We start from the raw sequence: 144,179 nt of genomic DNA on the forward strand, positions 1-144,179 counted from the left end.
GAATATCTGTGGATCCTACGTAGCTGCTTCAATTATCACTATCAGCCAGCACGAAGCAGTGAGGGAGAGGAAGTGGAGGATAAGCACTAACGTTTTACTGACATAACTTGGAAATTGCATCACTTCACTCACATACCATAGGCAAGACGCATAGCCACACTCACCTGCAAAAGAGGATGCTGGGAAATGAAGCCTCTTAAGTGGACAACCTTCCACTCAACTAAAACAGAGATTCTAAGAGAAGGTGTTCTAGCTATCTTTTGCTGTGTAACAAACCATCCCAAAACTTAGTGGTGTAAGACAGCCATTATGCTTATGGGATTCCATGGGTCCAAGGTATAGAAAGGGCACAGAGAGATGGGGCAACTCTGCTCCAATCCGTAAGGCTGGAGCCTCAGCTGGATGATTAAGAGTATTTGAAGATGACTTTAACAGTTGGGGACTGGAGCCGCTGTGACTGGAAGGAGCTTCAGTCCCCAAATGGCATCTTCACTTAGAGGTTTGGCTCCTAGGCTGGAATGGTGGAAGGACAGGTTCAGATGGGATTGTCTCCCAGAGTGTCTACTTGTGGCCTATTCAGCACGACAGCCTCAGGATGGTTGTACTCACAGCGTGTTTCAGGGCTACAGGAGCATTCCTAGGGGCCAAGGAGAAAGCTGCAAGGCTTTGTATGACAACTTCAGAAGTTACATAGCATCACTTCAGTGCACTGTATTGATCAAGCCAGTCTCAGAGTCCACCCTGATTCAAGGAGAGGAAGCATACATCTCACCTCTTGATGGGAGGAGGGTCAAGTAATTAAAATGACCACAAAGGGAGAACAAATATTGGGGGACAAATAGTTCCTGGCATCAGCCCTGTGATATGTACTGCAGTAATGAAGAGGAAGATACACAGTGAAAAAAAGAGACTACTAAACTATAAACTGAAGTTTTGATAATATACCAATTAATTTATCACTGTTTTCTGATTACTTACCATACCCAACTCTACTGCTTTTGTACCCAGTGTAGAGTTGGTATGTCCCCTCTCATATATAGGACAGAGTTGAGGCCCTCCCCTTTGGCACAAATTCTTTAAGATTTTAAATATAACTCAAGGACCTTGGCACTTATAACGGAAATGCTTTTTGTGGGATTAAGGCTATTTATAGGAGGAAATGAGACTTTGTCAGGTTGCTTACAGATTGTCCAGCCTGGGTTCTGTAGATTGGGTAAGTATTAGGTCCAAATGAAGTAGTGTTCCTCAAGTAATATATTTAGTATCACAGTCTGAGTACAACTGGAACCCAAACTGTAGTTTTTCAGTATCTTCTATTCCATTTCCACTTTACAGAATTTACTGTATTCTTCAGCAGGTTAAATAACCTCCCTGTCAGACAGTGTGCTGTACATTATTAATATAAATTATTTTCTGAATTAAAAAAGAAAGTGGCAAGTCATGAGGGCTAAGTAGGACAGGAACTGAGTCTACTGAGATCTTTAAACCCTTCCAAGACTTGGGGATTTTCCTCATATTCCTAGGGTTAGGATGACCTTGTCCCATTGTTCTAGACCAGAAGTATCTGCTTTGCTGCTGGGAAGTCCTGGGATGATGTTGGAAATCTAAAAGGGGCAATAAAGCGGGACTAAATTCCATTATTCTCCATTTCCCTTGCCCAGGTCAAACTTTTTTTTTTTTTTTTTGCCTGTTTCTGGTTTTTTTTTTTTTTTTTTTTTTTTTTTAAGACTGGAAGCAACCTGGTCTTTATCTGAGATGTTGTGTGGATATAGTTAAATCACGATCAAACATACACCTTCCAGTAGCTCCTCACACCCCAAATTACAGTTCCAATAAAGCATACAGTGGAAATGCATGTTTTGCTTGGTAGCCAAAACTAAACAAGTACACACACCCCTTTGTGGTGTTTTGTATCTGCAAACCAGGAGGGAATGGGGAAGGAGGGGCAGTGTATCACTGAGCAGCAGCATACCCTTGAGAAACTGGGGCTGTTCCTCAGTAACTTCTGTGCACATCTTTACTGTGACCTTGCCCTCTCCTTGTTTACCCTTCATTTTCTAGCCAAACGTGCGTGTCCATCTCTCTTCAAACCTTTTGTTCCATAAGAGGTGGGATGTGCTCCTTACTTCTTTCAATGTTTTGCCTCCAATGTTCTTAACTAATACTTTCCTCTCCCATCATTCCCAGTCACATACGAGGTGCATTTTCTACAGGTTCACATTTGTTATCTCATGTATTCTGCACCTTTCCTTCATTGTGACTTGGCATACAAAACATATTCCCCTTTGGTAAAACCGGAACGGTTCTCATCCAAAACTGGAACATTAGGAGAAATATCTTATAAGGGAGTGGTTTTAGAAAAGTGTGGTTCCCTATATAAATCTATTGATTGACAGAAAAGAGACACCTTATCTTTTTTGTTTGGTTGGTTGGTTGGTTTCGGGGAGTTGGGGGTCGGGGGGGGAAGTACTTAGGTTTAATTTATTTATTTTAAAGGAGGTAATGGGCATTGAATCCAGAACCTCGTGCATCCTAAACGTGCAATCTACCACTGAGCTCTGCCCTCCCCACTGAGATACCTAATCTTTTTTAATAACCTGTTTGAGTCTTGAGAGTCCACATCTTACTCCTCTATGATCTTGATTGGAATTGGTTCTTCCATTTCATGTTTTGTGGTTTAATTCATTAAGTCCCTGTGCAAGAAAAGCAGTTTGCAGAAGGAAAATGAAAACCACTGGAAAAGAGGGGCAGAGACCTTTCTGCTAGGTGAACTACCAACTACTATGCTTCTGAGACAGCAGCCTGCTGCTCTCCTCAGTAGCTTTACAGCTAAGGCTACTAGGCAAGGACTGTGCCTGCAGAAAATATTCCCCCTGGGCAGCAGTACCCAGTGTGCTCCTAAATTTGGGTACTGTGATGTGAACTCGAATTATCATGCCTGATCCTTAGGGTTAAGTGGAGCAAGTCAACTGTTCACCCCTAGGAATAACAGTTAATTTTTCCCAGGCACCAAGATACTGATTAGGACACTGGGCAAGGAATTTTCCTAAATCGGCCCTGCAGCCCAGGAAGTCATTCCTTTTTCCCTGTGAGCACCTCCCTCCCAGAGAGCAGGGTTGACTCACCCTCTGACTCAGCATGATTACACACAACAAACGGTTGAGAAATTGTTGTCTCCACTTGAGTTAAAGATGCAGGAGAACATATATCTGTATTTAGTAACCAAAAAGGTCCCAGATCTCAATTTCCTATAGGCTCCATAATTCTTTCCCTGGTCCCATTTCTCCCCTAAATCCACCCACCAGACTCATACATCATTAAGTGTTGGCTGTTTTTTTTCTTTTCACACTCCATGTTGTCGCAAAGCCTCTCACTTTCCTCCCCTCCAAACTCCCAAAATACTTTCCCACTAGAGCACCCCCCCAAAATTTGCTCCTTGTTTTTCAACATATATGCACCAAATTTGACTCCTCTCTGGTTAAGTATTTTCTTGGGCTTTGGGAGGGAAAAAGACAAAGTAAATGGGCAAAAGACTGCCTTCTGGTTAAGGTAGTACATAGAGCTGCCTCTTAAAAAAGTTGCCTCGTATTCCATTGTGTGCCTCTACCAAAATGTGTCTTGATTCCCTATCACTAATGATAACTAAAATATATTGAGCATACACTATGGACTAGGCACTGTTCTAAATACTGTCACAATCCAGTGAAGTAAATTTTGTTATTAGCTTCACTCTACAGATGGGCCAACTAACAAACAGCACACTGAGATAATTTGTCCATGATCACACGGTAAATTGTGGAGATGGGATTTGAATCCAGGGGGTTCTTTACCACTCTGCTATACTGCTTCCCTATTAATGGGATATCTGAGTCTTTCTCTAGATTTTTTTTTTCAATATTACAGATAATGCAGTAATAAATACCCTTGTACATAAACATTTGCATACTTTTCTAGGTATATCTGTCAGGACACATTCCTTGAAATGACATCATGGGGTCAAAGATCAGCACATTTTTATTTGAACAAAAAGGTTTTTCCTCCAAATTTATCATTTGTTTTGACAGCATTTTATAAGAGCAATAAGCTGTCCTCTTGATATATTTAAAATTTCACTAGTAAAGTACTAAAAAAAATCTTAGTCCTTTATTATTTAGGTGGTCCTTTTCTCATACCAGTTCTGTTATTTAATTAGGAGTAGAAACAGGGAAACTATAAGCAAAAGGGCCGAGTCATGATAATTGAGGATTGACTAGGTTTTTGATATATATAAATATATATATATTTCATCTGTAAAATGGGGATATTAAGTACTATGTAATTTACCTACCACCTATAGATTTAGAGGCACAAATATGAATGTATACATTGTTCATACATATCATTGAGAACACTTATAATGGAGGGTTTCTCATCCAGGGACCAGGGCAAGAACTATGGGCCCATTAGGAAATTGAGATTTGGTCTCTTTTTGGTCACTAAAAGCATGTATGTGCTTTACTACATCTAGCAGAGACAATTTCTCAACCACTTATTGTACGTGACCATCTGTATAAGTCTTAGTACAGTTCAGCAGGTAGGCTCACTGTAAATATTTTATGAATAAATTAATGAACAAAGTTTTCAAGGCCATTCATCAATTTTCCAAAGCTAAGATCTTTAAAAAAAAAGTAATTTTTAGCACTTTGTCCTACTTCTAAGTAGTAAGTATCTGATTCTTCTTTAGAAGAACCATGTTCATAATAACAGTTTAAGGGTCTTGAAATTTGATCTCAGGCAAGCTAGTAACCAAATCATCCAGAGCAGAGTCTGAGGTTGTCTAGTTTGTCCAATGTAGAGTAACTGCCTTTCTATAAATTTGGAAACTACAGAAATGTAGAAAAACCATCCATTTATTGACTAGTAGCCCTTTCCTCATGCTGTACAATTAATTGGTCCTTCAGGACACCATCTTCTATTTCATAAATCTATTGACAGACAACCCTATTTATGAGAATCACTTCAAAGTGACTAGAGATTCAGTAGAAATTAGTCATGTGTAGTCATATATATGCTAACAAAACTTACTTTCATACTATAATATAAACTTACTTTGAATATATTTTAGATTATGTGTTGGAGTATATAAATCATATAAATCACATTTCATCTATTTTATTCCAAACCTTCAATTATCTTGAATAATGTTCCTCCTTGTTGAGTGTATCCATATTTCAAAGACTTGAAAAAATGTGGATATAAATTGAATTAATTTTTCCCCTTTCCAATTTGTCTAGACATATATATGTATTGTCTAGACAAATACATATTTGTATTTATATACACATATATTTTAGCAAGACGTATTTTAAAATAATATATATATATACATTTTAGCAAGACATTTTTAAAACTAGGTTGGGAAATATCTATGAACTTCAACATGAAGATATTTTAGATTTGGGTGTTCTGGAATAGAAAAACTTACATGTTTCTACGAATGAAAGATGTTAAGTACTCAAATGTATAAATAAAGCAAACATGAAAAGCATTCTTTCTGATTAGATGTGAATAGAATATATTGCTAAGAGTTATTACGAGGCAGCCAAAATTATTTGTCCAGGTTTCCCTCCAGGATTTTCCCAAGAAACTGGAGAAATAATACTGTTTTAATCTGTTTGGGCTGCTATAGCACAATACCACAGACTGGGTAGCTTATAAACAATAGATATTTACTTTTTCGCAGTTCTGGAGGCTGGAAGTCCAAGACCAGGTGCCAGCATGGTTGAGATCTGGTGAAGGTCCTCTTCCAGGGGGCAGGCTACCATCTCTTGCTGCTTCCTCACATGGTAGAAGGGACTAAGGAGCTCTGTGGAATCTTTATCATAAGAGCACTAATCCTGTTCATGAAAGTTCCATCCTCCTGAAGTAAGCAGCTCCCATAGGCCCCACCTCCTAATACCATCACCTTCAGCATTTAGGATTTCACTATAGGCATTGTAAGGAGACACAAACATTCACATCAGGGCAAATACCTAAATTGACAGCAGGCCTCCTTAATTACGGGAAAGTAACTACCAATAGCAAAACAGATGCTGTGTGTAGTTCTACCTCATTCTGAAAAACTGTGATGGGAGCTACATTCTCCCTGAGTCATGCCATCAAATTAAAGAGAGGATTTCAATAACAGCAAGATGAACTTGAGTCTGAAATGTCCTAGGCTCCAGTTTTCTATGTGCATTCAATAAGACTTGGATTTACTAAGTCTGTGCAGCATTTAGGCTATTGCTAAAATTTGTGTTCACTGTATGCATCACAATCTATTGAGAACATAGTTTTTCAGCTGTATGCCAAAGTTGGGGAAATGATCCAGTTAAGAGCAGGTTTTGGAGCCATCATTATATCCAACTTTTTTTTTTTTTAACTGAGTGATAACACTATGTGATACTGTACACACTGATTTGTGTATTAGAGAAGAAAGCTCTGGAATCAGTTCCCCAGACTTAAGTCCTGGCTCTACACTTAGCAGCTAGGTCATCTCTGTTTCCTGTTGATATGAGGATGTGGATAGTAATTCCTGCCTCACAGTTGAGTAAATAACTTAGTATGTGTAACGCATGGGCCAGGAGTAAGTGCTTAATAAGTGTAAGGTGTTGATATTTCATCCTTTAAGAAGAAGGAATGAAAAATGCATCCCTAGAAGCCTGTGATTCAGAATGCAACCAACCTGTAGTTTAGTACTAGGATAGAAAGCATTAAACGGCTTTTTAAACATAATACTGTACATCAGAAATTGTATTTCAAGTTAGCTGAAAGTAATAAGAATGGTAAAACCTTGGTTTTAGAAACAACCTCCCAGACAGAAAATAAGTATGTAAGACATTAGATACTTGAATTAGTCCCTGAAGTTAAGCTACTAACAGCAATACCCCCATATTCTGAATCATGATTTATTATATCTTACTGGTTGTCACTAACATCTATTGCAGTGTCTTGCACAGTCAAATATTCAATAAGCATTTGCTCAATAAATAAATGAATAAAAAGTAAATGCACGGTTACAGGCAAGAGTATGAAGAGAACATTTAATTTTTTTCATTTAGCTTTGGCAATGTAATTCCCAACCAATAATGTGCATACAGGTTATATAAACCGAGTTTTTTGGACCGCAGAATAATGCATCATGGGAAACTATAATCATTGCTTTTATAACTGGCTATGATCCTGTAAAATCTGTGCTGTTGGTGACAAACAAGAAAAAGACGAGGAGAGACAGATGGATGAACAGGAGTTCTTCACTGCTGCTGGAGGACAAATCAAAATCAATGTCCTACCAGTGGAGGATTAATGACATCTACTTTTATAAGGATTTAGACAAATGTGCAAATATATTGCAATTTAAAAAAAATAACTTACTGGACTAAGAAGAAGAAGTAAAACAGGACCTGATATTAAAGGGATATTTTCCTTTTGCCTGATTTATGTAGACTGATGGTCCCATTAGTCCGAATATATTCATGTGGCAGGCAAATAATGGCCACCAAATATGTCCTTGTCCTAAATCCCTGAACTTGTGGATGTTATCTTAGATGGCAAAGGGGATTTTGTAGATGTGATTAAGTTAAGGATCTCGAGATGGGGAGATTATTCTGGATTATCTGGGTGGGCACAATCTAAGTAGGAAGATCCTAATAAGAGCAAGGCGAGAGGACAATAGTCAGAAGAGATGGGACGACAGTCTGCTGTTGGCTTCACAGATGCAGAAAGGTATCGTGAATCAAGGAATGCAGGTAGCTTCTAGAGGCTGGAAAAGGCAAGGAAACAGATTATCCCCCAGAGCCTCCAGAAAGAATGCAGTCCTGCTGATACTTTAATTTTAGCCCAGTAAAACCCATTTCAGATTTCTGACCTGTAGGGCTGTAAGATAATAAATCTGTGTTGTTTTAAGCCACTAAATTTGTGGTACTTTGTTAGAACAGCAAGTGGAAATTAATACATTCATTAATCTGCACCTAATCTGTGGAGACATTAATTTGCAGCCAATACAAACTAAAATTTATATCTAGTTCTCTTGGGTTAAAACTGGAGTTATTCTTGGAAAAGTGATTTATTCCAGGGTTGGGGCAGGAAAAAAATACAAGATGAATCTAAGCATCTTAAGGTGTCAAAAAGAAAAGAAGTGCTGAGAAAAAGATGAGGGCAGGTGGAAAGGGCATAGGAACTAACCTGAAAGCGCTCCCAGTGGCCAAAGCTGGAACAGCTAGAACAACAAATAATGACAGTGTTGGATTATAACTCCCCAAATAAAACATATATCCATGAGTTTGCAATGAAATAAACAAATAAACAAATAAGGAGGAGAATGGACAATTCTACTGATGAGTGTTAAAATCAACTCTAGGAAAGTATGAGGAGAAATAAAATATTTGCCTAGTTCAAATTATCTCCCCCAAGGTATCTTTTAATGGAAATGGAAATGGAAAAACAGTAATGTTCAGTTGGAGAAAACAGAAGACACCAACTTAACCAAGTAATCAGGCTAACATCACTATTGTGGAAGGTAGAATTCTAAGGTGTCCGCTCCCTCCCCTTTCCTCCCAATCTTTGGTATACATGCTTTTCATAATCATCCAGGCTGTGAATATGATGGATTTCAATCCCGTGACTTAGGTTATATTATGTGACACAATTGACTTTAGTGAAGGGAGGGTATTGGTTTAGGCCTGACCTAATCATATGAGCCTTTTAAATCTGGGTCTAGAGGTCAGAGATTCAAAGTGTGAGAGGGACTGTACAGGAGGGAAATTCTCCTGCTGCCCTTGGAACTGGAGGGGCCACTGGCAAGAACTTGGGAGTGGCTTCTAGGAACTGAGAGTGAGTCCTGCTGCCTGCTAGCAAGAAAACAGTCCATCCTGAATTCTGCCAACAACCTGAATGAGCTGGAAAAGGACCACAAGTTCCAGATGAGAACGCAGCCCACCTGACGACACCTTGATGTCGCCCTTGAGCAGAGAGAGCCCAGTTGCGGGGACTTCTGACCTCCAGAAGCCATGAGATAGGAAGTGAGTGTGGTTTACGGTGCTAGGTCTGTGGTGATATGTTACAGCAGCAGCAGAAAACTGCACTGGTCAGAACAGGCATCAGCATCACGTCCTCCCTGATGGGATGCTCTGAAGAGGACATTACACGTCTGAGATTTTCTTCCTAAAAATGCGTTCCCTCATCTAATCATGAGGAAGTATCATAAAACCCAGACTGAGAGACATTCTACAAAATAACTGCCCACTATCCTTCAAAAGGGTGGAGGTCATGAAAAGCAAGGAGAGACTGAGAATCTGCAGCAGAAAAAGGACATGAGTGATAAACTGGCAAAATCTGAATAATGTCTGTAACAAAAATTACAGCAGAATATACTCGAAGTTATTTCTCTCTAGAACTGGGCTTTTCTACGTAGACTTAAGCAGTTCATTTCTAGAACTTAGTTTTCCAATTGTTAGGTAACACAGAAAGCATTTGTAGTCTGCTTTAAGATTCTTAGCTAATCAACTATACTTCAACAAAAAATAAATAAAAAATAAAAGATTTTTAGCTGAAATAGTAACAGTCATGTAGCTTACTGTTTGTCTTTTAATAATTCTATTTTCTTTCAAGATGGCTTAATTTTGGAAGAGTTGGTGATTTTGGAAGGTTTTGTATGCTTCAACATTATAATGACTTTGATGCAATAGTATAGATTAATGAAAGCAAATACTATTCATGGATGCAATCCAAAAAAGAAAAACTGGACCATTTAGTACATTGTGGAGCCTTTTGTGGTTGTTACTTTGATATTTGCTTTTTAGCTTTTATTTCAAATTAAGGAGTTAGCATGCAAAACTATAAATACACAAAATCCTTTCAACAGCTTAAAAGAATGAACATTTCAGAAATTTTCTGAATTCAAGATAAAAAGAGGGAAGCAAAAAAACCCCAAACACGCTATTCAAACAGTTTGCTTCAGATAAGATAGAAACCCCCTTCTAATAGGAAAAAAAGGACAAACGGCCTATCTGGAGTATTATACACGAGTTCTCTAAGAACGGTATCATGAGTCCCTTTCCCTGTAATTTTTTTCTTAGCTTCGTTTCAGAGAGCTGGACACACTCTATAGAGATGGAGTGATAACTGATCACATCATCAGTGATTATTGTATGAAGTGCTCTGGAGTTTGCTGCTCATACATTTTAGGTAACAATTCCTTCCTCCTTCCTCCACAGAGAGAAACATAGTACTTACCATCGAGGGCAAGGCTGGCTTAACGGCCCCCTCTGAGGTTAATGTTAACATCGTTCTGGACAGAGCAACAGGAAGCATCTGTGTATCTTACCACAAACTGAGATGATGCGTTCTTTCCCCATCTGAAGTCTAAATTCTGTTGGTATTAAATTACTTAATTGCTCTTGCTTTGTACATTTAAAACATTTAGATATATAAAACATCATGGTAATAACCACTGAGAAAACTGAAATGATTTATGACTATGTAAATACTTATTTAATTCTTCCCAGTTGGTCAATATTGATTTTCCCCCTCTATAATTTAAAGGAAACTTGCATTATGAAAGCTATTCTGACAAATCTTTTGTTCTTATGTTCTAGAACCATCTATGGTGACAGCAAAACTCAGGGAGCAATGTCAGTCAATTAACAGCTGCCAAGTTACCTAGAGGAGCAGATGGTATAATTGCTCATGCCCTACACAATGGGAGAGAGGAATACTTGAAGATATTTGCTCAAACATGCTAGAGAGTTTCCACAGAAAAGGCTATAATAAGACATATTTTTTTTCCTCCTGTATGTTTGCCTTTTACCTTGGGTGATTCTCTTACATCGTATTTTTACCCTTTTAACCTGTGAGTTTTCACTATTAACTATTAATACATTAGTTATTTAAAAATAGAGCATACACTTTCAGTGTTTTTAGCAATAAAGAATGTACATTGAAACACACCATTAGAAAATGGCAGAATACTTAACACCACTCCCAGATTTTTTTTAACTAAATCGTAACATGGTCAAATGAAATATAATGCTTAAAAGTTACTGACAGAATTGTACAGATATTTTACTAATCATCTTAGACTCTTTTAGTGATTTTGACAACAAAAAGTCCAAACTTGCTTCCTTAGGACCCTTCTCATTTAATCTAAAAGCCGTATCTTAGTTACCTAACAGTCTCAAAGAGATTGTACTGCTTAAAAATTCAGTATCTCGAATATTCATTAATTCAACAAATATTTCTGGTGCAGATTTTGTGCTAGGCACTGTTCTAGAAGCTAAATCAACAAAACAGAGCAAAAGAAAAAAAAAAAAAGGACAAAAACCCTAGCCTTCAGGGAGCTACTTTTTTGAAAAGTAGGATCTGTATAAAAATAAAACAACCCCCAAACAATAATCCTTTTCTTTCTTGCCAGACTTAAGCCACTTGAGGGCAGGGGCTACTGGTTCCCCGATATCCTAACCACAGTGCCTAGCACACTATAAATGATTCACAGGTACTCCTTGATTAATTAGATAGCAGAAGTACTTTTTGCTTAAGTACAAATAACGGTTCTTCATTCCTGGTTCTATCTGTTCAAACTTTTCAGCCTGGCTTTCAAAGACCTCTTAACTTGGCCCTACCCTGCTGCTTCCTTTTCCTACATTTTCTTGCACATACCTTCTGTTGAGACATGCTCACTCCTGGTTTACCAAAGGCCATTTCCTCTGCTCCAGGTAAATAAAAATTCTCTTTAAAATAAAATTTTTAGATTCTACAAACACTGATCAAGGATCTTCTAGGTGTCAGAACTGTGCTAGAGATGTTCACGTATCTTCTGGAATAAACACAAGAACTCTCACTGGTTCTCTCAGAAGGAGCGGGAGATGCTCAGTTCTGAGAGCACCAGGGTCACTCAGCTATGCTCACTTGGGGCCTGGATCTCCCACAACAGCCTGAGGCAGCCTTCCTCCTTCCTCTGCCCCTTCCGCGCCCTTCTAGGTTGTTCTCCAAGGGCTTCCCTGATGTTATTTATCTTTGCAACTAGACCATAAGCTGCCTGGGCACAACTGTGAATTATAGTTTCTTTTACTTTCCTGCAGAGCCTAACCAAGTACTGTGCCCAGTAAGCACTCAAAATCTCACTAGCTGAGAAGTTTAACCAACTCCAGCTAAGTCTCCTATTTTCAACTGTTAGAAAGTTAAACTTTGGAACAAATTCTATCTTTTGCATTCAATTCCAGATGGTCAGAACTTGCTGTGTGAAAAAATACTTCCTTTTAGTCTTAAGTATTTCATTTGAGATTCAAGTTATCTTTGATTTATAAGTAAACAATTTCATGTTCAACTGATCTGCTTCCTTCACTGACAAGCCTGTTCATTGTATTTATCCCAGCAAAGAAGACCTAGCATTTCTAGGTTTTCTTTCATTCTTTTGACTACACCGTGGCTCCTTTGTGTCACTGAGGTACGGCATGCTAAACTGCATGGACAAGCTGTATTCTGATGAGAAAAATCTATCCAGGGTCAAGTGTTCTCGTCAGCCAGCAAATCAGCCACAGACACGTTTAGCTTGGCCAACAGTTGGGGAAAAAAAAAAAAGACAAAATATTTTTAAGCCCAGTTGTCTCAAGTTCTACTCAGGCCCACCTTCCCTATAGCCTTCACCCAGGGCAGTTCAGATCTTTGTCCTAAATCTAGACTGTAAAGCCAGTGAGGACAGGGTCTGTCTGTCTTGTTTACTACTTAACCACTTCAGGATGCTACAAATCAGCCTCATGATATACAGCGGTATCTCTTCAACTTTTTGTCCTAATCCACCATAAAAATATACATACATGCACCTGTAACTGAAGAGAGCTGTTTCGTGAAATAATACTTGGACCACAATTGACTTTGGATAGTTTCTCTTTTGTATCATTCTCTTTTTTCAGTAGGTCATAAGCTGCTACACTGATTTCTTAAGTTCCCTGTTGTAGACACTCTATGCCATGGAACTGAGGTGAGGTCTCTTGCCACTGTATCACCCATGACCCTGAATAACAAGACCCTGTAATTATTTTCTCTTAGAGTCAAGTGCCAGGGAAATGCGCAGCAGCCTGGCACAAGGCTGAGTGAATAAACGCTGTAGTTTTGTGTTGGCTGGCCTGTTCTTACTGCAAAAATGTACAGTTCAACCATATTTTTAAAAAGTAATCATTTACTCGAAAGCACTAATAACTTTAATCAAAAAGAGAAATCTCACAAAAATCATGCAAGAAAACAGTAAATCTGTAAATAGAGCTCTAATTAGTTCGATATTTGTTCTTTAACACTTCAGAAATTGATTCAAGAGCAAGACCCCTTTTTACAGTTTTCTAATTAAAGTCCTACCTTACTTCCGGGGGCTTTCTATGAATTCAGTGAAAAGAAATGGAAATGCTCAGATACGGAGTGGCTGTTACGTGTCAGCTATTATACTACATATGGTCCTATAAATCATCTGATTCAAGCAGTTGTGTTGAGAACGAGGGCACTGAAGTTTGAGAGGCCAGGGAACGTGCCTCAGTTTGTACGCTAGTAAATAAGTATAGTTCCGGGATTCACACACGGTTTTCTGATCTAAATCCCACACTTTATCTGCTACTTAACACTGTATGTACATTTTAAAACAATAAACTAGTACCTGTCCTATAAAACAGTTCATTGGAAATACCGTATGTTTCAAACATCTACTATGCCCTTCGTGGGATGACTTGTTTTGAAGAGATTTCATAAATCTTTTTAAGCCTTGTTGTCAGAAGTCTTCCTTCTTCAATACCTCATATTGAAATTTAAACGCATTTCTCTCTCTTGAGAATGGCTGATGAATGGGGCATTAACTGGTCACAGTACTTCTCCTGTTGTGTATTCTGTATGTACTCTTCCTGTAGCCCACTTTATATACTTTAAGACCTTGACTGGATCTGAAGGACACCCAAATCTCAGCTAAGCTTAAAATTCTTCGTTGCAGACTGTCAACTATTTGGGTATCCAAAAATATCTGGGGGGAAAAAAATCAATGGACAGTTTTTGTAGGTATTTGCTGTGCCATAATCATAGTTTTCTTCTGCCTTTTTCTATGTTTAATTAATTCAATTTGTGACTAGTGCTGCAAAGTCCCCTGTCTTGGTAGTGTTTAAAAATGAAACAAAACAAAACACAAACAAAACCGCACTCTCTGACCTTGGGCTGTGCTGCCTGGAAGGTGTTTATTGGCAAGCAACCAAAGAGAGCAGCTGACCTTAAAACGGCACCAAGACCCCGCCTGGTGCCTCACAGGCACCTTGCCACGTAATCCGAACAATACAATGAGCTAGGTACTCTTATTACTCCTGAAAGGTTAAGCAGCTTGCTTGCCCAGGGTTACACTTCCAAGGCAAAAGGTGGGGCCAAGTTTCTAAGCCAGATGGCCTGGACTAGAGATTAAGCTCTTAACCACCACTGCCCCTCCTGCACGAGAGGAACATGTTGGGGGAAAAAATTCTAGAGAACTCAAGGCATTAGAGTAGGAATAAGTTCACTATAGACTCAGGTTGGCACCAGAAGGGCTTCAGAGGCAAGATTTTGAGCATCAGAGCAGGGTGGGATTTAACTGGCAGAGCCGAGAACAGAGACATCAAGACAAAAATGGCCACAGGCTTGTGGTGTGGGGCAAATCAGTCTAGTAGGAGGCCAGACTGGGTAATTTTTAGTAGAATCGTATCTATTTCTGTGCCCTCATTTCTTTCTCTTTCTGGTTTTCCTTATGAATACAACAAAATGCAAATACTCTACTGTAAGACCATATAGCACCCAGATATGCATAAAACAGAAACAACAGTGTATCCAGTAAAGGTAAATAGTACAATTTTGTTACTGAGGCCTTTTCTTCCTTCCTGGTGTACTACAAGTGGCCTTACCATTTGGTATCTTTGATAATCCTCCTTACCTGAATTTAAATCAAGCTGTTTAAATTGTGTTAATAGCTATTCCTTATTTTAATTGGATGAGAGGATTTTCCCCTTTCCCCACCCCACCCTTACTACTGAATTCCAGCAGCCTGTAACCAACATATGGCAAAGATGTTACAGTACAGGAAGTCTAACCGTATTAATGGGCTGTGTTCCTGAATATCACCGTAAATTAGTCATTTGGAACCTGGAATTTATTTCCCCATGGAAATAGTGGTTAGGTTCCCAGTGGGTCTACAAAAGGTTGCTTAACCAGGAATGCAGCAGACATGAATGCTGCTACCTTTGTATTGATCTCTGCCTGTTACTCCGAGGACTGTGGATTTCTCTTCTATCTTTTAGCTAACTGCCACTTTTGGGATAGTTTTCTCATTACAAATTACAGAAAAAGTTGACTATCACTTATATTTCTACCCAAATTCGATCCTTAATATTGCTTTGGGGTGTTTTTATTAATCATTACTTAAAACACGAATTCAGTTGGTGAGTTATTTTCCTTAGTCTAAGGTCAGGAATCAATAGAATGGCCCAAGAATGCTTATAGTTTAGGAGATGTCATTCTCTGCCTGCAGCAAGAAGAGAAGGCAGTGAAGTGGCACCAGGGACTGTCTTGGCCCTGCTGCTGCCAGTGATCACTTGGTTCCCTGAGGATCTCTTTCATCCCTTATGGGATTTAAAAAAAGAAACAAACACTTTCTTGGTTTCTGGCTTGGCATCAGGTAATGGTTCCCAGGTCTCAGTGCCCCTGGGTTAGGTGTTAGAACTTGGGGATTACCTGATCATGTGTGTTTTGACTATAATTGAATCTAATTATAGAAATTTCATATTTGAATAATCTAAAGCTATGAGGTGGGTATCTTTCCAATACAACGCTGGTCTCAGAAACATGTTCTTCAGGGCACGGTAACTACAATAAAAACCAAAATCTTTGTTTTAGATAGAAATATTACCAACAAATTAAGGACATTAAAATGCTAAGATTATGCACCATTTCCCTATCCCCAGATAGACATCATGCAAACAAGCTTGTTGGTCACAAGAGGGATTCGTAAATGGGTGCAGTATGTATTTCCAAAACAGAAATGCTTAAAGTGAAAAAAATTTACATTTATAGCCATCATAATTAGCATGATTTTGAAAACTTTCAGGGTTTTACACACCCCACTTCTTTTCGCCTTCTTGGGAGTTTTTACACTAGTAGGGACTTCAGAGTTGGCCTCTAGAAATGTCAGAAAAAATCATTTGTACGATTAAGGAAGGTTTATATTCACACCCCTCCTCCTCCTCCCCAAAACCCACTAAATTTGTATAACCATGTCTGCTGTCAGTGGGCTCTTAAACACTTGGTGATTCTGTCAGTGAACATTTGCTAGGAAAGGCATGGCTTCATTGTTTAAAGACATTTAATATATTAAATATGCATAAATCTTTCACTTTAAATCCACACAATCTGTGAATGAGTTCTTTTAAGGACATAGGTGGTAATTTCTTAGTAACTTCACTATAGTGTTCATAATATGGTGGTTAATTTTTACAAAATCAAAATCATTTATACCAAAAGGCAAGTCAATTAAAATTTCTAATAATGTTAAAAATATTAAGGCAAGTCCTATTTCAACTAAAGGCCAAACAAGCTACTTGTGAAATTAAAGCCTAATAACAAAATAAATAAAAGACACTACTGCTTGAAGTATCACACAGGTAAAACTTCTGCTTTCATGGCTGCAGGTGACTGTCATTTATTGACTAGATCTTTTAGAAAATACCATAATTTTACAACCATAGGTAACATTTCTAATTATGTTAGTGTTCTACAAAACGTCATTTTCAGGATCAGGAAGGAAATCTCTCTTAATAACAGTACATTTCAATTGAGATATATATATATATATATATATATATATATATTTTGCATTACTCGAAACAATGGATAGACAGGTACTAGACTTCAGGAGGATGAAAGCTACTGGTTGCTACTAGTGAATGAAGGGGGCTCCAACCGCTCAAACTCAAAGCTTGATTTCGGAAAAGAGTAAATAGTGGGAATTTAGCATTTCTAGATACAGATTATAGAGCTATGGTAGGCACCTTGGAAACTATAGAGCAAAAGGGTTTGGAATCTTACTGGAAAGCCTCAGGGCCAAGAAGGTCTACACTCCTTGAAAGTGAAGACAATTATTCCAATTGTATTTAAAAGGGGAAAGAAGGGGAAAGGAGGAGGAGGAAGGGAGAAAGGAAAGAAAAATAATACTTTTTGGAGCCTTTAGGGGAATTAAACTAGAGCGAGCACATGCATAAAAGTGTCCAGCAAGGTTCCCAAGATGTGTTAGGTGCGCAATGTTAGCCAAATTTGAGTACTGGGAATTTTATTGGGCAAAACAGGGTTATTAATTATGTCAGTAGTTTTATTAGCACCTGTAGTTTTTAGGAATTAGAGACAACACTTGAAATGAGTTCAACTATCAACCAAAATAAACAATGACCAATCAAATTCACCAATATTGCAAATACAGATTTTTTTTTCTTGTTTGGGCTCTAATTCCCCAAGTCTGAGCTATTTAGCTCAGCTGGTGGAAAAACATCACAGATGACAGCCCTGTACAAGTCAAGCTTAAGAGAAAGACATTAAAATGCTAAGATTATGCACCATTTCCCTGTCCCCAGATGGACATCATGCAAACAAGCCTGTTGGTCACAAGAGGGATTCATAAATGGGTGCAGTCAGCTTGAAGCAAATACATCTTAATTTCTTGAAAATTCAAAGCATATCTTTAAAGTCATGTTACATATAAGGAACAAGTTCAAAAACACATTTTTCAAGTCCATTAGATTTCTTCATTAAGGGAACAGATTTCCTTGTTATGATCAAAGAGCTAGATTTCCAAACGTTTTTTTAAAGAATTGTAAATAGAACACAACTTCATAACTGAGGCTTCCAAGATGATAAGAATCAGTTAATTTTACTTTAATTACTTTAGATTTTTTTACAAAGAGTAAGGGGAAAAAAAAAACACAAAAGAAAACCAAGACTATTCAGGTACTATCCTTAAATTTAGATGATACAGACGGAGATCAGCCTGAAAATAATAAATGTCTGTTATATGCATTATCTGAACTCACTTTAACATTATGGGAATTTCTCAATTTGGAAGCTCAAAAAGTAAACATTTTTAAATGAGTCATCAGTTATTTTTAAATGCTTTGTAATAAATTTTAAGTGAAAGAAATTAAATATCCTACTGATTCAAGGCACTTAATATTATCAATTCATTCCCACTATGTCAGCCAACCTGCATCAGAAAAATAACTTTTAGTACAAGATTCAATTCATCATTATGCTGTACACCAGAAATTGACACATCATAACTGACTTTACTTCAATTAAAAAAAAAAAGATTCAATTCATCATTCTCTGGAGAACATACAAAAAGACCTTTTGTTCATTTTCTAGTATTCTCTTCCTTCATAAAAATAGCAAAGTATCTGCACTTTATTCTCCTTCAGTAAGAGTTCTATGGGAATTGCTGCAAGCAGGCTCCAACCTCCTCTCCCTGGTCTCTGTGTTACCTCAGCATGGTGTAACTTTGATCCCATCTACCTAGGAAGCTTTGCTCATTAAAAAAAATTAATTCATGACATCCACTGCAATATACTAACAGTAATTTATACAGTTCGGCAGCACATTGGAAGTTCTGAATATTTCCACTCTAACAAAAACAGACACATTTTTCAATTCTGTGACACAGAGAGTGGACAGACAGCGACCTGTGTAACGCACCAAAGATCCAATCCTTAAGGCTCTAAATAAATAAAACATTAAATGCCTGGATATAATTCTTAATAAGCAATCTTACTTAAACAAAATCTAAAGCTGTCTTTAAAAGCTATTTCCAGTTTTACAGTAACCTTGCCTCATGAGCTGACCATAACAGCATTAGGATTATTTCTAGAAACGTGGTCAGTTATACTTAAGTTGTATTTAAAACCCCCCAGTGATCTCTGCTTTAATTTGCACTATGAAAAATAAACAGCTGTATCATGCCTTTCTGGACAGTCAATAGGTTTTATTTACATTGCTTTGAGAAAAGGAGACAAAAGACATCCCTTTACAATTGTCTTCCAGCAATCTCAGTCTGGAGGGAGTATATAACACAAATTTTTATATATAAGGAACCATACGAGTATCTCTACATACAAAAACGTATAAATAAGTACACAAAGTGGCTATGAAGTCTCTTGAAGTCCAAATTTATAAACTGACCAGACCCAGAACTTAACTCTGCAATGGGGGAAAAATCATTATTAGCATGAAAAAAAATTAAACTACTACTATCATTAACATGGAAAAATTAAATAGAAAATAGAAAACAATAATCACCGGAAAACCTGTGTCTTGTAAAGATTTCTTTTCATCAGAAGATGCAGAAACATTTTCCCCCCTGGTGCAAATGCAAACGGTGCTCAAGCACCCCCAGTTTCTTCCCCGCTTTTTCCCCCAGGCGTCGGTGTAGACGGCCGGTGTGGATTTTTTTCCAGAGATGAGAAGTAGAAATTTGTACTTTATCGGGAGCGGGTGCACTTTTCCCCCCGGCCCCCCTTCCCTCTGCCTCCAAGATGGTAGGAAAGTTGTCGTTTCGGAGGGCAGAGGAGCTGCTCTCTGGTGTTATGTCCTCGCAGTGCCTGTAGTGGTGCTGTAGGAGGCTGCTGCCTCTTCTTGTGCAGCCCCGGCAGCCCTGCCTTCTTGGCTGGAGAGTATATTCAGGGATTTCCCCTTAATAATCACCGACCCTGGGAGCACTTTTTAGTTTCCAAAATAAAAATATGATCCTCACCCCTCTTGCTTGACAGGGAAAGGCTCTCGCCGGAGCCCAGGGGGGAGCAGTAGCAGCGGCAGCCGAGCTTCCTAGTCCATTGCCAGCGCCTCTCACTCTGATCTGTCAGCCCAGCCGAGGGAAAAGGGGGGAAGGAGAAAAAAAAAAAGCAGCTGAAAGGTAAGCAGAGGCGGCCCCAGGCCCGGCCCACATCCCCGGGCTCCCGTAGGGCGGCGGGCTGGGCCGCGCAGGCAGGGCGGGCGGCGAGCGCGCTTACGTGAGGCCGGGGATTCGCCGGCCCGCGCCAGGCCCCGGGCAGAGAATGAAAGGGTGAGAGGGGCCGGCGCCGGGGTGGCGGGGGCTGAGGACCCGGGGACCTGGGGGGCGCCCACGGGCGGCGACAGTGGGCGGCCGGGCGGGGGGTCCAGCCAGGGCCGGAGTGGGGCGAGCGGCGCGGCCTGCGCGGGCCGGGGTAGGGGTGTGGGGCGGGGGGGGTGCCCGGCTAGGCCTCGGGCCGACGGGCCCCGCGGCGGCCGCGCCCTGCCCCCGCACCCCAGGCCTCCTCGCGCCCCTTCGGCTCCCCCGGGGCCTCCAGGCGGGACGGCGGCGCTGCTGGGCCGAATCCTGCGCGGGCCCCCGGGAGGCTTCCCCGAGGGGCGGCAGGCCCGGGTGGCCGGGACAGGGGCGGCAGGGCCTAGGAGTGGGGAATGGGCGCCCAGCCGCCCCCTCCCCTGAGTCTCCCGCCGACGCCCCCCACCCCCGATTCCGGTAATAGTTGAATTTATTTCTCCCCCTCCTCTGCGCTCCGGGCGGCCTGGCCGGGGCGGGGCGGGCGGCCTGGCGGGCGTGGGGTGGGGTGGAGGGGCGGTGAGGAGTCAGGTGCAGCCGCGGCCCGGAAAGTTTCCTTTTAGGCCCGAATTGGGGACTGGCCTCCTTTCGGGGAGCCCCGGTCCTAGCACTCGCGACCCCCGAGGGCGTGGGGGAGAGCACTCGGCTATTTTGAAACTCTTTGCCAGTTCCTGTCCGTGGAAGGTACTCCGCCCCTGCACCCCTCGCCCGCGCCCCACCCCGCTCCCCGGCGAGCCCTTCCCGGGCTGCAAACTCCAGCCCCGTCCCCAGGAGCCCCCCGGCGGGAGAGAAGACCCTCTCTTCTCATTTAGAAAAGTTTTCCAGGGATTTGTCTTAGCTTATTAGTTAGTGACTGGGCTTTTTGCAGTGGGAAGGGAGGAGGTAGATTCAGGTGGTATTTCAACGGGGCAGGCTTTCCTAATCGCTTTTTTAGCCCTCACCTCGGAAAGCGGGGGGTGTTACTTTCAGATTTAGCGCCCACCCTCCCCTCATCCCGGACTCCTTTGGGTCTCGAGCCCCCTTTTCTGGACAGCCCTGCAGAGGGAAAGATGTAGGGAGCGGGGAGGAGACTGTCAGTGAGAGGGGGCTGGATTTCTGGAGCAGCCCCCAGATGGAGGAGTTTCCTGTCCTATTTGGTCACCGTCCGGGAAAACAAACACGGAAACAGGCCCCAAGGGGGAGACCCTGGTTGTCAGAGCGGATCCTGCTGGGAAGCGTTAAGGAGGAGGAGGGAGTGGAGGTGGGCAGGGCAGCTCCTGAAACAAGGTCTACAGTTTAAGGATCAGTAGTTTATTTTTTCTGATAGTAGCTATTTGGATTTCGGTGATACTCTTACTTTCGACCCTTGGAATAGTCAAATGGGGATTTTAAGGCAACTAAGTATTGCCACAACTCAGAAGGGTCCGTGGAAGAGCCCTCAGGGAACTGGACATAGGTGACACAGTGTGGTTTGGGTATCCCCCCCGCCCCCCCCCCCCCCCCTTTTAAACGGATTCAGTTTTAACTGTATTTTGGTGCCATGAGTTTTGAAAGTTAAAAAAGTCGAGAAGTTAAATTTCCAAATCTAGATATCCTGGTTTTCGGGGATGGGATGTTTCCTGTGGCTCCACTTAACCTCCTTCTGGTCGTTCTTTAGTATGGAAGTCGAAATGTTAATGTGCCCTGCCCCCCGCTAGCAGCCCCCCGCCTGGGCATGTTGGGGAGGTTATTTCCCCTCTTTCATTTGTGCTTTTCTTCCCTGCTCTTTCTGGTGGACTTAGGGCGGGAGGTTGCATGCAGATGTGTCTGTCCTGCCTGAAAGCAGGCTGGACTTCGCTGGCAGAGGTGTTCCACATTCTGACCACTCTAACCCCAGAGCACTGCTACAAGTGAGAAGCTGGCACTTGGAGACGGATGGGGATAACCCCTGACTTGGTCAGTGCTGACTTCTGTTAGGCGTGGAAGTGAGATTGATTCCTTCTGTGATTCTTACTAAGTGTGTCTTTCTTTTCCTTTTGTCTGCCTAAAATAAAAACTCCTTCTGTTTCTCCACAATGACAGATAGCCAGCCATTGAGTGTTTTACTTAAGAAAAGCTTGATACTTGAGATTGTATGGATTTCATACAAAAGTGCAAATTACATTTAAAGGTTGTTTAACTTTATTGATTAATTGAAATTGCTTATTGATTGGGACATTTTCATATACTTGTGTACCCAAAATTGTTACTTCTGTTATAGCTTGTCCTTATTTTTAGAGCATATTGGATGGAGGAAATTGGTCTGAGTCTCTTTAAGGTTTTAAGGTTAAAAAATATCTCTTTGCCTCATAATTTGATAATTTTAAGGTATATTGTTGGCTTCACATTCCTAAGCTTTCAAAAACTGTATATGTACAAATCCCAAAAGTTTGTACTTTTTCCCCACCCTTCCTAATATAATCACTCAATGGGCTACTTTATTCCTGAAGGAATGGCAGTTTTGATAATCTAAAAAGTTACATTATATTTGAAACTAATAAAAGACTTTCAGGGCAAATATTGAATTGATTTTAAATTGCTAAGGTAATACACTTTTTCACTATTAAGTATTTAGTTTTAAAAGTAGATGTTTATTTTCATGTGTAAGTCTGAAGTAATCAAGTTTTCTTTCCTCTGAAAGATTGTCTACGGAAATTGTATACCCCACTCCAACTATTTTTCTCAGCAAATCATGTTAGATCTATTTTTAGAGAAATGAAATTATAGTTTAGGTGGATTTAAAAATTTCGAAGTCAGAGCACCCAGAATTAAACATGTCATTTCAAAAATTGCTGATCCATTCATTCTTTCCTGAGATGTTCCCCCAGGGTTCACAGCTCTCACCATCCAGGTTTGGAACAGTAGTTAGGGATAATGAGAGGTCATTTATATCTGAATACAGTTAGTAATATTCTCAGACAGGTAGCACCTCATCTCTCCAATACACACCTGGTAACTTGTAAACAGTGGTTGTATAGGTGAGACTGGGTTGGAGGCAGCAAATTGTCCACAAAGCAGGTACTCCACTGAGTATACAATGGTATCCCATCTAAGTCCATTTAATTTATGCTAATGCAACTCTGTGCTTTGCAAAACAGACGGCAGTGGAGTCTCCTTTCCACTTCCATCAGGGGCGAATTTGCCCCAGAGCCCTGCTTACAATGGTTGATTTTAGACAGTGCTTCTGGCTTTTTTGAAATACTTGCAGAGATACTCTTGATCAGCATAAAGTGAAAATCTTTAGGCCTCTCTTTTTTTTCCCTCTTTACTTAAAGATGCCAGGCTACTTGGTTCTGATTCTTTCCCAGAACGTGACTTGTTTTTAAGACAGCTTTTTGGCTACATTTTATTTGTAACAGAGTATCGTGCAGTTAGCCGCGTGAGGACTGGGCCTTGGGTTCTGATCCCAGTTCTTTCACTGGGCGGGTTCCTCAATCTTTGGCTTCTTTCTGTATAAAGTGGAAATAACTCTTTTGATGTAAAGATTAGATGTGATAGCCCATGTACTTGGCCCTTAGTAGATGCTCATTAAATATTAATTCTTCTAGCCCGCCTCACTTCTCTGCTAGCACCATCTAAATACCATTTCTCTTATTTGGTTTTTTTTCTGACTGAAGGTAATAGGTGCTCATAATCGTCTCATTCAAGAGAGAACCATTGTCAACATTTTGTTGTGTTTTCTTTCACTATCTTGTGCTTGTGTGTGCTTGCCACATATTCTTAGGATCTGCCATTTAACAATGTTGTATAATTTTGTATTGGTTAAAAGCGTGAGCTCTCGAGTCAAATTGGCCTTGAATACCACCTATCTGACTTGGACATTAAGTCTCGTTTACTCATCTGTGAAAGGGGGTGATAATATTTCCTTCCCAGGGTTGCTGTGATGATTAAATGAGGAATTGCACATAAAGTCTTTAGAGTGGTGCCTGATGTGAGACCTTTATATAATGTTTTCCTTTAAAGATGTTTAATATTCTCAATGTGAATTTTTTCCATGTGGATGAGTGCTTGACTCAGCATATATTAATACTACTAATAAGTATTTGAGTGCATATACAAAATAATAACTACCTTCATGGGGTAAATGAATATTTTTGTGCCAGTAAAAAATTAGCAGTATATTCATAGAAAATTTCAGCAGCTTGATGTTAACCTAGTCTCCTCTGAACTCTGAGTTGACAAATGTAAAGGAATGGTAAGTTCACCACTGGGCAAAAAGGTGGGTTTATTGCTGGCTTCTTTTAAGCTCTTGAAGTTACCTGCCTGCAGGTGTGTGTTGCTTGGCTTTGAAGGGCTGAGTTTGTGGCCTTGGTAGCTCGCCTTGGGAGGGTGTGATGTTTATCTGAGGCTGGATTTGCTGGTGCTGTTTCATTCATTTAACAGATTAGCTTCGTCAGTGATAGCTCTGGGCCTCGTAATTAAAAAGACACTCTCTGCCCTTGAGGAGTTTTTAGTCTAATGGAGAAGAAGAAAGCTTACATTCGCAACATGGAATGATAAGGGATAGATTAGCCTGGTGGAAGGAAACCTTATTCTGGCCTAGGGGCAAGCCGTAAGGATTTTCAGAGGGGGAGATCTGCCCTAAGCGAATGGGAGGAGTTCAGAAGGCATTCCAGGAGGTGGGACCTGCAAGTATGAATTAATGCCTAAGGACAAAGGAGTATTCTGTGTTGCAAATTGTAGGAGTTGAGGGGAGTAGGAATGAATAGTGGGAGGGGGTATGGTCAGCCTGGCCAGGTTGTAGAGCAGTTTGTCTTTTAGACTAAGGAGTTAGGCTTCTTTTTACATTTATGAAGGCCTTTGGCCAAATGAATTATTTGCATTTTAGAGGATTCGAATTGCACAAAAAGTGGAATAAAGGAGGGCAAGACTGGAATTAGACCAGTGAGACAGCTGCCAAGAAGAGATTGAAGGTTTGTACTGATAGGGTGTCAGTGGCATTGGAGGTGGAGAGCAATCAGTGGAGAGGCTGGTTACGGAGGTAAAGTGGTCTGCATAGATTGACCGGATGTGTAGATTTGGGAACCATCCTCCTATAGATAGCATCTAAAGTTGTAGAAAGTAGAAAGTTTTGGCTAAGTCAGTGGTTTTTAGTCTTTCTGAGAATCTGATGAACTTTCTGGACCCTTCTCCAGTTAAATGCATTTATGCACATTCACAATTTTATGCATTTGGCTTGAAACCTAGGATAATAATCTCTGGTTAGGATAGATGTAGGACAGATATTAAAACGAAAGCCTGTAAAAATATCTTGACACTCACTTTTTGTGTGTTTGTGTGTGGCTGTGCCACTACGGAGAAGAGGAAACAGATCTGTACAATAACATGCTCAGGGTCACACATCTAGTATCTTAACAATTTCAGTGAGCTGCTGATATGAAAAGATTTTGTGGGAAAATTTGGACTTTTACCTTCTTATGAAAAATTGGAAGATCTGGAAGCCTTGGATCCTTGGTTTTTTTTAAATGGCAACAACTTGTTTGAGTCCCCTGTCTTTAGACGAGCAGTTTGCCAAAGTCAGCCCCTGGCCTACCCCTGCGGCCTATCTAGGCATTTCATCTTACATCCCTATAAAATAAGATTAAGGGAATCTTGGGGGACATTGACATTTAAGTGTAGGGGCCAAGAGAAAGGAAGCCACTGACTGAGCAGTCTAAAAGGGATTTTTCAGGAAAGAGAAAGTGGTCAGCAGTGTCAAATGCTGTGGAGAGGTCAAGTAAGATAAGGATGAAGAGGTGTACCTGGAATTTAGCAACAAAGAGGCCATTAGTTTCAGATTCTTAGAACAGAAGAACTTTGAGACTATAGCTGCGACTTAATTTTTCTTCTTGTCTTGCAATATAGGGTTTCTGTAACAGCTGAGAGTGACTTTGGCATGGATAGGAAAGCATTTGTTGTAAAGGATTATTAACTGGAGCTAATAAGTGCTGTAACCCAATCAAAGACTGCTCATTCTGCTAGTATTTTCCATCCCAAGAACATCAGCTTATAGATGCTCTATAGAATGTAGAAAATATTTTTAATATGGATTATAGAAAACAGTTCTCAGTGGTTCTGTTACCCTAGCCCCAAGAAGGTGGGAGGATCTGACTTAGTGGAGAATTCCATTGTACCATTCAGAAAACTGCCGGCAGCTCGAGACTGCATTTCAGCCCAGCAGATCTTTGATTAAAGTGATAATACCAATAAACTACTACTTACTGCTTCTAATAGTAGTTAACGTTAAGTGATTACTGTGTGCTGGGTACCATGCACATGAAATAACTAATTTAATTCTCCTCAGTGACTCAGTGAGGTCCGTACTATTATAATCCCCTCTTTACAAATAAGAAAGCTGAAATCTAAATAACTTGCCCAAGGTTATACACCTAGTAATTAGCAAAACCAGATTTGAGCACCATCTCTGATACCCACTGAAACTCACGAGTGCTCTCAACTGTGGCATAAACTATTCTTACATTTCTAATAAATCAGGTAAGGAATTCAGCTAGCATAAAGGCAATTTTAATTAAAATTCATAATGCAAACTTCTTTGTACAATGCTGTTTGAGCACAGTATTTGGCACATAATAGACATTCGGTAAGCATTTATTTGATTTATTTTAAAATATTCTAGTTTGAACTTTATGCTGAATATTATTAATATTTTTGAGTGATAGGCAGTTTTTCTCGGTGATCTTTCTCTTTGAATCACACCAATTGATAGATTTTTATCATTCCTGAGTCTAATTTTACTACTTTTCACATTGATATGTGGGCTATTGGTTTTTTTTGAATCAGTGTGCTTATCTGTTTAGTATCACATCTGTTTGCATTCCATGAAGTTGGATTAAAACTTATTTCAAAAACTTAAAATGGGGGGACATACTTTTTAAGACTTTATCTGAGAAAAGTAAATATTCTTTCATTTGTATTAAATATACTTGAAAACTAATATTCTAAGAGTTTAGGTTCATGTTGGATTAGAAAAAATTGTAAGGTATGTTGTAGGTCTACTCTCTTAAAAGTGGGTAGAATATAAAATTACTGATAGCAATTAGGGGAAAATGCTGTGGCAGTGAAATGAACAAGCTTCTGAAACAGGAGACTCAAAAGAACAGTAATGACATACTGAGGTTCCACATGGAGGTGATACAGCGGCAGTCCCAAAGAGAATAATGTTCATATTTTTGCAAATTGGTTTATGGTTGCTGTTGGAAGGCTGAAAAGGCAGGCCGTAGGTTGCCTTTGTTAAAAGCTTATCTTCTTTACTTTTCTCCCTGGTAATGTCTTATTCCTCTGTATTTGCAAGAAGAAAGAAACTATGAAAAGAAATTGTTTTATTTTTCAATTAAACGCAGCATATAATACCCAGGAGGATTTTTTTTTTTAAAGAGTTTACACCTACCCGTATTTCTTATTCTTGAATTCCAGTATATAGATGTTTGCTGTGAAAATATTCTTTCTGTGAATCTATTCTCAGTAATAGTTATTTTTGCTTTTTTGATAATATTTAATAAGGGTGTATATTCTATCTAGTGCTGCTCAAAAGTGCTTAATTACCTTAATTCTCTTCTTTAAGGAGCACAGATCTGTTTGTATTCTAATTCTAAGCAAGCTATTTCCACAGCAGAAGATAGTATCTTCTATAACTGTGATAAATTTACTCTAGCTAGGAATTTTTTTAAGTGATATTCATCATGGATTAAAGGTAGATTTTAGGTATTCCTCTTCTTCATGGTTTAGACAATGGGATAGTATTTAAATATTAGGGTCTATGAGACATTTGATTAAGATCATATGGACTCTATGTATTACATTTCCTCTTATTTGTAGCTTAACAACGAATGTTAAAGAGCGAAGGCCATGTGAACTTGGGTGAACTCATTTATTAAAAGAAAATGACTCAGATTGGAGCAAAAAAGTCAAACCCCTTAAGAGATGCATCTAAAAAGGGGCCAGCAAATAATTTTTTAGTAAATATTTTAGACTTTGTCTCCATTACAATCTCTGTCTCAACTACTTAGTTTTACTGTTACAGCATGAAAGCAGCCATAGGCAACATGTAAATGAATGAACAAGACAGTGTTCCAGTAAAACTTAATTTACAAAAACAGGCAGTGGGTCAGATTTGTCCTGTAAGCCAGAGTTCGCTGACCTGTGATCTAAAACAGTGCCTCAGAAAACTTGAGAGTAAAAGGATGGGCAAAGATCAAACTGGCAAATTCAAATTCGAAAAGTGGGAATCCAGATATGAGTGTCAGACAAGGTTGAATTCAAGACAAAAAGCATCAATTGAATTGCATTTCCTAATGATAAAGTGTGACAGTCTAGTGGTCATGAATCTCATACATCAAATAATACAACTTTAAAATTTATAAAATAAGTACAAGGAGAAACAAATCAGTTTATAGTAGGAGATTCTGATTCATCTCTTCCAGCCCTTGGTAGAGCGAGCATGGAGGCAAAATAAGTAATAACACAGCGGACACTTAATAGCATGATGCATGGTATAACAAACAGCATATCCTGGAAACGATGAATACTTCTTTTCAGGAATACCTGTTAGGCCCCAAAGAAAATCATAGTCAAATCCAAAAAGCAGAGATATATGCAGATCATGCTCCTTTTCTTTTTTTCCCTTGTGAATTTGTATTTTATAGTATGTAGAGGATGGGTTGAGAAATAGCTCTTAGGTTATGCCCCACCTGGGAAATGTCCATTCTAATCTTCCTAGGGTAGCTTTTGAAACTTTTTCTTCCAGCTGCTACTCTTGCCAGCAGACTCTAAAGGTCCACTGCTAAATGGTCCACTCCTCCTTGGAAGAGGATTTCCTCTTTTTCTTGGGAACACTCTTGTTTCCTGCCTCCTCGGGGTCACTAACTGTTCCTCTTTGGGGAAAGATTTCTTCCTCTTGGGAAGTCTTCCATTGCTAGCTGTCTCTTCAAGATCATTACCGACCAGCTTCTCCTTGGAAAAAGATTTCTTTTTCTTGGGGTTGGTGACAGACAGATGGGCCTTCCATTCCATTCTCCTGAGGAGCATCCTGGGGCTCTTGTTTTTTCTTCTTTTGGGGTCTGACTCTCCCAGGAGGCTGCCGAGGACAGAACATGCTTGCCCGGAGAGCGGGTGTGTGCTCCATGCGGCAAGTTCTCAGCACCTTTCTCCTTCCACACGCCCCTGCTCCATCCACACCGCTCCGTTTTCTCAGGAGGTGAGGGCAGTTTCTCCAGCTTCCTACTAATTTTAGCAGCCGCTTCCTCTGCCTGAACCATTGCCTGCTTCATCTAGGTTCTTTCGTGGAATTTCCCCAGTCTCATAGAATAGCCGCTCCTCAACTTGTCCTTGAAGCTTCTTCCCAGATACTCTCATAGGCATCTCAGATATGTAATCATTGGTGAGGCAATACTGCATTTGTTTGCTATGTATCTGGAGATGTGGTCTTTGTCCTTGGTAGCTGCTTGGCCAGTGAAGGTGGAGTGGAAAATGAGTCCATATTTTGGGGTGTTACCCTTGTCTTCAGGGCTCTGGAAACCTGGTCCCTTTGCTGGCCCCAGGGACTCACACAGACACCAGTCCATGCTCCTTAATCTTAACTAGAACTAAAACAAAGGGAAGCATAAAACTCTACCATCGGAAAAAGTTAAGTAACTCCTTGGTCAAAGGATAAACCCAGATCAGCTAGAAAGTACTGAAAATCAGAATGCTGTTAGTACCTATTGGATCCGATTAAAACAGTACTCAGGAAAATTCACAGGTCTAAACAAATTACTAAGCAAGAAAAGAGTGAAAATAAAAGAATTCAGCCCAAGAAGTTAAAAAAGGTAAAATAAATGGAAACAAAGCAGAAAGCAAAAAATAATGTTAGAAAACATACATGGAGGTGCTAATAAATCCAAGAGATTTTGTTTTTTTTGTTTGTTTGTTGGAGGATGTTGGCAAAAATATTTAACAAATAAACTCTTGTTGAGCCCAAAGGGAAAAAAACTCAAATATCACATATATGTGTGGACATACACAGAATATGAGAATGAATCACAGACGTTTAGGAAATTAAATGTAAGGTCACATTGCTCAATTCTACGTAGATAAATTAGAAAACCTATTTTGCACAAAAAAACAGTAGTAGGCACAGACAACCTTCTAAGGAACATTATTAACTACAGTGCTTTTTAACTTGTTCATGAAAATAGGAAAAGACAAAGATTTTCTAAATTATTTTTTGAAAAAAAAATTTTTTGGTGGGAGGAGGTAATTAGGTTTATTTATTTATTCATACTTTTTTGAGGGAGGTATGTGGGGATTGAACCCAGGACCTCATGAATGCGAGGCACACGCTCTACCACTGAGCTATACCCTCCCCCCTATTTTTTGAAATATTAACACCCAATTCTGACAAAGCACACACACACAAAACTTTGGACATTCTCAAATACAAAAATCCTAAATATTAGCAAGTGTAACTCAGCCACACATTAAAAGCATTATACACGATGACCAAGTTGCTTTCATCCCAGGAATGTAAGAAGAGTACAGTATCAGGGAATACCAAATATTAAATATTTTAGTGCATATTTTAAAAAGTACTAAAGAGAAAAATGATCATTTCCCTAAAAGCTGAAAAAGAATTTGGTAAAATGAACCATCAGTTCTGAGTTTTTTGAAAAAAGGAACAACTCAATAAAATGAGAATTACTTCATACTTCCGTAACATAACACAGAAGTCAGCATTATTTCTGCCATCGACTCAAAGCAGTTCTCATTTAAAGTTAGGACTAACAGTGGTTGCCATTAATATTGTTCCAGCAGTTCTAGCCAATTCAAATAGGAAAAATGCATAAAAGTTGGAAAGAAAGGGAAAATCAACAGTCTTGACAGATATGATGCCACCTAGGACTATGTCAGAGTAAAAAGTGAACATTACCCTTCATGTGATTTATAAAATATTTTCATACATAGAGATATATAGGCTACTTTTTCATAATGACAATCAAATTGATTATGTAAATTACTTTTTCACTTACTTATATCCAGCCTATTTATTTCCTAAAGTTCATATAGATTTACTTGAACTAATTCAAGAAAGATTTATGTTTGCTAGGTGGATGAGCAGGCCAAAGAGAAAGTGAAAAATGAAACAGCATGGGTTTGCTTTGAAATAATTTCCTGTCCTGAAAATTCAGATCTTCAGGGTTGCTAAATTTAAATTTCTAGTCCAACTTTTTTTCCTTACCTCCTAATAAAGTGAAAAGGGAAATCTCTTATTTTTGTTTTATATTGACATATCATTAGGTTTACTCAATAATCAATGTGATTTTTTATTAACCAAGTTAATATATTTTAGATGGTTTTTTTTTCTTTCTACTAGGGTAAGTGAAATGCTTCTCAAGGGTAATACAAATTCTCTACCTTTATCATTAGCAGGTAGAATGTAGTAATAAAAAGAATTGACATTTATGAGTAATAACTTCAATTTGTTCTGTGCTTAACATATTCTTAGGCATGAGACTTAGTGTGTTGCATGCTTTGTATCATTTGATCCTTAGAGCCACCTGATAACATAGCTAGTAATATTATCCCTATTTTACAGATGAGAAAACTGAGGTTAAATGATTTGTTCAAGGTAGCACTAATTACCTTGGCAGGTAGAGGGCTTGAGCAAACATACCTTCTGACTCCTTAGGGGTTTATGTATCTTGTCATTCACTGGTGTAAGAAATTCATAATTGGTTTTGTGAAGAAGAGAATGTTTCTTGAGTTTCTCTGTAGCTGATATCTAAGCTATTCATCAGCTGTCTGGGTGATTTTTGGATTGTGGGGAAAGTCGGTGAGACCATAGAGGTTACCTGGGATCCTGACTTGACAGATTAGTTGTATCAGTTTCATTGTAGACTGTATGGTGTTATAGTACATAAATGTTACTGCTGGATCTTTTGTGTATAGAGAGGTAGTGAGTATTGTGTGATTTCTTTCATTTTCTTATTAAACCTCCAAAGACCCATAAGCCATGATTATTGTGCTACTTGGTGTAACTGGGAGCACAGTGTGGTACAGAGCACTGAACTGAATGGTGGAAATGTGGTGACTAGTCTTTGGGCTCAAGAAGTTTATAGTCTGGATGGGATAGGCGTGGGGGAATATTAGAGGAAAATGACTTATTTTTTTTAACATGAATTTGTTCTTTTGTATTTCATAGAAACGTTTGTTACAAATTGCCAAATATTTTGCCAACACATCAGAAAAAATGTAGAATTTCTGAGGGAAGTTTTGAGTCTATAGAGCTCATGCCATTGGTATTTTGAAGAGATTTGAGTTCTGAAAATAGGTATAGCATGCAACCATCAGTGATGAAAAAAAAAGATAGGCCACCTGAAGACATTTGTTTGGTGGAAGAACTATGCTACTTTGAGGTATTTACAAAACTTAACCAGAGTAAAAATTACTTAGTTCAATTTGGAGTGGTAAGTTAACTTATTATTTTATGTCTCCCATTATTTGAATTCAGTATTGGGATGTTGAAGAATCTATCCCATTAGGAAGGGTGGTATTTTACTTTCCAGGTGATCAAGCTTTGCTTATTTCTATTTGTTAACTAGGCCTTTTGATATTTTTGTAGACAATCTGCTTCATCTTGATTCTGCAGCATTCCAAACTGTGGTATCCTTGGGGTTCTCTTAACATTGCTATGGTGCAGAAGATTTAAAATCAGGTATGGCTGTGGGGCCAGAAGTCCCTCAGTGAAATTCTCAACTTAAATCTGCCTTATACTCTCTGATTTATCATTTGGGTTTCTTTTTTTTTTTTGTGGTGGTCTTTTAGCTGATGTTCACAAGGAATAGAGTCACGTGATGTATGAAGGGAAACATATACACTTCTCTGAGGTTGACAATAAGCCCTTGTGCTCATATAGCCCCAAACTGTGCAAGCAGCGGCGACTCAACGGCTACGCTTTCTGTATCAGACACGTTCTGGAGGACAAGACTGCCCCCTTCAAGCAATGTGAATATGTGGCCAAGTATAACAGCCAGCGCTGCACCAACCCCATCCCCAAATCCGAGGACCGCAGGTGAGAACCGACCATGGGTGGGGATCAGTCTTTGATTTAATTGTAATTAGTAGGCCAGAAAGGCTTTTTTTGTTTGTTTTGGTTTGGTTCTGGGGTTTGGGTTTTTTGGGATATGCTGAATTTAAATGTTGAGTTTTGGGGGTAATCTAAAGTAAACGTTGGAATGCTTCTAAAGAGGAGAGATGGCAGTTTTTAAAAATGGAGTAGTAACTTTGGGGAATTATCAGAAAAATACATTTAAGTGTTTTCTTTCTTTCTTTCTTTCTTTCTTTTTTTTTTTTTTGATTTAGTAAACTTTCTAGGATTAGTTAAAAAATATTTTTTCCTTGAAGCCTTAGTGCTGATATGTTTGGTTTGCAGCCTTAAAAAGTATTTTCTGACTTCTCTACTTAGTTTTGTCACCTGCCTAAATGAGAGAAATTATAGAAACTGTTATAATTAGTGATAGTAATTTTGGAATTTTTAAATCTGTGCTTGAAAGGTAGCAAATGATATGTACTCATTGAAAAAGAATTATTCAAAAGAATAATTACTTAAATCATTCGGAAGATTTCCTTCCTCTCAGACTTACTCTTTTGGTTAAAAAGCGTTCCATATAGACTATGTTTACTATAATTTAGAAACTATATTTTCATAGTAAGGTAGGCTTTATGACTAGAATTAAGAATTTATACTTTGCTGAATTAAAAAAATAAAATGTGGAGGTGTTTTAAAAGGAGTCTTCTGCTGATCATCTTGCATATTCTTAGGAAAATTGACACTGTATTTCACATAAAAGCTCTCTTTTTTGTCAGTTCTCCAGAAACCATGTTGATCATTGTAGGATATTAGAGAAATGCATGCTTGTTTTCCAAAACCTTTCAAATACTTAGGTAGAAGGTTTCAACTTTTTATTTCTATCTTTAAAAAATACATATACAGCCTTTATTTTTTCCTGTACATAAGCATATGTCACCTGCATAAATTAATTAAAAAGAAATCGTATATTTTATATGTCATGGTGAGCAATTTTTACACTTTTAGGATAAAATAAATAATTTGTGCTGATAAATATCCCACCAAAATGAGTATAGCATAATGTGGTGATTTGGGAATACTCTCTTAGAATGTCTAATGAGTACTTAAGGCCTCAAATTACAATACCTGAAAGTTAGAAACAGCTGCTTAGTGAGGAAGGGAATAAAATTTTAATCTCAGGTGAGAAAAGGACCACTGTATTAGGCTAAGCATGTCTGTCCAGTTGGTTTTAGCTGACTGAAAATAATTTCTTTCCCCTGCCCTTTTTTAACTTGAAGAATGGATGGAACTTGGATTAATTTTGCACTTCAAGATCCATTATAATCGCATCGCTACAGTTTTGTCTTAAATTCAGTTTATTCACAGTTGTAATTACAACCTTGGATTTTTTTAATTGTAGCTGAAGCAGGTATTATCTTAATAGCTAACAGCAGGAAGTAAAGTGAGAGTCACTCTGAATTTCTCCAAAATCCTAATTCTCTGAAGCATATGTTTTTACCTTTACAAGGGAAATGACTTTTGTGTTGCTATGTCAAGAGAAGCTATGCTTAATCAGTACTAAGTTACATATTTTTTTCAAAATTGGTCTAAGACTGTATGAATGAAAGTGGCATTAATATTTTTATTATTTATAGAGTTGTTTGAAAACAGATTAAAGTAGACATTAATAGAAGGTAGTATTCTTATACTACCTCAAGAAATCCAGGTTGAATTCATGTAATACTTTGTTTAAGCCTGTACATAAATGTAATAGTTACAACTATACTATAGTACATAATGTAGAAAAGATGAATATTCTTTTAAAAATAAGCTTTCATCATTATTAAGGCAGTTACTCCTTGGATACTTAGGGATTTGTTTACTTTTTTTTCTTTTTTTTTTGGAGGAGGTACTGGGAATTGAACCTAGGGCCTCGTTCATGCATACTAAGCATGTGCTCTACCACTTTGAGCTATACCCTTCCCCCTTTTGGATACTTAGGGATTTGAAATGGTTTTATGTATTATTTTAGAAAACAAATTCCCAAGGGCTTTTAATTGACAAGATTATCTATTTGGTGGTCAGCTAGAGGCAGCTTCTTAATAATATCTGGTGTGTTATTTATCTGGTGTGTATTTTAAGTGCTAACTTACGGGATTCCATCTTTTTGATAGTACAGTGTTATATTCAATTAAAGTACTGGTGTAATTAAAGAGTAAAGTCCATTTTTTAATATACTTGTACAGTGGGAAGTGAAGGTTCATTACTATAGCCTTGGTATCTCAGAGATAAGTGGTTATATTAAGTTGGTTATTTTATATAATATTTTAAACTTAAAGTTGCTATAATTTTACATATTTATTTATTTAGTAGTATTTACCCAGAAATTTTGTTTCCTATATTTATTCTAAAACTGCTTAATTAAGATATAATTCACATACCATACAAGTCACCCATGTGAAGTATACAATTCAGTATTTTTTAGTATATTCACAGGAGTGTGCAGCTATCCCCACAGTCTAATTTTATATTTTCATCCTCCCAAAAGAACCCATAGAAGTCAGTTCCCTGAATTCTTTTAGACTAGAAATTCATATTAGCATACTTACTTTAAATGCTGTTCATAACTAAGAAAGCTGTTCTAATTCTAGTTACGAAGAATTTTCCCTTTCAGAAGAGGCAAGATTTTTAGGAGTTCGGGCTAAATGTTGCCATAGTGCTGCCAGAGTGGCTGGAGTAAGAGAAGAGGGTGGGGTTGAAGGAGGACCAAGTGCAGACTAGCCTCTGCTGTATTGTGCACCGTAGCGCGCAGGGGCCTCGTCACTAGTTCCGGCTGCCCGTGGCAATGAGCAGAAAAGTTCAGCTTCTGAATTAAAAAAAACCCATCACATTTCTCCCCACTAAAAATACTAATCCTTTTGTTAATTTGAAAATGAGTTGAAGGGGTGAGGGTACAGCTCAAGTGGTAGAGCACATGCTTCGCATGCACAGGATCCAGAGTTCAATCCCCAGTACCTCCTCTAAAAATAAGAATAAAAGAAATAAATAAACCTAGTTACCCCTACCCCCAACACTGAAAAAAAAAAAAAAATGAGTTGAAAACAACAAAAAGCCATTTACTCTTTATTGGGAAGCTTAATTCAGTTACCCCTGAAACCCTTTTTCTCATTGGCAACAGCTTTATGAATCTGTTCTGTTTAAGGTGTATGTGGGACTTAGCTCTCCTGTCCCAATTTTAAATAATCCTATTTAAAATTAAAGTGTGCCTCTGATAGATTTATTTCCAAGACAAACCAACACAACCATGTGTTCTGTTTATTTGGTGAATCTGTTTTTAATAATTATTTAAACTATTTTTTGATGCCGCCCAATGAGTTTGGGGATTGACATTATTTACTTTATTGCCTTTTCCCCCAAAACTGTTCTATGGAGATGTCCCAGGTAGGCTGCAGTAAAAATATGTGCCATTTTCAAATAAACTTGGGAAACACTGCCATATGGTTCCATTTTCCCCCTTGGAGCAAAATGCACATTATCATACAAAATGCTTTGAGAGGTTGTTCTGCAGAAACAAATGGCGAAATTGTTGTCTAATTCTGTTTAAGCTAGTGTTTTCCAAATTTATTTAAGCATGGAATGCTGTTTTTATGGCATACTGTGGAACTGCATGAGGAATACCAGTTTGGAAAACACTACTTTTCTACTGGTTAAAAGCCTCCATAAGTTTTCAGTGTGGTTTATTGGAGTAACATGCATTCTACTTTCTCATTGTGCAGAAGGATTCTATCTATCCTTTCACAGTTTTTTTTAAATAGCATTTACATTACAAAAGTAACCTGCTCATTGTTGAAGACTTATTAATAGAGTCTTCATGAGCTTTGATTTTTAGTTCAAATCTCAACTCTGTCACTTTCCATATGGATGGTTTGGGGCAAGTTATTTAATTTCTATAAAAGTTAGTTTCCTCATCTGTATAAAGGGCATCATCTTGGTACCTAGTGTAGGTGGCTATTGAGGAACTCATTTAATCTATAATCACACCAACTAGTTTTATTATTTTATTTTCTTTTATTCTATTTTGTTGTATTTTCTCTGTCTCTGTCTCTCTCTCTCTCTCTGTGTGCGTGCGTATGTGTGTGTGTGTGTGTAACACAGTAGACACCTGACATCTTAAGGGTCATGCCATAAGATCTTTGTGAATCTCCAGATACTTGAATGACATTGGAACATATTTTTTTCTTCCTCCATAAGAGAATTTTCAGTGATCCTTTAGACTCTTGTGTTACTTTGTATGCTATGAATAGAGAATAACAAAGCGATGTTAAGAAGCAATAGCTGGGTGGTTATCCAGGGCCTCTCACTATTTGAATGACTTGCTTCTGTCTGGCAGCCTCTTCACATGTGCAATTCATATATTTGCTTTAGCAAAATTGCACAGACTGAGGGTTGCTTGAAAGTAGTGAAAGTTGCATATATTAAATCCACGAATACCAAAGAGTTATTTTAGTTTTGCATTTTTAACATACTAGGATTTACATTTTATGATGTGTAGTTTTATATTGTACTTTTCTTAATATGTATCCTGAACATTTACCCACGTGTGTATTTTTAAGGTACTGCAACAGCCACTTGCAGGTACTTGGCTTTATCCCGAAAAAAGAGAGGAAGAAAAAGAATGATCCTATAGATGAGGTGAAGGTCAGGCACCAGATGGATACCATGGCCTTTAGCCTGACGGTGCCCACGCTGGCCTTGAAGATGCCCAATGGACTGGATGGAATGTCCCTCTCTCCACCGGGGGCAAGGGTCCCTCTCCACTACCTGGAAACCGAGTTGGAAGACCCCTTTGCTTTCAACGAGGAAGACGATGACCTAAAGAAAGGGGCAACTGTGAGAAAGAAGTTGCAGAGCAAGTTGGCCCAGAATCGGCAGTGCCAGAGAGAGACAGAGATTTTAAAAGTTCGACAAGAGCACTTTAGTCCCCCTCCTGCACCTTCTCAGCAGCAGCCTCCGCAGCCGCACTCCCGCCTGTCACCTTTGTCCACTTCTTTAAAACCTCCACCGCCACCGCAGGGTTTAGTCTGCAAGTCACCTCAACCTCAGAACACCAGCCTACCAATGCAGGGAGTGGCCCCCACCACGCACACTATAGCACAAGCGAGGCAGTTGTCCCACAAGAGGCCTCTGCCCCTCCTGCCATCCAGTAGGGCTCCCATCGTGGACCCCCCCAGGACTGACCGGGTCCTTATGAAAGCCACCGCCTTCTCTCCACACTTCTCCTGTATAAGTCGACTGCAGAGACTGATGAAACTGTGTACCCAGAAACATCAGTTGGACACTGATCTGTTTCCCCATCTAGGTGAGTTATCTATTTTACCTGTATCAGATACGCATAATATAACAAAATGTGCTTTTTTGTACAAGGCCTTATTTTCATAACCTTCACTTATGGGATAGGGAGAGACTGCTTGGACAAAGTGGTCCAATGAAAGGTTCTGTATTTAGGTAAACCACCTTAAATGTGCCACTGGAGAGGATAATAACTGGTGAAGAAGATACAGAAGAAATAGAAGCTGGGAATTTAGAATTGCAGTTATAGCTTGTACTAGTGGTGGTGGCAGCAGTATTAAAAGGCACTTGTGTTTGGTTTTGTGACTCTAAGAGCTCAGTACCTGTGTGGCTAATGGAGTCCTCGACACGTCGTATCATAGGACCTTGGAATAACGATAGCATTCTTAATATCTGCCAACAGTTCCTAAAACAAAGACTTTTTAAAAAAAAAATTCTTAAAGCAATACCTGTTGATTTAAAAGTGAAAAAAAAATACAGATAAAACTTTAATGTAGTCACATGTCTATCTTTCCTTTGTTGCTTCTGAGTTTTCTGTCTTATTCAAGAAAACATACCTGACTGCAAGTTTATAGAGATATTCTGTATTTTCTATTAATAAGTTGATTGTTTTAGATCATTTAAAGCTTTAATTCACTTGGAGTTTGAATATGGTATGAGGTCTGATTCTAACTTTAGGAAAAATTATTTGTATAACATGACAGCAATAGAAAAATGGGAAAAAGATGGGAATAGAGGAAGAAGAAATATAAATGGTCAGTAAAAAAAATGAAAACCTCAATCCCCGTGACAGGGAACACAAGTTAAAATAACAGTGAATTACCATCAGTTTGGCAGAAATTATATCCTTTGTTGATGAGGCTATGGGATCTCATACATTGCTGGTGAATAATGTGACAGTATCTACTAATTAAAAGTTTATGTATAGCCAGCAAACTCACTTTTGTGACTCTATCCTATGGCTAAAACAAATATAGGAAGGTAAGGATATGTGTTCAAGGATGTTGACTGCAACATTGCTTACAATACTAAAAATCTGCCAACGACCTTTATAACCTGTAGGCAACCTTGAGAAAATTATTGTATATATGCATTTTATAAAATATGCAGCTACTAAAACAAAAAAAGAATGAAATCTGTATCTGGACCTGGATGTGTCCATGGTATATTAACAAGTAGAAAAAAGTGAAGTATTGTACTATCCTAGTTTTGTAAAAATAAATAAACAAGGGACACAGTATCTGCTGATCCAGATATAGCTAATACATGGGTAGATGTTTGCCTCTTTGGCATGAGCATAGTTAAAGTGTGACTGGATGTACACTGTCAGGCTGGTAACATTGGCTACCATGAGGGGATGGAATTGGACAGGATGTGGTTTTAAGCAGATAGGATTGATAACTCTTATACAGCTTTAGATTGTTTTACCTGTTATTAAACGATGTATGACTTTTGGTAATTAAAAAAACTAATAAACCTTAAAAAATATAGATAAGCAAGTAATAAATTAAAACATCCCAAACTTTATTAATACCCATTTGTTAATACCTTGGTATATTTTTTCAGATATATAAAATTAAGTTCCTGCTATACATACAGCATTGCAACCTATTTAAAAACTTTTTGTAATGTATTATCAAGTTAGTAATTTTTCATACACAACATAATTTGTCACAGCTGAATTCTTTCTCTAATTTAAATCGTTCCCAATTAATTTCATTACTAAGTGTTGTAGCTGTATAGCCTCACAGTAAAATAATTACCATCACATTTAAAATTTTTCCTTCAAATAGATTCCTAGAAGCAGAACTGCTGATTCCATGCTTTTGCACTTTTTAGGAAGGTTTTTGATATGTGTTAACAAATTTTCCATTAGACTGATTTTGTCAGTTTACCTTACTTTCAGCAGTGTAAGAGAATGACAGTTTCTCTACATCTATATAGTCCTGGATATTAGATATTATTATTAGTATTTTGCTTTTATGAATTTGATAGAAAATTTGCCTACCTTAGATCAATGTTTCTCAAATTTTCGACCTTAGAATCCCTTTATTTATACTCCAAAATTATTGAGCATACTGTAGGGATTTTGTGTATGTGAATTACACCTATTGATATGTACTGAATTAGTATTTTTAATTTCTCAGTTTTAACTTGTAATTCATTTAAAAATAACAAACTCACTACATGTTAACATGTTCTTTTTATGAAAAATAACTATGTTTTCTAAAACAAAAACAAATATAATGGGAAGAGCAGCATTGTTTTACGTTGTTTTACAAAATTTTAAGTCTTGTTTACTAGAAGACAGCTAGATACCTGCTTTTGCATTCAGTCTGTCCTGATGGGCGGTATTGGCTAGCAGAGAGAAATATGGCCTTACACATTTGTAGTTAAAAAAGGGAGGAATATTTTAATGGTTTTTTTCCAAGTAATTGTGGGTATTCTTAACTGATTCTACACCAAAACTTGACAAGTGGTAGTTTCTTAAAGATTAGTTGCAATGTGGAATCTGAAACTTTATCAAAGGTTTTTACATATTATTACATTAAAATCCATTGATTTACCTTGTACTTTGAATGGGTCTTTTACTCATGCATGATTTTATAATGCCATGTTTTGGTCATTTGGAAATACTGGTTTAGTGAGTTACACAGCTGTCCCAAATGTTAACATACTTCATTATATAAAAATTTTAAATCACATCCATTAGTATTAACAGCAACCTTATGAAAAGTCTAATTCTTAGGAGGTTGTCATACTCTGTGATAAATTCAGGTTTTCAAAAAAAAATGAGCTTTCAAGTGGAAATTTGAATGTTATTGGCAACAAATACCCTTCATTGTTTTCCTTGAAAGGTTGGTTTCACTGTGTTCATTTTAGGAAAAATGACTGCCAGATATCCAGGTCTTAGTACCCATAGTTTGTCTGTCAGTCACTCTTTCAAATAAAAATAGTGTTGAATGAAGAAAAAGCAGCTGATTCAGGTCACAACTAAGAGTCCTGCAATTGCCTTTCCTCCATGCAGCCGCCACACTCTCTCCAGATGCTGCAGAGGCACTTCACGTATTCCTCACATTTAGTCACACACGATGTCATAAAGACATGTACCCAAGAATCAAGACTTAATGAAATAAATAATCTTTAAGAAACAAGTGCTTTATCAAGGATAGGCTTAAAACTGTTTGTTTTTTGTTTGTTTGTTTGTTTGTTTTCATTTGACCGCAAGTCATGTTGTGGAACATCTATTGACAACTAGTGCAGTTTTATCCACTGTGGTTTTTTTTTTTTTATCATCAGTGCAAATGTCAACACAGTAAAAAAGGCAAATAAGATCTTAGTATTGTTTTAAAGATAGTGTTGACTTAAGGATTTCCCCTAAAGTGTTTCAGGGATCTTTGGGGATGGTGGGCCATACTTTGATGGAGAACTGCTATCTTAGATTAATAATGTAGTTTTGAATATTTGTTCATATGCTTTTTTTTGGACATACATATTTCTTACTTATTTTGCCTTTTCAATTTTTTATCCATTTTTACTTAAATACTTCTCTTTTTTATTAATAGGTAAGAGCTTTTTATACATATTTCATGTTAGTTGCAAAGCCTCTCTTCCCTCCTATTTGTTATTTGCTTTTAATATCTATTATAAAGGTGTTGGAACTTAGAGGTTAACATTTTTAAAATATTTAATTTATTTATTATTGTACTATTTATTTTATTTTGGCAGTGGTGGGGAGGTAATTAAGTTTATTTATTTTTGGAGGAGATACTGGGGATTGAACCTAGGACCTCATGCATGCTAAGCATGCACTCTACCATTTGAGCTATAACTTCCCCCCTCAGAGGTTAACATTTTTTAATGTATTCTCTCTTTTTTAGGATTTCTTCCTTTTGAATCAGGGTTCCCACCCCCTTGTTTGGGCTCTCTTCATTCCAAGAGTATATAGATATACTCACCTATATTTTCTTTTTCTAAATGTCTACCTCTTATTCCACCATTTACCCCTATCATCTACTAAATTTTTATTTATGCTTCTATTTATTTCTGGATGCTGGTAATTTTTTAGCTTTTGAAACCATGAAATTTTATGTTATGTTGAGGGCTGATTTTCAGTCCTTTTGAACAGAACTAAAACTTACAGAAAAAGTACTGTCTTTTTATTAAAAAAAAAAATTCAAGCATATGAGGGGCCCAAGTTTTCAAAACAAAGGTTATTTTGGAGAAACCAGAAATTGTGATGCACTATTATGACCAAGCATAGTCTGCACCCATGTCAGCAAAGAATACTTAAAGAAAAGCACAGTGTTTGATTGGCTTTTATAGTCCTGTCTTGTCTGGTGTCTCAATTATTTACATTAAAACTAGTGATAATGAAGCCAAGATCAAAGGTTTGCTTGATTGGACAGTTAATTTTATAACAAGAGAAACACTTCCGTCTTAGTTCTTATGGCTTAGATCTTGACTTTTTCAGAGAAAGCATACGTGCCTTAGTACACATTATTATATTTACATAAACAATAAAAAATAGCAATTCACGTTCTAATTTTTAAAAGTGCCTTGTGTCACTTTGTGTTCGAAGGATCTCACCTTTCAGCATCCTGAAGCTGATGGTGTTGTGATCACTTACTTGTTTTTTATTTTTTAAATTTAGTTTTTAACAGATTGCTAATTATTTTAGTTACAGAAAGTAACTTTTTAAGATGACCTGGCATTTTGGTTAGTCTTCTTGGAACTAGATTTGGGGTTTCTTTATGCCAGTGGCACTGTTACATAATTTTAAGCATTTATAATTTGCATTTCAGTTAATCTTTTCTTAATTGCCTTATTTGGTACATGTAAACACATTCAAATTATGGAAGAAATCTGTGAGGTCTTTTTTAACTATCCGTGTCTAATGAAAGTGGTCTCTTAATTTTTGTGGGTATCAATAAGGAAGACATAAGAGTATTGGTCATCAGTGTATCTAATTGATGTTTCATAGTGGTATGAGTATATTGAAGTTATATTGTCCACACACTGATGTTGTATGCAACATCAGTATTTATCAAGACTTCTTCAAGATACAAAACTTTTAAAAAGGTAAAACCTTTATATTGGAAGCTAACAATTATCCAGTCATTAAAAATAATAGTGTTAACAACATAAGCAAGTACGTTCATACTGTATTTCTTCCCTTTCCCCTCTAAGCTTGTTTTTCAAAATGGAGCACAAATGTGACAGCTATTGTTTAAAAGAACTAAAAGAAACCCCCAAACCACGTTAGAAATAAAACACTGCCTACCCTTCCGTCTTCATGTAGGGGTCAAGAGCCTGGGAATAAGTGGGTGCAGTCCTTTCCTCCAGAGGTGTTGGGAGGGTGAGGGAGTGTGCCTGCCTTTGACAGTTTATTCTTGGGCCCTTCTTTGTTGCGGTATAGAGTGAGTCCACTGGCACCTTTTTACTTGTCTGTCCTCAACATAAGGCTTCTTTTCCTATCGTCTTGAATATGGTTTATGTTTTTCTGACATTATTTTAGTGTATAATGTTTTGATACTTTTACCCCCTTTTTTGACTTGAACTCTCTTTGCTTGTGTTGTTTCTACTCCATTTGTGAAGCATCTGATGAAAGAAGTTCATCCATGGAATATAGCATTTTTGTTATAATGTCATTAAGTATGAGTGCATGTCATACCTTCATTATTAATATCTTTGTCCCAGAACAAGGATGAAACTCATCAGGAGGCATTTATTCACACCATGATGGTACTTGTTGTTGGTGTTGGGTAGCTTCTGATCTAAATTTAAAATAAACATGAGTCTTTTCTAACTTGCAACATCATCTCTCTGTCCCAGGTTTAGACTGGTCTGAAGAGAGTGGAGAAGAGCTGGAGGACTCAGAGCAGGCCTCACCCTACCAGGTTGCCTGGTCCATCCGAGAGACCCTCAGATACGGAAGACACACGTGAGTCCTTTTCCTTTTTGTTCTTAAATTCCCACTGTAGTAGATTGATTTCTCCCTGTATATGCTGATTTTAAAATATTCTTGGATGTAATTTTATCATCAATGGAGATAAAATAGATTCCACTTGGGAAGAAATGTACTCTGTTATTTGAGGAAAGCTGCTTTTAAGTTTTCTTGGTAAATTTGTTTCTGGAACTTTCCCAGTTATCACTAAAGGAACCAATTATAATTAGAATTGAAAGGGACCTTAGAGATTATCCGATTCCATTCCCTCATTTTATAGAGGAAGTCAAGGCCTTGATAGGTTAAGGAACTTGCCTGTGGTCCCGGGGCTCCTTGGAGTCTCACTGTCTGACTTCTTGTCTTCTGTGTTCCTTTCCCCATAGTAGCTGGAAATAGTGCATTTTACTTCACCTCTGTCTTCTGCAAGATTGATCCATTTTTTAATATTTCTAATGTGTTAAAATATTTTTCAAAATAATCTCATTAGAGGTTCTTGGCATCTGCCTTATCAGAAAGCTGTAGATTAATGCCCAGCCCCTTCAGTGCTAGTGAGAAAGCTAGTTCTCTTTCAGGGTCTGCCTTAGCGTCATCGGGATCTGCTTGGTGCAGTGTGACAGTGCTGACATAGATCCTTGTCTGGGGCCAAAAGATGACTCACAGACTCAGCTAATATTCTTTCTTTCTTTCTTTCTTTTTTTAAGTACGATTTGAATAGATGTTCAGCAAGATAGAGGGGAGACTAGCTATCTGCCCCAGGCCGACTCCTAGAATTTCACAGTATCACTGTATGGACATACATTCTAGGGTCTGTTTTTTTAATTTATAGGCTTACAGTGTGATTTGTTAGTACACCCAGAGGTGATTAGGCTTAGGGAACCGATTCACTGGAGACTAAGATATAAACCAAAATGCCAGTTCATAGTGAGAAATATAATCATTAAGTAGTACGAATGTTCAGAGCAAACTTACATGAGAAGGAAATTGTAGTCAGAAGCTTATTTGGGCATGGAATTAGAGCAGGGAGAGTTATTGAGGTATTAATGTCCAGTATCATTGAACTATAATAGCTTGATACATCTGTTTCCACTCTTGGGATTTATATCCCGTGTAGTTGTCCCTGTCTCCCCTGTCTCCTAGCGGGAGGATTGGAGAATGCTATATATCTATTTCTCTCTCTGAGGTTCCATTTTATATGGCATTCATGACTGTTAACTTAAGGGGGGAAGGTATAGCTCAAGTGGTAGAGCATATGCATAGCATGTCCAGGGTCCTGGGTTCAATCCCCAGCACCTCCTCTAAAAATAAATAAATAGACCTAATTAACCCCCTCAAAATTAACTAAATTAAAAAAAATAATAATTAAAAAAAAAAGGACTGTTAACTTACCATTAGCATCTTCTTGCTTTCAGATAGACGTACAATTGAGCTTAAGCTATCTAAGTTAGAGATCATTTCAATCACGCTTTCTAAGATTGATATTCATATCAGCTTAACTTGACTTGGATTTAAAAAAAATTTTTTTTTCTGGAGGGGGAAGTAATTAGGTTTGTTTGTTTGTTTTTAATGGAGGTGCTGGGGATTGAACCCAGGACCTCGTGCATGCTAAGCACACACTCTACCATTGAGCTATATACACTCCCCCCTGACTTGGGATATTTTGAATTAGTTTTACAAGTTTCTGTACATGAGGCAACACAAGTAAATATTCAGCACATTTTCATGGAATGTAATTGATAAATGGTATTTATGAATCCTGTTTTAATTCTGAAGATGTCCTGAACGTCAGTAGTGGGAATATTTGCTCTTGACGAATGTAGCTTTTTCTTTTTTCCTATATGGCTTTTCTATTTAACCAATACTATTTATTGAACGCTGTTGTTTTCCACTGCATTGGAACCCTTGACATTTATGTGTATGTCTATTTGTGCATTTTCTAAACTATTCCCTTGGCCTGGTTGTCTTTGTGCCGATACTTCAAAGTTTAAATTAGCTTATAATAGAGTTTATAGTCTTTTTAAAGAAAGCTTTTGGTTGTATTGTTTCTTTTTATTTTCTGTTCTTTATTTCATTACTTTCTGTTATCTTTATTATTTCCTTCTGTTTGTTTTGGGTTTAATGTTCTGAAGTTTTTAGGGTGATAGCTTAAGTTAGTTAAATCTGAGATCTTGTTTTCTAACATAAACACTTGGTGCCATACATTTCCCTCTAAACACTGGTTTTAGCTGCATCCCACAAATTTTTATATGACATATTTTCATTTTCATTCAATTCACAATGCTTTCTAATATTCCTGTTGATGTCTTCTTTGATCTATGGGTTATTTAGAAGTGATAATTTAGTTTCCAAATATTTGAGCATTTCCCAGAAATTGGTTCTTAATTTTATTGTACTGTGATCAGAGATAACACTTAGATTACAGTGTTCTATAAATGTTAATTAGGTCAAGCTGGTTGTTAGTGTTGTTCAAGCCTTCTGTATCTTGGGTGGTTTTCTGTCAGCTTGTTCTGTCAGTTACTGAGAAAGGGACGTTGAAATCTCTATTAAGGAAAATTGAGTATCTTTATTTTTAAACTATCCCTTAATATTATCTCATTTGCTTTGTAGCCAATAAAAACAACAGGTGCTTGGGTGTGGAAGATGGGGTGGGGCAGTGTTGGTGGAGAGCAGGACCACCAGCCATGGATGAGACTTGGTATCATCGTTCCCAGAGTTTCTTCTGCTGTCTTATTTCTACCATGAGAGTCAGAGCAAGTTCTTTTTTATTATTCAATTTGTTTAAACCAAAAAACAAAACGAAAACTCCCCAAAACACTCATTTTTCCCACTCCTCACCCCCTGCCTTTGCAACCACCAGTCAAGTTTCTGTATCTATGAGCTTGGTGGGGATTTTATTTTGTTTGTTTGTTTGTTTAAGATTCCACATATAAGAGAGATCATGTGATGTCTGTCTTTTATTTGTCTTTCTCTGTCCCACTTATTTCACTAGCATTATGTCCATCCATGTTGTCACAAATGGCAAAATTTTCTTTTTTTATGACTGAATAATATTTCATTGTATACATGTCCTACAATTTCTTTATCCACTCATCGTTGGATGGGCACTTAGGTTGCTTCTACATCTTGGCTACTGTGCATAATGATGCACTGAACATGGGGGTACTGATATCTCTCTGAGATATTGATTTCATTTCCTTTGGATATATATACCCAGGAGTGAGATTGCTGGATCACATGATAATTCTGTTCTATTTTCAATTTTTTGACGAACCTCCATGCTGTTTTTCACAGAGGCTGCACCAATTTACATCCCCACTAACAGTGTACAAGGATTCCTTTTCTCTACATCCTTGCCAGCACATATTTCTTTTTGATAATAGCCATTCTAACAGGTATGAGGTGATATCTCATTGTGGTTTTGATTTGCATTTTCCTGATGATTAACAACATCAAGCATCTTTTCAGGTACCTATTGGCCATCTGTATGTCTTCTTTGGAAAAATGTCTCTTCAGATCTTCTGTTCATTTTTTAATTGGATTGTTTGCTTTTTTGGATATTGATTTGTATGAGTTCTTTCACTTTTTCCTTCACACATTTTGTAGTTATATTATTAGGTGCATAAACATTTAAGATTGTTCCGTTCTCTTGATGAAGTGGTCCTTTTATCATTTATAAAATGACCTTCTTTATTCCCAGTAATAGTGTTTGCTCTGAGATCTTACTTTATGGGATATTAATATAGCCACTCGAGCTTTCTTTTGGTTACTGTTAGCTTGGTATCTTTTTCAGTACTTTTTCTTTTAACATTTTAGTCTTTATATTTAAAGTGGGTTTCTTGTTGGCAGCACATAGTTGAGTCTTGGTTTTTTTTTTATCTACTCTGCCAATCTCTGCTTTTTATTTGGGTTATTTAGAACATTTAAATTTAATGCGATTATTGCTAGTATTGGGTTTAAATCTAATCTCTTTTGTTCGTTTTCTATTTGTTCCATTTATTCTCTGTCCTTTTTCCTCTGTTTTTTTAAAGTATTTTTTATAATTCCATTTTATCGCCTTTCTTGGCTTATTGGCTGTATTCCTTTGCTTTATTTTTATAGTAGTTGCTTTAGAGTTTACAGAATACATAATTGCCTCAGTCTACCTTCAAGTGTTACACCATTTCATGCGTAAGAACTGTGTATGACAGTATACTTTTGTTTCCCCTTCCCCATCCTTTGTTCTATAGTTGTCATACTTTTACTTCTGCATATGTTATAACCCGCCACATTTTCAGTTTTTAGAGCTCTTTATTCTTTGAGTAGTTCCAGATTTCCATCTGATGTCATTGTCTTCTTACGAGTGGTTTCCTTTAGTATTTCTTGTAATAGTGGTCTTCTGGTGATGAATTCTTCCAGTTTTTATATATTTGAAAATGTTTTTATTTTGTCTTCACTTTAAAAAAGAAATATTTTTTTTGAGGTATACTTGACTGTGCCTTAATTATTATTTTTTTTTTCCAGTTCTGACTATGCCTTCATTTTTGAAAGATATTTTGGCTGGCATTAAATCGTAGGTTGAGTTTTTCTTCCAGTAAAGATGTTGCTCACATATCTTGCATTATTTCTGATGAAAAGCAGTTGTCGTTCACATCTTTGGTCAGGGAACATTATGTATCTCTTGTTTTTCTGACTTTTAAGATTTTTCTATCTCTTTTTTGGCTTTTTATTTTTTATTTATTTTTTAAAAATTTTATTTTATTGAGTTATAGTCAGTTTCCAATGTTGTGTCAATTTCCAGTGTAGTGCACAATTTTTCAAGATTTTTCTCTTTATTAATAGTTTTAAACAATTTGATATAGTTAGTTTTCTTTATATTTCTTGTTCTTGGGATTTGTTAAGTTTTTTGAATCTGTAGGTTTATAGTTTCCATCAAATTTGGAACAATTTTAGTCAAGTTTTCTTCAATTGTTTTTCTTCCCCTTTATATTTGAGAGACTCTAGTTATATATTTTAGAGTGCTTGAAATTATCCTACAACTTATTAATATTCTGCTCATTTTTTTTTTTCAGTCTGTTTTTTCTTCTCTGTGTCTCATTTTGGAAAGTTTCTATTGCTGTCTTCAGGTTCATTATTCTTTTGTGGAACCTAATTAGCCATTAATCCCAAGCAGTGTATTCTTCATATTAGACATTGTATTTTTCATCTATAGAAGTTTGTTTTGGGTCTCCTTAATATTTCCCATGTCTCTCCTTCACGTGATCATGATTTACTCTACCTTCTTGAACATATGGGATTTGGTTATAATAATGTTTTTGATACCTAGTTTTTACTGATTCTATCGTCTGTATCATTTGAATCTGTTTCTGTTGATTGATTTTTCCCTTATGGTTCCTATTTTCCTGTTTCTTTGAATGCCTGATAATTTTTTAAAACACTTTTTAATTTAATTTTATTTTTTAATGGAAGTTACTGCAGATTGGACCCAGGACCTCATACATGCTCAGTGTGTGCTCTGCCACTGAGCTATACCCACCCCCCTGCCAATTTCTTATCAGATACCAGACATTGTTAATTTTAATTATTTGATTCCAAATATTTTTTGTCATTCTTTAAATATTACTGAGCTTGGTTTGGTTATGTTGAGAAACAGCTTTTGAGGCAGCCATTAGTTTAGAGCTAATTTTACCTTACTATTGAGGCAGTAAGCTTCTGAGTAGTATACCCAGAGCCCTGAGTATTACAGGTTTTTCCACTCTGGATGGTGGAAACACAAATTCACCCTGGCATTGTGTAAACTGCAGGGACTTACTTGGTCTTCTCTTTTCGGGTAGTTCTTTCCTGGACTCAGTTATTTTTACACCCATTTGCACTAATCAGTATGAAGATGAAGACTTGAAAGGAACCCTCTGCAAGTATTCAGGGCTCTTCTTTCTGTGTGCCTTTCTTCTCCCCAGTACCTGTCCTGCTAATTCTGGGATTGGTTGGTTAGTTATATATAGATGGGCTGGGCAAATAATTATGTGTCTGAAATTTAATTGGGAGATGTAGGCTGGAAACCAAGTTTGTGTCTTTAGTATGTAAGTTGATGTTGAAGTTAGGAAAATGATTGAGAAGCCCCATTAATGAAATGAGGATTGAGAAGAGAAAGAGGAAAGAAAAAGGAGGCGAATGCAATGGGAGAAAGCAAGGAAGTAGAAAGTTTCAAAATGAAAGGAAAAGAAAAATAAATGAATTCCTTGTGTAAGAGATGTGACAGGAACTGAAAAATATTTGATGCATGTTTCCACATTAATTAGCCCAGATTGTATGTTTCTCTTTTTTTATATAGTGCTAGATTTGGTTTGCTAATATTTTTTGCCTCTATGATCATTAATAAAATTGTCCTATAATTTTCCTTTGTCTTTATTAAGTTTTGATGTCAAGTTTGTGCTAGCCTTATTAAATGAGGAGATATTCCCTCTTTTTCTGACATTTGGACTATTTGTTGTGTGATTAGAATAATTTTTTCTTTGAATATTGATAAGAACTCATGGTAAAACTATTTGGACCAGGACTTTTCTATGTATGTGTTTAATAAGTGATTGAATTTTAGTTAATGGATATAGGACTCTTCAGGTATTCTGTTTCTTCTTAGGTCAATTTTGTAAGTGATAGTTTAAAAGAATTTGTTCTTTTCAAGTAAGATTTACAATGTTTTGGCCTGAAATTTTTCAATATATATTCTCTTTTTAATTTTTGTTGTTTGTAGTTGTATCTTCCTTTTCATTCCTAATATTATTACTTTTTTTTTTTTCTTATCTTGATCAGTCGCACCAGAACTTTGCTATTATATTGGTATTTTTGGAGAACCAGCTTTTGATTTTTCTTCATTGTTCTCTTTTTTACATTTGCTTTCTATTTCATTAATTTCTGCTTCTTCTTTTTTTTTTTTAAATCTTATACTTTATGTTTATTCTGTTGTTGTTTTTCTAACTTTGGTAGTTAGATGTGGATTTCTTTTTATTTCTCCTTTTTAGGATTTGCTGGGCTCCTTCAATCTGTAGAATGGTATCTTTCATCAGTTCTGGAAAATTCTCAACCATTATCCAATGAAACAGTACCTTTACCCCATTGTCTCTTTCTCTCAAGTCTATCTTACATCTGTGTCTAATCTCCTGTTCTTCTATATATTGAATTTTAAATTTTAGTTATTATATTTAACATTTCCAGAATTTCTCTTCAGTTCTTAATCAAATCAACTTGCTATTTATTCATATTCCAAAAACTTTCTTTTATTCTTGAAACTTCTTAAACATTGTATATTCTATGTTTGATTGTTCCAGTATTTGAAATTAGCTGTTTCTTGTTTCTGCCAGCCCTTACTCCAGGTGCTAACAGGAAAACAATCCTTTTATGTTTGTATTTTGTTGAGAAGTTTACATCTATATTTACAAGGGATATTTGTCTGTAGTTTTCTTTCCTTGGATTTCTGTCTGATTTTGGTATTGGGGTTGGGTTATACTGGCCTGATAGAATGAATTGAAAAGTCCTCTTCATTTTGGGAAGACTTTGTGAAAGATTGGTGGTAATTTTTCTTTAAACATTTGGTATAATTCACCAGTGAAGCCATCTGGTTGTGAAGCTTTTCTTTGTGGGAAGTTTTCACTCTTTTGTTGTTTTAATAAAGTAAATTAAAGTGAATTTTATTTGGAGAATTTTATGTTGTGCCTTGAGATTATAGTCAAAGGAAGTCTTAGGAAATCAGGTTTGGAATTTACTGCTCTCTACTTGAAGTTATTAGTAGCATTTTAATAATAATAATATTTATATTGTGTATTTATATTGTGATTTCACATGTATCATTTCTTTTCATTCTCTTAACCATGGGAGATTGGGGAGCCAACTATGTCTCTCATTTCACAGATGAGAAAAGTTAAAGAAGGAAGGAAACCTAACATACTGAGAAATGCAGTAGGTGCCAGCCCTTGTCACTGCTGGTAAATGGTGGGAACTGGCCTTTCTTGTCCCAGTTTGCTACTCTTTCTCAGCAACCAGGTTTGAAATATTAATGTCAGAGCATCTTAGAAGCAGGAAGCATCTTGGAGATGTTCTAGTTCAGGACCATGCCTTGGATGGTCTGTGGCCCTGTGCTAGACCACAAACTGCTAGTTACTGGCCACAGCAAGATAAGTATGGAAGTTATGAAGAAGCTTTGAAAGCTTTTGTAATGACAGAACATGCCTCAACATCCAGGTGCATCTTTCCATGGTTAACTTGAGAACCAGTCATCTAGCCCATTTTCCCTGCAATAACAGAGTCTTTTAAAGTAACAATATTGGCAGTCGATTATCCACCCTAGCTTTATTTTCCCCTTAAGACTTACTGTTTCTCTTCCTTCCTCTTTCTTTTATGAGACTTTCATTCTCCTAGTTATACAAATTCAGAGTCATTATCGACTTTCTTATCCTTCATACCCAGTCACCAAATTGAGTTAATTTTTTTATGATAATGGCCCTTATATGTCTTCTTTTTGTTATCTCTGTGGCCTTTTACTTTTAATCACTCCCATGTCGTTCAGTTGTTAGCTGTTAACTCTGAAATCTGTATCTCTTCCCTAAATGTGCTCAAGTTTCTAATTTCCAACGGTTTTTCCACCAGCCCCTTTGATGCCTCCTCTGTACTTTAAATCTCCTAGGTCTAAAATGGAATTTGTATCCTACTCCAAATCTGCTCTTGCTCCTGCTTCCTGGTCTTTGCCCATGGAAACTGCTGAGTGATTATTGTCCCTTCCCTCATCCTTGCCTAGTTGACAAAGTCTGTCTTTTTTTACGTGCAAATTACCTCTCATAGTCTGTAGTCCTGCAGCCTGGTGTGGGGTCCCTGTTATTTCTTACCTGGAGTTTTAGAATAATTTCCTCACTGCTCTCTTCTGTCTCTTCTTCCATGTATATCTGCTGACAGTGTAATCTTCATGCACAGCTCTATTACTGTTTCCTATTTTCTTAAAAATCTACAAGGTTCTTCATTGCCTGTGGAGTAAAGGTTAAGTTCATTAATCTTGTGTTTAGGTTCAGGAAGTCTGCCTTACCCACCATCACTCGCCTGCACACCCTACAGCTCAGCCAAAGCAGGCTTCCCAGCCCTTGCTGTTCCCTATCTGTCCGTCTCTGTGTCTTGGCTTATGGTATTTTATCCTTGTTAGATACCTTTCTTTTCTCTTTCTCACATTCTACCCTTCCTTCAAGTTTCAGTTCTATTGTCATTGTCTCTACAAAGCCTTTCATCCAGCAGTCTTTCCCGCAGACTTTAAAAGTTCTGTCTGTACCTCTCTCACGTTACTGTTGTGCTCTCGCTCACACTGAAGATGCACACAGCACTGACTGGCTGTGGTGTATAGAGTCCTGCTGTGGGACTTTGGGGAGCAATGAGACATTCCTAGACCCCGTTCCATGGAAGTTCTAGTTCAGTAGATCTAGAGTAGGTCTTGGGAAACTGAAATTTCAAAAATCTCCTAGATTTGCCTAATTTGAGTTCAGATAGTTGAACCATTGGTCTGTCTGCCCCACAGTTTTAGTTACTGATTCTGCCCTCCTTTGAATTGTTTAACTTTGGGGGTATGTTTATCTTGTCTAAATTGCACAGCAGTCTTTCCGTTTCTCCTCTGTAGTGCACAGCAAGATAGACATGGAGTAAATTTTTTCCATTTTTTTAAATTGAAGTGTATAGTCAGCTTACAGTGTTGTGTCAGTTTATGGTGCACAGCATAACATTTCAGTCAGAAATATGAAACACTTCGCGAATTTGCGTGTCGTCCTCACAGGGGCCATGCCCATCTTCTCTGTGTCGTTTCAGTTTTAGTATATGTGCCGCCGAAGCGGGCATGACATGCAGTAAATGTTGAACGTTGAATAAACGAAAAGGTTGAAATGAGATCCTTCAACTGGCATATCTGTAGTAGAAACTATACTGAAGCGAACATGTCTCTTGAGATGTATACTAAACAGAAGTTTACAGAGTAGCCTGGTATAGGCTATTCTGAAGGAAAAAGGGGTGATACCACCTCAGAAGAGAAACCAAGCAAGGGTTTACAGAAGATTAGTAAGATAATATGTCGCCTGTAGTATCACATGCGTGCTGTTTGTTTATGTTATGGTGTAAGAAAAGGAAGGTAAAATAACACAGGTCAGTTTCAAGTCTCATGTGCATTATTCCTAATAGTAAAAAATGAGATCACATTTGTTCCATAGAAAAGTGACCTTTTTAACCTCCCTGCTGGTAGACATTGCTGACTAACCACAGAGCTCTTTCTTGTTGAGCCTCGATGTGCCCTCAGCATCCCATTCAATGTAGCCCTCCAGCAGGGGCCACCGATCAATCAACAGTCACATGACAGAAAAACCTCCACATAATTCCATGGTATGTAAAATGTTACTTAGGGTATCTCCTGCAGTTTAAAAAAATACTATAAAATGACTGTGATCCCTATAATCAAAATTCTTCAAGTGCTTAGAGAAGGGTAGTTAAAAACCAGTACATCTGAAAGGGCAGCCTTGTGATAAAACACGCTTAGAATTCCCTGCTCTATTTTTGGTATGACCTATCTTTTATGAAATTATGCTGTTTCCTCATAATCACCATGTCATTTACTCAGACTTTTTAGTAAATAAAGGTAAATTATTTTCTTCCCAGGAATCTCTAGTCACTTAAAATTTAGAAGACACCGATGCATTGAATGTCTAATTATGACAAGCTAAGATGGTTAAGCTTCTTAAAGCACTGGATTGTCTTTACCACCTCACTTACCGTTGAAACGTTAGACTTATTTTCAGCTGTTCTGCTGAATTTCTCTTCCCCTGATTTTGTTAAGTATGTGCTCCCATGCCACAAGTTTCAACCTTGTGCATCCAGCCACCCTTCCTCACCACTTTTCCCCTCTCTAAAATGAGCCTAACGTGTAATCAGGTTTTTGCTTCTCTCCCTGCACTTTCTAGGTCGGATGATGATGACACGGAGAGTAGGAGCTCCAGGGTGACCCAACTTTGCACTTACTTTCAGCAGAAATATAAGCACCTCTGCCGCCTGGAGCGGGCAGAATCTCGGCAAAAGAAATGCCGGCACACGTTTAGGAAGGCCTTGCTGCAGGCGGCCAGTAGAGAGCCAGAAGGTACTGGCCAGTTGATCCAAGAACTGCAGAGAGCTGCATGCAGTCGAACCAGGTCAGAGCCCCCCCACCCCCCATACAGCCTCCTGTTTCTGAGAACTCAACTTAGTCTGTTTTCTGTGTTCTTTGGGAGGATAGTCGAGACACAGTGGGTGATGAGCATGTTATCCTGAAATATTTAAGCACTGTATTTTGATTTTGTTGCTCAAAGTTCTACACAGATGACAAAATAATGCTGCTATGAGCTGACGGTAAAATTAACGTATTACTGGAATTTTGCTGAAGTTTGACTGAAATTTATTCAGTAGAGGATTTGATGATGTTATCTGTCTTTAAAAAAAATTCCAATGCTTAGAAATTTCATGTTATTTAAAAGTAATATTTATAGTTTTTTTGCCACAAAAGTGGTATTTTATGTTTCTTATATTATTAAAAATTTTTTCTTTTCATTGTATTTTCTGTTAATATCTACATTATCCCATATATTATATACTCAAAATGTTTTATTACATTGGATTTCTTTTGGGGAAAAAAATCCATTCTCTTTATAATGACGATATTTGCTCATTGTGAAAATTTGAAAAAAAATAGAAAAAAGAAACAAAATCTCCATAATATGATCATTCACAAAATAGAATGAACACTGAACATTTTGATTCTGTTTCCTTCTCGCCTTTTTCTCTGTGCATGTGTGTCTGTGTGTGTGTAAATATTTTATATATGTAAAATATTGGGGAAGTTTATATACCTAAATATTACCACTGGTTATCTCTAGATGGTGAGATAATTGATAAATTAAAGTTTTAAAAAATTGTAGTCTGTATATTTTAGTATTTCTATAGTGATCATGAGTCATTTGAGGAAAAAAGGATTTAAAACAAACAGAAAACTAAAAATTAACCTTCGCTTTGTAACTATTGGTCATAATCCTTACATGTAGACATAATTATTGAAATTTCATTTTCATTTTGTTTATTTTAGTTTTCATTATATTACCTATAAAAAAGTAACCCATTTTTCAATTGAGTACCTCAAAAAAAATACTATGCCTTAAGACTTGTTTTCTGCTCCTTCGCATATTTAGGCTGTTTGAAACTATGTACATATATCTAATGCATCTCCAGTATGGCTGCAGCCTGCAGTATTGTCCTCACTCTCAGAGCTCCAGTCCTCTGCAGTGGAGGTGGTGTCTGTTTTAGAACATCTTTAGGTCTTAGCTTCCTTCTTACTTACTCAGAGACTTACCTTTCTCGGAGAAACATTCCCAGACTGTCTTGATTATGTTAGGTCCCCATTATATATGCTGTTGTGCTCTGTGCTCTGCTTCATTGTAGATTTTTATACTTGTATTACTGTCTGGCATGCTGGACAGTAGTTTCTATGAGGGCAGGAACAGTTGTACATTTTGTTCTTAGTCTCCAGTGTTGATGAATGAATGAACAGAATCGAACAAGTGAAGATCTGTTCTTTGTTTGTTGAAAGAATTTACTCAGTTTGACATCGGTTTTAAAATATGATTTCTAACATTTATATAATGTTTTCAAGTATATAATTTCAGTAGAAACTTCAGTTTTGTCCAGCATGAAGCAGTCTGTATGTAGACCAGTGTATGTGTATTGAATCTGGTATGTTATTATGTCCCTGTCAAAGATGTAAGGGACTATACTGTGAGCTTGGGACAGTGTGCTGTTTGTGTAGGAACTGTATTTATCTGTGGTTTTTAACTGGCAGAATCAACCTCTTTTCAGAACATCTCCCAAACCACTTTTAGTGATTTAAAAAAAAAGAATTCGTGATAACTAAGTATTACAAAGCAAACACCAAGATGGTCTCAATTACAATTCTCAGATTTATTTGATGTCATTTGGTTATGTCTCCCATGAATAGGAAAAAGTTTATTGCTTAGTGCATCACCGATAATCATATAACAACGTGCCATAATCATTCCTTAGCGACTAGTAGCTTATTTATGTTACATTACATATATTTTAAATGTGCAGAAATCAGCTGTCAGTTGAATAATGCCATCTATGTATTTAGTTAGTTTTGTTATCAAGGGCCTAGTTCCACAAAAGACATTTAAAAAGTTGTTAAATATTTTAAAAGTTATAACTATAATGGCTACTTTCTAATAGGTATCCTTAAAATATAGTTTGGATATAAACTGAATAACATTAAAATATTCTTTTTTATCTAATAACTTTGTCACATTTACTGGTGAATATGTGGAATAAGCCATTGAAATAGCTTAAAGTATGTAAACTCTTGGAGCTGGTCATAGTAACTCATACCTGTGTTTTAATTAATGAATGTAGATAGTTAAAATGTGGATGTTATAGAGTAGTAACATTATTCTGAATAATTGCCCTGGATTCTTAAAGCATTTTTAAAAAATTTATTTGGTGTTTTTCATTCCTTAGCATAAGCCGGACCAAGTTGAAGGAGGCAGAGCCGGCATCATGCAGTGGGACCGTGAAGGGTGAACAGTGCCCCAACAGGGCCCTTCCATTCACCAGACACTGTTTCCAACGTATCCTCTTAACTAACTCGAGTGTGCATTGAAAAGTACTGACTCATTAGGGTGATACATTTCATTCTCAGGCCAAGTGAATGACTTTTGGAATCATTACTATTTGATATTTAAAATAATTTTTATGTAACTTCTGATTTTAATGGTGTCCTCTGAATAATTTTTTTCCTGCTTATATCATTGTGATTCTTTATTCAAGAATCATACCAAAATAAGCAAAATTGACAGCAAGTCATAGGTTCTTCCAGTGGCTGCCCTTGATTAGATTTTGTTAACAGGATTCTGGTCCTTCCAGTGATTCTAGGTAGTTTGTAAGAGGCCACTCTTACACTCATGGATGGGAAAATGAAATCCTGTTATTCAAGAACTGTTTTTAGTCTTTCAGGAAAGTTACACGCTTTTACAGTATGCTCTTTGCTGTGGGATTAAATTGCTGTTTTTATTGAGTATGGTGCTGATTTGAAATAAATGAAAGATAACAAACATCACTGACTAGAAAAGTACATTCCTTAAGATGGAATATACTTGAGGAAAACCTACGTTAGAGAGCTTCAGGCTGGTTATGAAATCTTATTACTTTCAATTTCACTAAACATTTAAAGTTGAGTAGCATTTTAAAAAATTTAGCATAGTAGCAATTATATACTCTTCTAAATCACCTATCTGATTTTTGCCTTCCTTTCTGTTCTTGGCATTGTCTTTTCACAGCTTTTTCAGCAACAGTTTCTATGCAGTAAAGGCTTGATAAATAGCCTTAACTATAAAAGCATAAAAGAAAAATGAAAGATACTTCCTTAATAGATATAAAGCAAATCTGTGGAAATGTAGTTAGTGGCTAAAAGTATGGATGTGTAAAAAATGTTGATAAAAAAAGTGGACATTCAAATTTTAATAGTATGGTTTTGATTTTAAAGTAATTTCTTGTAAGCTGTGAATTTGAGTTTGGTGTTGAAAATGTGAAATAAATACCCAAATTTGGATAGATGAGTTTGGTAATTATATCTTTAAATATTTATTCTTGATGAGTATAATAGGCAGAAATTTTTCTTAAAGTTGTGTTTCTTTTTTTTTTTTTTTTTAACCATCATAGCTGAACTTTAGGGGTCAGTGTGTTAATAAGGAAATGACCCTGCTTCTCCAAATAACATAAACCAGAACAGCCATAAGGGTGACTCAGGTTAGGAGCCCATTTAGCAAAATAGACTCCTTCAGAAGGATCTTCTGATCAATGAGGATGGTACATTTAACTACTGTAATTTTCCTATATCAGTAGTTGGGTTGGTTCTTTAGCTTTTATAGATGATAAAATTTATACTTATTAAGCACAAGTAGGGGAAGAAGCGAGTTTTATAAGAAATTGAAAAACTTGCTAGAGTTTCAATGTATTTTATTCTTAACTTAAAAAAACACAGATATCCTCTTGAACCGCTCCCAGCAACTATTCTCAAGTTGCACGGCCAAGTTTGCAGATGGACAGCAGTGCTCTGTGCCCGTTTTTGACATTACACACCAGACGCCTCTGTGTGAAGAACATGCCAAAAAAATGGTAAGTTCACATTTTATTTTCTGCAGCAGAGGCTTTCAGAGTTCTGATAGCTATCCACAGTAGGAAATATTTTGTGACTCAGTCTAAACTTATGTGTGTATATAAATCGCTGAACTGAGTTTTATGAAACAATGCTTTTTTAGTACCTCATGTTTTATACTCTGTTCTGTTTCCTTAAAAAAAAAAAAAACTTGACATAACCATTGAATTCATTTTATACCCTCATTAAAAAACAAAAAAGCACACTGTTCTAGAAGATATAGTCATTTTGTTTGTATCTGTACCTATTCTGTACATACTCTCTTCTCCTTAAGATACATTTTATTATACATAGGCAGATTTCCTAAGCCTTTTCTTTGCCCCATTTCTTTAGGTTTTTGCTTTTTTATATACAGTTCTGCAAATGCCTTGGATATTTGATGAAATTTCAGCCAAAAGCCAAACTGTATGATAATTCGATTGAACTTAATTATTTCTTCAGTTAATGCTAGTATCATAAACCCTAATTAATTCAGAATAATTTGGAGTAGAGACAAGTCTGAACTAGTGAACTATCTGAATTATGTAATTTCTTAAAATATATGCATTTTACCTGTCAGACACTTACTGAGTTCTTCTGCTGTTTGCAAGGTATCATGCTAGGTACTTTAAGTACTAAAAAGTTGAGTAAGACAACTCTTACCTTTTGTAAGCGTATTTCAGTTCTCAGGGGTGCATCAGGGCAACTAAATGGCCACCGGGCCAGGACTTAATGGTGTTAAGGCTGTGATCCTGGCATTGCCACCAGCTAAATGTACAGCGAGGACTATAGTGTCATCTCTTCTAGACCTCAGTTGCCATGTTTGGAGTTTACCGGCTTCTTCTCCAAGAACCTCTTTTGGTTTTTTTTAGATTTCTTTTATGGACCAGATATTTTGAATAGTTGTATATACTAAACTACATGTATAAATATTAAATAATTATTTTCACATTTTAATTTTAAAACATTTAAAACGCACATACTTTTGTTAGCTTGTTGAGGCTTTATTGTGGTTTAGGAGTGATTTCCATATGTTTTCTGAACCACTTTTTATGGATCCTCATGATGATTTCACAGGCCCTTGGTAATACCAGCACTGCAGCTTTCAAACCACTGAATTAAATAATCCTGGTTGTAAATTTTGATTTTAATGTTATGCCATTCCAGCATACTTCTAGTAAGACAAGGAAAATATTGTTAAATAGGGAGGCTATATTTTAGGATCTGCTTTATTGATTTAATGAGTTGTTGATTAGTATAACAATTATGTGAATGCTTTTGAAGAAATTGAAAGCACTTTATTCTTTTCAGCTGGTTAAACATTTCTACTGAGGCCAATTCAGCTAGGCAAACGTAAGGTTGAATTAGTATAAAATTAGTCATAAATATGTATTTTATATAATAATGTAAAATAAGAACATAAATAAAATGAATCAGGTTTTTAAAGGATATTTTCAATACAAAGTTTTTACAATTTAATACAAATAGTTTCCTCTCTGAAGACAGTTACAGAATCTGACACTAGTTTGAGCTATTTTAAAGTTAAAAATTACATAAGAGGGTATAACAAGGACTTATATTCCATTAGTCCTCCGTGAGAGACTTAAGACCGGGTGACAAACACTGTGCAAATCTCATGGCTCTACTTTCAAACTATATCTTGAATTCAAATACATTTTACCAACTTCACTTTTACCATCCTAGCCTTAGCTACCATTACCTTTGCCTGCATTATTGTAATAGTCTCCTAATTAGCCTCCCTTCTTCCTGCCATGCTTCTCTGCACCCCGATGTATTGCCCACATAGCAGCCAGAGTAGACCATGTGTGTGAGTTCCACTGTCTTTAAATTTACATATAGTAACATTCACTCTTTTTGGTGTGCAGTCCTGAGTCTTGACAGTGCTTACAGTTGTGAAACTGCCACCATAATCAAGATACAGCTCAGTTCCATCACCAACTCCCCTAATTGTCTAGTGCTACCCCCTTGTAGTCAGCTCCCCACTGATCTGTCTCTGTCCCTATAATTTTACATTTTTCAGAATGTCTTATAAATGGGATTATACAAGATATAGCCTTTAGAGCACACCTTTTAGGTTCCCTGATCAAAACTTTCCAGTGGCTTCCCATCGCATTTAGAATCCAATCTAAAATTCTTATGCTCTGTGAGGCACTTCCTGATCTGGCCCTTGCAACCTCTCCAGGTTCTTTTTTTTTTTTTCTTTCATAATTGAGATAAACATATGGAATGCTTTATGAATTTGTGTGTCATCCTTGCTCAGGGACCATACTAATCTTCTCTTGATGGTCCAATTTTAGTGTATGTGCTGATGAAGTGAGCACTCCAGCTTCTTTTTATGCGCTCGCCTCACTTCCAGGTTCCAGCAGCATTGGCCTTCTTGCTCTTTCTTGAACACTCGAAGTATGCTCCCACCTCAGGGCCTTTGCACTTGTTTTTCTCTTTTCCTGGAATGTTATTCTCCCAGATTTCTGCATGTCTCACTCCTTCATTTCTTTCAGGTTTCTGATCAAATATCTGTTTATCAAAGAAGTCTTCCTCGTCTCCTGTACCCTGCCACTTTTTATCTTCATACTCTACTCACTTTTCTTCCTCACATTTAAATCTGTCTAGCATTGTTAATTAGTTTATTGTCTTTATCCCCTCCTAGAATGTAAACTTCACAAAGGCAGGAACATTTTTAGTTCATTGCAATATCCTCAGTGCTTAGAACAAAGATGCTTTGTAAGTAATTGAGAACTAAATTACCAGTTAGGCGCATGACTTGTGGGGCAGGGGGCTTGAGGTTCGCAACTAGACTCAGCCACTGCATAGGACAGCCATTGGTAGAAGAGGCTCAAGCTGCAGGAAGTCCAGGCTGGCAGGCAGAGCATGGTATTCAGCAGGTGAGACCACACAGCAAGTGGTCAGTTACTAAATGCATTGCCCTGACGCAGAAGTAGAATGGGACAGTGAGAATGCTGGGAGTGAACAGTGGTTGTAAGTGGTGTAGGTGAATGAACAGTTGGCTTTAGGAAAGCCTCTGGGACACAGGTGCTCTGGCTCTCCGGAGGAGCTAAGTGAGGGAGTACCAAGAGTGGGGCAGGGCCTCTGGCATGGGCACTTCTGTGTGGAGGGCCTGGCATATTACCAAAAACGTTGCCAGGCTACAAAGTACAAGGTTAGGAGAATAAGACACAAGCCTGGAACCAGAACCAGGTGATAACGGGAGTCTTACAGGAGGGCTTGTGTATTCTGTTCTGGGCTAGAGCTCGTTAACTTCCTCCTACCTGACACTCGGACTGGTCCTAGAGGGAAATCCTGAGATGGATGCCAGCACCTGGTGGGTGACAGTAGCTGCTTACTCCCTGTTTATTCAGTTACATAGTGGGCATAATAAAAGTAGACCTCGAGCGTTGAGTCGAAAGGAAACACAGAGGCTAGGAAGCAGCCTCTTTTCTGTTGTTTTCTAAATTGGTGCATTTGTGACTTTTGTAATTGTGTTTGGATTCAAGTATTTGGTTGGGATTAAACTTCTTTCAGATTTCCTGAATTTTTATGCTTAATTTTATTCTTTCTTATTTTGAATACGTTTGATGATAGTGATAGTTATTAGTCTTCAAATACTATTATCTACACTTTTTTATGTATTTGGTTATAAGAATTATTACTGAGTTCATCAACTTACAAAAACCACTACTGTTTATGTACCACTAAGAAAGAAAAAATGCTGCCCATGGGTTTCTCGTTACTTAAAATTTGTGTTTTATACTTATCAAAATAGCTTCTTTAGACTTAGATATTTTTATCTTCTCTATTGCTCTTGGTTTCAGCTAATTCTTGATATGTGAAAGGCAGTATTTTCTACATACATCAACTATAACACAGCTTTGTCCACTTTGTGGTTATTTTCCTTTCTCATTTGGTTGTTGCTTTGCAATAAAGGAGGAGGGGATTGTGGTCAGTTCTTCAATAATGAATATTTGCTTCACTAATAACAGTTTTATATCCTGCTGCTCTTTGTGCCTTTCTGCATACAGAACAGTTTTTCTTCTACATGTAAAACCAATGATGCACATGCCTTAATTCAGATGATGGCAGTACAAAGAGCTATGACCAGCTTTGAGCGTGGGCAGGCAATGCCAATTATAATGACCATCATCTGGCCAACAGCAGTTATAAGATGTCATTATTATAAAATGCTCCCCGTTACAGAGATATTAAAGTGTGCATCTGGGAATTGATGAAATACAGTATTTAGATTTAAGGGTACTAGTTGAAGAAAGCTAGTTATATTGTCAATTTCTTGTTCTTCCTAGTTCTTATTTTGCCTCCTCACTAAATTGCAGCAGTTTTATAAACTGTGTCCCCACCGTTTTCTCTTTTTACCTTGTCTCCCTGGCCCATGTCAGTTTCTTGAAGGACTTTTACTGTGTCACGATTTCCAAGTCTGCATCTCCATCTCTTTCTTTATTCCTGAGCATCAGATAACAGTTCTCTCCTGCCTCCCTGGACATCTTCACACCTCAAACTATATGTGAGCCTGACTGAATCCCTTGACTCTTCTTCTGAGTCTCTTCTGCTGTGTTCTCCATCCCAGCTAATGGAATCATCATCTAACAGTTACCCAAACTAGAAACCCTAGAAACACTTGAGAGTTTTATATATCCAAGGAACTGTCAAATCTTGAGACTTCTCTCCCAGCAGGCCCTCGCTCTTCCACTCCTGCTGACTTCGCCCTCTGCCATCTATCTTGTATGCACTGTTCAAGTAGCCCTCCCATTGGAACTGTTGCCTCCATTCACTTGCCTCTTCTCTCTGGAACTTTGCCTTGCTACCCAGATAGTTAATGCTTTTAAACAATGTATTTCCCTGATCAAAAATCATTCCCCACTGCAGTAAAAGAAAGTTTAAAATCCTTAACAGGGTATTCAGTCATACATGATCTGGCCCCAAACTTCTTTACAGCTTACTGTTATATTTTATCCTTCATTATACCCCAGGCAACAGTCACACTCAAGTATTTGCTGTTGTTTTTATCTTGTTTGTGCCATTTCCTTTAGCCTAGAGTGATCTTCTCCATTATCCCAAGGATTTCAAATCCTGTTTATCCTTTAATCTCACATAAAATAATGGATTTTCCTTTTGTGCACTCTTAGAAGGTGTTTATATCATCATTGCCCAATTTTTTGTACTATATTTATGTATACTTATATTCTCATTTTTCCCATGAGAGACTAATACATAAGTTCTTTGAGAGCACAAATCAAAGTATATTCATAATTTTTCCACTGCAGTACCTATCACAATGCCTTAAAATGTGGGATGAACTATTGTATGTATTGAATTGATTTGAATCAAATTTTTGAATGAATTTCTTATTCATTTTCTATTGTCATACATAGTTTTAGGCACCATATATTAGTATATTTAAGAAATACAGGGTTTTTTTAGATAGCTGTTAGGTTTTCCCCAAATAATTTCAGTTTAAAAATACCCGTTTTATTCCAAAGGATAATTTCTTAAGAGGAGATAGCTCCCGTAAAGTTCAGCACCAGCAGCAGAGGAAACCCAGGAAAAAAACCAAGCCTCCTGCGCTTACCAAAAAACACAAGAAGAAGAGAAGGCGTGGACCTCGTCGACCCCAGAAACCCATCCCCCCTGCAGTCCCCCAGGGGAACCTCAGCATGCCCACCAGCGTCTCACTGCCAGTGGAGGCCTCTCAGATCCGGTCAGTGACGGCGCCAGAGTTTCCGCCACCTTTACGTGTTTTGCTTGTTCTCAGAACATCTGGCTTCTTTCAGTTTTCTAGTGTTAGAAGTGGGCTACAGGAACCAATCGGTGTGTCAGCCTAGACTTCATAGTTTTCAGGACAGTTTTTACTAAATAGTGGATAAGGTTAGATCTGAAATAAAGCTTTTGATTATAACCAAGGGAGCAGATGCTGAAATTGAGAATCTAATTGGCCACTCTCAGAGTTTTCTGTTTCAACAGAAATTCCATACATGTTCCAACAGATATTCCATCAGAAATCTGATACATTATTAATTTGGGGCAAGGGTAAGCATTTTGACCAGATGAATGAGGCTTCTGTTTCAGCAAACATCTCAGTTTTATGTTTCATTTTTAAAAATTATTATTTTGACCAGTTTTTAAATTCTACTAAAAAGTATTAAGATACTTGATATACCAAATTGTAATCCATTCTACTAATATACCAAATTGTGATTCATTCCACTAATTTGCAGTAAAAATATTATTTTAGAATGGTTGTCTTCTCTTAACACATGGTAAAAGTTGTAGAAATACGTGACTACGTATGGTGAGGTCTGTCATTTTGGTTTCAAATTTTCTTAAAGTAGAAAAGGAGACATTTTGAGTTAGGATTTTCCATTTTCGTATTTGACAAACTTGTCTAGGTGACATTGGTGGGTAGGTAAAAATGGGGTGGTGGGGCCAACCATGTCATCTTTGCCAGGAGCCCATCCACGCCAGAGCTGAGTGCTGATGAGTTGCCAGATGACATTGCCAATGAGATCACCGACATTCCACATGACTTGGAATTGAACCAGGAGGACTTTTCAGACGTCCTGCCACGGCTACCTGATGACTTACAAGATTTTGATTTTTTTGAAGGTATGGTCAATATTTTGATTCAAGAAGACTGGTTTTTAAAATGAGTTTTTAAAAAAGGGAAATAGTTTTTTTGAGACTTGTTTGAAGTGTTCCTCCCCACATGTCTTTCACTACAGGTAGAAAATATAAAATACTGAAGCTATTTTACCCTCTTTTAGAAAGTGATGCATGTGCAATTTTTAAAATGATATTGTAGATTTAGTAGATTGATAGGTTTGATAGGTAGGTTTATAACTTCATTCCTTTAAAATGAGTAATTTTACTTTATTTTTGAACAAAGACATTTTAAACTTGAATTTACTGAAGGCTTTCAGAACTTTTCCTCATTTTAATATCCCACTACAAATGAAGTGCACTTTTCCAGATCAAAACTTGCTTAATCCCACCAATTCTTTAGTGCTTTCAGGGAATAATCTTCTATACTCTTAGAAGGTTTCTTCCACCATTAAAAACTAGGTATTTTTGTGGTGATTAAGTCAAGTTCCTAACGATAGATTTTTTTATATTGAAAATGAAATCAGTGTAGGCACATGGGCTTCCATTTTATGAAAATTCTTTAGAAATGGGAGAATGAGAAGGGAGGAGTAGAAGGTAATGCAAAAGCATTTTAAAAGGTAACCAAGCTATGAAATGAGCTGAGTGCTCGGTGTTGTGCTAATAAAATAGACATATGAGGTTCTGTATTCTAGTCTTCACAGCGCCCGAGACTCCAAGAGTAGAAGAACTGAGGGGACTCCTCCTCCACAGCCTTTGTCTCACATCTGAACTATTGATAGGTTTTCTATTTTAATGACATTAATAACTTTAGGTAAAAACATACATGTAATCAGATAGTCACCTTGAGTTTTAAATTGGTAATCCTTAGAATCCCTAAGAACTGAACACTTTGATAAGATGGTTTTGTTTTTTTTTAATTCAAGTAATGGAGTAACTTGTGGTAACTCTTTTTTATATTCTTTTTTTGGAGGGTGTTAATTAAGTTTATTGTGTGTGTGTATATGTGTGTGTATGTATGTGTGTGTGCATGTATGTGTGTGTGTGTGTGTGTTTTAATGGAGGTACTGGGGATTGAACCCAGGACCTGTACACGCTAAGCACACCCTCTACCACTGAGCTATTACACTCCCCCCTATAAGATGGTTTTTGAGAGTACTGAAAAATAAACTCAAGATGCGATTCAGGGTCCAGGACAGCTTGACACTTCAGACCCGTCCTGCAGATGAGTATTTCATTGTTTCCTTCCAGTCCAGACTTTGGGAACTCCTCTTTTCAATGGGGACTCTTTTTAATACTGTTGTTACAAGTAATTCACATGTATGATTTTTGTGGTCTGGCATGGCCAAAGCCCTGCTGATTGTTTATGGTTTCCTTTGCTGTGCAAAAGCTTGTAAGTTTAGTTAGGTCCCATTTGTTTATTTTTGCTTTTATTTCTTTTGCCTTGGGAGACTGACCTAGGAGAAGAACATTGCTATGATTTATGTCAGAGAATGTTTTGCCTGTGTTCTCTTCTAGATTTGTGATGTCATGTCTTGTATTTAAGTCTTTAAGACATTTTGAGTTTATTTTTGTGTATGGTGTGAGGGTGTGTTCTGACTTCATTAATTTACATGCATCCGTCCAGCTTTCCCAACAACACTTGCCGAAAGGCTGTCTTTTCTCCGTTGTATATTCTTGCCTCCTTTGTTGAAGAGTAATTGACCGTAGGTGTGTGGGTTTATTTCTGGGCTCTCTGCTGATTGTCGATGGCTCTTGTTTACTCAGGAAAGAACGGAGACCTCCTCCCCACCACCGAAGAGGCTGAGGAACTTGAACGGGCCTTGCAGGCCGTGACTTCTCTCGAGTGCCTGAGTACCATTGGGGTGCTCACCCAGTCAGATGGTGTGCCCGTCCAGGAGTTGTCAGATAGAGGAATAGGGGTTTTCTCCACAGGGACTGGAGCGTCAGGAATTCAGTCCTTGAGCCGAGAGGTAAATGCAGACCTGGGGGAGCTGTTGAATGGGCGGATCGTACACGACAATTTTTCTAGTCTAGAGCTGGACGAGAACCTGCTCCGTTCTGCTACCTTGTCTAACCCACCTACACCCCTGGCAGGGCAGATCCAGGGGCAGTTCTCTGCCCCAGCCAACGTTGGCCTTACTTCTGCCACTCTGATCAGCCAGAGTGCACTTGGGGAGAGAGCCTTCCCAGGACAGTTTCATGGACTTCATGATGGCAGCCATGCCTCCCAGAGGCCACATCCTGCCCAGCTGCTGAGCAAGGCAGATGACCTAATCACCTCACGACAGCAATACAGCAGTGATCATTCACACTCCTCACCCCATGGAAGCCATTATGATAGCGAGCATGTGCCGTCTCCCTACAGTGACCATATCACCTCTCCCCACACAACATCTTACTCGGGTGATAATATGGCAGCTACCTTTTCAGCAGAGATGCCCATCATGGCGCAGCACTTGCTCCCAACCCAACTTGAGGTGCCACTTGGAGGAGTCGTGAACCCCAGAACTCACTGGGGCAATCTCCCTGTCAACCTTGGAGATCCCTCTCCATTTAGCAACCTTCTCGGCGCAGATGGACATCTTCTTTCCACTTCCCTATCCACGCCACCCACCACTTCGAACTCAGAGACCACACAGCCTGCCTTCGCCACCGTGACCCCCAGCAGCTCCAGCGTGCTTCCGGGGTTACCGCAGACCAGCTTCAGTGGCATGGGGCCTTCTGCTGAACTCATGGCCTCCACCTCTCCCAAGCAGCAACTCCCTCAGTTCAGCGCAGCCTTCGGCCACCAGCTGAGTTCTCACAGTGGCATTCCTAAGGACCTGCAGCCCAGCCACAGCTCTATAGCCCCTCCTACAGGCTTCACAGTAACAGGTGCCACAGCTACAAGTACCAATAATGCGTCTTCTCCCTTTACCTCCCCTAACTGAGCGTGTCTGTGTGTTTGCAGGCAGGTGGGGAACCTGGTGTTTTCTATCTTTTTTTTCCTCTTTATCACCCCTCCCCCCTTTTCCTAAAGAAGATTTTAAACATAACAGGCGGGGACTAGAGGAGAACTCCCTTTTCCAGTTGAACAAGTCGCCCTGCAGCGGACCTCGCCTCAGTGTTCACATGTGCTCCTGCGCACTGGTGCTCATTCCCTCCTGGCAGGTCCGCTCTCCCGCCGTGGTTTCCTTAGTGGCTCAGCACAGTGACTGGATAGAATCGATTTTTAGCAGCAAGTCCTAGAAGTGGAAGATACCTCAGATTACCAGTGCCCTTTACTATTTCCTAGTATTCAGATCAGTGCTTTCCATTCTATTACCAGGTCTTTACATGGGTGGTTCTAGGGAGAATGGTCCTGTTCATCGAGTTCCTGTGTAAGAGATAGCAAATGGCTGTGGAGGCAGATCGGGGCCCTGGTTGGGCGCCAACTGCCGAACACCACATGAGGCCAGGATTCCATTCCTAATTGTGATCACGTTTAATTAAAAAGAAAAAAATTAGTCTTTTGACTGCCTGTGTGTATGTGTGCGCCCACGCGTGTGTCTTTGTGCAGGGCAGGAAGCAGCTGTCCCATTGTTATTTTGTTTTCCTAATGAGTAGAAGGCTCTTCTCCTTTCCCACATCTCACAACCCTAACAAGGTCGGTCATTCTTTCCCACTGAGTTAACTGAGTTTCCTGAATGGAGAGGGTGGTGGTCTGGTGGCGTGAATAGCACAACCCTTTTCTGCTGAGTTAGCCCAGAACACAAAAAGCTGAATTCACGTCAGTGCCCTGCGGATGTCGTGAAAAGCTTGCCTGGAGTGACTGCGGGGTTGCTGCAATTCTGAGGTCTGGTGGTTGGTAATACTGCCTTTCTAGACATGCATTTGTTTCTAAATCCCTCTCCCATGGAGTACATTTGCAAGATGTAATTAAAGAAAATATTTTGATGTGAAAACCAGGATAGGTCAGATAGGTTTGGAAAGATGAGATCTGTAAACTCCTTGATCCATCTTTTGCTTTTGAATTTTTCATGTTTACAGTAGTGACTCTTTGGTAAGATTTGTAAAATGTTGAAGACACTTGTAGAATCAATGTACCAGTTGTGAAGTGATGTGTAATACCTGAAGGATACACATTTTAAAGTTTCTTTCAAGGCAGAATATGGAAATTAGACATAAATTTTACCTACCCTTTGGTACTTTTAAAATAATTTTAAGTACTTAGGTTTAAGTTTTGGGAAAAGTTTTTCAAAGTACCAGAATTTTAGGGTTAAAAATCATACTGGGTAGTTTAGTAAGTTGGTGACTATGGAATGAATATGTGAGGTTTCTTTGTACCTGCCTTCTCCCCACTGCTTTCCCCCAGGGCGGAACTAGATTTTCAAAGCATCTGTACTCTGCTTTTGCTGAGAAGTTTCACTGTCCCCTGAGATACCATTGGCTATTTATACCTGAGTCTAGTCTAATTTACATATATATATTTTAAAAGATGAGTAGAGAGAACATATCTATTGATGATGTGATATAATAATTCATTTGTCAGGGAATATTTGATCTTAATTCCTTTTCAATAGGTAAAGATTTGGATGTATTTTCCTATTTCCTGTACGTAGTCTCTTTATGTCATGCTAATTCTAACCAGTCCCTTCTTTTGAAAGCTTTTCTTTCTCTGCTTTTTAAAGGAATGATGGTAATCAGCAGGCATTATGCAGATACCACGTGCCTGAGATTATGGAGGGGAAATGTCACATGACTGTATGAAATCATTATATGCCCTATTTTGTATTTATTGAAGTTTCTTTTTGTGGGCCAAAAATATGTTTGTAATATATTTAGTTTTTTTTTAATCATGATAATTGATTGGAAGATTTATTTTTTAATAGCTTTGCCTTTTTTGCAGATTGAGAAATTTCTAAATTATAAATTATGTCACAAAGCAAAATTATATTTGGTAGCACCATAAATCTATTCCGAATGGTGAGAACAGATAATTTGAATATTTCTCACCTGTGAACCTATGTTGGTAAGCTTTTTTATTTTAATGTACTGTAATGAAATGATTATGAGTAGTTACCTCTGCTCAGAAGTGTCATTTGGTTTGCTGAACTCTTTTCACATCCCACTAGAATCATCACGTGATAACTGTCCATTCCCAGTGATTGGATTTCGTCTCCATTGAGTACTAATTAAAGGTCGTAGCAGAGCAGCCCATTGAATTTCTTTTTTATTGAGGTAAAATTGGTGTATGCACATCGACTTTCTTTGACAACGAAGGGAAAGTCATGGGATGTCGATTTGAACCTTTCTGGCTATTTGTCCCTCATGGTAGCTGCTTAAAATTCTTCAGTTATCAAAACTGAGTTTGCAGTAAGTTGCACATTTTATCGTTTGCAATTTTCTGTTTTCTGTGCATTTTTAAGCCCTTTTCTGCTTTCTAGTAAGGAGGCATGAAATGATCAGGAATGTTGCCAGTTACAGCTTCACACCAAAAACTTTGAGTAAATTCATTTTTGTTTAGATGCCCACAGTGATAGCTGAAGACAGGGCACCTGTAGAAAGTACCAGTGTAGGTTTGAGGAACTAGCAAAAAACAAATTTTTCCTCTCATTTCATCTACTTCAAAACAAACATCCGAGCTTGCGATTTGTGTTGCTCTTGCTGTTTCTTGTGAGTCCCTTTTGGGAAGACAGAGGGACATCTGAGAACTCGGAGGTACCCGTTACGTTTTCCTTTGGCTAACGGGGCAGTCCTAGTCTAGTAGTAGTAGATTGGCCGTTATTTTGTAAGGAAAGGAATGAAGTGTCTTTTACTCCAGAAATATGAAAATTACTGTCTTTTAAAATAGCACTTATGCTATAATAAGGCAATACTGGAATCAAAAAGAAATTTTATATAAGGTTCTAATTAGGTGGAAACTAGCTTTCATTCTAGTGTTAAACTCCTGGGAAATAGTGGCAAAGAAGGTTCACTCTGTTTCTGCAGTTCTTTGGGACCATTTATAAAGGCCAGTTAGGTTGTGTTAATGTGATTTAATTTACAGAGTTGCTGCAGTTAATGGATACATTCTGTGCTCTGAGAATCTGAATTCCATTCTAATGTGTAATACCCACTGGCTGTGATCTATAGCATCCGAAGGAAAGATGTGTTTTTCTCCTCCACACTCTACATAATTGTTAATATTATTTTAATTAAAGTACTTAAGACATTGTTTTTCCTCTGTACAAATGGCTTAGCAATTTGCACATCTGGGTAGGTTATGTAGCTAGTAAACAGTTCACGATAGTAAATAGCAATTAAACTCAACCCACCAAGTGACAGACTATGCAATGGAAAAATGTTCCAATTATCGTCGCATAGCTTATATGGCAAAGGATGATTTTCTCCAGTAACCTGCCCTGTGAGATAGGACTGCTTCACGAATGCTTTCCTGAGCAATTTTGCATTGGCAGGCAGTGTGGTGTGTCTAGTGCCCCTCCATGAAAAGAGGATAATTTAATGAGAAGCAAATAGTAGGCATGGAGATACTGTTAGGAAATTGTTTTTTTCTTTTTCTTAAAGTTGTAGTTGCTCTCTTGAGCGGTTTAAGGCTAATGAAAGCTAGTACTTTATCTTTGCCAAATAATTATTTATAAGATTTATTTTTAAAATAAGCCCAACCTCTCAACTGCAAGTTAAGAGTCATCATTTTCTGTGACTAACACTAAAGCTTTTCCTTACCAGAGCGCGTTCGCAGTCCATGATCACGATCCAGAGAGACAAAGACAGTTCTTTGATTCGGAAGGAGATGATGTCCATGATACACACAGCTGCCCTAGCAGCTTCTTACGTGAACCAATTTTATTCTTGTGTGAAAAATGTATTTCTATTGACCTGCACCGTTGGGCGTTTGTCATTTGGGAATTTGAGCCTGTGTAGGTCGCGCCCACCTGTGAGTTCGCTGAGTCTTGCCTGCAGTCCTTTCTGTGCGCCTGCGACGCAGGGGTGCTGATGTGGCTGACAGACCTCACCAGCAATGTTTGTGGGAGGCAGTCACCTTTTCTCCAAGTTAGTTCAAGAGGTGGCTGTGGATTGGCATTGCAAAAGGATGAGGATGTGAATAACACTAAACGAATTACTGCAAGCTAATAGGTTTGAAATTCATTTAAAATTTGTTTAGGTGTCTAGTTTCCGGTTTCTTCATCCTGTTTCTTTTTAGCCTTTTAACATTCTATTCAATTCTATTTTTAATCTGGTTATATATAGACTAATATAATGGTCTTCTAAATGGTCAACAGAACTCTGCAGTTTAATGAGGCAATTTAAAGGATTCCTTGAAAGAAAATGGAGTCATACTGAATCTTTCATCACAAATATCTATACCTACATTGCTCCAAGGACTTTTTTTTTTCCTGACAAGAAACACATTTCTTCAGAATGGGGTGGGGAGGGAATATGTATATGATAGAACAGAGGTTTTTTTTTCCTCTCAATACATTGAAAACAATTGAATTTTTGGAGGCATTCTATGGAAAGGTAAACAATGTAACGACTTCTTTATATCTTGAACTTGATAAACTTCCCAGTATCATATTCTGGAGGGACCCAAAAATCCATGTTTAGTAAATTGAAGTAACATTTTTAAAATACTGTCTTTCAAAAGATGTGTAATAAGATATCAGGGAAGAACATGTTTGGATATCTGTTAAGCATCTTCTTCTGAGCAGTGAGTTAGGAAAGAAAACATAAAACGTAAATGAATAACTGTATCTCTCCTAATAATCAATGTCCTTAGTGCAAAAATTGTGGGTCAAACTTAGCCTTATTTCTAAACAGCAAAAATTCTCTTTTCACTCCAGCTCTTACTTTTTGTTAGCTGTCTTCTCTCTGCACTGTAATACAGAGCCAATAAAAGAAACGTGGCATTTCAGAGAGAGAGAGCAAATTCGGTGTGACTTTCTGTCCCCCAGGTTCCCAGATCTTGGCAATGTTTGGCTACTTTGAATGGCAGGGTTTTGGTGATCTAAAGTTTAGTCTGAAAAACAGGCTTATGAGAGAAAACCTGTCTTACTCTTAGCAGCCGTGGAGGGCCCCACAGCTCTCCTTCCATTTTTCCCTTCTGCCTGCTTGCCCGGCCCACCCCCAGCCCTGCAGTATGCACGCATACACCTGTGATCTGTACTGCTCCTGGCCCAAGAGTAGTAGAATCCTTTTCTTTCACTTGTTTTTTGTTTTTGTTTGTTCTTTAAGCTGGGGACCACTGAAGTAAGCTCTATATGCACCCAAAATTCCCCTTGGAAAAATTTTCAACATGCAGTGCAGAAGGCTCCAGTGCAGCTAAGTGCCACCCTTGCTTTTACTGGGGGAATAGGCTGATTTGCCCTGAAATGACTCCACCCTGCATCGTTAAAGTACAGTTGGCTCCAGCTGATGAGTGTGGAAGGGCTGGGAAGTTTGGTACTTGTGATGTTGTCTTCATCTGCTTGGAAGGGTTGAATCAGTTCCTCTCAACAGTGATAGTTCTTTTCACTGTATAGTGTTGAGTATGTCTCAGGGATTCCTTGTGGAAATTAGGGCAGTTTTTGAAATAAGAAAATAGTTTTAAAAGAAACTAAAGGTGACTCATCATTGACGAGAGCGCAAGAGAGAGAGAACATTTGGTTTCGTAGCCCACGGGGTCTTGCATGGGACTCTTCCTTCTCCTTCATGCTCTCATCTCAGCCACAGCATACAGAATCCTTTCCCACCACGCACAGCTTTAAAACTTTTATTTAAAAATTTCCTTCCCCAATGAGCTTTCAGAATACTTATTGTAGATTTTAAGAGAAAAGGTATATTAATTTATGCTATTAACATCACCTCATAAATTATAAGTTTTATACTAAAGCTGTATTGAGTGTAATGAATTATGTTGCCTATGTGTTTAATAGCTAAAAAAATTATATATGAGCTTTTTTTTTTTTTTTTTTTGACAAAACAAACTAGTGAAGCACCTTTTTACACTGGATCTCTGCCGTGTCAAGGTGTATAGCTATCCTTTGCTACCTTGCAGATATATGAAATAAAAGGATATCCTGGGGCCTCAAAATGTAGGACACCTTTAGACCATTTATTATTGCTCATAGAACTGTCGAGAATCATGTTTCTTTAGTAAATGATCTGTGGTTTACACTTAAGATGGCTAGAAGCTTAGTCACAGGGTAAATAGAAATACATAGATCAAGTAAACTCCCAACTACTGTAGCTGGAATTTGTAAACTAAGTTTTTAAGACCTCTTCTGTTTCCTATGGATTTATTCTTTAATTTGCAGTTTATTCTGTAAGTTGGGAAGTAAAATAGAGAAAATAATAAATCTAGATATTCTCAGTGTCTTATTCAGGAACTTTTTATCCCTCCTCACTAAGGAATTCCCACTGTGACTTAAAAATAGAATTAAATTCCTTGTGTGCATGTATATGTCTGTGTTTTTACACACATGCAAAAATATACATTGGGGGAATGTGTGTGAGAGAGATGAATGTGTGCTTAGGCAAAAATAGAAGGGTAACGGGATATATTGTAGAACTATGGTTTATTTAGTTGAGGGTATTGGAGTTCCTCTCTCATCGTCTCTGTTGTATAAATACACCAAATTCTTCATTATGTTATCTTATGTTAAAAGGCTAGCTCTGATATCATGTGCATTTTATTTTAACCTTTTGATTTCCTTATATTATGCTATGTTTTTAAAGTGACATGAGAAACAGCAGGTTGTAAGACCAGCCTCTTGCTTTTGAGCATAAAAATAAGAGCAAAAGAGAGAAACAGACCTGGACATAAGCTGTGTTTTTCTGTTGGGGTGGTGGGACCAGAGATCAGCTGAACCCTTTTTTTTTTTATGTTAATAATAGATTTCTTCATATCCTGACTTATAAAACATTATTGCTCACCTCTTCTTAGTGAAGTTAAGACAAGTATAGGCCTTTTATAAAGAGTACCATTTTTCCAAGGGGCTGCTTTGTTTAAAGAGTTGTGGGATCATTTCACCATGCACATTTCAAAGCTGGGATGATTTCATTTGTTCCCCAAAATTTAAAAAAAAAGTTGCTCAGTTATGTTGCTATTTATGAAGTCAGTGTGCCCCCTCCAAGCCCATATTTTGGTTATAGGGAAATTATGCTACCCTTGACTTTCACCTGATTCATACAGAATTAAAAAAAAATACATTCCTGTATTTTGAGTTTTGTCATTTTACTAAACATTCATTACTGAAGTATCTGGTGGTCTAAAGTAGTCAAAACTAGAGTTGTTATTAAATGCTCCAATCATATTTATTTTTAATATTAAAAAATCATGTAGTTGGAAATATGTCACAACAACTGATAATACATCTGAATTTATAGTTGTCTTTGAAGCCTCATTCATCTTAGAAATACTCAAGACCTGGAAAAGCTTTGTATGTTGTTCTTTTTACAGTTGTATTTTTGCAGCCTCTCCCAGTTTCATTCACTCTTGCTTTATGGATTTTTAAAAATCTGCATATTTCTTGTACATATGCATGCAAATGAAAGAAGGGAGGTTGTACTGGTGCCATTTCTCCCTTCAGTTACTGGTTAATGGGATTTGCTAGAATAAATTCCCCCTGATTGAAGGGTGAAAACAGACCCTTTTGTGTATATCTGTACAGAGATGTGTATATGGGATGTGGTGGCACTTTGCTGAATGTGAACTTGCCTTGTCAATGGAAAGATTGAGAAGTATTACGTTTATTTATACATTTGTATAAATCTATATATACACGTATGTATATGTGTGTGTATAGATAAAGCTATATACATATATTTCCCTAAAAAATGTGTGTGTATAATAGATAAACAGCCTTTGTTAAGCAAGATTATACATGTCTATGGAAAATTCTGGATTATTCTATACGCAAGAGGAGGTGACAGAGTAATCGTAGGAGCATACAGAGATGGAAGTCCTTTGGATGACAGTCTTGTTTATGAATTCCTGTTAGAACTGTTCTTACTTGCCAGTTCCATACTCTTTGTCTTCATTACTTTCTAAGGCAATCATTTAAAAATCACGCTTCATTGTGTTTATTCCCTTTTATTATGTCCTTTCTAGCCAGAATAATTTGGCTTAACCATATTTCATTAACTTTTCAGTTTGTTTTTTTTTAAGATCCTTAACTCTGAAATTTCTCAGAAGTTACAAGTTTTGGTAATATTTTCTATAGTAATTTTGAGAATTGGGCATCCTCTTTGTCTCAGAAACAACCAACCAACAAACAAAAAAACCAACATTCTAACAGAACTAATTTGAAAGTTTTACCTAGGTAATTTGGGGATGTTTTACTTAAACTGAAAAAAAACCCCCTTAATTATGATTTTATGATTGACGTTAGCGTTAGGTTTATTTTGTTGTTTATTGTCATTAATTTGTCATTTAAAACATTTGGTCTATTTTGTGACCTAGTCATAAATTTACCATTTTCATTTCAACAGAAAGCCTCTTGAATTCTATAACTCATTTTACTCATGATGAAACGGCTTTAATGAATTCTTGTACAATGAATTCTGCTATATTTCCTCTTGACTTTTCTGACATTTGTGACATTCTGTTTTAACTTTGCTGCAGCTCTCTAGAAAACTTGCATCCCTATATATTGTGCCTTTAAAGCTTTTATGCACACACAGGTCAAAGTGTATATATACATGTTGGAGCATGTGTACATATACTTTCACATATACTCGCACAGTATGTCTCTAGTATATATTGTGGGAGTGGATATATAGATATTCAAAGACAACGAAATGTTGCTCTCTAGATATATATGTATATAAATAGTGTTGATATACTGTATATACACATGTATATGTATGAGTTTTAAATGGCAATCTTTTACATTTAGCAAAATGCTGCCCCTACTGGAATATTGTCACTGCAATGGCAGTTGTATGTAATGATTTAAAATACATTATCAAAAGTTATTTAAAGAACATTTAAAAGTCTCATCTAAAGACATCCACACATTATTTATTTATCTTCCTCTTCCTTTTATTGTTATGTTTTTTTTTTTTAACTGAAAGGGAGACTGTCATCTTAAAAATGCCATCTGTCCCATGGGAGAAAGAGAGAGCTGGAGATTCACTTGAGGAGCCCTGTGTGTTCTCCTCCCTCTGAAGTGGAGAAGTGCCACAAACCAGCCTGTTTATTTCAGTTGTAAAGCAATCCTAACATCCGCATCAGTGTATGTCATCCACCATCTCCTAGATCAACTTAATTCACCAGTTTGCCTCTTCCTTTCATTAATAAATAATGGTCATTGAGATCATTCTGCCTGGGGGAAGTTAACTACTCTCTAGCTGCAGGGAAATATATCACCTAATTGTTATTCTGCCTTGTTCAAAATTCAACTTTGAGAGAAGGCGGCTCTCTCATGAAGCTGTCTTGAGCATGTTTTGCGTTTATTTAGTTAAAGGTCTTCCCAGACTGTTTTTTTCTTTTAAGAACTCTAAATCTGCAGGCACTTGGCATAAATTTAATTCTTACTCCCCACAGCTTCAGGTATTTTTATTAGTATATCAATTTGACACACTGAATGAAAGAATATTAAGGAAAAACTTAAATATTTTATTTTGGAGAGTTAGCAGCAGAGTGCATTTTAAGACTTTACAGAGAGAAAAACAAAGACAGACAATCCCAAACCAAAAGATACTAGCAAAAACAACAACAACAAAAACAGGAGGAGTAAGAGTACCCCTGAAGAGTCAAATAGAGAGGTTGGGGTTTGAGGGATTTCACACAGTAGCTTAGATGAAACTTGATATCAGAAGCAGCCTTTAACAAAAACATCTTGGCAGTTGTGTGGTACTAACCGGAGTACTGAAGTATAGATTGAAACCAAGTTGCAGTGGGAAATCAAAGGTGAGGTAGTTTATTGGAAACCAGTAAAGGACAGGTTGCACAGTTCTGAAATCTCTTCTAACAAAGTAACTGCACGGTAGCAAGGACTAGCCGTTCTCAAAGCCCTTCTGTTTCAGTGTTCTCCTTCACCTTGGCACACAAGTATGTTTAACAGGCCATACATTAAAAATATTTACAAAAAAAAAAAAAAAGCTGCTTAAAGGGAACTTACAAACTGGGCATCTTCTCTGTGTTCATAGTGGCTGGAAGCTTAGTTATATGCACAAAAGCTAGGAGCCACTTGTCTCTGCACAGACCGTAGGAGCAAGATGAGGAGATTGGCAGTTTGAGGAAGAGGCCCCCAGTTCTGGCGGAAAGGCACATCTATGGCATTGGGTGTAGTGCTGCTGGGGGAGACCACATTTTGGGGAGATAATGGGCTTTTGGTTTGTAATTTCCCTTTAAACAGGAAGAGATGGCTCACATTTTCCATATATATCTCAATGAATGTACTGTATTACTGTTTTAAAAATTTGATGAAATAATAATGGATTGGTCTCCTTTTGTTATCTGGTTCTTGTTTAATTTGTTTAAGGGTTTTTGTATACAAAAGTTTACATTTTTATGTATATTTTTCTTGTGTAAAAACTGATGTAATATGTGTATAAAACACTGTATGTATTATCTGTATATAGTGTGACAAAATGATTTTTCTTTCTTTCTTTTGGATGTATTAATAAATCTTGCTGTGAAGTAGCCTTGTTTTTGGTATAATTCCCTTTGCCTGGATATTGATGGCAGCTGCTAATCCAGGGTAGGTATTTCTTTTCCCTTTGTTATTTAAATAGAGCAAATTTTTTTTATGTCTTATATTTTGTCAAGAACTCCAGGGAGCTATTATCATGGTTCTTTATAGTTAGTCTAACAATGATTAATACTTATAATAGCTGTGGATCAATTAAACACTATCCAAGGTGACTTTAATGTAGAACCAACCTTGAAATCCAACCAGAAGTTGCATTTGAAATTATTACCTGCTACAGTGGAGGTTTACAAGTCAATTTCTATCTCATTTGATCAGGAGCCCCTTCTCTCTTCATTTTTATAGCTTCACAAGTATAAGAACAACTTCATGTTTTATAACCGAAGTTTAAAAAGAAGCAAAAAACTTGAAGAAACACTCTTCCCTTAAGACATTGCCAAGTGCCTGCCTTGTATCTCCTTGGAATTGAGTTTTGTGTTTTGTTTTTTTTTTTTAATATGTAGATTGGAACTTTTCATTTCTTGTGCTGTCTTTTGTTGCTGAGGAATTTTGTGGTACAAACAGAGGCTAGGACAAAATTCACAAAGAAAAATTAGTAATCTAATCACACATTCTTCTTGTAAAGATTTATTGTTTTTTTATTTTTGTAGGGCATTTGGACTTTCTTTATCCTTTAAATTCATTTGTGGTGGGAGAGGTGATTAGATTTACTTTTTATTTCCTGAGGAGGTACTGGGGATTGAACCCAGGACCTTCTGAATGCTAAACATGCACTTTACCACTTGAGCTATATCCTCTCCCAGGACTTTTCTTTTTCTTGATCTCTAATCCAGGCATGTTTAAGATACATTCTAAAATTGTACTTTATTTCTCTTAAAGAACTTGGCATTCTGTGACTAGAAGCAGATGCCCACAGTACTAGTAAATTGGCCAGCACTGACAGAGCTTCCTTCATCCATTTCTCTGCCTTTGAAGTTGACAAGGTATGAAGAATCATGCTTCAAATTGATCTATCCATTTCTACAGCTATATGGTAGTTGATTTTAAACTCTTGTTCTCTCCCTAAGGGAGCTTTTCTAAATATCTGTGAAAATGCACAAACTTTTGAGATTGTGCTAAGTTCTTGATCTGATTTTTAAATAATAGCCTTAAGGAGACAAGCTTATTAGTGAAGCATTTGAGTTAGGCAACGTCTTTAAAGGGGTGGTGCTGAGAGCCTGTGGACTGCCAAGTGCAGGCAAAAATTCAACTTTAGAAGAGAACATGTTTTCTTAACTCCTTCATTAGCATACCTCCAGTTCTTTGCTCTATCATCTGCCTCATTAACAATAATCCTTAAAAAAAAAGCCTGTATTATTTTAAAACCTTATTTGCATTCATTTGTAGCTTTCATCAACGTGTGGATCTGAACATTAAGGTATTATTATTTTGTTCTTTCACATAACAGGCTTCCTGGGAAGTTCTCCTCTAACCAAAATGCGACTATAGTCAGTTATTTCTCCTGCTTTAAATCCCCATGGAGAGGTGCCTACTGCTTAGTGTTTTGAAATTCCATTCAAGCCCATGGGAGTATGCTGTTGCTGACTCTCTTCTTCCATCTTTCCAATCTTCTGTCCTTCCAATTTTCTGCCTTTTTTGCCTTCCATTCTTTTTAAAATCCACTTATTTATATTTTTGAGCACTGTGTGTTAGGGACAGGTGGCATAGAAGAAAGAATTGCAATTGGATCTACACTCCAAGACTTTGCCGTGTGGAAGAGAGAAGGTGCATCACTGCACAAACAAGGTAGAGATCGTCAGATGCTTAGAGTGATACAGTGCTGTGTAAGTTCATGTCAGAAGGAGATAATTTCCCAACCGAAGGAGAGAAAATCTTGTAGAGGACAGTGCATCTGAACAGAGCGTTCAAGGATGGGCAGTATTTGGACATTTGGAAATGAAGGAAGTATTCCAGATGGAGGAAGCTGTATACACAGTCAGGATGCTTCATGGTTTGTGTGAAAATGGAGCCATTTAACTTGACATGTACAAAATGTGTGAAGCAGAGTGGAGAAAATAATGGAAGTGAGAGCATAATGAGCATGGAGGCTAGACTAGGCAGTGGGTCAAGGGAGGGATGGTCAGCTGTGATTCAGAAAGACTAATCTGGCATAAATCAAGAGACTGAGGTTCGCAGCAGAGAGGTGAGTTAGGAGACTGCTACTGCAGTGGTTAGGCTTGTTAATGAAATACAGACTGGTTGTGGCAGTAAAAACTGGAAAGGAAGGAGGAATTAGAAAAAAATTTGGAAACATACCGAACAGATGTCAGGGGCAAAGGAGGAGGAAGAGGAATCAAAAGAGGCTTTAGTCCTGGGTTTCTGGAAGCATGGTGGTACCAGTGGCAGAAGTGGACCACACCACTCTCAACACTCATTGGATTTGAGAGAGTCAGTGGGTTTTAAATAAAGTCTTGAGTTGGAAGCAGGGATATCCAGTTGGCCATCAATTGGTAGTTAGGGCTCAGAAGAGAGGCTCAAGCTGATGTTAGAGATTTAGAAGTTTTGGACAGGGTTGATTGTTGGAGCCAGCTAAATGATCAAGGAAGAAAGATAAAGACAGATTTTTGGAGAACATCTCTATGTAATCTATTATATTTTATTTACAGGACTGAAAGAAGCTTAAATAATTTTCCCAGAGTCTCCTACCTAGTAAATATGGCGCTAGTATTCAAAGGCTAGCAGACTGCCTCCCCTATGAGTATTGAGGAGAGTCAGACCCTCCCCCTGACCTTGGCCCACTGAGGGCCTGTGGGAATGCATTCACCCCTCCCACTCCATTCTGATGACTTCTTGTATCCCTCACCTGGACAGCATGCTCCATATTGTTAGCTCCTGAAACCCCAGCCCCTAGCACAGCATGGTTGCCCAGAATTACACAAATATTACTGAATGAAGTTAGTACTTGGAAGAAGTTCACGGCTGGAAAGAATGCAAATTTGAAGAGACTTGGAGGATCTGGTGAGTGGCAGTGTAGCAACTGGTTAAGGCTATGGACTTTGGAACAAGACTGCCTTGGTTCTAATCTTGAGTCCATTATTTACAAACTAGATGATCTCAGGTAAGTTATTAAACGTCTCCCTGCTTCAGTTTCCTCATTCATAAAAAACTGCATTGGGAAGATTACATGACACAACACATGTAAAGCACTTACAATAGTCCCTGGCACACACTAAGCACTTGGTTATTTTAGTTATGCTCCTTTTATGACTAGGAAAAGATTGAAGATACAAAGAACATAGACCAAAAGTAGAAATCAAACTTAAAGAGCCAAACCATATATCACCTCCACAGTCCATAGAGGTCAAATACAGTGCCCTGCAGTACTTACCCTCTGTATGACAGATATTTCTTTAAGACCAAAATCTTCCCTTTACTTTCTTTTCCCTTCAAGTGCTGTCATTTCTTTTTACTGCTAAACATTATACTTGCTTTTCCCACTATTACTCCTTCATCCATTGCAATTTAGCTTTCACCTTGTTATTTTCCTGAAGCTGTTCTTTCCAAAGCTCTCAGTGACATTTGCTGCTACTCTTCTTACCCTCTATGGCCCAGTCTGCACTGAGGACATTCAATTTATCTGTTTCTCCACTTAATTCTCAGATTATATCTTTTCTGGGTTCTTTGTTAGTTCCAACTCCTCCCTCTTCTCCCTAAATTTGAACATGTCTCAAGTGTATTTTCAGCCTTCTCTGTACATGAGCTCCCAAAGTACGATCCTTCTACTACGCTCCCAATGTTGACCTCCCTGGAGATTAACTCCAAATTTATGTCTATGGCTCTGATTGCTGTTAGACTTCAGTTCTCACATCTCCTACTGCTCCCTGAGGACCTCTACCTCCAAATTCAATCATCACTATAAATTTAGTTTGTCTAAATCCAAACTTATCATCTTCCCCTCTTTTAAACCAGCTCTCACTCTGAATTTTTGCCCTTGCTCATTTGTTCACTCATGCATTCAGCAACTATAAAGACTCCTAGTCTCCTATGCTAGAGTCTAGTCATCTTGATTTCTCCCAGCATCCCAGCTTTTTATCACTTAGTGACTAAACCAGCACATTTGTTTTCTAACTGGTATCCCTGCTTCTAATCTCTCCTTCCCCAAATTATTCCTTTACACATGCTTCTGCCAGGCTGATCTTCCTAAAATGCTCCAAAATTAGCTAAGAACAATCTATGATTTCCAGTGGGAGCCTCCTTCATTCAATCTCTTTCCACTCCCCGTTGGAAGGTCCCAAAATAGTTTGGTTTTCAAGGCTCCTCATCATATTTCTTCTGATCTGTTTGAACCACATTTCATTGTGTGAGCATCAACAACAAATGTCCTTCCCTTCAAAGCTCCTTTCTTCAGCAAACTTTATCTATACACACATCAGTGCATACACCCAGAGTCCTGTCTGGACCTGTGATAGTGCATACTGTGAAGATCTTCCCTTTGCTTATCTAAGAACTACCCTCTCTCAAGACTTCTTACCCTTAAGAAGACTTCCTCATCCAGAGAAATCCTTAGCCACTTTTCCTTGGCAGCACTCATTGCCTGTGGTAATAATTTGATGCCAAATATGTTTCCTTAACTTTTATTTATCCTTATAAGTCCTATGCCTGCTCAAGAAGACGAAGCGACATTAGGATAAGGACCAGTCTTTAAAAAACCCTTGCTCGGAATGGTGGCCCAATACGTATAGCAGAACCTCAATAAATTGTTGCTCATTGTGATGCCAGCAGAAGCCAAATAACACATCTGGTTTCTTTGGGTAAGGGGAAGACAAGGAACCTTCCAATTTATCTTGGTATTCAAAGTTGGTGATCTTGTCTATAACCCTCATTTGTCACAGCGTATGCTAGATTGTCAGCATCTCATTTATCCATGTCCTGCCTCACTCAAAATATGTGCAGAATGTTAATCGTTAAGACTGTGTACCCAGTGTCTTTTATTTTATATTTTGTTTTTAAATACTGATGGAATAACAGTACCAAAATTATATTTAAATTTTGGTATTGAAATTATAACATGTTTTTCTGCTCATGGCTAGTACCTACAACATTTCTCTCCAAAAATAAGAAGAAACCTTGGGGTTATGATTTATTTGTATGATCATTTGCTTCTCTTATCATACTCCTGTTTAATTAACAAGCTACTTAACAAGATAAATTTATTCCTGAAAAGTTGGCAGTAGATCTGATTTATATTCATTAGTCCTATTTCTTGTTGATATAAATTACCAAATTGGAGTGCTCTCCTTTGGGAAGTGTTTTGGGTTTAAAACTAAGTGAAAATATTGCTAGAAAATGCAGTGAAGCATTCAAGTCACGTATTCTTAAATTGCTGATAAAATAATGCTTAAATTATTTAAGAATAGAAGCTATTCTTGATGCCATGGAATTAGTCCAGTAGGGAAAAAAAAGTGATTTTAAAAGCATAATTTCAGCCTCAGAACAATAGAATTCTAAGTCTGTTTTGCTTTGGAACAGTTCCTTACCGGTGTGATTTTGTATTAGTAAATGCAAACGTGTAGCCATTTAGAAATGAGTAGTTTACTAGAAACAGCACCGTACTGTGAAGAAAGGCTCAGATGTGCAAGCTGTTTCTATAAACTAGAAGTTTAACCTTTGCAAAATAACCTCACCCTTCTGGACCATAGTTTTCCTATCTGTAAACTAAGAATTATGCTAAATTAGTGGTTTCTCAGCTTTGCTCTGGGAGTGTTCTCAAGGTCTCCAGAATGTTCAGCAGGATTAGAATATGGCAGAGTGGGATGGACTGTTCCCCCTTCCCTTTTCATGGGCTTTTGTTTGAACAGTGAGTTCTGGAGCTCAAAATTTTAAATTGTTTGGTAATCTTCAGATTATATCATCTCCAAGACTCCTTCCAATCTGAAATCCTAACAATTTTCATTTTTGTTTTGAAGATAGTGTCTTTACTCTGGAGTATAGAGGGCTAAGAAAACTACTGTATTAGATCTCTCTCTCTCACTTGCTCTCTCTTTAAAATCATACTTTTCCCTCCTTATTCCACCAGTTTCTCTCTGTGCAGGGGTCTGGAGGATTAGGAAGATCCAGATCTGACAAAGTCTATAGAGCACAGTAATTAGGAGCACCATACTGTGACAGAAACTTCAAATGCATGTTCATGTAACATAACATAATAGCTTTTTTACAACAATTTGTTAGCCTTTAAAAATTCTTTGTTCTGAAGACATTAAACCCTTCTGCTTTTTTTCCCCATTAAAAAAAATTAAAGTATAGTCAGTTTAAATGTTGTATCAATTTCTAGTGTACAGCATAGTGTTTCAGTCATACATATACATACATATATTCCTTTTCCTATTCGTCTTCATTTTCATTAGAGGTTACTACAGCATGTTGTATGTAGTTCCCTGTGCTATACAGTAGAAACTGTAGATTTTGTTGATGTGAAGTAGCATTTTCAGATCTGTGTGTTGGGGGTGCCCTGGACTCCTCCGCTATGCTGGGTCCAACGGGCTGATCATCAGCTCTTTGCCCCTGGCAGGTCCCACCTTCAGCTTCCTAATCAGGGCCTCTTTGCCTATTTTCACTGATTTCTGCGTGTCATTCCTCCCTCTCTTTCACAATCTTTCCCAATCTTTTCCACCCTGGAGCCCTGGCGATCTGTGCACGTCCCCACTTAAGTGTCCCTGTGATTGTCTCAGAACAGGAGAGGCCTGTGAGAAGATGCTATCAGCCCATTTCCCACTTGCCACCCGACCTCCATGAGACAGTTCCTCCTTGCTTCCCAGCTTCTGATGGGGCCTTGTACCCACCTTAGGGCATAGCCGCAGACTTTATGTTTGCTTTTTTTTTTTTTTTTTAAGATGGCTTATATTTATTTATTTATTTTGATGGAGGTACTGGGGATTGAACCCAGGACCTCACGCATGCTGAGCATGCGCTCCATCACTGAGCTGCAGCCACCAACCCTCCCCACAGCCGCTTAGCTGCAGCTTGGCATTGGCTCCTCAGCCTCAGAGCTTCCTACCGTCCCTGTTGTAGTCACCTGATCCCCTCTGTTTCAGTGCTGCCCTGCGGGACGGAGGACATGGGGAGCTGGCACCTGTGCTCCTCACTCTTTTGCTGTCGATATAAATAATAAACCGTTTGAATCTAACAGGACTCCCTGTTTATCTACCGGCCAAATCTGCCAGCCTCACTTGACACACAGCAGTTATCAGTGGACGTGTTAGATTTGTCCTTGTCATTCCCCCAATTATTTTCCAATACGCTGTAGAAAAACTTAAAAAGTGCAAACATGCTATGGAACAAACTAGATTGGAGAAAACTTCCCCAGATTGTATTTTAAAGGCACCTTCTCTGCTGTGGCAATTCCTATGTATTGGAATAGCATCGTAATCAGCATTCTTGTACAGTGTTTCCTTCGGGGCTAACTTGCCGTCCGTTCCTTGGTTGGCATCGGGGAAATGTTTGGATTAGTTTTAGCGTCATTAAGAATGTTTGACAGAATAATAGCCTTGGAGCCTACGTTCATCAATTATTCAAGGACTAATTATCTGTTCCGTTTATTATCCGAGCTTCTTAGGTCTCCTAACTCTTTCTCTGGTTACTTGTTTTATGGACATTTCATGCTGGGTAATCACGGGGACTGCAGAGTGGGGAGGGGAAATAAGGAACTAACATCAGTTCTGATACTTCAAAAGTTGTAACTGAAGAATTTAGGGGAGGAGGCTTTTTAAGTGAGCTGTGGGCCTTAGTCACTCGAGTGGTCCCAACGCTGTCCCTGGTATTCCTTTTTTAGCAGCCAGTGCACAGTACTCTTTTTTTTTTTTTTCAATTGAAGTATAGTTGATTTGCAATGTTGTGTTTCCAGTGGTCAGCATAGTGATTCAGTTACACATATATATTCTTCTTCATATTCTTTTTCGTTATAAGAAAAAGAATTCTTTTATTATAAGATATTGAATATATTTCCCTGTGCTCTACAGTAGGAACTTGTTGTGTATCTATTTTGTATATAGTAGTTTATATCTGCAAATCCCAAATTCCTAATTTATCCCTCCCCACCACCATTCCCCTTTGGTAACCATAAGTTTGTTTTCTATGTCTTTGACTCTGTTTCTGTTTTGTAAATAAGTTTATTTATGTCATTCTTTTTAGATTCCACATATTTGTCTTTGACTTTATTCACTTAGTATGATAATCTCTGAGTCCGTCCATGTTGCAGCAGATGGCATTATTTTATTCTTTTTTATGGCTGAGTATTCCATTCTACATATACACAACTTCTTTATCCAATCATCTATTGATGGACATTTAGGTTGCTTCCATGTCTTGGCTATTGAAAATAACAGTGCACAGTATTCTTGAACACTCCTTTTGAAGGGTAGAACGTCAAAATTGGAAGGTTAGTCTAGACTAACTCTGTAATGCAAGAACCATCCTTCACAATATTTAAAAGATGACTTCTACCTTCACTCCTTCTCAGGGAGCCCACCCCATCATTGCACATCTCTAGCAAGACAGTGTTACACTTAGTTGAATCTATAAATTTCATATACCAATGTGTAGTCTGCATTTGGGGGACACACCATTCAAGTATTTATTCTCTTCTCTGCCATGTAGTTCTGAGTTCTGCCACTAACTTGTTTAGGGACCTTATTTAGCAAACATCTTAACTTCCCTGGTCTCCTATTTTTCTCTCTATGAAAGAAGTTGAATGATAATATTTAAAGTATCTTCTGATTCAAAAAGTCTAGAGTTCCATGATTTTAGTAGTGAAGACAGTATTTCCACTGATTGATTCCTAGTTATTCTTAAAAGTGAATTATACATAGGAGGTCGAACATGATTCAAGGTCACTGAATTCAAGTGTACCTTTAATGCTGCCTAGCGAACAAGTAATCCCTTTACTCTCCGCCCTCTTCTAGCTGATAAGTTCATACTTTCTCCTCTTTCTTCGAACCTCACCTCATGCTTCATCCTCCTTACCTTGAGGACAGATCCTTGCTTCCTATTTCACTAAGAAAGCAATCAAGGACCAGGCCTACCGACTCCTACAGCACATCTATTCACTGGTGGATGCGTGTTCCCATCTCCCCCACCTTCCCTCTTGGGACCATGGATGATGTGTCTGTGCTCTTCGCCAGGGCCTCCCTCTCCCCTTGTGCTTGGACCTCATACCTATTCATGCACCCGAAACACGGCTCCGGTGATGGTCTCTTCTCTTCCCTATTGTTTCTACTGGATCATTTCCACTTGCAGACAAACATGCTGTTATGTTTCACATTTTAGGAAAAACAAAACAAATACCCCTCTCTTAATTTTCCCTCTCTAGTTATGATTCCATTTCTCTTCTTCCCTTGAGAGCACGGCTCCTGGAAGGAGTTGTGTGTGCTTATTGTCTCCAGTTTCTCCCCTCCCAGTCTCTCTTGATCTTGCTCCTGTGGGACTTTCACCACGGCCTCCAGCCTGCACGGTTCCACCAGACCTGTTCTTGTCAAGGGCATTTACGCCTCTGTGTTGCTAAGCCCCATGGTGACCTTTGTCCCTCACTGCCCTTATCCTAGCAGCAGCCCTTGACACCGTTGACCACTCCCTCCATCTTAAAACTCTTTTTTCACTTATCTTTTAGGATGTTAGATTCTCTCAGTCTTTTTTCCTTCTTCCCGGCTGCTTCTCAGTCTCTCTCTGGATCTTCCTCTTCTCCCTGTCCTCATAACATTGGGTACACCAGGGCTCAGACCTTGCAGGTTTCCTCCCTACACCCACAATCAGGTCATCTCTGGCAGTCTCATGGCTTTCAGCACCATCTGTTAGATTTACATCTTGTTAAAAACAGGACCACAGGCGCCAAAGGGAGTCGCTTATGCTAAGTTCACATCACCCAACTGAGATTTAACTTAAAGTTTTGATTTTTCCAAAAATGAAATCTTAAACCTGTCAAGCAGGTGTCCCTTGATCAGCACTAGTTAGATAATCTGCTTGTTAGGGCGCTGCCATCCACGGTAAAGTAACCTTGCAATAACCCATCTGCTTTTTTTGCCTACTATAACTTCCTTGTTCTTGCGCCCTTCTGCCTGTAATAGTTTTTCATTTGGTACAGCTCCTTGGAACTCCTTTCTATCTGCTAGATTGGACACTGCCTGATTCATGAATCAGTGCATAAAGCCAGGAAGATCTTTAAAATCTCCTGAATTGAATTTTCTTTTTTAACATGTCTCTATCCAGTGTCTTTCCTCTTATCTCCAGAAATATTTGGCTTCTTGAGACCTTCACTTGGGTTGTCTGAGAGGTTTTCAAATTTAACATTCAAAGCTGAGCTCCTGCTATCTGACCCTATCTGATCCCTCCAGTGTTCCCCATCTCAATATCGATACCACCTGGCACTTGCTCCCGCCCAAACCTTGGTGTCATCCTTGCTCTTCTCTTCCTTTATACCCCATATCTAGCTCATCAGCAAATCCTGAGGACGCTACTCTCAAAATATACTCTGGTCACTAACAATTGCTTAATCTGATTAACCACCTCCACTGGGTCCCACGCTGGTCCAAGCCACTGTCGTCTCTTGCTTGGATTCTATCAGTGGCCGCCTTGCCCCACTTCCATCTATTCTCAACGCAGCAGCCAGAGTGATTCTGTTAAAATATAAGTCAGATCATGCGAGTCCTCTGCTCAGAGACCTCCATGGGCTGCCCATCTTGGAGTGATGTGAGGCCCTGTTCATCTGGCCTTTGTTTCCTCTCTCACCTTGTCTCCTTCCCTGCCCAACCCCCTCCACTCCATAGTTCTTGAATGTGGAACATGATCCTGCCCCAGGGTTCCTTGTACTTAATCTCCCTTGACTCTCTTTCCACAGACACTTGTTTATGGCAAGTCCCTGTACCTACTTCTGGTCTTTACTCAAGTGGCACCTTCTCTTTCCCTGTGACGCTTTCCCTGATGATCTTTTTTTAATATTATTATTTTTTATTTTATTTTTTAACATTTTTTTTATTGAGTTATAGTCATTTTACAATGTTGTGTCAAATTCGATGATCTTTTTTGAAGTTTTCTTTTGTTTGTTTGTTTGGAGGGGAGGTAATTAGGCTTATTTACTTATTTTGGTGGGGGAACTGGGGATTGAACCCAGGACCTTGTGCACTGCTAAGCATGAGCTCTACCACTTGAGCTATACCCTCCCCCTCCCTGAGGAGCATCTAAAATTTCAACCTCCCTTTGCTACCCTTTCTCTGCTTTATTTTTTTTCTCCATACCATGTGTCATTATTAATACACTATATAGTTTTCTTATTTCTTTTTTCATGTCTGTCTTCTTCACTGGAATGTAAGTTGCAGAAGTGCAGGGATGTCTGTCTATCTTGTCCATTACTGTATCCCAGCACCTGGAGCAGCGTCTGGCAGATAATAGGCACTCATTTATTGAAGGAATAAATGAATGGTGAATGAATGATTTGGCATTGGTCCTTATCTGCTCTGAAGACTGGTTATAATTTATATTTAACTATATTGTACAAGTGTCATATGTCCTTATAAAAGAATTAGAAAATGCTGTTAAGCAAAAAGATGAAAATATCTATGCAGCCTTCACCCATAAATAATCTCTGGGACATTTTAGGGTGTGTTCTCCTAGACTTTCCTCTCTCTTTAGCTATATTTATATATTTTTAAAAAATGGGATCCTACTATACATGTGGTTTTCTAGCCTGCCTTTAAATCACTTAACATATGGTGAAAATCTTTCAATGTCAATAAATCTATATCTCCACCATCATGTTTTAATGGCTGCATAATATTCCATTGTATGCAGGGACTACAGTTTACTTAACTAATCCTCTTCCTGAACAACTGTAATATTATCTATATTGATCTCATTGATGTAAAGGTGTTGGCAGATTTGAGCAGGACAAGATCTAGGGCAAGTATGCCAGAACAGCTGTCTTCAATTATTTAAAGACTAAGAATGACATATATTTTGTGGAGTTCCAGAAAATAGGACTTGGATGAGTGGATGAACATTAAATGGAGGTAAATTTCAACTTGATAGAAATAATTTTGTCATATATCTTAAAAATGGAAAAGGATAACTTATTGAGATAGAGAACTCTACCTGCAAGTTTTCAAGGAAAGGCTGTCCGTCCTTGTTTCTGAAAGAATTCCTGCCTTGAAGAGAGTTTGCTGTCAGTGGTCCTCTAGTTCTATGATTTCCAGAAGCAAATTCTGCAGAAGAGTCAGGAGTGATCATCTCAAGCTGGTTTTATATGGCCAGGCCTTCTCCTGTTTCTAGGCTAAGGCAGGGGGTAAAAAGAGTTCCAAAAGTTACCTCCTTGTGTGTAGCCTGGGAACTCTGAGGAAGTGAGGAAGCAAATAGAGGCTGTTTAAAGGAGGGATTCTTTTATCTCCTGCTTGTCTCACTGTCTCTTTTCTCTTTATTTTATCCTTTCTTTAATTGCTTTCTTTGATTTTGATACTAAATTCAAGTCACAGAATTGGTGAGTTTGGCCATGACCTAAGAGTCTGCACTGGGCAGCACCGGGTCAGCGATGGGTGGTGAAGGGTCAGGGGCGGGCAAGGAGCTCAGGAGCTCTGGGGCCTCTTTCTTGCCTCTTGCCCACCACACTGGGCCGCCCCTAACTTCCCGCTGTGCCTGCTAGGTTCCTTGGCAGAAGGATCCCAACCTCAAATGCCCTCCTTCCTCTCTTGGAATCATACCCCTCCCTGTTCCTGATAAGTAGACCTCAAAAGACAAGACATTTCTTGGCTCCCTCTCTGAGTCTCCAGGACCTGTTAGCAACCTCCCACCAGGAAAGAATAGAGTAGAAAGAGGACAGTTCCCCTTGGCATTGACTGCTTGTGGAGTGCCTGGCTAGGCATTCCAGGGCCGCATGAGGAGGCCCGTAGAGCTGGGCTGCCCTGCACAGCCGCCCCTGGTCACAGGGGGCTGCTGAGCCCTTGAAACATGGCTCATTGGACTGCAGATGTGCTGTAAGTGTAAAGTACACACCAGATTTCAAACACTTAGTCTGAAAAAAAAAAAGAACATAAGACACCTCATAAACAAATCCTTGTATTAGTTATGTATTGAACTGCTCTGTTTTAGAAACTTGCTGCTTAGCGTGGTCCCTGCTCAAGCAGCATCAGCGTTTCCTGAGAGCGTGTTAGAAATCCAGACTCTCAGAGCTCAAGCCAGACCTGAAGGATGAAAATCTGTGTTGTAGGCAGATCCGTGGGGGAGTCCAGTTTGAGAAGCGCCTCTCGGAGGGCTTCCTATAGGTTTAGCAGACACTTCTGCTACCAGGAAAGCATTCTAGCGTGGCCACTGCCCGGTGACATGCTGAACAGCACGTGAGAGGCTTTCAGAGCATGGCTGCCATACTGATTTTTCCTGTCTCCCAGCATGGGCCCTTTGGGTTGAGTTGAACTTCCACAGGGAGGCTGTTGTCCACCAACACTTCCCACGGTGGGCTGGGAGGTGGGGTGGGGAGAAGCAGGTGTGTCACAGGAGAAGAGGGGAGCCTCAGAGAAAAAGACGAAGTCCTTGTTTGGCCTCAAGTTAATGGTTAACTTACGATGGAGAAAGAAGCAGTTGAGACTATGGACTTTAGTTTCTGGCTCTTTTTCTACAATCTTCTGTGGCCTCGGTTTAATTATCCTCCTGTCTCAGAGAACAGCAAACACTAGAAATAGACTGGGTCCTTTTACAGCCAAGTCTTGTGAACTACGGGATCGAGCCAAGCAGAGCAAGGTCTGGGCTTCTCACTGTGGCCTGTTTCTCTCCCCTTTTCTAGATGTGTTAGATAAGTCATAGAACTTCATGGAACCTCAGTAGATCTCCCACCTGTAAATATTGGATTAGTATTTTGCAAATAGTCATGAATAAATGACTCAAGTGGTATTTGTAGACGGCTTTGTTGCATGTCTTAGTCCATTTGAGCTGCTGTAACAAAGTGCCATAAACTAGATGGCTTATAAACCACAGAAATTCATTTCTCTGGGTCTGGACCGTCTGAGATCGGGATACCAGCATGGTTGAGTTCTTTCAAGCTGTGATGGCTCCCTTCTCGTATTTTTGTGTGGCAGGGAGCTGAGAGGGGGTGTAAGCTCTCTCCTCCTTATTAGGGCACTAATCCCACTCATGAGGACTTCATCCTCATGACCGCATCTAATCCTAATAGTTTCCTAAAGGCCACATTGAAGGGTAGGGTTTTGACACGAATTTTGGGGGGGACTCAAACATTCAATTCATAACATTGAGATATAATTCATATGCCGTAGAAGTCACCCTTTTTAAATACCTGATTTGAGCAGAACTTTTATTACAACTATAATGAAATTAAAAAATAATGACACTTCTCCCAGTCCTCTTGTATTAGATTCAATTGTATGAAATTGTGGATGTTTGTTTTTGACCTGCAATGTGATTCAAACTTACCTCTATATTTTTTTGGTTTTGTTTTTGTGGGGTTTTTTTTTGGCGGGGGGGTAATTAGTTTTTATTTATTTAATTTTTTTAAAAAGAGGTACTCGGGATTGAACCCAGGACCTCATGTATGCTAAGCATGCTCTCTACCACTGGGCTATACCCTGCCCCCTTGAACTTACCTCTAAAATGCTATGTGTTAAAATTCTTTCAGAGCAGGAAAGCATTTCCACAGAGAAATTTCCAGTTAGAATGATGTCGTCTATATTTCATATTGCTCTTCAAAGTAAACTGCAGTAGAAGATACGTTATGCAAATCTAGATACAATAATTCTATTTTTTCCAGATAATTTGTTTCCCACTAATTCATTGTACACTTGGAAAATGGATTTTTTTTTCAATAAACAGATCTAATCTTTTTTTTTTCCTGAAAAGGAGATTTTTCAATATTTAGAAAAAAGAATGAGTAAGGAGACCTGAGGGAGAGCTAAACATAGAAATTATGTGGGTAGAAATTATGATTTTCATAAAGAAAATAAATATACCTGCAATAAATCCAGAGATATAAATGGTGAAATGAACAACAAGCCCACGGTAAGTAGTAGACCCAGGCCTGCTTGGGCCCAATGAGCTCCGAGGGGTGAAAATAAAATGTGAATATTAATACTCTATTTTATTTCCCACTCTCAACATCTTCATGACATAATCAAGAAATACAAATTTGAAAGACACAAATACCCATTTCATATATATTCATATATATACATATATTCATACATACACACACATCTGTGTGTATTCTCTTCTTGGCTAGAAAGAAATGTCTTGTTTTGCTCCTGTTGTTTATTGACAGAGCTTTGAGTGGATCCTCTCTTTCACACACTTTCACACACACACACACACACACACACACACACACACACACCATCAGGCAGAAAGAAAAGAGATGTGAGGTTAGCCACGTGGAGCCTCCCATGACTCCAGCTGGCTCAGCTCTGTCCACACGCCCAGGCGTGTCGATGTTGGAAGGGCTGTGAGGAACCAGCTGCCTGGACTTGGACATTCCCATCCCCCTCTGCCTGGAAGGCAGTGCTTTTTCCTCCCCTGCCCCATCCCTCCCTCAGTCCTTTCTGACTCCTTCCTGCTGTAAAGTAAGTTTGGGCAGGTTTGCAGTCCAGCTGCTCAGGACCCGAGTCAGCTGCTCAAACAGGGAACCATAGAGGGGTTTTGAAAGTGGACTGAGTGACCTTTGTGACCTGAACATGTAGAGTAGAGGTGGGGGAAAGCTTTAAAAATAGATGTCAAGTTGAACAAACAATTTTTTTTCATGAGAGCAAAAGGAGATCTTAGGGGAGAACTTGTCACTTTGGGCCTGGCCTCAGTGGGCAGAGCTCGGGGGCAGTGGTCGCCCACTGCCCTGGCTTTTCTGTGTCCTCTGGGTCACGTGGTCCAGCCCGTCTCACCCCTCTGCCCTCGCTCCTCCAGGAAACTGCTTTGAACGAAGGGCTGTCACTTTCTGATTTCATACAGCTCCACCTTCTGAGAGCATCATTCGTACAAGTGAAGAAAACCTGTAGAAGTGAGTTAGGTTATTGTCTGTGGAGCTTTTGCAGACTTTTAGGTCCCACCTGTCACAAATACCGAAGATTAATTTATTTTTCCTTTTATTTCCACGAATCAAGCTGAGGGGCCCCCTGACAACCTGATGTTGACTAGTTTGTGTAAAGGGATTTGCTTTGTGGGTTTTGTGCATCTTCCCCAAGAGCCCTTCAGAGCTTCATTTCCATTGAAAGGTGTGTATAATTATGACAAAGGCTTGACAGGAAAACCTTTTCATTGGCACATTTATACCCAATAAGGCCTTCGGTCTGAGTGGCTTGATAGCGTGCACTTAAATAAACAGCTTTCCCCTTATTCTTGAAAAGAGTACACATTTTCAATACAAAAGTCTTCTAAGGTGTCACCCAACAATAGCTGCCTAACCCTTCAGTAACTGGATGGGAATGGCTTTAGCAGAAGGATTGCATTTAGATCTAACTCTCTCCATGTTCCTTTCCCTCAACACTTCTTTTCCTCTCCTCCTCACCTTGCTTCACAGCCAGCATCGTAAATCCAACAGATCACAGACGTCTGTGCACACACACGTACACGCACATACACACACAGTGGGAGCATTCATATGTGTGTCATTTCTCTTGCTGAAATTCGGCCCAAACTTGCATGGCCCTGGGGTTGTCTCGGAGACGGGGAGGCTGATGGGAATGCTCTTCACTCTGACATATGCAAATTTCACCTGGGGCGCCCTGCCGGGCAGAGCTCACTTCTGCGGTCTTTAATATGCCTGGAGGATGCTGTTTCAATGATCCATGGAAAGAAACTGAGGATTGAAGGAAGGGCTGAGGATGGAGAGTTCAGGATTCCGTTTCTCTTTTCAGGTTTATTTTGCACAGGTTACTGTTTTCCTTTAATTGGCAATAAATTTTCTCTGTCGTGTTTCCAGCCACTGTGGAGGACTCACTCGTTAGAATTTAATATCAGCAGTTGTGGTGACCCCCGGTATTTTCTCCTTTTTCTGGTCCTTGGTCCCTTTCAGTAGGAAAGCTCAAGTATTTTCAATCTTGTCAGTTCCTCTTGCCACTCTTCATGTGTGAATGCACATGTGTGTTTTGACTTTCCTAATTGTCTAAAGAATAATTCTTCTGCTAGAAGGTGTCATTCCGGATCACCAACTCTGTTCCTGGCCTGTGCCTTCACAGCTTCCTTTCCAATTCCTTCTACAACCTCCCCTCCATAATCAGAGCGATTTCCTTGTCCTCGCCCAGGACTTCCACAGATTTGGGGTCCAACAGCCCCAGATCTGAACCCCAGCTGCTGCCCCTAGCAGTCTTGGCCCCTGCAAGTTTCTCATCCTCTCAGAACTTCTTACCAGGCTTATACTGAGGTGGCCTGTGGGCCTGAATTTGGCCCACAGATATGGATGTGTTTTATTTGCTCTGCATTTGTTATGGATACTTAACATTAAGGGGAAAAATACAATTGTAAATACACACAATGTATGTACGTAGGTGTGTATATATGTACACATGCATGTCTACTTGTGTGAGTGTGTACACACATTATATGTAATTATTAAAGTCCCCAAATCTGACTGCCCTGACTTTCCTGCGTAGCCACAACTGGGTGGAGCTGAGCAGTGACTGTCCTCTTTAGATGACATGCTCTCTGTCACCACCCTGCCCCATGTCAATATTTTAGTTTCCAATTATTGACTTATCTGAATTGCTCTGAAGGCTCTTGGAGGGCCAGCTGTTTCTGGACTCCCTTCTGAAGGGCGTCTTCCAGTCCCTGGGATCAGGAGGACAGGAGGCAGGTGGGAGCCCCGTTACTGAGGAGCGCTGCATGGGTTGAGTGCCTTTCTCACCAGCATGGGGTTCTCATGCCCTGGACCTTTGCTCATGCTGTGCCTTCAACCTGGGATGTCCTTTCATATTCTTTACCAGAGAAGGCATCTCCTCCTTCACAGCCCAGAGAAAAGAACACACATCACTCCCTTGGGCCCTTTCCCTGCTCTCCCTCAGGGCTCAGAGTAAGTCCCTCCTTCTTTTAGTGCCTGTGCCTCAGTTGAGCTCTGATCTGTCACTTACAGGCCTGGCATCCCTGCCCTATTTCCGTCCCTCCAAGGTGGGTAACTCACCCTAAATCACACCCCCTACTGTGCCCTCCAGCTTTCTCGCCCTGGACATACTGTCTGGCACCAAGTTAAGGGCTAGGTCTATATTTGTTGAATTAAGTTGAATTCTTTAGGGAAATTCAATTTTCTATTTTCAGATTTCAGGCTGAGGAACTAACGTGTGAAGAAAAGTACTGTTCCAGGTCGGAGAGCCGTGTGAGAGGAGGGGCTGGTTCAATCTGACTCTAACTCATTGTTTTCACAACACCTGACACCTCCTCTGAGTCCAAAAAACAGTGAATAAAGGAAAGAATGAATGAGGTTTTTATAGCAAAGGCTGGAACCCCAGTCTCTTTATCACTCCGTATCTGAACAAGCATGATACACACAAAGCCAGACTGAGTTCTGCGCTGGATGTGAATTGGCATTCTCAAGAATGCCCTTTATGGTCTCTCTCCAATTTATTAGGATGCTGCATTCTGTCCCCACAGAAAGGCTGTTCTGTCCATCCCTAGTCATAGGAACTTCTTGTAGGATTCAGATACTGCATGCGTTTCTGTACCTCTGACCCATCCCACCCTGAGTGGTGGAAGGAAGTGGGAAAATCTCAGATCATGAAATCAGTAGATGACTGCGTCTTTTCCAGGCAGTCCAATACAGAATGTCAGTTCTCTTCGCTTTACTTCTTAGACCTTTGTTCAGAGAAATCTTCACATTCATCTTCTCTGATTCAACTCTGCTCTCCCCAGACAAGCACAGCTTTTATTCAAATGCTGTTCAAAGAGAAGAGCTTCACACATCGGTGAGTGGCAGGTACCAAAGGACCATTTTCACCTGACTTGTTGCATTTCTACCTTATAATTGGATGGCAGATACATCTGAAAGAGATGCAGTAAAGTTGAAATAAAGTGTTAGGAAAAAAAAGACTTCTCATTATAAAATTTCTGTAATGTACACCTACTTTTTCCTAGTTGATTCTGCATCGTAGGTGATGGTTTCCAGAGTCCTGGATGAACGTAGGACTTCTTATTTAGTGTATATGTCTGGTGGATTGGCCCTTCCAGGGAAATATTTTTGATATCTTTAGCATCTAGGCATTTGGATTTTGTTCCATAAAGATTTTTTTTTTTTTTGCTCCTTGTTGTGGGTTGAATTGTGTCACCCTCAAATTCAGATATTGAAGTCCTAACCCCTAGAACCTCAGAATATGGCCTTATTTGGAACTTGGGGCGTTGCAGATGTAATTAGTTAAGGTGAGTCCAGTATGACTGGAGGAAGGTGAGGTGATGTGTCCATCCACCGAGGAAACCTCCAGAAGCTAAATAAAAGGCAGGGAACAGATTCTCCCTCACCCACAACACAGGGAAGCAATCCTGCCAGCACCTTCCTCCTGGATTTTTCAGCCCCTGGAATTGGGAGACAATACATCTCTGGTGTGTGAGGCGCCCACTTTGTGGTACTTTGGGCAGCCCTACCAAATGCCCACTTCCCTTCTTACCTTCTCTCCCAGGAAAGACTAGCTTGCAAAGTTGAGGTACCTTCCCAAAGGCCTGGCAGGAGGACTCATGGAGGAAAGAAGATTCTAGCACCTCTGTTCCCAGCTCCCTCTGCCAGCAGGAGGGCACGGCAGTGATGGTTGTGGGCACTGCAGCTGGACCTGAGTCTTGGAACCACCCAGTTACTCCTCTCCCCTGGACTTCAATTTCTCTGTAGAAATAAACAGAGGATACAAACCGCACCACCGCTGTAGGGTTGTCCTGTGGTTTAAATGAGATAAATCAGAAGCACTTAGACTTGTGTTTCACGCAAGCTACAGATGCAATAAATCCGTGTTGGCTGCTATTACTATTCCACTGCTTGTGTTTTTCAACCGAATCTCCCCCACTGTTTCTCCTAAGCCAGCCATTTGATCCTGGGCTTTTCTCCTTAGACTTGTGTCTGTCTCTTCGTGTGGCCTGTCTGCTCAGGTGACCTTAGCAAACAGATGAGATAGTTTATCTACAGAGCTGGTTCTAACAATCTGGTCAGGGGATGGGCAGCATCTGCATCAGCATCATCAGGGGATTTTTTGTTAGAAATGCCTGTACTTAGGCTCCGCCCCAGACTTAAGCAGGAGATGCGCTGGGGGCGGGGCCCAGCCCTCTGTCCCAGGGGATCTAATGCCGGCTCAGTTTGAGAGCCACTGATGCAGGATGGCTTTCTAGCTTCTCCAGGTGTGCCTTCCTCCTCCCCTTTCGAAATACCATTTCCCCAGGCTGCTCGGTAATATCTGATCACAAAGTAGGAGGCAGTGATGCAGTTTATGTCCCCGCCCCCAATCTTCTTCTCTGAACTGCTGTTGCCCCAGAGTCTAACAGGAGGATGTCGTTCTCTGCCAGGGACCCCAGGAAGAGCATCTTCTGATTTCTTTCCAACTCTGGGTATAACTGTCTCCCCAGTCCGTTCAGGGACCGAGTCCCAGGCTCTCTGTGTGCTGCAGGGCCTGTGCCCGGTAGACCCTCAGTAACGCTTACTGACTGGGGGAAGCAACCACAATGCCTTGGTCCCACCCGATTTCTTAGTGCAGATCCTTCTACAGAGGCCGGTGAGGGCTGGCCTGGTGCTTCCATCATTTGTGTTCAGTTTGTGCGGAACCGAATCACAGTCAGAACTTGGGGTGGGGAGAGACTCGGCTCGCTGTGCTCAGCCCAGTGCTGCTGTCTCTGGTCCTCAGAGGCCGCTCCTACCCGGGTGAGTGAGGCCAGCTGGGCCCTGCGGTGCCTCTCGTGAGGATGCGCCTGGCGATTTCTTTCCCATCTCGTCCTGCCCTATTTTCACCTGAACCTACCTGAAGTCTTCCAGTCTCCATCCTAGTCCCATCTGATGTGGGCGGCCGCGCTGCCACCCCAGGGCAAGGAAGGATGTTCTTGGTGTAGGGTGTGTGGGCTGGTCTCTGCCTCTGTCTGCCTTGCGAGGCCCCGCATGTTCCCATACTCCACGACCTGCACTCTGTCCCAGGCTGGGACACCCTACCCTCTTCAGCTGCTCTCATCTGTCAGTCTCTTTGGCATCAGGCACATCCCACACTCTGCCCACCTCCACACATGCAAACGCACACACGGCATGTGCACGGGGCTGACGGCTGAGCTGAGGCTCAGAGCAGGTTTTTGCAATACCTGTACTGATGCATTTGAACCCAGGTGGCCAGCAGCTTCTTTTGCAAGATTGCCTTCCACCTGTGAGAGCTAGTGCTATTTTATAACTCTCCCAGGGGTATTTGCATGTTAAAAGGAGGCGCTCTATGATCAAAAGCCTTCAGGTCTCAAAGCCATAAATAGCTTAGGGTGGAATACAATTATTAACACCAGGCAGTGGGGAAGGGATCTGGGGGCAGGCCCTTCCCGTGGGCTGATTGCCAACCCTGAGCCCTGCCTTCTTGCTAAGTCGTTATAAATTCATCACTGTGTCAGGAGGAATCTTGCACAGTCTTTTTTGTTTTTTTGTTTTTAATAACAGCTTTATTGGAATCTAATTCATATACCATAAACTTCACCCTTTTAAAGTGTATAATTCAAGTGTTTCGTATATTCATAGACTTATACAACCATCACTACTACCTAATTTTACAACATTTTCATCACCCCCACAAAAGAAACTTTGTCCCTGTTACAACCATTTCCCGCCCCTCTTCCCCTCAGTGCCTGGAATCACTAACGCACGTTCTGTCTCTGTAGCCTGTCTCTATAATGCCTATTCTGGACATTTCATGTACATAGAGTCATATGACATGCGACCCTTTGTGTCTGGCTTCTTTCACGGAGCATGACGTTTTCAAGTTTTATTGATGGTGTAGCACGGATCAGTACTTCACTTCTTTTTATTGGTGAATAATATTCCATTGTAATGAATAGGCCACATTTTGTTTTTCCATTCATCAGCTGATGTGCATTTGGGTGTATGTTTGGTTTTGTTCACCCACTGTATGACCCAGACATGGGGATTAAACCTGATCAGCAAAGGGAAAAAAAAAACATTCTGTCATCCTCCACTTACCATTCTTGGAAGTATATCGCCTTCCCTTGGACTCATGCACACTCAGCAAGAATAAGCTCACTGTTTTGCACATTCTGTTATTCATCCTGACATTCCCTGAGTGTATTAACTGTGTCTTTTATTTCTGTATTCTGATGCTTTGTTATTTGGGGCCTTGGTGACCCTGGAGGGACTGCCCCTCCCACGGTTAGCTAATTTCTAGAGAGAGTAAGCCACTTGCCCTCCAGGGTGCTTGTCAAAAGCAAAGCAACCAATCCAGCACCCTCACCCCCAGTTACCTCCTTCACTGGGGCTCTCATGCTCTGGGCTACTATCCAGCTGCCCTAATCACCAGGGACCAGGTACCAGACAACTAGGGACAGTCCCTGTGCCCAGCCTGCTGAAGTTATTCAAACTAGCCAGCCCTAAACTGGTTTAGCCTGCTTACCCTGTTTCATCCATTCCTTCCCATGAAAACTGCAATAGACTCTCACCCGTGCTTCCTCCTTCTCCCTCCTAAAGGATCCTGGCGCTTCCTTGTGTGGCCCTGTGTGACATCCTTTTCAATGGCAATCGTCTCCTGATCTATTGGCCTCACCACATCCACACAATAACAAAACCTAACGAAACACCTGACCCTAGCACATTGCCAGATCCTTTATTTCTGGTACGATATCACAATTGTACATAATATCCATTCATTCCAACAAATGTCATGCTAATATCTTGAATTTGTTTTATAGCATCTTACACTCTCCTCAGTCCTAGGAAATAACACCTCTTACTTCATCACTCGTCAAATCGTTTTTCTCACTAGCTTTGTATACAGATTTTATTCTTTGCCGTTTTCAGTTTCTTTTGGGAAATAAGACCTTTAAAACAAAGCGTATCAGGCAAACCATCTTACACTGATTACATTAGATCACAGCCGTGCCTGCTAAGGAGAGGCGGCAATAGTGCGGCTTTGATCCTATTTGGGAAGGGCTGACAGGTGTCCTTGCAAGTGCACCTGCCTCTGTAAATGGTCCTAACTTCTGCACATGACCTGGAACACATTCTATCAAGCCAAATATTTGTAGATAATAGAGCTTTATCGTGGTAAAAAAGGAAAAGAGGATCGCTAATCTTTTTATCTCATTTAAATAACTGTATCACAGTTTCTAGCACGTGGTTTGTCAGTCTGGGCTCTGTTTACATTTTGGGTCAGATAATACTTTATCAGAGTGGGTGCGGGGGCTGTTCTGTGCCTTGTGGGATTTTTAGCAACAGTGCTGTCTTCTGTCCTATAGATACCAGTGGCATTCCACCCCCTAGTCCCCAGTTCTAACAAACAAAAATGTTTCTAAACATTGTTAAATGCCCCTGGGAAGGTGGGGATGGGGGTGTTAGGGAGTGGTGTGGCGAAAGGCAAAATTGCTCTAGGCAACCACCACTTTCTGGTTGTGAGAGATCTTGAAATCCAGCCACCTCCTGGCTGTGGGAAGCTCTCTACGTCATCCCCTGGCCTTGGGGAGGGGAGTGAGTGATGCCTGAACACTTCCAGTGGAGGCTGGGTCTCCCATTGCCTGAGGGAACTTGCTCCACTGGGCTAACTTTTTTTTTCAGTTGAGTTTACTAGCTGCTGCTGCTGCTCTCAACCGAATCGTACTTTCCAGGAAAGCTCTAAGTGTCTCTCTTGCCCTTATGGTTGCAGAGTGGTCCCAGGTGTTGTGAGTGGAAGGAAGAACTGGATCTAACATGGACTGAGAGGTACAGGAACTGGGAGAGCGCCCCCGTGAGGAACGGAGCCCTGGAGCCATGTTTCTTATATCATCTGATCATCTGAAGAGGGTGTTGTAAATGCAAATCTCTGTGCCCCAGCTGGCACCTGCTGAGAGCACTAGCAAAGCATGTGCAGCAACACACACATGCACAGAATAGAAAACCATCCAGTCTAGAAACACACTATTTAAACTTCAGATCCATTGTATAGGTCCTATGAACTGGATAATTTAGGAAATTAAGAAAAAACTCTGGCTTGGTATTGCTTTACATTTTGAAATATATGTGGCACTTCTGGCCTATTTAGGGCATCTCTAATGGTCCACAATCTCAGAGGGTGATGCCTGGGTTTCTGCATTTTAAGTAGCATATCAACATTTTGGGTCTATGACGCTGGCATCAACATTTGTAAGTATGTTCTTAAAAAATATTTGTTGGAATGTTTCCACCACAAACGCGTTACACGTTTATTGCAGAAAATTTGGAAAAATGTGAAAAAGGAGAAGGAAGGCAAAACAATGCCCAGGATCTCATGACCTGCCACACCACCTCCCGTGTGTCTCATTCATTCTAGTCTATTTTCTTTTCTTTTAAAATTTATTTATTTATTTAATTAAAATACGTGCACTTAGCTGAACAATCAACGAGTATCAAAAAGGCTTATAAAGCAAAACATTCATTCTCTGCTACATTTCTCTCCACTCTCCATTGTCCCCCATTGAGAGTGCGATGGTTGTTTCTTCTGTATTGACCCCATACTTATAAACAATATCCGCATGTTACTATGTGCTAGTTATCCCCTTGGGACGTGATCTCTTGGCTTCCTGGTAGTTGAGGACTTAGCACCCTTCCACACTCCTCCCTCCTCTCTGCCTTTCTCTCCCCCATCCTCCCAACAATGTGATATCATGATTGGGAGTTAAATTAACAGTCCTGTCTCTTTACTGCTAGGTTATATTTGTGAAAGAAGATGCATATTTTATGGCAAGACAAGAAAAATTTAAACAAAAAAATTCTCTGCCCTTCAGCCTGCCCGCTGCCCTCACTGTGCATTGTGGATCTGCATTATGCATCGACCAAATCTCCCACGCTGGCAGCAATACCTGCCCTAGCATAAAGAGCAACGTTCTCCCAGCACCAGTGAGACGACTCGTGAAAAGATGACATGCCTTCTTGATCTTGGAAGGGGCCATGATGATGCTTAGCTCTGGATTGTGTAAACTGTCAACAGTCCATCATATTAATGTACACCCCCCTGTCTCAAAAAACTTATATAGCTGTGTCTTAACTTCTAACAGGTGGAACAGTCCTCAGAGTTTTCTGAGATGCTCTTCTCAGGGTTATAATCCTCAATTTGGCTTGAATGAAATTTTCTATGTCCTCTTTAGATGGGCTGATTAATTTTTTGTTGGGATATTTGGATATGATGTTTGGCTTTTCCCAGAGTTCATCATTATCTGAATTTTTAAATTTTGTAGTTTTCTGTGGATCTACCACTACCCAAACTTTTTTTCCCCCGAATACTTATAACAGAACTTTCCAACAAAATACTATATAATGGTTTCTCCAAAGGCTCAGACAAATCACACCATCCATCAGTCCCCAGCTTCCCCCAAGCCCCTCCATCAGTCCCCAGCTTCCCCCAAGCCCCCTGCACTCTGCCCCAGTGGGTTGCGGGTCCCTGGCTTGGTGTGCTCACAGTTTCCTGTGAGTTCCTTTTACTGCTCAGCTATGTTCCGTTGTTCCTGGTCTTACATCCTGTAACTTGTATTAGATGTGAGACCTCCTGGATGGATCACCCGATTTTCCCTCTGCTCCCTCACTGCCCCCCACCCCGCCATTTTCTTTTGGTTCAGCTTTCTGGAAGGTTTTTGTCAGCTTAATATAAAAAAAGCCTTCTGTTGAATTTTTTATTTCAGCTATCACATTTTTACTTTGTAAATCTCTTTCTTATTCCCTGTTTCTTCTTACCAGCCCCACTGTCCCAACAACTTTCAGTTCTTGTTATGTGGACTCCATACACCTCTCCAGGGATAGGAATTCATGCCTCTTTGGCGTCTTATTCTGTTCCTTACGTCGATTGCACCCCACTTCCTTTGATTTTCTGATTTATTCATTTACTTGTTCATCAAATATTTACTGACTACATTTTATGTCTCAGATATTGTTCTAGGTGTTGGGGATATAGTGGTTAATAAGATAAAGTCCTCTGACCTTAGGAAGATTATATTCTAGCAAGGAAGAATAATGAACAAATGAATTAAATGATGGCTATGAATAAAAGTAAAGCCGAATGAGGATGTTGTATTAGATACAGTAGCCAGAGAAAGCATCTCTGTCTAAGGCTGCTTTATTCCTCTGTCTGCCACCGGACTGGGATGACTCAAAGTTTGGGCTCAGCTGGGCCTGTGGACCAGGGTGCCAACACACAGCCGCTCTGTGTGGCTTGGGCTTCCTCACAGCGTGCAGCTGGGGTCCAAGAGGGGATGGTCTGAGAGCAAGCTTTCCAGGACACCAAGGCAGAGCTGCAAGTCCTCTGTTGCTTATAGGAAAGTCATTAAGGCCATCCCAGGCTCAAGGCGGGGCGGGTGAGACTACACTTCTTCACGGGAGAGTGGCAAGGTCACACTGCGGGAGAACACACAGAATGGGAGGAAGGGTTGTGCCATCTTTGGAAAACAGAATTGACCACATGTTACAACTTCCTCCATCCTGTTAAGCCCGTTGCTATTTCTCCATCCATCTCTCATGTTTTGAAATTGAGTAACTTGGCTGTCCCCTCTTCTGTTCTTTTTTTTTCCCCCCCATAAGCTAATACTCTTTTATTATTCCTTCACAGCCTAGCTGGGTGTGGAGAGGGGAAGGGAAAAAACACGTCTTGTCAGTTGGCTATTTTGAGGTGTAATCACGTAGTAACAGCCTCACGCACCCCACCCTGGAGACTGCTGAGAGTTGACTGTGTGTGGGGAAACAATGGCAGAGCTGAAGTTTTTTTTCTGTCTTCCCTCTCCCTTGGTTCACTTCTGAAGGAAAGAAGACACAGAGGTTAGGGGACTTTCCAGAATGTTCCTCAGCTAGCGCCAGAGCTGGGACTGCGTTTAGGCTTGTATTTCTCAAATTCTCTGTGTGACATTAAAAATCACACACACACAAAAAGACCCAAGAACAAAAATCTAACCAACCAACCAACCATCCATCCAACCAGAAAACATAGTTAGAGGTCCAAGAAACTTAGGAGATTCTGAGTTAAGCAAAGGCAAGCAATTTTGCAGACCATAACTGTGTAAGTACATTCACAAGTGGCTCCCAGAATGTCCCAGGTCCCCGGCTTGTAATTGTATTATCACAATGAGCTACAATGAGCTTCATGTTCCCTCCATTTGACTCTCAATAGGCATGTGCATGGCATGGCGGATGTCATTGTAGACACTGGACCAAAGACATTAAGTTTGTAGACTTAAATGTAACTGCAGTGTTTCTCTACCCCTAGTAACCAGTTAGGCGCATCTAAGCAAGCAAACTAAGGGACTTTCATGCATGCCTGTGAGGCTTAGAGAAGATTCTTTAAAATTGGGTTTGTTTTTTCAGGATCCCAACTTTCACTGCTCATTGGTAGAGGACTTGAGAAAATCGTTCTGTTAATGATTTATATGAGTTTATATGACTATTTTGTCCTCGGGCTGAGTATTGAGGGTCATTTCACTTTTGGCCACCAGGTGGCAGAGCACTGTCGTGCTATGATGCTTGGATTTTCTCTGGAAGGACCGGGCTGCTGGCTGGGAGGAGAGTAGCCACAGGTGAGCCTTTGAGGAACAGCTGTATTTTTGGAACACTTTGAACATTAGACTCTATCTTGTTTTAGTGATGCCTGAATTTATTTCTGACTATACTGGTACTTAGGACAGGATAATTGAGCCATAAACAAGACTCATTAAAAGGGCTCCGTTTTTTTTCTTAATGATTTGTCAGCTGCCACAATTTACTTGCGGGCATTTGTTGCTTCACAGTCAGTTTTCTGATAGCACAACTACATTTTTTTTTTTTTTTAGTTGGAAAAAGTGAGCTAAGAAACTTGTCAAATTTTAATAAAACTTTTTCAATTCAGGTTGCTCATTTTGGACACTGCAAGGAAGGCCTGAAAGGCTGGGGAACACCTCCACTTTTTTTTTTTTAAAGTCAGTAAGATATGTAGTAATAACCCTCTTTCATTTCTGACATTGGTAATGTGCATATCGCTGTTTGTCTTAATTGGTCTGTGTGGGGGTTTACCTGTTCTGTTGACTATTTCAAGGAACCCATTTTGTCTTTCTTACTTTTCTCTATTGTCTGTTTTCTATTTCATTGATTTCTGATTTTATATTTATATCTTCCATTTTAGATTTACTTTTTTTTTCTTTTGATGGAGGTACTGGGGATTGAACCCAGGATCTCATGCTAAGCACGTACCACGAGCTATACCCACCTCCCTACCTCCACTTCTTTTATTTGCATCTCAAGAACAAGAATTTTTTTTGTTATAGGTCTTCCCAGGTACAGGAGACTTTCTGCTTTTTTAGTCAAAGATGTTCTTTTTCAAAGAAGAGGAGAATTAAAATACACATTAGATGCCGGAGAGATGGGGCTGCAGAGGGAAAGGGGAGACCTCAGGACAGAAGACAGGAGACCCCTGAGTGGTTTGGCTGGAATAGTTATGACTATGGAATCCACAAAGGGGGAGGGAGTTCTCAGGAGGCCTTGAACCCTGTGAAATGAGGAAAAATTGAGTTTCAGTGTATTTACAACCAGTTTGCCAGACATTCACCTCAAACTGGTTCTTGAAGATGGAAAACTGGAAGACGAGGATCTTTTTATGAAAGAGTCATAAAAAGATGTAACTGAAAGCAAAACTTCATTTCCTCTCCTCACTTGCCCTCTGTGCTTTTTGCCCAGCACTAAGATGCAGGAATGGCTGTCGTCTGTCTCTCTCCAGCCCCATCTGGAAACACTAGTTCACTGCCATCCACTACATGCCCGTCTTGGTGGCCGGGAGGTGCAAGGTGAGGGAGTGGCTACGTACTGGCTCCCTCCACTTTCCCTCGCATGTCACCTAGGATGTGTGTCTTCGGTGTGGTGGGTCTGTGTCAGTGTGGGGCTTGTCACAGCCAGGTTCCCCAGTACCGGCTCCTTCCTGATGGCCAGAGCAGCTGTTTCTTGCCAGGATGGTGCTCTTGGCCAATCTGGTGCACCAGTTTCTCTGCAGCTTCCCCATCTCACTGTGAGGGCTCTGGAGCGCATTGTGTTCTCTGTCCTTGAGTCTCCGAAGCTTCGATTCCCCCTGGGGCAGGGAAGAAGCCTGGCCCATAACTCATGGGCTGCACCGGTGTTCTCACCAGCAACACAGACGTCCCCACTGCAAGCAGAGGCCAAGTGCCGGAGGAGAGTGGATCGTTCAGACTGAGCTCTGAATGAGAAGCTGGGAGGATGAATGAGGTGCCCTTTCCCAAGGTCTCTTCCTGCCCTATAATTCTAAGTTTCTGCTGTGTTTTGAGACCCTTGAATTGTTGAGGTCAAGAGAATGAAAAGCATTACAATTATTTATTGTCAGAACTGCCATCTGTCTGATTCTCTGCTGACACCCAGGGCTCCTCATCAATCTCTATGAACATCAGATTACCGCTGCTTAAGGGGGAAAAAGAGGGCTTTTATGAAAGAGTCATAAAAAGATGCAGTTTGTGGGGACCACCTCCTTGGCACCTAAAACCGTCAAGAGGACCAGCATAAAGCAAGTTGCCCCAAGGCAAATGGGGATGAGGAGGGTGGAGCTTGCACTTGGGTACCTGTAAAAGGTGGCGTCTTTATTTTGGGTGGGGATTGCCTTTGTGTACACACACCAGCTTTGTTATATCATGTCTCCGCCTGCAAGGTTTACTGGTTCTACGTCTCCCAACCTAGAGAACTTTTTAAAGCCTGGCTGAAAAGAATCGTAATAAAAATCTATAAGGCCTGGTTTTTACGTATTTCACTTTTATTGAATTCCTTTTAGTATAAAAGTAGCCTGTGTGGTAGTATTCAGTCCTATGTCCGTCTCTAGACTGGAGGCTGAGAGAGCTGAGAGGCGGCAGGCAGATAAGGGAGACAGGGGGCAGGGCGGGGAGGCGGAGACCTCACTCCCTTTCAGCCTGGGCGCTGCAGCTTCTCTCCTTCCCTATTTTGTTTCCTTTCTGGGTTTGTGTTTTTCTAGAGGGTTGGGTGACTTTCGGATACAGGTGAAGGGCATCTTCTAAATTTCATCTTTTTAAGTTTTTTGAATCTCCTCTGTTTATGAACCAAATAAATGACCAAAAAAACAAAACAAAACAAAACAAAAAAAACCCGGCACAAAGGGACATAGCATCAAACTAGCTTTGTTTGGTTCCTTCTGGATAAAAACTTTTGTTTCCTTATCGTTTTATGCAGAAATCCAGGTGTAGAATCAAACTGTGAGTGTGTATCAGCTGGTAACTTAAAAGCTTTTCACATCTGAGTTCAATGGAAAGAAATTTTAAGGCAGTTGCTTTATCTCCTAGTCCCAGACTTTCTCGAGTCTCTCATTGTCCTCTTTTTTTAGGAGGGTGGGTAATTAGGCTTATTTATTTAATTTTTTTTAATTTTTAAATTTTTGAAAGTAATTTAATAATATATTTTCTTTCAACCAATATAGCAAAAATATTATCATTTCAAAACGTAATCAGTATAAAAATTATTTATTAGATATTTCTTTTTTCTCATAGTAATTTTTGAAATCCAGTGCTGGCTTTACACTTACAGCTTATCTCAATTTAAACTAGTCATATTTCAGTTCCTCAACAGCCTTTGTGGCAAGTAGCTTTCATATTGTACAATATAAGTTTAGTGGCTAAAAATATGTCTTTGGATTCAGACACCCCTCATTTCGAATCCCTAATTCCACTAGTTATTTAGCATATCCCCACCAGTTTCCTCATATATAAGAGGGGGAATTAAAGTAGTGATTACCTACATGTTTGTAAAAGCACTTAGCACAGTGTCTGGCACATTTAAAGGGTCCAAGTCATATCTGACATTACTTACATCTGACAAATAATACCTTATTTAATTATTTTTTAAGTGGAGGTACTGGGGATTGAACCTAGGACCTCATGTGTGCTAAGGATGCGCTCTAGCACTTGAGCTATACCTTCCCAACTCATTGTCAGCTTTCTAAGCATGTTACACGTTGGCAGAGCCATGGTGACCAGAAGTGCTAGGAGGCACCAGATCACCGAGTGTTGGGGACGAGTGTGACAGCTTCTACTCATGGTGTCTCTCAGTCACTATGTCGGCTGAGTGTGGTGTTGCACATCCACACACACCATTGGCAGTGCCGTGTGACTTGTCCTACTGGAGCAGAGTGGTAGAGTGGGTTGGGAGAGGATGGGGGAAACCAGGACCCGGCAGGCAGGACATCCATCCTCCCACAAAGCACCCAACACTGTGCTCACTGATCACGTTTAACCTCTTTTCCGTGGTTCAGCTTCTGCCCTGGGAGTCCCCCAGGTGAGTTTGTCTGCATTTAGGAGCTGGTGCTCAGTTGGTGGGTGGGGAGGGGCTAGTATGGCCCCTGACATGGGGGGACGCAGAGTGACAGGTCCAGGCAGTGATTTCTGGCCCAAACAGCCTGCCTCAGAAGGCCCGACTTCAGTGGCTCTGTTCTACAGAAGGAGAGATGGAGGCAACGGTTTTCCTCGAGGTCCTAGGGTCTGTTGAGGGCTGCCTTAGCAAAGTCATATTTCCGGGAACTCAGGAAGGAGCAGTGAAGTACATCTTCCCCAGAGACAAAGCTCCACACCCTTGGTTGCTCTCAGGCAAGTGTTTTACCTGCTCTGTGCCACCGCGGCCCTTTCTGGGCTGACTCTCACCCCCCTGCAGAAAGGGAGGGCTGGCTATGACAACTGGAATCTGCTGTGGGCTTTTACCTCCCTAGGGAGGGGACCACTGCCACATGAAGGCATTAATGGGCTCGGCTTTGCAGGGTCAGGGTGCCCCTCTCGCTCCCACAACACGTGCAGCAGACTGTTGCTCTAGGATTGCCCTAAATTTGATACTTTGTGCAACCTGTTTCTGGTGCTGAAAAAACACATTTCTTCTGTATTTGTTCATCATCACTTAGGAAATTGCCTGTTCTCAGTTATCCTGACAACTCACAAGCTCATAGTCCTAGATTTTCTGTTTAAATCTCCATCCAGGATTTTTGTTGCTGTTGTTGTTGTTGTTGTTGTTGTTGTTTTAAATTTGTTAGGATGTTACTACAATAGCTCTTCTCTCTTCCTTTCCCTGCACCTTGTAACTTTTCGGGATGCGATGTCATCTTTCTCACACAAACTGGAATTTGCTGCAGATAAGCCCCACTGGATACTTCACTTTACCTAAACCAACCATGATTCTCTTCAGAGAAAAAGGCTAGAAGGGATGGCAGAGGAGAGAGACAAAGCCTGAGCAGTCTTACTTTCTCGTTAATTCTTTCAAGAAGTCTTGGTTTAATTGGACACTATTCACTAAACATTACCCTCCACCCTCCTCCAAATATGCTAAACAGTACTCCTTAAAATACCACTTACCTAGGGTTAAAATGCTATTTAACAATAGTATTTCATGAAATTATACATGAAACATTAGACTAAGGCGATTGTCCCAGAATAATAATCCCAGAAGGGATCTGACATACATTTCCTGATGCCCCTCAGAAAAGGAAATGGATGCCTCCAGAGAGGTAAGCTATCTGAGTGATGATTCGTGGCTGTGGGGGGTTAAAGTGTGGCCCCAGGTGCTCCTCCTCTGTGACCTACTGAGGACGTAACTTTATGCTGCCCCCCAAGCTGCCTTGGCTCAGACATGTGAAGTGGCTTTGGTCAGTAGGATGGTAACAATGGTGACAAATGTGATACAACCAGATGATGGGAAAGATTTGCTCTCTCTCTTGCTTCTCTGCCACCACCATGAGCACATGGCCAGACTGCTGGAGGAGAGAGACCCGGGCCACAGAGCTGCCCCAGGTGACCTAGTCTAGATTAGCCACCCCGCCTCCAGGTGGATCCCAAATGCATAAATGAGCCTAGATGAAATCAGCGAACCTTAGAGATTTTGAGAAATAAATTGCTATTGAACAGCACTGAGGCTTTGTAGTTGGCTGTTTTATGGTGAATAGTTGTGTAATGGATGGAATGTTTGTGTCCCCAGCACCAATTCATATGTTGAAGCCATAATCTGCCAGTGTGATGGTATTTATTTAATTACACATATTAACTAGCTAAATAGAGCACATACTAATGTCATTTGGGAGGTGATTAGGGTTAGATGAGGCCATCAGAGTGGAGCTCTGGTCTGCTGGGATTCCTGCTCTTAGGAGAAGAGATACCACAGAGCATCTCTCCCGCTCTGTCCCCTTCTCCCTCTTTCCCTCTGTCCCTCCCCTCTCACTCACTGAGGAAAGGCCAGGTGAGGACACAGGGAGGAGGCAGCCATCTACAAGCCAGTTAGAGACCTCTTGCCAGCAGCCGGCCGCGCTGGCACTCTGATCCTGGACTTGCAGCCTCGAGAACTAGAAGGAAATAAATGTCTGCTGTGGAGGTTACCCAGCCTGGGGTGCTTTGTTCCCTCAGCCCGAGCAGACTGAGACAGGTAGCCACAGGTGCTCATGCGTGGTCTGCTGCTCTTTCCTGCCTACCCTCTCATCCTCTCTACGAACGCATGTCTGAGAGTTTGGAAAGTTCTCTCTTCCCTTCTCCTTCCAAGTTCTGCATTGGGTGCCCTCTCCTTGCTCCGCTCTGAGCTGAGGTCGGGGCTCCTTCAGACCAGCCCGTAGCCGCCTGTGCATGGGCCAGAGCTCCCTGCCCTTTGACCATCACTCCCCTTGCCGGGTGTAACCAGCCCTCGTTCCCAAGTGCTGCACACCTGCTTTTCAACTCAGAACCATCTTTTTTCTTTCCTTTGCCCATTTCAAATGACAACTTGATGGAAAAATGGAGAGCTGCAGATGTAGTCAGTGTTTTCTGATTTCCTTCTCTATTAGCTAGATATGCTTTTGGGAGGAAGCTTCTATTTAAACATAACTAAAACTAATGTTGGAGATAGAAATAATTTGTTAGAAACTAGTAAAAATTATCATTACAAAGGATCCCCTGAGAAGCTAACTTTAAACTTTAGGCACCACATTATTTTTAGTGTTCACTAAGCGAAGAATTCATAAAAAAGAAAGAGAGGAAACAGTCCCTGTCTGAGTTCAGATAAAGAGGCCCACTACAGAGCTAAAAAATATATGAATCCTTTTTATAACGCTTGAAAAAAAATGAAATTGTGCTCTGTGTACTATTCAGATTATGCATATGAACATAATGTGTACTATTATGAAACCGTCTGATGATTTTATTTGTTTCATAATTCAATATATTTTAAAATAATTATTTTTAGACAATAATATATATATATTTAAAAACCATATTAAAATGTAGTAAATAGAACTGAGGGTAAGAGGCTGCATCACATGCCCACAGCCTTGGGGCTATTTTAGATTATGCTACTGACATTGCAGTTGGAAGATAAGGAAGGTCAAGGTAAAAGTACAAGAAAAGAAAAGGGGAAGGTCACAGATTTGTTACTGTGCCTTTTTTTTAACTGAAGCATAGTTGATTTACAATGTTGTGTTAGTTTCTGATGTGCAGCCAAATGACTCAGTTATAACATATATGTATTTATCTGTTCTTTTTTCAGAGTCTTTTCTATTACAGGTTATTACAAGATATTGAATATGGTTTACTGTTCTATACAGTAGGTCCTTGTTCATCTATTTTGTATATAGTAATGTGTATCTCTTAATCCTAAACTCCTAATTTAAGCCCCCCTTCCCCCTTTGGTAACCATAAGTTTGTTTTCTGTCTGGAGTCTGTTTCTGTTTTGTAAATAGGTTCATTCATATAATTTTTTTTAGATCCCACATATAAGTGATGTCATGTGGTATTTGTCTTTTCCTGTCTGACTTACTTCACTTAGTATAATAATCTCTAGGTCCATCCACGTTGCTGCAAATATTATTTCTTTCTTTTTTTATGGCTGAGTAATACGTTATTATGCCTTGTTGAATGTATTTATGCCACCTTTCCCCCAAAAGGATTTTGGATGGTTAATTTCATTTTTTCTTTGGAGTTTGAATGAGAAATGGGGAACAAGAAGAAGCAAATTGTTGAAAATAAAGGTGAAGGTTGGAAGCCATGCGGGGGTGGCGGGGGGGGTGGCGGCTATTGAGTTCAGCTGGGTGACCCGAACCACCCTGCACTATTCAGACTCTCAGATGGAAGGACTTTCATCTGCCCTGTGGCTTTAATCGCCTCCACCTCCCATCATGAGAGGCCAGGCGGAATCCTCCCTGGGATGGGGTGGGGAGGGGGTCCCCTGAAAGCATCAGAATAATGTCAACAGAAAACTCTTTCATGCATTCAGCCCACTTGAGTAAGAACCGCTGGGCTCCACCACTCATGAACCTGACCTTAGACACAGGGGCAAGGCAGCAGCTGCTGAAGCAGGAGTATTGAAACCGGGAGTGGGCCTGGCCGTGAAATTTGTGTATCTCCTCAAACATGAGAAATAATACAATGATTTAGTCACACAGGGAATCCATTAGACGTGGCAATTTAATTTCTACTTCCTTAAGATCTTTTCTGGAGGGCTTGGGGCAGCAGTGTCTTCATAGTTAGCATAATGTATCTGATTAGATTCCCCAGGGATCCCTGACTTGTTCTTTGGGGGTGATTTTAAGAGTGTGATTTTTTTTTTTTTAATGTCAATCTTCTCTGAAAAGAAAATACGCTATGAGCCTTGATCACTAATCGTTGCAGATTAACTTTGAAATGCTAGAGGTTGGCGCTCTGTCCAATGAGGCAGCAGAAAATATGGTTATCTCCAAACAGAGGAAGCACAGATTAACAAATTTCATATCCAATGATACTTACTGAGCATTGGCTTTGCTAAACTGAAAATCCTCCATTCTGAGTCAGTGAGTGTTCAAAGCTGCACAGGATAAATCTGTATTAAATGAAAAATAAATCAATTGTCATGCTCGTAAAGCCCAGAAAATTTACAGCTGAAGTTAAGGCAGAGAAAAGTGACCCGCCTTCCTCTTTCCCTGTGGCTCCCCCATCACTTCACACCTATCAGCTCTCCTGGGCACACAGCGGCCTGTCAGCTCAGGATTACACAGGCACAGGGGAAAAGGGTGGTGTGGGCTCATGCTTAACTGCGTTTCATTTTGTCTGACACGGAGGGCTGGGATTGGAAGCCCCGTGGCTTTATTCAGCCGTCTCCTGGGCTCCTTCTCCCAGCCACACTGCCTTTGTCTTGAACACTCCAGCAATGTATTTTAGAAACACAAGAAAATCAAACAGTAGTATTTTCCTCAAGTGCTTGAACGAATTCCATTTAAAGTTGAAAAGAAGGGGTCTTACGGAGTGCTGCTCAGCACCGCGCTCATCCACATTTCAAGGGGAAGCAAAGATGACTTCCTCTTCTAGACTTCGAGGTGGCTGGCATTTTATTTTAATGGCTAAAAAGTGGTCTCATAGGGTAGCTTCTGTCTGAAGAATTTAAGGGTTTTGCCACCAAGAGTCTCAAGATGTGGGGAGTAGAACACTGGCTTAGGGATCTGGACATTCCACCCTGGACCAGGGATGGTCCCACGGGCCCACCCACTGTCTCCAGTCCTCCCAGCTGGAGCTTTGGCTTTCTGAGGTGTCTTCTGGCTCTAAAATTAGGTAAGTGGCACCCCTTCTGTAATCGATAGCTGAAGCAGCAACTCATTTTAGGAGGAAGTTGGAGCCACCCCAAATGTCTGGCGGGGAACTTGCCTGTATAAGCCCTATGCCCCAGATGCTTTTCCTCCCTGGGGTCATGTACCCTCCTAGGCTGAATCTGATAGAATGTTCTAACCTCTTATGTTCAGAGGGCTTTCCTTGTGAGATTCCACTCTTTCCTTTTGTATCCTGTGGGTCCCACGAGACTTCAGTACTTTGAGGTCATGGTGTAATCCTTGGGCTAGAAGAACTGGGTCGAAGAACTTAGTGCTCATGCTGCCACAGTGGGGAGTTTTTTCAAGATAAATCAGTAGGGAAATAACCATTCAAGACCTTTGGGAGGAGTTTTGCAGAAAAAAACTAGTTTTTTTTTTCTCCTAATTGCTAAAGGTAGTGCCAGTGAGACAGTCTAGCTGCTAGTAATACACACTCAACTAAAGAGAAGTGTTTAAGCTCCAAATCTCACCTCCGACAAAGACTGAGCTTGTCAGATTCCTCTTTGGCATGTACAGCAGAAATGTTCTTATTATTTTTTAGGTAAACAATTTATTATTTTATAGGTAACAGCCAATAACAACCCCTTATTATTTTATAGCTAACAACAAATGTTCCTATTATTTTATAGGTAGCAACATGGTCGTTAGCTAAACTGGTGGAGGTGGGGAATCGTAAGCACTGTTACATACAGGCCACATTGTTGTAACTTAAAACGTATACCATATTTCGTGGATGTGCATTTTTTCACATTAACATCTCTGAAATTGGGATTGTTTTCTAATTACTATCTGCCAGGCAAAATTCGAGATGTAGCTGTCACTGCCAGCGTGAGCATTTTAGTTTGCTCTTCCTGATGGAGCAACCAGATAACTGCAGATACTCAATGTTTTAAGCCACAAAGCATCTAAGGGACTCCTTGAGGAAGGAATGAGTCCTGGCTGTGTTGGCAAGACTCCCTTGACACCTTCTAGTAAGATCAAGAAAGGGACAGCATTAAAATTTGTTGAATGTCTGTTAGGGGCTGGGGAGAATTCTTGGAAACAATCGTAGAGCACTCTTTTAAGAAATGCTGTGTTGCCATCACCCTGATGGCATATTGAGCTAAAAGATACAGACTTCCATGACTCTAGAAGGAAAATGATGTATAAACCAGACTCTTTATGTCAAGTTTTAGGAATGCATACCAATTTATTTTGCATATATATGCATACTGAATGCATGCACAGAACTGATGAAAATGTCTTCTATGCCTAAAATAATTTTTAAGTAGTATAATATAAAAATTCTAAGTGATAAGAAAATTTTGATTATGGTTTTGGCTGTATTTTTTCTTTCTTAGTGGCATGCATAAGATAATGTACATCTCACAATCAATGAGATCTTAGATTTGATGAGATGCAGTAAGCATAAATTTATTCTCCAATCTTTTGAAGCATGAGCAATTTTCTTTGAACATCGGTTGTGCCTCATTGTCTTTCTTGCATCTTTTATAATTTTCAGTTGCAATATCTTTAAAGTGGAGTAAGAACTTAAAGATGGTGAAGAAGAGAGGATTTCAGAAGGGGTAAAATTGGCAGATTCATCTGTTGACTGGAATGTATACGGTTAAAGAGAGAAAGAAAGATGGCTATTCTCAGGTTTCTGGTCAAAATGGTTGACAAATGATGACCCTAGGACCCAAACTGGGCAACCACCTGCCTTTGTGAATAAAGTATAATTGGGGCACTGCCACACCATTTGTTTCTGTATTGTCTGTGGCTGCTTTCACACTACAACAGCAGAATTAAGTTGTTGCGACAGAAACCATATGGCCCTAAAACCTAAAATATTTATGATCTGGCCCTTTACAGAGTTTGCTAACCCTTGGTCTAGGCAATGACGGTGTTCTCGAATTAGTACAAAGACTATGCAAGGAAGAACAGATTCATAGGGAAAGAGAATGGGTTTGTGATACTGGGCTTCTTTTACAGATGAACAGTTTTTCTTTAATGAGAAACCTGGAATCCAGTAATATAGAATTGAATAAAGAACTGAACTGAAGACATACACTTTTTTAACGGAGGTACTGGGGACTGAACCGAGGACCTCATGTATGCAAAGCGTGCGCTCTATCACTGAGCTATACCTTCCCCACCAAAGATATTTTTAAATGGTCTGGAAAGAGAGTGTTAACACAGAGAGATACTTTTGACACTAGTTCTGCACTAGAAGCATAGAAGAGAGAAAACTTGATATTTAAAGGGTTTCATCCTTAGCCTGCAATGAGGCATAAAGTGTACCAAACACACACACAGAGCACTTCCGCCAGGAGGACTGGAGACAGAAGTGAGGCAGGTTCCTGCAGATGTGGAAACTGGGACCATAATCTTATTTTCCAGTAGCTGTTCAGGGTGGTGTGTGCCAGTGGTAGGCTTAATGGAGCTCTCCACTTCACCAGTATCTTGATGAATGTGATCTAATCAACACACAGAAAATTAATTCTGAAATTTAGTTTCACATATACTCTATCCTCTGAAGGTGAAACCAGAGGCTACATTTTAGTTGGTTTTACTTGGAGCCTGAAAAAAAAAAAAAGTAAAGCTCAGAAAACCATGTGAGAAAGCAATTTGTAAGAAGCAAGATGATCAATTTAAAGGACTCAAGCCTTCCGGTCCCTCAGAGTTAGGATGTAGGAGTGGATTTTACGCATAACAAAAGGTCAGTCATTTCTGGGCTCCAGAAGGATTAGAGCGTTGTCTGGTGACATCAGCCTCTGTGCTTCCTGCTGACCACGGCCTTGATATTTCAGAAAACCAGAAAAGGGGAAGGTCTGGGGGAAGAGGGGCAGATGGGATGGCGGGGGGCGGTGAAGGGGCAGGGGGTGAGGGGTGAAGTGGGAGTTAGAAACACTGTGTTTGAATCCCAGTTTGGAAATCACTTGGAATGTCCGGGGAGGAGAGGCCAGTTGGAAAACTAAATAAACTGGCAGTTGAAATTCATTAGGCAACTTGAGTGAGTTCTGATCAAACAGAGCAGAATTACCTGCATTGTGAAAAATCAAAGAATGCCAGGCAAAAAAGAAAACACAGATGAGATAAAGAGATCAGCATTAGCCCTCTTCTGGGAAGACTTGCTAGGATATTAATAACTTGCTTGCGCTTTTGATTTTCGTGACTGCCTCCGAAATGAACAATCTGTTCACTGTGGGATGAGGATCTGCCAAACTGAGTTCACCAATTCACTCCAGATAAGCAGCCTCGAAGGCTCTCTGCTGCCTGGGTGGGCCCTGCCGGGGAGGGTCCGGATGGACACCACAGTCTCTTGAGCTCCTTGCAAGTTTTGGATAAGGAAGGGGGTGCTGGGGGCCAGCGAGTTATCATGAGTGAGGATTCTAGACAGACATCAACTGGGTCCAGAGGGCATTTATTTCTGGGGTTTGAGCCTCAAAGATAGTTCCAAATATTTGAAATGGGAAGGAGATGGATAGAAAGAAAATGAAGCCCCTCAGCCAGCCATCTTTGTTAGACAAACTGTCGGCTGTGATCACCTCAAGGTGACATTTGGACAAAGCTCTGTGGAAGCATGGAGAAATTCTGGGGCACCTGGCCGCCCCTGTTCCTGTGTACGCCTGGCATGTTGGTGGGCAATTACTGAGCATGGAGAATGGGATTGCATTATTAATATATGAATTATTAATTAGTATAATTGCATTTGTCATTTATTGAGCGGACCTTAAGAGTCCCTGCCCAGTGGGGGGTGACTGAGGTAATTACATCTGAAATAGCTGCCATCTCACAGTAGAGCTGGTGGCCGAATGTCAGTGCAGGGTGTAACTCCTGCTCTTTTGCTCTCTCTAGATCTGTATATCTTATATAGGATTTCTAATTTGTTTATGTAAAGACGGGGGACGGGCTATTTGTCAGCATGAAGGATGCTGCATCAGGTTATTTTTATTAGCCTCTATTGTATCTTCCTATCGGCCATCAGAAACCAAGTGAGAAAGTGCTTCCATGACAAAACACTCACAATCCTTTTTTTTTTTCTGATGCACCTTTTCTTGGATGAGGGCTGATGGTCAGAGGGGAGTCCACACAAGGGTGGAGGGGACAGCTAGCCCTGCTGGAAAACCTCTTCTGGGCTTGTTTGTGTCCTGAGCACCGTATTTGCGTGGTATGGGCAGCACATCTTAATTGCTTTTTTTTTTTTTTTTTTTTTTTTTACCATTTAACATGTAGAGTCTGGAAACCATTTTAGAAATCATAGCGTCAAAACTTCCCATTTTGCAGATTTGAAAACTAAGGTCCCAGATGTCACACGGTCTGCCTGAGGTTATACGTTTGAGGCAAAACTGAGCCCACAGGGAGGGTGTGTCAATCCCCAGGTCAGGGATCTCACTGCTAGCCCTTGTTTTACTCTCTTTGGAGGAGCTAGTATAGAGTGGGACTCATGAATTTGACAGGGGAAAAGTCAAGTTCATGTCATGAGGCTCACTGTAAGAGTTTTCCTAAGCGGACCCTTACCAGTGATTCCTTTTTTTTTTGCTTCCACTCTGTTCACCAAGCAATTCTCCGTCACTAATATCATTCATTACATACAATGATTCTCCACCAGGGGGCGCCCAGAGCTGGTGAAGATTTTAAAGTCTCTGCCTCCCCCACCTCCCCGCTCCCCACCCCAACCCCAGCCCCCTCAAGTGGAATCTATCCCACTGTGTCCAGAAGATTGTCAGAGGAGGTCCTGGTTGTCAGGGTTCAATAGTGTGAATTCCTCGAGACTCCAACTTAGGTAGTGTTCCCAAAAGGCTCAGGGAAGCACATGGAATCCCACCATCTTTTGGTCCGAACCTCTGCAAATCATTCTGAGGCTCCCAACTGCAGAACATTGCAATCTTGATACCTCATAGGATGCATTTGTCTTTTTGTCCAGATATGGATGGGGACAGATTTCTTGTGTTTCACCTCTTTCTAGGCTGTCCTTAGACTGGCATGGAAGAAAAATAGCAAAATGATAATCTTTGCCTGAGGGATGTTCTTTTTCTGAAAATTTGAGCAACACAAACACTATGTATTTCTATTAGTCTTATTAAGTACTCTGCTGGAAATGGTGGACAGCCTCCTGGGTGAACATTAATTTATTTCCTCTTCCTAAAGGAACGTAGTGGGGTATTTTAATAAAACATATGCAGCCTTCAGTAAATGAGTTATTTATTTACAATGAAAATCATAACATGGGACTATCAGTTATAGGAGGGCTTTGCCATTCGTTTCTGGGAACACTCTGCACATGTCTGTAGACCCTTCATCTTCCAGAATATGAAGAATAGTCAAGGAATCGCTGCATCACACTGCTCATGTGCTGGAGCAAATGTTTGTGCTGGAGGTGCACATCCAAATTCAAGCCTCCAATTTCTTTACACTTGAGTACTGTTTTTTTTCCCCAACTAGATTTTAAAATCTTAGCTTGTCTGAACACCAGGCTCACGTCTGCCATTTTGAATGTCTGTTTCTTTATGCAACTGTGACTCATCCCCAATGCCAGCGGAGACTCTCCTTTCACAGTTGTATAAATGATCGCATTCCCCTCTATTTTTGTAAATGCTTTGGCATTCAGACTGTGTATACATTTTATTGAATTTCCCCATATTAAGGCTTTTCCACTGGGGATTAAGAGGCTAATTCAAAGCCATGTGATTACAGGAAGATGTGTGAGGAAGGCAACAGGGATACTATTCTATAAGGTCCACTGGGCCCAGACAAGGAATCCATATGTTTCCATTTCCCTAATAGGCAGAGAAAATAAAGAACAAAGAGGCCTAGAGACACGCACCTGCATAAGCAGCCCAGCAGAAGTAACCTATAAACACATGAAAAGCAGCTCTCGAACAATTCCATCTGCATTTTATTGAAAGAAACCCTTGGAAAGGAGACAGAAGGTACAATTTACAAGAACTGTGGTATAAATCCTGCCACAGTGCCAATTGCTAAAAGCATTGGAGCCCGGGAAGGAGGGAGAAATCCATTCTTTCATTGCCCCCAGAAAATAGGCATCCAGACCAGTCGCATGCTCATGCGTCCCGAGGGATTTACACCTCTGACTGACTGATTGCACGAATCACCTTGGATTGATTGCTTCTATATAGAATGTTCCTTTATAGCGTATATGCTTTCTCATTGCCGAGCTCGGCTCAATTCCATTCTGTGGAGCCTCTTTGGGACACTTTGCATGAGAGATGGGGGAGAAGGGAATATTTTGTTTGTTGGTTTCTCTGGTGCATTTCAAGACTGATTTACTCTTAAGCTGGGTGCAGAGGGAAATTCCATCATTCCCACCTCAACTGAATTCCAAATCAAGTGGCCTCCTCTCCATTTCTACAAAGGACCCCACATCTTTCTCTTTCCCATACTGTTATTACCCTTTAAAACATCCCTCCTGGGCACATATGTATCTTTTCTTCTTTTCTCTCCTCTCCCTTCTTTTTTATATTTCCATGGGAAAATAATTCTGTTCATCAGATTTATCATTCAGCGTGGCTGGTTTTAATGGTGTGCTCAGGGCATCTGAGTTCCAAGGTTTATGTTCGTCTCTATCTCCTTTACCTAGCTCTTCCTGAAACATTGGGTTTCTGTCCCACGGCTATCCATCTGCCACAGCCTCCTAAGGGTTTGGATAACTCTTTGAGTCATTTTGCTCCTTATCGTCCTCATTCCCTGTGAACGTGCTCAGACCGCCAGAGACCCCTTTGGAAAAGACTTTCAGATCATCTGAACTGGCCACGTGGGACTGAAGATTCGAGAGAAACGAGGGTTTGTGAAGGCTGCAGGGTCTGGCCGGCAGAAACCCATCGCCTCTCGGCGCCAGCTGCACTCCAGGGATGTGTTGGTGCCGGCGCCGAGCACCAGGGGGCGCTGCAGGCTCGCGCACGGGAGGGCGGGCACCGGCCGCCTGGGCCCGGCAGCTCAGTGAAGCGGCCGCGGTGCCCGGGGCCAGGGAAGGCGCTTAGCCTCGACCCTGCCACCTGCACAGCCGGCCCGGCTCCCGTGTCTGCGAGCCTGAGGGGCCCGCCTGGTCTCCACCCCTGTGGCTCAGACTCACTCGTGTGGACGTGTCAGGGACCTTCCAGGATGGGTGGAGGGCACGGGCTGGAGCACGAGGGAAGCCTTTCAACAAACGTTATTCTGGCCTCCACACCTGCAGAAAGAAACTTCTTCAGCTCGTTTATCAGCCCATTAGTGTGGAACACTTCCTCCTCCTCCAGGGACTTATTCTGATCATAAGTAGTTAGGGCTTTCAAGAATGAATGAATGAATGAATGAATGAACCTAAGATCCTCTCTGTGGAATCGGCCCTGGGGAAGGAGGCGTGAGCAGGGCTGACCCTGAAAACGTAGATTGGAGCCTGTTCTCTGAACGATGAGCCTGGCACCGGGTGCTTAGTCTCCCTGACTCTCTGAACCTCAGTTTTCTCGGTGAGATGGGAATAATGATGCTGCTGTGAGAACAAGTCAGACTCAATCTTCTTGACGCCCCCTCTCCCCCTTCTCTGTTTTCGTGGCGCCATTCTCTCTCTGTGTGGCTGGTCCCCCTTTTCTACAGTTTCTTAAGTAGGGTGTCTCCCGGGTTCTCGCCACACGCGTAATCCTTTTGCTGTGGCTGTTTAATCCTGCGTGTTTTCCCTGGACAACATCGCCCACTTGGATCCGGCTTGCCCTGTAGTTTCCCAGCTCCCCAGCCCCACGTCCCGCCCTTGTCCGGGGCTCCAGAGCCAGAGGTCAGAGCCCCCGTCCCCACACAGGCCTCCCCGCGCAGTAGGCGCCCCCCACCTGCCTTGACGGCCGCTTCCTTCTCTGCCCCCGCCCGCCCAGCCCCCGCTCCCGAATTTCCGGCCTCACAAATGACAGCACCTTCTGCCAGGCTTCTAAGGCAGACCCTGGGAATCACCCTGACCTCCTGCACTCCCCACGGTCGGGGGGGGGGGGGTCACCGAGAGCTGTTGATCTTCCTAACAGTCTCTGCGTCTGTGTCCCTCCCTTCCCCAGCTCCCTGCAGCAACCCAGGGAGTGGCTCCTCCTCTCTTCCCCGCCTCCCCCCTCCTCACACGGTTCGGCCACGCTTCCATCCCGGATATCTGGGCATCTGCCGTCAGAAAGACCTTTCCCAAATGTGGATGCGGTGGTGTCATTCCTCTGCTTCAAATCCTGCTGTGATTTTTTGTGACAAAAGCCAAGCTCTTTGCCTGGGGCACAAGTCTTGTGAACTCAACCCCCTGCTGGCGTGTCCCCCCCTCCCCCCACGGCCGTGACAGTGATGCTCACAGCCCCCACCCAGCCGCTCGCTCAGTGCTCTGTGCTCACCTCTCCTCACCTAGAAACGCAACCGGCCCCCAGGACTGGGCTGAGGGTCGCCGCCAGGAAGCCCCCTGGACTGACCTCTCTCCCCTGGCTGGGCATGGAGGAGGCGCTCTTCTGTCATTGTGTCTATCGTGCTGTTTTCTACGTTTTCCTCCTCCCTGCGCGGAGCCCGTGGGGCAGGGGCGCTGATGTCTTTCATGCCTGTGACCCAGCACAGGCCTGGCCCACATTAGGTGCTCAGAGGTGTGGGGCTGGCTGGCTGGCGGGAAGGGACCCTGCCAGCCGCGAAACGCAGTGCAAATGGAAGCGTGTTGTCGTTCCGTGGAATGCCTGATGTGGGAGAGGGAGATGAATTGGACATGGAACTGTCCTCTGTGGAAAGGCATTTTGAAAACCATCACAGAATTCAATGAACCGTTGACGCGTCTCTTATTCAGGTTTTCAGAGCCCATTGAAGAGCCGTGTCATGTTCCCCGCTTCCCTGTTTACCTTTGCTCAAGTCGTTTTCATGCCTGAAGGCCACGGAGGGGCACCCTGTTTTTCTGAGATCAGCCAGGTCTCTAAGGACATGAATGCCCTCTCTCACCTGAAACGGCCCGAGTGCCTTGCTCCAGGACGCCCAGCGCAGTGGGCAGATGACTTCAGCGGGAGAAGAGAGCACACAAGGGGCAGGCCGATCGGTAACTCTTGGGAGACTTCAAACCTGGGGACGGGGGAGAGGTGGAGGGACCTGGACCTGTAGGGGCCTTTTGTAGTCACCATGGATTCAGGAAGGAAGAGATCCTGGGAGTCTGTGTGTTGGGAGCTGCATGGTGGCCACAGGCTCACTGCCCTCTTGGATCTTGGCTAGATGGGGGCTGGCTTGTTCTGGCTAAAAGGACGTGGTGTAAAGTCATCATGCAAAAGGGACAGTGGGCCGAATGACCTCCACACGAGGCCCAACTCAACGTCAGCAGGGCATTGGGAAGCACCGTCTGGCCGTGGGGACCTCCTCTCGCCCCGGTTTTTAGATACTTATCGTCTCGATCACATTCCATTGGAACTGTTTGCAGTTGGTTTTCTGGCAATGTCTCCCAAGTGGCGTGGTATCATCTATAGTTCAAGACTTTTCTTTATGCTCAGGTTCTTTTAATCACAGCCAAGGGTCCCCTAGTTCACCAGGATCAATATCCTGACAGCATGTAATCCATCAGCTTGGGCAGCCTGCCGACGGGAGGGAGGGCTCCGAGCATCGTGGTGGCCAGGGTGGGCTTGGCTGTACCTGGCAGAAGCCTGCATCGCCTTACCAGGCCTCGGTTGGCAGGACTCATCAGGCTGGGGAAAAGCTAAGGATGGTTACAAGGATGATGCCCAGGCCCCAGGGCCCCCCTTCACTCTGCTTTCTCTGTACACCTGCTGGGTATGAGATGTCTCTCCTCCGTGCTGCTGTGTGCCTGAAGGCGCAGTGCTCTTGGGTCGTCTGGTCTCTGCTCTCACCAGGCAGAGTGTCCCCCAGAGGGTCCTTCCTCATCTCTGTCTAGCAGTTACATGAGTCTCATGCACCGAAGTTTCAGCCACTTTCCTTGAGGGAATAATTCCACACACATGCACGGTTGATGTTTTCAGAAAGTCTGCAGCATCATATGATGGATGCTGCATGGGGTGGAGCGCGTTCCCTGGTTGGGTATTTTCCTTTTCAAAAAATAAAAACCTCAACTTCCTCTATTTTTTTTCTCTCTCTCAAAAAATTAAATAAATTGAATTGCCTGAGCAACTGCTGACTCATTCCTAAATTGCCCTTTTGAGTTTCTTTCTTTGATTTTCCCTCTAAACTCAGAGGATTTAGAGGAAATCTAACAGAGTTTAGATTTTTTATTTCCTCTAAAACTTCTGGAATTTTAGGTCTCTTTGTAAAAGTGCTTTCCTCTCTTCCAGGCTGCATGCTATAGTGAATCTGGTAAAAACAAACCTACGGGCATGTCCCTTTTCTCTTTACCCCAGTTGATCCAAATTGAAATCACTTGAAATTAGATTGACCTAGATTGGAATCGAAGAACCATTCCTTTTCACAGGCTGTGTGACCTTGAGACACTCACTTGCCTTCCCTAAGAGTCAAGTTCTTCATGTTGTGAACAAAGGGGGCCAAGTAGCATTGATGTTACTTCATTGGGGGTTGTGAATATTAATGTGGTATTGCAGGTAATGTGCTTGGCAGAGAGCACCTTGGGAGGACCCTTCTCCTTGATATCAACTTGATATAAAAATGGTAACAATAGGCAGACCCAGAGAGGTGTCTACTGACTGTCCTGGGACTGGGTTGATGTTATTCAAGGGGGAGAGACTCTGAAGGAAAAGTCAGGAGCCCCAGCCCTGCCCCTGACATCCCCCGTCCTCTTGGTAAGTTACACCACATCCTCAGCCGGCTCCCTCACCTAGGAAATGGTGGTTGTAGGGATGAAATGAGGCAATGTTCATAGAAGCAAGTGATTCCATACTTGGTACTTTGTGGGCACCCCATTTCAACCACCAACGACACGCTGTGAAACCAAATACTTGTTCCTTCTCTTAATTCTCTTCACTTCCTCTTTTTCCTTCTAGAAGGAGGCTGCATGACAGCAGCACTTGCCACACAACGTCATGTGTAGTCCTCACCGCCATCCTGGGGGGTGAGGGAGATGAGGAAAACACCCTTGGCTGGTATGCAATAATATCCCAGCAGACACCTGCCCCAGGGACCATGCTACCGGAACACCCTGAATGCTGCATTTCGACAGAGGAGTCTGGAGAATCATAAGCACTTTGAAGGCAGGTGGGGAAGGGGTCTGAAGACGGTGGTCTAGAAGGTACCACCCTTTTCTGTGGAAGATGCTTGGCTTAAGTAAACTGGTTGCAGACCAGAGTCCTGGTGAAATGTGAGCCCATGGACTTTAGTTCCCTGAGGAAATGGACTCAGTCGGGTTGAAGCCAGGTAGGAGAGTCTGTTCTGCATTCAGGCTCTTTGTCTTTACCACCTCTCCAACTTGGCTGAGGAAAGACCAGACATCCACACGGAGGTGACAGACAACCGACCATGTTGAATGCATCAACCCTTCCACAGGGATTTTCATTTCAACAGCTGAAGGAAGACTCAAGTTAGAGGAATGGCTCCCTAATAGGTGAATTGTAGACACTATCCAGGGAGGGAGGTATTATTTCAGACAATTAACTCTAACGTCATGTCAGCAATTCTCCAAGTCGTTCCTGTAGACACACAATGCATTTTACTATTAGAGCTTCAGCAAAATGCTTGGCAACGATAAGTATCAGTACTTCATGAATCCGAGACAAGCTTTTTGGAGAAAGTCAATCGAAGAGAGAGAAATTAGAGAAAAAGGTGACTTCATGCTAGGAATGCAAGGATTTGCTCTGTAATTAGAGAGAATTGGAAGCAAGCCCCAAATCATGATCTCAGACAGGGAGCTGAAGCTCAAGTCTCTCTTCTTCTTCCTTCCCCTCCCTCCCAACTTACTGATTTATTCTAAAAATTGAGGTATGATTGACCTGTAACATTATATTAGTTTCAGGTGTACAACGTAGTTTTCAATATTTGTATATACTGTAAAATGATTGCTGCAATAAGTCTAGTCAAGTCACCACACACAGTTACAAAAAATATTTTTTCTTGTGATGAGGACTTTTCAGATCTACTCTCTTAGGGGGAGGATGTAGCTCAGTGATAGAGTGCATGCCTAGCATGCACAGGTCCTGGGTTCAATCCCCAGTACCTCCACTAAATAAATAAACCTAGTTACAACCCCCCCCCCAAAAAAAACCCTACAACAGATCTCTCTTAGCAACTTTGAAATATGCAATACAGTTTTATTACCTATAGTCACCAGTGCTGTGTGTTACATCCTCAAGACTTACTTATTTTATAACTAGAAGCTGTACCTCTTGACTCTTCCCCCATTTTGCCCCCGACCCCCAGCCTCTCTTTTGAGGGTCCTTTCTTTTTTTTCCATTGAGGTAGCACTAGTTTATCATATTATATAAGTTTCGTGTGTACAATACTGTACATACTTGTCACCTTCTGTGTACTCTACAGCGTGCAGTCCACCGGAATTTTAGTTTCCATTGGTCACCACAGAGTTGAGCCCCTTTCCTCATTTTGCTCCCTGTCCTGCCCCACACCGCTTCCCCTCTGGTAACCACTACTCTGTTCTCTGTATCTGTGAGTTTTGTTTTGTTTTGTTTGGATTGCTCATTGATTTAATTAATTTATTTAAGAAATAGTCCACATATGAGTGAAATCATATGGTATTTGTCTCTGTCTCTGTCTGACTTATTTCACTTTGCATAATACTCCCAGGTCTAACCATGTTGGCACAAATAGCAAGGTTTCATTTTTTATGGCGAGTAATAGTCCATTGTGTGTGTGTGTGTGTGTGTGTGTGTGTGTTACATCTTCTTTATGTATTCATCTGTCATTTGGCACTTAGGTTGTTTCCACATCTTGGCTACTATAAGTAATACAGTAATGAACATAGGAGTGCATATGTCTTTTCAAATTGGTGTTTTCATATTCTTCAGATTAATACCCAGAAGTGAAATTGCTGGGTCATATGGTATTAATTTTTTGAGGAACCTCCACACTGTTTTCCACAGTGGTTGCACCAATTTATATTCCCACCAACAGTGTATGAGGGTTCCCTTTTCTCCACATCCTCACCAACACTTGTAATTTATCATCTTTTTGATAACAGCCATTCTTATGGGTGTGAGGTAATAGCTCATCAAGGTTTTGGTTTGCCTTTCCCTAATAGTGAGTGAAGTTGAACATCTTTTCATGGGCCTGCCGGCCATCTATTTGTCTTTTTTGGAAAAGTGTTTATTCAGATCGTCTGTCCATCTTTAATTGGGTTATTTGTTTGCTTTTTGATGTTGAGTTGTATGAGTTCTTTTATATTTTGGATACTAACCAGAGGGTCTTTCTAAGAACACAGTTCAGTTTAGTGCTCCATGGATTCTATGAAAGAAGTCATGCAGTTAGTAGTAGAAAAGGGTCTAAGGAGAACTTCAGCTGCTAAAATGGAAGGAAATGAATGGTAGAATGAAAAGGCAACCACATATGAGAAATTGAATCTCCATTAAAGAGAGAGAGGAAATGAGGGAGGAGAGGCCAGGAGCCCTGTGCCACCAGCAAGTCGGGCAAAATACTGTCCTCTCCAAAGGAGAGTGGTCAGTACCTCGCATGCAGGAGGGGATACGACTGAGGAGGGACTGGAGTGAAGAAAGGGGGCACTGGCAGAGTGACGGCCCCGCAGAGACGTCCGCATCCTAATCCCTTGAACCGGGGGGCACAGCTCAGTGGTGGAGGGCAGAGCTCAGTGGTGGGGGGCACAGCTCAGTGGTGGAGGGCGGAGCTCAGTGGTGGAGGGCATAGATCAGTGGTAGAGCACGTGCTCAGCATGCATGAGGTCCCGGGTTCAATACTCAGTACCTCCATTAAATAAATAAACAACCTAATTACCCCACCCCAAAATAAAAGCCAATCCCTTGAACCTGTGAGCATATTATGCTACATACATGAGAACAGGGAATTAAGGTTGCTAATCACAGCTGACCTTACAATAGAGAGATTATCCTTGATTTTCCAGGCAGGCCCAAGGTCATCACAAAGGAAGAGAGAGGCTGAAGGTCAGGGTAAGAGAGGGCTTGGAAAATGCTGTGATGCTGGCTTTGAAGACTGAGGAAGGGGCCAGGAGCCACGGAAGGCAGGCAGCCTCCAGGAGCTGGAAAAGGCAAGGAAAGGGATTCTCCCCAGAGCCTCCAGAAAGGGATACAGCTCAGTGAGACCCATTTCAGACTTCTGACCTCCAGAACTGTAAGATAATAAATTTGTATTGATTTAGAGCACTCCACTTGTGGTCACTGGTTGCACACACTTGGGTGAGCTCCCCGTTTCGCTCTGAGCCCTCCTTGAGCACGTTGACCTGAGTTATTTACATACACGCTCACCGGGAAGTCTTCACTGCTCTCACTGAAAAATCGGGCGGGTGCTCAGAAGTTTTAAGCTGTAATGAAATACAAAATTTTTAAACAACCCCACAGGTAATATTTCTTGGTTAATTTAGAAGGCATTGGCAGATCCTAGATGTCCCTAGAGCCCCATTAGGGATGCTGGTAGCCGGTGGGCAAGCCCGCCAGCTCACAGGAGTTTCTGTCTGAAGGGCTGTGGGATGAACCGACTTGCAAGCTGCAGATTCACACGTCCACACAAGGGACGCATGCGCAGAGCTAAAGCGGACGTCGGGCCCCTTTCCCAGGAATGTAAGCTCTGGGAAGGCAAGATCATCCTCTCCTGTGCCTCTCAGGGTTTGCTGCCAAGTGGCTGGTAGATATGTTGACTGAACTGTTCATCAAACTATCAAGGTCATGGTTTGCAAAGGCAGGCCTCTGAAAGGTCTTCACTTCGATAGATATCTCTTGATTCATGGAGGAGAAGGGGCGGCATTGATTGGGGCTGGGCCTGGGGTCACCCCATTCCCTATTCCCCATCCCATGCTAATGCTCTTTCAAGGGGCCAAAAGAGCAGCTGTCAGATCAGCAGCGGCCCGCAGTCCACACTCAGCCCTGCTTTTTTCAGTGCACAGTTCCTCCTGCGTCAGCGCATTATCTGGCTGACCTGTCAGTGAGTCCTCTGGTCCCCGTCAGTCTTTTTACTTACAGACTAGCTTCTCTATTAACGCGCCCACAAAAGTCATCTCTCATTTTTGCCCATTATGTTTTGCTGTGGAAGGAAAAGCATAGGTTTTTGCCATATCTTTTTAAAGGAAAGGAAGAGAAAAAAGCTCACGTACAAAGAGTGTAGCTCTGGGTGTCAGCGACGGGCCATGTCTTGGGAAACTTGATTAGGTCTGGTGGATGAGTGGCTCTCTCTCACGAAGTGACTGTAAAACCTTCTTTTCTTCTGTTAGAGCGTCCCTCTGGGGACTTGTTGGCAGAGAGAATGGAGTTTCTCAGCAATAATACATTTGGAAGTTATCATGCGAGGAGAGGAGAAATACTGGGATTTGACAGGATGTTTTTATGACAGGCCAAGGTGCTAAAAAATAACTAAACTAGTGCCGTTTCCAGACACGATCAACATTTCGAAGTCTGCTGAAATTTGGCTGAGTGCAAAACGACTGGCTTACTTAGGTTGTATCCCAAGACAGAGGTATTAAATGATGCACTGTCGCACCCAGGGACAGAGCGGGCACAGACAAACCCTCTTTAAGAGAATTGTGATTTCCTGTGATTTGTAGAAAGCTTTTTCATGTTCATTTCTCTTTGGCATCTGCTTAGAGACTCTTCATTTTCAAGGGTGTGATTTGTTGTCAACGTCAATGAATTGCAGTGGTGCTGGGAGGTCGGAGCGTGGGGTTATTGGGTGTTTCTTTGAGCAGAGAGGGAAGCTGGGTGAGCAGAAGGACCCTCTACGAAGGCTTGGCAGAAGCATTTGGTTTGGAAGGTGGGTGTGCAATGTCCATTCACAGGGTGGGGAAGAAGGAATCCGAATGACCCCCAAGCCTGAAGTGCAGAGGGCACTGGGGGACCCTCCTGTTCAAGGACATCTGAGAGAAAGCTCTTGGGGCTTTCTACCTGGCTGTGGAGTTGGGTCACTGCATCGTTTGACCTTTTCTGAGGTCAGGAAGTAAGATTGGTTAGTTTAATCGTACAATTCATTAGCTAATTGTTGAGGACTTAATAAGTGTCGACCAAGTCATGGCTGTGTTTAACAAGAAAGATGAACACTTGAGTGTCCTCATTCCAACTTTCTTTGGCATCAGGGAATCCAACTCTGTGGCTCTCCATTCCTTATCTGTTCATCCCCTCACCCCTTCACCCACTCATTCATGCATACCTGTATGCGTTCATTCAGCAGGCATTTAATTTTCCCCTGCAAATCTTGGCTCACTGTGGCACTCGATTGATGAGTGGTCTAGATCCTTCAGCAAATGAGCTTGCTAGTGGACAAGAGCTCAGGACGGGAGCAGGAAGAAGATGTCAGGAGAGGCGTGGAACTCTTCAGCTGGCCTCCACTATGTCGGTGCAGTGCTTCAGATGGGATTTCAATTAGCAGTGTTGTCAGTGACACTATGCGCTGAACCTTATCCCAAACACTTTGGGTGAACAAAAAAGTTATTGTGACCTAACGAATGGGAACAAGATGTTTCCCCCACTACCGGGGGACGTGATTAAACGGTCGTCATCATTAATAAGGCATGCAAGGGGCGGGGACTGAGCCCCTTCCCTGCGGGGCAGGGGGGCGTTAAACTACATCTCATTCCTTCAGCCCAGGATATTTTAGTTTTTCATTGCACCTGTTACCTGGTCATACGCTAACCTCTTTACTTATCTTTTTTTGAGGGGGAGGGAGTGTAGAATAAGGGTGCAGGTGTGTGTGTAATGCATTCTCAGGGACTGGATAATATTGAAATCTAACATTTGTAGAGTTCATACTAGGTGGCGGGGACTGTGTGAAGTGATACTAGATTTTTTCTGGCCTTGGTCATTGTTTTGATATATAAGATTTGGTTTTTCAAACTTTATTTTCCAAATAGGTTATGTGGGAAACATTTTCCCACAAATTGGAGCTAAATCTTTAGCTCCAAGATTATGAAAAAAAAAAATGTTAAAGCGTGCACTTAATATATTTGAAAATAAAACTTTTACAACTATTTAGACAATATAATATAAATTTGGGGAGACTGATTTAATGATGTGCAAGAGAAACATCAAACATGAGACCATGACTTAGAAGGGAAATAAATTGATCATTCCAGTGATCTGACTCCTTATTTAGAAATTTAGCTGAAAATTGAGAGAAATTTCTTTAAACCTGTAAGAATTTTCCAAGTATTTTTTACACAGGAACAACATATCCGAGTACAGTAATGATGATTTGAGGTTTAATTTCTATTGTTTTGATCAACAGAAGATGTTTACTCGGTAGTCCCTACTGACAATGGAGAAAGTATAAAGCCCTGCTTGTCCGTTCTCCCAGTCTGCAGTCATTGTGTTTAGCAAGGCGACCCAGTAAGCTGCTTACCTTTGTCCTCCTTAGCCGGAAGGCTTATCTTTTTGGCCATGAAGTGTGAAGCCCAAGCCAAAGGGAGCCTGTGGCCGTCCTCGCTGCCCATTAAGCCTACTTGTTCAGTAACATTTGGTCCTGGTTGAACGGCAGGGGCTGCTTTACTGGATCCAGGGGCTTATTACCTTGACCCTGTCTGTTGGCTCTCTGGCACGATCTCCATTTGGAGGACAGGGTGCTGGGGTACAGAGCAAGAGATCAGAGGCCAAAGTCAGAATCTGACCTTGGAGGAGGATTCCCAGGACCTCCCAGCTTCACTGCCCCCTCTCTGGGAGGCTGTGCCGTCATGGCGGACACGAAACCCGGGGCTCTGGAGTCAGACTCCCTGGTTGGAATCCCAGCTACTCCACTTTCTGCCTGTGTATTGCTGGGCAAGAGAGCTAGACATATTTGATTCTGCCTTTGCTGCATAGAAGTAAGTGTTAAGATTTATAGAAGTGGCTAGACTCTCGGGATTGCCAGAGTTTGAAGATGTAGGCAGACAGTCTTCTTTAGGTCTAGAACAGTCTAAGCTCATCAGTTATTTCTTTAACAGCAACTCAGCAAATACTGTAAACCCATCTACCATCCTGGTCCTTATTTATGTCAGGGGTTGGGGTGGGAGGGAACAAGGAAAAAGCTAGGGGACGGGGATGGGCGAGATGGGAGATTCTGGGTTCAGAGAGAGAAAAGGCATAGGGGATATTTGAGTGCAAACCCCAGCATCTCAGCCATTAGAGGACAGAAGACATCTGGGGTACTCAGCGAAAATGAAGGAAACTTCCTAGGAGTGTGAATTCAGATCGTGATAAGCATAGGGAATGTCCATAGGCCCAAAGATCTTTTTCTCTTTTGTCTTTTGATGGAAGTTTTTTTTCAGGGCTGGTCCCTAAGTGGAGCTGAGGTTCTGTTTCCTTGCCAGAGCCGCTGGGCATGACCGTAGAGTCTGCGTACCCCACAAAGAGGCCAGGCTGAAGGGAAAAATGGGAGTGGACCCCCAAGCTGTGTGCCCCGTTGTGGGGCTGGGTCTGCCAGGAGGAAGGGGGATGCCCCCACCACAGAGGTGCCTTCTACTCTCCCAGCCTGGCTCACCGGACTGGGTCCTGAGCACCTGTCCAAATTTGAGTAGAGTGTCCACACAGGCCAGCGGAGATCCTGCCTTGACCTCCATTTCTTGTTGCCTTCACTCCACTTCGTGGCCTAAAATCTTGATTTCTCCTTAGCTGAAGAACTTGAAAGAGTCATGCATATTAATGAGAAAAGGATTTGACATATGACCTCTCCTAGGAGGAGTGAGTATTTTAAGAGAATGCCCGGGAGAAAGCCATTCTCAATGCACAGAAATAAACTGGACAGAGGATCATCGGACATCCTGGGGGAGGGTGTTTTTGAGGGGGTGGGGAGAAGCTCAGATCTTCCTTTTCTACACTTTTTAAAAAACCACTAGATGGCTTATAGAAGGCTCAGTCTGCCTCCTGGACTGAGAAGGGTGTGTTCTCTGTAGACACATGCAAGCATTCACGGTGAGGAGGATTAGCTAGCAAAGGCCAATGTGTTCTGTCAGCAGCTTCCTTGAGACTTTGGATCTTTCCTTCTCCCGACTCCTTCTGTCACTTGCCAATGTCTCTCTCTTCTCCTCTTTCCTGTGAGCCTCTGCAGGAAGACACATGCAGGGTAAGCCTCAGCATCTTCTGCTTTGGGTGAAATGGAAGGATCTTTATTTCCACAATGACTCAGCTGCGACCAGGAAGGATCTAAATAGTCTCATGTTCTCCCAGAGGAGGATGAAACCCTCCGTGTTCTCCAGTTCCAGGGAGTGAAGAAATTAATGTTAGTGAGTAGAATTCTGAATTTCAGATCATTCTTTTAAACTGAGAGCATCACCTTTATTCTTTTAGCTAGTAAAGATTTGTTCTGCCAATCAAGAGGTAAACATTTCGCACCTCTGAATTTGTGAGTTGTAATGGCGTGGGCTGTGAAAATCTCTGCTTTCTCTCTTGTTCCTGCTAAGACGGAATCTGGGTATTGTGTTAACTCCGGGTCCTCACAGACTGTTATTCTAAGTCACACGTTACAGGAGGAGAGAATTGCCAACATGCCACGTGGTATAACATATAGCTCTATCCTAACCAAAACCTTCTTGGGATGCATAGATAAAGGATTTGGGAGAAACACACTGTGTTGTTTCAGGCTTGTCAGGCAAATCCGTGTTCTGTGTAACAGTTGGATGACAGTGTCCCAGGAGAGGTTTCACGGCTGCTGAGCATCCCTCAAGAGTGACATTGGAAGGGAAGCCGGGGCTGGCTCCTGATCAGAATGGCCATCCAGCCGGCAACCAGTGCAATCTGCTCTTGGAGGGGACTTCCTGCCTGAGCCCGAGGGTCCGGAGGGACCGTGGGCAGCGGCTCTGGCTGTGTTTACTTAGACTTCCTGGACTGTGAGTAATAAACGTGGTTAACAGCCTGGCTGGCCAGCTAGCACCAACCCAGCAGAAATAAAACAGAGTAGGCTGAACTATCACCAGGAAAGGAACGCTTTCTAATTCCGTCAATTTTATCAAGCTGTTTGAAACAGAGAATGGATCAGAAAGGCCTTCCTCCCTCCATCACCCACCCCCTTGGAGGCATCTCTGTGCAGAGAGCACTTGTGTGGCTCCTAAGGACAGAATCTGTCCCTGGGGGCCCAGGGGCTCCCATTCCTGGTTGCAACCGAATTCTTAACGTTCAGCAGAGGTGGAAAAATCATGATGTTTCCTCTCCGCAATGGAGCAATGAAACCAGAGAGAGAGAGTGTGTTTATGTGTTCGAGAGTTTTAGAGGGAGGGGCGAATGCCCGCGTGACTTATCCGCAGGCAGGAAGGCAGGGCTGCAGGCTGGAGAGAGGGACGCTTAATAGCTATTTAACCATTTTTAAACAAACCATAAAATCATATTGACCCAAGGCCTAATGGGCATTGTCCGTGTCTGAACATCTTCCAGCCGAGTTGTTTCCCAAGTGGAGGATTCGTTAGCAAAGACTCACGCATCGAAGTTGTCAGAGACTGGGGGTGGGGGGGAGCGCCACGAATATGTGTGATTTCAGATTCTGTAACACCCTCTGACAACAGCTGTCTGTGGTTTCTACCACGGAACCCTGACATGCTTCATGCTCTGTGCTCTGAGGTTCCCGGGCGCCTCACAGAGGGGGAGCTGGCTGGTCACCCGGGGATGACATACTATCCCTGCTGTTCGCGCAGGCAACCTCGGCTACGTGGGAAAGAATTTTCAGAGACACCAGGGTAAGGAACGAGCCACATCCACTTCTCATCTTGGCAGCAGGAGTGTTTCTGAAACAGTTTGTGTTGCACAAAAGTGTAGTTTATGGAGAGCATTTTGTTGATTCAGCCATAAAAATGTGACCTACAATATGTTTGTTGAGGGGAATGAGCTCTGTTTCTGTTTTCTGTTGAAGAATATACTTTTTGCGGTTGAAACCCAGGGTCTCCTAAAGCGAGTCCTTTGTGAAATTCTGGTTGTTTTGACTGCTTCTCTGCATTTCAGGGATGGAGGAGGGGCTTCCTACAAAGTCTAATTTCAGTTTGGAACATGTCCATTTGTAAGACCAGCTGCTAACGGACACCTGTGACTTAGGAATAAGGACCAAGGTTGGGCGTTGTAGTTGGAAAGACAGTGGCTCCCAAAGATAGCAGGTTCTAATCTCTGGAAACTATAAATTCCACCTTGTTTGGAAAAAAAAAAGGGTCTTTGCTGATGTGATTAAGCGAAGGATCTTGAGATGGTGACATTACCCTGGATTATCTGGGTGGGCCCTAAACACAGTCACAAGTGTCCTTATATAAGTGAGGAAGCCATGCGACCATGGGGGCAGGGATTGGAGTGATGTGGCCACAGAACAGGCAATGCCAGCAGCTGGAAGAGGCAAAGAATGGATTCCCTTCCAGAGCCTCCGGAGGGAGTGTAGCCCTGCCAACTCCCCGCTTTTGGCTCAGTGATAATGATTTCAGGCTTCTGGCCTCCAGAACTGTGAGAGAACTGCTGTTTTAAGCCACCCAGGTTTTGGCCATTTGTTACAGTGGCCGCAGGAAACTAATACCAGGGCTATTCATTATTTTATTTTTGTGAGATATATCTGTGTCTATTTACATAGAAATATAAATAAAAACTACTAATAAAATATTAATGTTAATAAAAGATAGATTGTGTGTGTGTGTGTGTGTGTGTGTGTGTGTGTGTTGGGGTGTGTGTATGTGACTGTTACTAAAGGGGGAGGCATCCTGTAAGGACTGGAAAGTTGTCCTTCAGAGCTTACAGTCTAGAACCTTAATTAAGTGCAAGAGTCAAACTGCCTGAGGTTCAAATCTATGACTTATTAGCTCTGTGATCTTAGACAAGTTAAATAACTTCTTTGGAATAGTTAAATAGTTCTTTGAGGAGTAAGTGCATTCATCCGGGTGACAGCACGGTGCCGGCCCGAAGGTCGTCTCCCACGCCAGCCACACGGTGATGGCTATCGAGGCCACACCGGCTACAACCAAGGCAAACTCTGACAATGTCCATATTTATGGAATGAACTGAGTGCTTTAAGAAGAAAAGGGAAAGACGTCACTTTGGGCTGTGGGATTTATGGACACACCAGGGACTAGGGGGCACTCCGATCTAGACTTTGAGGATGGACAGTTTTTCTGTAGGCAAAGACCAAGGAAACAATCCAGGTAAAGGAGACAGTGTGAAACAAGGAGCCAAGGGAAGAAAAGCCCCCGGTGTTTTCATCTGGAAGGAAAGTTTGAGGGATGTAGGAGTTAAGGCAGGGAAGACAGGTCAGGACCTGGTGGCGAAGGGTCCTTGAAGACACCCTGGAATATTTGCAGCTCTACACTGCTACAGCATGACCAGTTAAGTCCCAGGTAATTAAACCTCCTGCTAGGAGCATGAGCAAATTCTTGGCACAGGATGCCTAAGGGAGTGGGAGGGAAAAAGAGTCTTCCACTTGCAAAGTGTCGGGTGAAGCACCGACCAGACACTCACCATGAGTCTGGATGAAGTATTGCTCTGGGCCTGGCGCTTCGTGGCCGGGCTTTGCAGTAATTGGAGTGGCGCCTTCTTTATCTACAAGGGAATCATTTTGCTCTGCCTTCAACCATAGCTTTGGAATCTGGGCCATTTAATGCATTAAAGTATGTCCATTAAATAGGTAAGTTATGCCAGCAGGCCTGGAACAAGCACAGAGGATAAGTGGACTTTTTACAAAGCACGTAGCAAACCCAGTGTCTCTCACACGGCTTGTTGAAGGTTGGAGATCTCATCGCAGTCAGTCTTCTGGGATTTAGGTTCCTGGACACGCAGAAGTCAAGGAGGGAGGGTTTACACATTGAAGGCTTTCAAAAGGCAATGGGGGGGGGTGAGACAAAACGGCTTTAGGCTGGAAAGACTGAGGCTGGGAAAATAGCAGCCTGCAAGTGGACATGGTGCCTGTGTCCAGAGCTAAGTTCTTATGATGAAGACAAGTTCACCTTTATCAGCATTTCATTCTAGAGACTAAAGCTCAAAAGAAGCCGCCACTTGACAAGGCATCAATTCTTGGCTTCCTGGATAACATACTGAGATCAGTGTGTTTTCTAACCAATGGTTGGTGTTCCCGAGTTGGGTTGAGGTCTTCAAGGGGCGGCGGTGGGGGAGGGGGGGAGGCAAAGCCAGGCTCTGGCATCCTTACATGGGGATTTGAGAAGGAAAGATTTGTCTCAAGTCACAGCAGATTCAAAATTCTAAACACAGAATCAGTGGGGTTTCCAGTGAGATGTTTGAGTGGGAGGTAATTTCACTCTTTCTCTCGCTCAGCTAAAAGTAGGTGATAAAAAACAAAAGGCTTTATTTATGGTGGAGGTGGGATATTTGGAAGAAGAAGGAAGTGGAGATACTTTCAGGGAGAGATTAGGATGGAGTGATGACAGTGGATCGCGGGGAAGCACTGCTGGGGAGAGAGTTAGGGACAGACGGGGATTCAGGAGGTATTTCCAGCTCCTTCTCTCTGGTCCCTTAGCCATTTATCTCCATTTGTTCTTTGCCCCTTTCCTGTTCTGAGTCTTTCCTTATTGTGCGTTTCCTGCTGATACCAGGATTGCTAATTCTAGAACAGGTCTAGGCAGTCTATGACACAATATATCTGAAGGACCCAATCTTTCCCAATTTTTAGGATGCCCTCAAACTTTCAGGTTAGTTTTTAAAAACCTTATTTTAAAATAAACTATTAACACATGCAGCAATATGTATGGAGCTCAAAACAATTACGCTAAGTGAAAGAAGCCATGTGATCAGGAAGATTGCATACTGTGTCATTCCATTTATAAAAAACTCTAAAAAATGCAAACTAATCTGTAGTAACAGAAAGAAGATCAGTGGTTTCCTGAGAAGTCAAGAAGCTGGGAGGAGGGTAGGGTAATGAGGGGCATGAGGAAACTGTGGGAAGCCATGCATTTCTTCCCTGTCTTGATTGTGGTGATGGTTTTATGGAGATACATATATATGTCAAAACTTACCAAGTTGTACATGTCAGATATGTGCGATATTGTATGTCAATTATAACTCAATAAAGCTGTTTTAAAAAACCAGTCTTAACTTTAGGACATCAGCTGGTTAAACATGGGTAAAAGTATGTGCAGGGAAGTAATCGACTGGTCACGACGTGGTGTAGGAGGTGACAGAGCGCTTGTGGGTGGAGAGAGGACTTGAATGCAGCTTGGTGTGGATGCAGGGCCAGGATATGAGTACCAGTGTGCCTGTGATTTAGACTGGTCTCACCCTTCTTGCTGATTTCATTGTTCCTAGTCAGGTCCACCTTTTCAATGGAAAGAAGGCAAAAATTCACAAGCAAAAAAGTAGTGTTCATTAGCCTGGAACCAGTAACACTTACGGCAAATTCCCTTCTGTTTGGTTAATCCACACTCACACTCCACATCCTCCAGAAACAGCGAACTGGCCTGATAGACTCTGGGCCCCTAAAGTGGTCCTTATGTTTTGCTGAGTCTCCATGGCTTATACTCTGAGACCTGGGGGAAAACGGAAGCTAATCTCTAGAGTTCTTAATCCAACTGTAATAGACCCTGGTAGAAAAATATGGGCATAGACATTTAATGCCCTCAGACTTTTTCATTTATTCCTGAAGTACTTGTTGAGTGTATACGTACAACTGGTAATAAGATGGAAATGTTCTCTCGTAGCACTTACTGATTCAGGCTCCGGGGATTACAGATCGCCAGGTGGTGATGCGGTGGGCTGTCTGTATCTACAGCAAGCTATGGAAGGTCGGAGAAGGCGCCCCCGACTGGAGTAACTGGCGAAGCTCCCTCGTGGAGGACTTGGAGGAAAGACGTGGATTTCTCTTTATGAAAGTATGCAGCATGACCCCAGGGAAGGCAACTGAGTACCCTAAAAATGCTTACGATTCTACAATAAAGACGTGCATTTCACAGGCCTCTGAGGCTGCAGTGAGGTCCTGGGAGGACATGGGAAAATCCTGGGATTAGGAAACCTGAAATTAGAGCCTACGGCTGGCACTGGGTTGAGTGACGGGCGACATTGCTGTAGTGCACACAGGCCAGGCTGGGCTGCACCCCCTGGGGGGGGCGGTGACAGGCGGTACAGACATCCCAGTGTAGTGGGTCCAGGACCCAGGGACAGGGAGGCGGACGCCGAGGTTTCCCCAAGGAGGCATGAACACGCTCTTCCTTTTCACACGTGGCATCACCAAAAAGTCTCAGGGGAAACAAGAGATGTGGCCAAGAAAGGACCTCAAGTGATAACACAGACCATCGGCTCTGAAGGGAGGAAAGAGGGGAACTCGGCTGGTTTTTAGATTTGTGGCTGACACAGCCGAGCTGGGGCGATGTGGTCCCCAGGGTCCCTTCTCGAAGTGTAACTACGGTTCACAGCAGTGACTGTCCCGCGGACTCGGAGGGGCCGTGGCCGGGGGATCATGGCACAGATACCACTCCCCCGGGTCTGGCTGCTGACGGGCTTTCTGTGAACCTGTGGGGCTTTCAGCCCGACTCAGGCAGCCCAGGCCGGCTGCCCCGGCCGCCTCCGAGGAAGCGGCTGTTTCACAATATTCCGCAAGCTTCTGTTTCTGTTATCAGGATGGTCACTCCCCGGCTAATGAAAAACATCTCTCTGGTCCAAACATGACCTTGAGGTTTATCTTAATCGTTTGTTGCTCAGCAGAACAACATATATCAGAAGTGAAATATATGCCAGAAGACACTTCTAATGCACCATTTATCTTCTCTGTAATTGATTCTCATGCAGGACCAATGCCCGGTGGGGATTCGCAGAGGCCTTAACACACTCTGCCATTATGATGACATCATCTCACAGAAAGCAGCCCTTCTGGTTGCTTGATAGACGACAGGGTCCTTTTTCTTCTGTAAGTGCTGCTCACAGCGCCACATTTAACTATGCGATTACAAGGGGCGACTGTTCCTAGCATACTTTCCACCCTTTATTTTCAGCCGGCCCTGTCAAGTTCATCCCACGCTCCAATCAAAATAAAATTATTTCAAAATCCATACCCAATTGATTACTCTTGTCAAAAGAAAGTATGTAACAATACATATCCATCGACTTTCGGTTCTGGTCGGTGTTGAGATTTATTGTGTCTAGGCAAATATTGAGCTGGGTGAAGTTTCGGTCAGATACATCCTTCTCAGTCAATAAATTTAAGTGTTGACTTTGGGAGGAGTCAATGGCCATGATCAAGCATTTGTGTAAACCGATGGTTTTAAGACTGTGAAGGGAAGGTAGAGCCACAAAACTTAGTTCAAAAACTTCCAGGACCCATGGGTTTCAAAGACTTAAAGACATGCAACAAATATTAGAAACAATGTTGCCAAAAGGATGTTCCTGAATGTCAGGCAGGTACAGTGAGAGACCACCTTGCTTTGAAGAATAGCCTGGGACAGAAAGGTCTCCATCTATGAAAGCCATTACACGCAGTTGTACATCATGATAATATTAATTACATAATCATTGCAAATGGCCCTCCAGGATGTCATCCTCTGACCCCAAGGGCTGCTGCAGGCAGGGTGGTTGAGCAGTAATTGGTGGTTTCTCTAGATCTGTTAAGTGGAGGGGTTGGGCAGCTGAACCCTACCACCAGAACTGATGTCTTAAAGTGGACAGGTGGCCTTGAGAGATGTTGTCAAGGCTATTACACCAGCTGGGTTTCATGAATTCATTGCAAACAGCAAGAACATCACTCAGCTAAGCATGTTCGTTCCTTGAGACGTAAGCACACCATTTCAAGTCCTAATATTGCACTCAACTTCTCTTTTCTAGTTATGAAGAGAAGAAGGGAAAAGGAATGTATCGCCAGGACACGCAGAAATTCTCAGCAGAGCCCCAGTATATCCTGTATTAGTCAGGATAGGCTGGGCTCCACCGTAGTAACAGATAAACCTGTGCATTCAAGGGGCTTCATTCAACTTTATTTCTCATTCATGTCACAGTCTGGGGTGATTTGAGTGGCTTTCCTTGGTGGGCTCCTCTACGCAGGGACTCAGGGAAAAATGCTCCTTCTATCTTGTGTTCCTAGCATGTTGAGAGTTGAGCTAAGCTTACTCCGTGGGGTTCCTGCCTCTGTATTCATTTTGTCTAGCCAATCAGCCTGCAGGGGCCTGAAGCTGACACTAGCCCCTTCACGCAAGCACATGCCTTAGGTCTCAGCCTGCGGAGTCACAGGCACATGTAAGTTTCTGGTTTGTCTTCTTGTGATCAACATTCTCCCTCCCCTCCCAGCTTCCTTATGCCGTATGCTCACCAAACCCTCGCTCTTTTAGTTTGAATTGACCAATCCAGTCTCGCCTGGGAACCCCAACACACTCTAGCTATGCACCCTAATAAAGACACGGCCCCAGGTCCTCCCGCTCATTCCCTCTCTCCCTTGACCTCCCTGTGTGGCCCCTTGGGGCGGGCCCTGTACTTCCTCCAGGACCTGAGAGTCATAAACTTCTCTATTTCAATTTCGCTTGTGGTCTGTTGTTGAACCTTGACTTGCCATCCAGCACCCTGTGCTCTACTTAACGCATCTGAATTTAAAAAAGTTGTAACATACCATTTTAAATATCTGCCTTTAAGTTAGTCATGGTAGGGAAAGAGACCTGGAGGATCACGGGCAATGTTCTTAAGGGACTTAATCACTTCTGTCTATCTTATACTGGGC

At 40.8% G+C, this 144,179-nt stretch overlaps 1 protein-coding gene, 1 long non-coding RNA gene, 2 other non-coding genes and 1 pseudogene across 11 annotated transcripts; 2 read left to right on the forward strand and 3 right to left on the reverse strand.

Annotated features, from left to right (window-relative positions):
- The first annotated feature begins 19,819 nt into the window (after positions 1 to 19,819).
- INO80D (INO80 complex subunit D) lies at positions 19,820 to 79,886 on the forward strand. 8 transcript variants are annotated; one of them, XM_032480007.1, is made up of 11 exons: positions 19,820 to 19,954; positions 32,715 to 32,807; positions 32,918 to 33,164; positions 37,775 to 38,520; positions 44,346 to 44,454; positions 55,404 to 55,628; positions 57,994 to 58,103; positions 59,516 to 59,649; positions 65,179 to 65,396; positions 66,144 to 66,301; positions 68,063 to 79,886. In XM_032480007.1, the coding sequence occupies exons 3-11, from the start codon at positions 32,947 to 32,949 to the stop codon at positions 69,226 to 69,228; spliced, it is 3,084 nt and encodes a 1,027-aa protein (XP_032335898.1). In that variant the 5' UTR covers positions 19,820 to 19,954; positions 32,715 to 32,807; positions 32,918 to 32,946; the 3' UTR covers positions 69,229 to 79,886. The 8 variants fall into 8 exon arrangements, with proteins under 8 accessions (XP_032335898.1, XP_032335905.1, XP_032335900.1 ...); XM_032480009.1 differs by having other exon boundaries at positions 19,879 to 20,104; XM_032480011.1 differs by lacking the exon at positions 19,820 to 19,954 and adding an exon at positions 20,488 to 20,542.
- On the reverse strand, positions 28,749 to 29,381 carry LOC116663734 (annotated as a pseudogene).
- On the reverse strand, positions 54,190 to 54,294 carry LOC116663941. The gene has a single exon (XR_004320297.1). It is a non-coding gene; the product is annotated as a U6 spliceosomal RNA (small nuclear RNA).
- LOC116663943 lies at positions 61,905 to 62,010 on the reverse strand. Its single transcript, XR_004320298.1, has one exon. It is a non-coding gene; the product is annotated as a U6 spliceosomal RNA (small nuclear RNA).
- A 57,127-nt stretch (positions 79,887 to 137,013) lies between the features above and the next one.
- LOC116663874 lies at positions 137,014 to 143,894 on the forward strand. Its single transcript, XR_004320237.1, has 3 exons — positions 137,014 to 137,247; positions 141,184 to 141,354; positions 143,297 to 143,894. It is a non-coding gene; the product is annotated as an uncharacterized LOC116663874 (long non-coding RNA).
- The last annotated feature ends 285 nt before the right edge of the window (positions 143,895 to 144,179 follow it).

Source organism: Camelus ferus, chromosome 5 (genome assembly GCF_009834535.1).
Source record: "Camelus ferus isolate YT-003-E chromosome 5, BCGSAC_Cfer_1.0, whole genome shotgun sequence".
NCBI classification, from domain to species: domain Eukaryota; kingdom Metazoa; phylum Chordata; class Mammalia; order Artiodactyla; family Camelidae; genus Camelus; species Camelus ferus.

Excerpts from the sequence above, each read along its gene's own strand:
- INO80D (XM_032480007.1), top strand. The coding sequence starts at position 32,947 with ATGTATGAAGGGAAACATATACACTTCTCTGAGGTTGACAATAAGCCC. Across the intron at positions 58,104-59,515 it reads CACCAGACACTGTTTCCAAC|ATATCCTCTTGAACCGCTCC; the intron begins GTATCCTCTTAA and ends AAAAAAACACAG. Across the intron at positions 59,650-65,178 it reads AAGAACATGCCAAAAAAATG|GATAATTTCTTAAGAGGAGA; the intron begins GTAAGTTCACAT and ends TTTATTCCAAAG.